We start from the raw sequence: 144,179 nt of genomic DNA, 5'->3' as shown, positions 1-144,179 counted from the left end.
TATCACCCTGGACTCCGCGGCCCGATACACACAGAACCTACTCCCCCCCCCTCCAACGTTTGAAGGCGGATGTGGTGCGTTGGAGGTGCTTGCCGCTCTCGCCGCTCGGCCGGGCGGCGCTGTTTAAGATGATGTCGTTGCCACGGTTTTTATATGCCTTACAAAACACGATGGATGTCGTTCCGGCTAGTTACTTTCGGGAGGTGGAGGGTCTGCAACGCCAACTGTTTTGGGATGGGAGGCCGCAGATCGCCCTCGCGAAGCTGACGCTCCCGTGGTACGATGGGGGGGTCGCCCTCCCCGACATCAAACGTTATTACTGGGCCTCCCAGCTGGCTGCGATAAACCACGGGCTTTATGGGCCCGCCCTTAATCCGGCTTTTGAAATGGACAAATTGTTGTTGCCGGGTGGCGACTACAATCGTGCGCTCTACTCTAGATCGCTCGACGCACGTTTGACGGGTCCGACACGGGTCGCGGTACGGGTGTGGCATGCGGCAAACTCGGCGATGGGGTGGAAGGATCGGTTGACCCGGGCAACGCCATTGTATGCTTCTGAGCGACTGGGTTGTTTGTGGGCGACGAAGGGCTTCGAGAAGTGGGACACGATTGGCATCAGCAGGGTGGGCGATCTTTGGACGAAGGGGGGATTTAAAACATTTGATGTGCTGAAAGCGGAATACCAGTTGCACGACAGGGAGTACTTCCGGTATGTACAGGTTCGCCACGCGTTGTCTTCCGTGTTCCCGGAGGTCGCGTCCATCCCGGAGTGCTCCCCCTTGGAAGATAGAGTGCTTGACGGGCATGTACCGGATGGCACTATCTCATTGATCTATAAAAAGCTCATTAACGATCGCTCGGGACTGCTGGCCGCCCTCCGTGAGGCATGGGTCGCTGATGGATTGGAGCTGGACGACGAGGATTGGGTATCTGCGGTGGCCTCCCCGAAAGAGGTGGCCATACCGGCCCGCCTTTGTTTCGTCCAGCTCAAAATACTCCACAGGGTTTACGTTACGGGACCGGGCCTGATGCGTATGGGTTATGCGGTGGATGGGATGTGTAAGCGTGGGTGTGGCATGTTAGGGACCTTCTTCCACATTTTGTGGGAATGTCCGGAGGTGACTCGATTCTGACGTGGTGTGCATGCGGTGTTGCAAGCGGTCACGCATGTTGCGCTGTTCCCCGAGGCTAGGAGGTGTCTGTTGAATGTGTGGGAGCCGACTGATTACACGGTGACGCAAACGTGGTGGGTGACATTGGGATATATGGTGGCCAAGCGTGACATAGCACAATTGTGGGGCTCCCAGAGGTCACCCACGATTTCGGTATGGAAGGAAAATATGGATTGGTGTATGTTCCGAGAAAAGGTTGTGTATGTGGCGAGAGGTAAGCCTGGGAAATGGGTAAAGGTGTGGGGCCCCTGGAACTCCTATCGCGGCGGGATCTGTACCCCGCCACTGACGCCCGACTTGGCGGCGGCCCTGTCTCCCTAGTCTGCACATTCTCTTGACTCTGTGTTATCATGACCACTTTGTCTCTGCCCCTGCCCTTCCCCCCCTCCTATTCTTGTAGGTTGGTAGAGCCCTCCCGAGGGGAGCACATACTGTTGCCTAGACTTTTGCCGCCTTGTGGGTTTGTTTTTCGTTTCTCATTTAAAATGAAACCGCCATTTGGGATGTTTGGGCAATGTGGCCGCAAATGATATCTTTGATCTGTGGGACTTTTTACTGCTTGCTGCTAGTGTTTATGAAAGTGTTTCATGATCTCACTGTCTACTAGCGGCCGGCCTGAAGGTTGTAGGCCCATACTTGTATATCTCTTGAACTTTGTAATAAAGGTTTCCCCAAAAAAAAAAATAATCCTTCTGAGTCTATTAGAGTATGCAGGGGTGGGGGGGGGGGGGTCCTATCCGATGAGCCCTCTGGATATTCAACTCATCCAAGGATTTTAGCCCAACAATTTTCGGGATATGCAGCTTTAGGAATTTAATCATATCCTGTCCATCTTAGCCTTCCGAAATACCATAAAAGCGCAGGTTGTTGCAAGGGTTGTGATTTCTTATATATTCAGCCAGTTTCTTCAGCTGTGTAACTTCCTTGGTAAGAAATGACACCTTAGCTGCAACATCTTGTGCATCGCTGACCTTCTGCTCTACCTCAGTAAGCCTTGAATCAAGAATGGACCACTGTTCCTCAATCCGCTGCAAAGATGCGTTGTCTCCGAAATAAAGAGTCTCATATTCCTTAACTCCTCCATAATGTCCTGCAATGTCAAAGGGAATTGGGATTTCATAGGAGAGGAAGAATACCAGCTGACGGTGGCAAACTGTCCTGAGAAAGACCCCTGTGTAAGGATCCAAGCAGCCTACTCTGTATTGGGGTCAAAACATAGACGTTGTCACCTTGTAATGCCAGTTTGGCCAACAGTACTTTTTCACTGTGCCAGTGTAAAACAAGTGATGGCTATGTATTTGTCACTATTCAACTGTTAGGCTGAATAAGCCACTTTTACTGTGAATAATGGTTTGATGGATATATTGTCACTAACTTTCCTTTCACTCCTTCAACCCTCACTTGATGCACACAACCTTCTTCCCTTTTTCCCCTTTTTGTGTAGGGCACTTTTACTGTACGGGATTTCCAGATGATTTGCTGGTTTGTGAACATCCGACGATGTTCGATATGATTTCATAATATTGAGCTATAAATTACTGAGTATAAGTAAATCAATGTCTTTTGGTATTTAATTGTGTGTTCTCCAGAGTTGATCTACTGGGACCCCTTTTTCTACTGTACTGTTTATTACCCAGGTCTCAGTGGCTTATTTGGGTCTTACCCCTGTTTGTAAATAAAAAAAATTATGAGCACAGGTAGAACGAAAAAGTTACAAGAAAATAAAGAACAGTCTAAGGACTGCTCAAAATGGCGGATACACCACCTGATGTGACGGGAGCGGCAAGCAAAAGTTGAAAATAAAAATCAGGTAAGAAGACCAAATTCAGGTCTCAAAACGTATCCCGCCGCTCCCCATCACATCTGACATTGAATTCGGCAAACGGCGCATTACTGTAATCCGAAACTTCCTGACCACGAGTAAAACTTTCCTCAGCACCCACAGAGGAAAACTAGCCAGCAGCCATCTTGTCGCGCTTCTGCATATTTTTCTACCCTGATATTTTTGTAGTCGATATTCTGACAAACAGTCCACTCTGTGACCAATACTGTTTAACTCCTCTCAGCACATTCTCACCTCCTGTACTATTAGCAGATTGGATGGCCTAATGGCAACAAAAGAGTCACCTGCAAGAAATCAATATTTGTGTTCAAATCCAAACAAATTCTTGAGGTTACTCATTACATTCCTAAGTGTTATCTCAAATCCGACAGCCAAAGCTATAATGAGATCACCTAAACTGCCCTATGCCACGTCCAGTTTCAGGCATTTGACCTTGAGGGTTTTTTAATCACTGACACTCCTTACTGCCTGACAATCGTGCCTCCTCTTACTAATTGCCGTTCAAAGTTGCTTTAAAAAAGTAATTTCTTTAGTTATGAGTAAATAAATATCCAATCACTTTTATGCAAGTGTGGGAAAGTAGGATCTGCTTCTATGGTTACCCCCACTTTTTGCTTGATGTTATGACCAGTCTGACTGGGATCCTGCTAATCAGGACCCCAGTCTCTCTGCTTTCTCCCATAGATTGTTAAGGTAAATACTTAGGTATATCCCAGATTGGATACTGTGGTTCCCTATCAGTCCCTAGTATATGGCACTAAGTTACCCAGGGCATAGGTACCCCAGAGGTCCCCTATAGGCTGAAGCATGTACTATGCCACCTATGGGAGACCATTCAAACTATCTCTACAAGCCTGCCATTGCAGCCTGTGTAGGCTGGTGCTAGCACCACTTACGAAATATAGTTTTCCCTATATCTAAGGTCACTGCACTTAAAATCTATAAGTTTCCCCTACAGCAGGCCTTTTCAATCCTGAAGGCAGGGTACTTGGTTATAAGTGTGAGGGTGCCCCTGCATGAGCAGGTCACCCCTACAGTCTTCAGAGTCCATTCTCCTGGTTTCTAAGTGAGACAGGCATATAACATATAGTGGGGCACCGCATCACTATGCAATGACCATCTCGAAACTGGCTTTAACGAACCCTGTTGTGTTTGGTATCAAACATGTTGGAGTCATACCCCCACACCACAAACGGTGTAGGAGGTATGATTCCAAGCACTGTAAAGGCCCTTTGTTAGGCCGTCAGTGCTCCCGGTAACAGTCTTCTAGAGCTGGACAGCACAACAAGGCTGCTGCCGACCAGAGACACGATTCTGTCCTCCTGCTGCTGAGCCAAGTTTGAGCAGGGGAAGGCAGAACAATAGGCATCCTGTCACAGAGAGGTTTGACCACCTCCCAGACAGAATTCAATGTATTGGGGCAAGGTGGTAGCACTTGCCAGCACCACATAGTCTGCGTGCAGGGCAAATTTGCTACCCTCCACGCATTGTCCAGCTCAAACCAGTTCAGGGAATAGTTGGCTCCTGCTCTGGCGAGAAACTGGACAAAGGTCAGGGGAGTATCCTCTCCCTTGTCCAGCCCCTCCTTAGGGACGGAGCCCTGTATCATCCCAACCCTTTCCTTAGGGTATTTAAGGGCTTACCTGTGGGTGGGTCCCTAGATTCGTCATGGAACACAATACAATTCCGACACCACTTCAACTTCGACTGCCTGGGCACTGTGGACTTCGCTGGACTTTGCTCTGGGCATCAAGGCTGCAACCGGGAAGACCCCTGCTGCTCCTAATCTCTTCGCCCTGCTCGTCTGCTGCAACATCCGTGCCTGTGCTGCATACAGGAACCTGTCCAGGGCCTGTGGACATCCAAGACACCTGAAGGAATCTCCCTTGAAGTGAAGGAGAACTTCCCTGCATCTGCAGGCACCACAACTAAGTTGACTCGTCTGTTGATCCTGGGCTCCTACAGACTTCGAAAGGCTCAGCAACACAGGTCATGGTTCTACACATCCCGCAAGGCTTGCCCTGTCCTCTCACCAAGTTTGAGGCCAGTATCCCTCGTCGAAGCCGCAGGAACAGAACCCCTGTGCATAGCGTCCACTTGCATTTGCAAAGGCTTGTTGTTTCCTTTCACCAATAACTTTAGGCTCCAAGTGGCCCCAACATCAAGCATCTCCAGTGAACAAGATCTTTACCCTCAATGCATCACTTGCAACGTGGGCCTGCTTCTTTGTTGAGCTGCTCAAGGTCCTCTTGCGACTCCAGTGCCTCTGGCCTGTGGGTCCTATTGAGGGTCACCTTTGAATTCTTTGGGCTCCCCTGATTGCTTGTGGCCTGCCCTGACTCCCCTGCTTGTGGCTAGTCTCCTGGACCTTGCTGGTCCCAACATTGCACCTTTTTCAACGTCCATATTGGCTGCAACTGCCAAGGCTTGTTGGTAATCCCGCCGGACACCCTAACCCTTCATCTCTCGACATCCAATGTGGGACAGCTTGTGTACAGCTCCTGGTCTTCCACAGCATTGCCTGGACCACACAGCTGCAGTTTCAAGGTCAGCATCAGCTCTCCTGCAACACCTGACATCGGTAGGCATTTGTCTTCCGTGCCTCCTGGTCACTCCTGAGTGGCATAGACTCTGTCCCCTCTGCTTGCAGGTTCTTCATATCTTGAATACACCTTTGGGTTCCACTGGGCCCTTTTACCTTCTCCAGCAGCGGCATCTTTCAGAAGTCTCCCACTGAGTTTGACTACGGTTTCCGACGCTACTTCACACATATGCACCCAGCTTTCCTGGTGCAGGTATCCTGGTTCCTAGGGTATCCATGGATGGGGTGGCTCTCCAACGTCTTGTCTTTCACGGGTTTCTTCAGGATCCATTGGGAAGGGTCCTCTTTCTTTAAAATTGCAACCGCAACTTATACGTTGATTTGTACGGAGAACGTGATCGTGTTCCTACACAGCACACGACCTCCATGGGGCTCCTAGATACTCACCTTGAGTGGTTCTTGGGTCCCCAGCACTTCTACGTCCTCTGAGTATTGGCTTGACTCGAGTCGTGGTTCGCATACCACTATTTTAGTATATGGTTTGGTCTTCCCCTGGGGACTACTGTGTTTTCTGTGCTTCTTACCTGTTTCTATTTCAAAGTATTGTGTTTATTGTGTATATCTTCAGCTAGGAGATATTTAAATGTGTTAGTGAGTGTCTTGTAATTAATACATACTTTTATAAATACACTGTGTGATTCTTTTTCACTTAATCTATGCCTATTAGATTATGTTCTGGTAAAACAAGCTGCTTTTCACTCCTTCTGGACTAAGCCTGAAGGCTACTCTCCACAGCTACGACTTGGAGAGCTTTCTAAGGTTGTCTAAGACCACTAAAATCACCATAAGGGTTGTCTGGATCAGTGCAGGGTGTCCAATTACATAAGTGTACATCATATACTGAGCCAGCCTCTCACAGCAAGTATATATGCGATACAGTGCATGCACTGCCCCTTATATGCACCCCTGTCTCTCTATGGATGCAAAACACAGCTGTTGCCTCCCTGGAACTCTCAAGTGTCACTTGCCAATAACATTTTCGATTACCCAGCCCTTACTGCAAGATCCATTTCTTACACGTCTTTGAACCTCTTATTTTACTGTGTAATACAATCATGTTGGCAATGTTTGTATAGAAATAAATAAATTCACTCAACTCATTAATGTTAGATAACAATTATCTTCCACGTCCCTGTGCACCAGAACTCACCATTCTCATGCGACCATTTTCTTCCTCTGTTTTTGAAACTTCGTCTGTTGGAAATCCTGGTATCATGTTGGACCTTCCTTTGTTTTCATAATCAATTTTTTTTATTTCCTGTACCATCAGTTCAAGTATTTTAATAACTGAATGATATACTTTATATTACATTTCCATGTAATTAAGGAGCTGGAATTCTCCTGCCTTGACTATTGCTCAAATCCGTTCCTCTGTTCGGAACCCACATACTTGCTGTAGTTTTAATTCCCCGGCTATTCTCCTTTTCATGCTTCCACTCCCCGCTCCTGTTTGGCCTCCTCTTACTTCTCTTTGTTGACTTTCAGTTCACTTGTCTCTTCAGTTTTGGCTGCTCTGCATTCATTGTCTTGCTTTGATCACCATCTGCTCACCTTCTCACATCTTCGAATTTTGCTATTGAACCTTCGCCATATCTACAATTCTCCATCATCAGGTTCATGGCATTCACTTTTGGGACATTGATCTGACCTGGCCATCCCAATCTTGGATAGGGGTTCTGCTCAAACAAACTCTGTGCACTAAATGTATTGCAATGCTTATGTGTAATCCCAGGTCTATTGTTGTAGCTAATTTGATGTTGCCATCTAACCAGTGCTGGAATAAAGTGGGACACAGCAATGTTCTTGATCCGGCAGCTATTCTTGCACCAGATCAGGAATAGTCCTTGCGTCCTGGAAGAGTGTGCTAACACCTAGGAAAAATCAGCGATGCCAGCACACTTTCACTGTGCATGCCTCCAGAACCAGCAGGAAATGTGAACAAGCATTGGCAAAGCCAATAAATTTCACCTATGTGAGAGCTATTGGGTTTGTCAGCAGCACGGTAGCTGTTCAGCATAGCCAAAAGTAAGTGGTGTGTCACACAGTCGGATGGCATATAGAAAGTGGCGCAGAGGAGAGTACAGTGGCATAGAGTAGAGTAGCATAGAGTAAAGTGGGGTAGAGTAGGGTGGGGTATAGTGGATTGCCATGGAGTAGAGCGGCATGGCATGGAGTGGTGTAGAGAAGAGTAGCGTTGAATCGAGTAGCATATACTAGAGTGGTATAAAGTGGATTGGCATGGAGTAGAGTGGTGTTGATTGGAGTGGTGTGGAGTAAAGTGAGTGACGTTATATGGTGTAGAGTGGTGTAGATAAGAGTAGAATAGAGTGGAGTAGAGGCAAATGGAATGGTGTGGAGTGGTGTACAGCAGAGTGGCATAGAGTGGAGTAGTGTTCGAGAAGTGTATCGTAGAGAAGAGTAGCGTAGCTGGAATGGAGTGTGGTAGAGTGGCCTAGAGTAGAGTGGAGTGTACTAGAGTGGAGTAGAGTGGCATAGAGAGGAGTAAAGTGGATGGTAGAGTGGCAAATAGTGGAATAAAGTGTGGTGTAGTACAGTGACATTGATGGGATGGAATGGAGTGAAGTTGAGAGGAATGGAGTGGCATGAAGTGGAGCAGAGTGGAGTAGAGTGGGATGGAGTGGAGTGGCATGAAGTAGACTGGCATAGTAGACTGACCGAGTGGATTGGCTTAGAGTGGGCTTGTGTGGAGTGGCATAGACTAAAGTGGAGAGGATTGGTGTGGAGCAGAGTAGTACAGATTGGAGTGGCGTAGAGTGGCATGGTACAGGGTTAAGTGACAGAGTGGCATGCAGCATAGTAGAGTGCAGTAGAGTCGTCGCACAGAGTGGAATGGAGAATAGTAGAGTGGCTTAAAGTAGAGTGACATAGAGAAGAGTGATGTAGAGTGGAATTGAGTGGCGTAGAGGGCATGGAGTTGAATGGAATAGAGCAGAGTGGCGTAGAGTGGAGTGGCATGGTGTGGCATAGAGTGGAGATGAGTGGATAGTGTAGGGTGGCATAAAGTACAATGGAATAGGGAGGAGTAGAGTTGCATAGAGTAGGGTGGAGTGGTGTGGCATAATGTAGAGTAGCGTATAGTTTCATAAAGTAAAGTAGTGTAGAGTGCAGTACAGTGGAGGGTAGTAGAGTGGCATGGAATGGAGTCGAGTAGAGTAGAGTGGCAGAGGGCAGAGTGGCATAGAGTGGAATGGCATGGAGTAGCATAAGTTTGAGTGGCTTAGAGAGGCATAAAATTGAATGAAGTAGCGTGGCATAGAGGTGAGTGGCATAAAGTGGAATTGTGTGGAGTGGAGCAGTGGAGTGGAATGACATAGTATGGAGTGGCATAGAGTGGAGTGATGTAGAGTGGCGTGGCATGGGGTAGAGAGGCATAAAATGGCTTAGATAGAGTGGCGTAAAGCATAGTAGAGTGTAGTGTAGTAGAGTGACATGGAGAAGAGTGGAGTAGAATGGAGTAATGTGGTGTAGAGTAGAGTGGCGTAGAGCAGAGTGACAGACTGGCATTATGCAGAGTGATGTAAAGTTGAGTGGCATAGAGTCGAATTGCATAGAGTGGAGTGGCATGGAGTAGTGTAGAATAGAGTGGCGTAAGGTCAAGTGGAGTAGAATGGAGTAAAGTTGCGTAGAGTGGCATAATGTAGATTGGCATGGAGTGTGGTAGAGTGGTGTGCAGTAGCGTAGAGTGGACTGAAGTGGTGTGGAGTGGAATAGAGTGGAAAGGAGTGGAGTAGCATGCAGTAGAGCGGCTTTTAATGAAGTGAGATAGAGTAGCATAGGGTAGAGTATTGTAGTGTAGAGTGACAGAGTGTAGTGGAGTAGAGTGAAATGGAGTGGCAGAGTGGCATGGAGTAGAAAGGAGTAGAATCAAGTAGAGTGGAATAGAGTGGAGTAAACTGGCGTAGTGTAGAGTGGAATGGCATGGAGTGAGGCTGTCTGGAGTAGTGTGGCGTAGAGTACAGTGGTGTAGAGTACAGTGGCATAGAGCATAGTAGAGTGGCCTAGAGTAGAATGGAGTGGCATGTTGTAGAGTTGAGTAGAGTGGCATGATATAGAGTAAAGTAGAGTGGTATAGAGAAGAGTGTTGTAGAGTTGTGTAGTATACAGTAGCATTGTGTGGAGTGGCATAGTGTGGCGTATCATAGATTGGAGTGAGGTAGAATGGAATGGCATAGAGTCGAGTGGCATGTCATAAAGTGAAGTAGAGTGTCATAGAGTAGTGTGGAGGGGCGTAGAGTGGAATAAAGTGGAATGCAGTGGTAAATAGTGGCATAGAATGGAATGGCATAGAGTATAGTGGCATAAAGTAGAATAGAGTAGAGTAGCCTAGAGTAGAGTAGAATAGAATAAAGTGGCATTGAGTAGTACAGTTGTTGGTGGAAGTACTAAAACATCGAGAGAGACACAGGGTACAAACAACATAAGTAAAAATCCGCAAAACATCAGAACATTTTAAATTGCTGGAAAGATGTGCAAATACATGCAGAGTTATGAATTGATTTATAGTAAAGAAATCTTAGAAAAAGTACATGCATTACAAATACAAGCAGAAGAATAAAGCTGAGGAAGAACACATGTGCTTTGTCCATGCTCCAGTGAGTAGCTAACACAAGAAAGGAAGGGAAACCTACTGGAGCTAAGCAATCAAATATTGCAAATGAGAGTGACAATGAGAGCAACCAATGGTATGCTGTGGGCAGGTTGTAAGCCCACTCAATAGTACATAATATGTCTTACAACACATCGCATGAGCGGTGTAGGTGAGACCTAGAAATGCCTCCCTTTATTGGCAATCAATTCCTTTTGCCTCTGCTGACAGAGGTTGGGGTACATTTTCTTAAGCTCAGTATGTGTGCAGGTTTACACAGGCATGTAATCTGAAGCTTTTTGCACTTAATAAGGGGCCGATTCTGATCTTGCTCATAAGGGCTCCGAACGCGATCCGGTCGTAAAAAGTACGAGCCGTACGCATGTTCTCCCCCTGACTTGTGCAGCTGTACGAGCGAGCAAGTAGGATGCGAGAAACGCAAAATCGCCGACCGAATTGTTTCCAGGTCCGAACCGCTCCGTACGCCTCGTCCGTAAGCAAACCGTGCCGTGCAATGGAGGTGAATTCCGACCGAGCCAGTACGATGCATGCGTCAGACAGCCGGATCGAGCCGAAGTTTCCGGCTCGCACAACGACCGGGAAGCTGCCTTTGGGGGTCGGTGTCTGACCACCCCCCCATCACCCGCAGCCTTACGACTCGGACACAGGGGGAGACCAAAGGGGCTCCCCAACACAGGCATGTACGGTGCAGATGGCACCGACGTGTACCCACTTTAGGGGGCGCCCTTGTGCGAGACGTACCCATTCAGTCAATGGGAGCCCATGTACGTGTTGTAAGACCGGCTTCTATTGACTTCTATGGGAGTCCGACCGAACCGAGTCCGGCAGCATGCGGCCGCGTCATACTCGCTCGGTTGGAATGCAGGAGTCCGGCTCGGTCGGAAAGCACTCCGGATCCGGCTCGGTCAGAGAGCTTTCCGACCCAGATATGAATCGGCCCCTAAGTGTTCAGTGTTACCCAATAAACTCACTTTATAAACCTTTTAATAATGAAAGATTGAATTAAAACCTTCTAGGTTTAAAATGTATTTCTTGCATGGAGCTCTTTGAAGCAGCTGCAGTACTCATTCCGTTATTTTCCCACAATTGTACCTTGTTACCTGAAAGTAATGTACTAAGATACCGTACATGTAGGGCTGGACTGAGGAATTCAAACAGCCCTGCCAAGAATGCTCAGACAGACCAGGGGGAGCAAGACCAGCAGAATTAAAGGGGGACAACGGCCAGGAGGGCCAGGAAGATCCAAACCAGGAAGACCAAAAAGACCTGGAAAACAAGGACATCAGCAGAACCAGGAGGCCCAAGAAAAGGAAGACCAAGTGGCCATGGCAAGGTGGAGCCGTGTCTAGAGGAACATGGCCTGGAGGACTACAGCCTGGGGTCCCAGAAGCATTGGGACCAGCACCAACATCATGAGAATTAGGACTAAGAGGACAAGGAGAATGTGAGGCATGCAGGAATAGGATAGACCTAGGAGGGCTGGGTATAGGACCAGGGACAGGATGACTGATAATCTGGCCAGGACTAGGAGGACCAAGACCAGAAAGATCAAACCCCAGAGGACCAGGAGGATCAAAAGGGTCATGACCAGGAGGACTAGGACATTGAGGAAAAAATCCACAAAGACCTATATGATCGGTAGAAAACAGACCACAGCCTTCGGGTCCTGGATCAGGAGACCAAGAGAAACTGGAGGACCAGAGACAGGAGGAACTGGACCTGATGGACCAGATCTGAGAGGAACAGCTCCAGGATGACTGGCATCTGGAGGATTATAAATATATGAATAACTAAGAGGAGTCAGAAGAGGATGAGGCATAAGAAGGCATAGAATACGACACGTCCAGGCAGAATGAGAATAGACCGAGTCCCAGGCAAAACATCACAATTAGGAAAATCAAGAGATGGGAGAGAGGGGACACCAAGGACTAGTAGAACCAGTACATGAAGGACCATGGAGATCAATAGAGGAAAGACCAGAAAAATGAAGGCCAGGAGGGCAAGTTCCATAGGGACCAGGTGCATGAAGACCACAAGGAGGAGCAAGACAGACACAAAAAATTAATAGGACCTGGAAGAGGGCCACAAACGGGCCAGGATCAAGAAGACTTAATGGATCAGGAACAAGAAGACATGAATGATCAGTGATAGGAACAGTAGGAGGAGGGTCAGAGGGAAGAGAAGCACTAGGAGGCTGTTTAGGAGGGTGATGGACCAGATGGAGGAGGAAAAGAAGACCATGGCAAGAAGGACCAAAAACCACTAGAACAAGACCAGGAGGAAGGACATCAGGACATGAAGCAACATGACAAGGGATTAGGGGAGAACCAGGAGTATGAGGATGACCAGGACGACGAGGATAGTACCAGGACCCTGAAGACGACCAGGAGAGGCATCCGGAGGTAATCATAGAGCAGAAGGTCAAGCAGGGGGAAGAAGAAGAGAGGACCAGAAGGAGGAGAAGAACCAGGAGGATTATGATGGTGAAGAAGAGATGGGAGTGGATGGGGAGGAGCAGAAAGAGGAGGAAGAAGAGGACGAACAGTAAGGGGACCAGTAGAAGAGGATGGAGGCAGACAATTCAATTCTAGGCCACATGCATATGGACATGCTCTTGGTTACAGAGGCCACACCTCCTATAAATGATTCATGGTTACGGTTACTCTTCTTAAGCCACAGTCCCTTTTGAACCCCCCCAGGGTGGGATTGAATATTGGCGAATAGAGATGTACTTTAAATCAGCTCCTGTGTGTGGCATAGTTTATATGCATGCTCTAGGGCTGGGAAAGGTGCTACAACTGGCGACGAGGATGGGATACGTGCCTGTGGAAAACAAGACTGCTCCCCTGAGAGTTTGCAATTGTACCGCAAACTGCTTGTACATGCTTCATGTGCCCCAAATTGATGGAAAGCAGCCTGCGATTGCCACACGTGGACTCAAAGCCCTACTCCAGCCCACAGAAGGAATCGAAGGCCCAATGCCAAACGTTGATTATGAAAGGCATATCTACAACAAAGCACGGCAACAGGCCGGTGAAGAAACGGATGAGTTTGTTGAAAGACTTGACGCACTTATCCAACATTTCAAGTTCTGTGACTTTATCGATGAAGAAGCCATGCACCACAGAGTCATTGTTGGCAGCCTTTCAGATTCTTTTAGAAGGCGCATGTTGAGAGAGACACTCAGTCTGTAAGAAATACTAATGGCTGCGAGAGCCGATGAATGAGCAGAACTGCTAGCTGCGGACATGGAAACAAGGGCGGCGCACAATGAATCAGTGCTGACCATGAAAAGCAAATACAAACAGAAAACAGGTGTACGTAAATAGACTTAATCAGAGAAGGCTAAACTATATTTCCGATATGGATTTTAATTTCCTCAGGAAGGCAAATGGCCAGCCTTGTAAAGGCTGTGGGAAAGAGAAAAACTTCATGAAGGTGCGTCGAGCTAAAGAAAAAACAAGTGAGTCCCAACAGAAAGAGAAGATGAACACGAGAATGTACCAGAAGCAATCTTGCCATGCCCACAAAACCAAAGAAGTCAAGACCCGGCAGAATCAATTGTCAGCCAGTTCATTGTACAAAGGTTCTTTAACATTGCTATAGAGCACCAGCGAAGAAGATGGGTGTGTACTGTTAATGTCTACCAAAGAAGAAAACTCACCAACCAAAGAGCCAAACTTCATTCAGACACTGTCCCAAAATTGCAATGGAAGCAAGCTTCATTATAGACATTGGGGCATCAATTTAATATCATGCTGGTGGAAAAGCTTAACAGCCTCTCGTCCGTGCCATGCCTCACTCCTTCCAACATGAAGGTAGACATCTGGACAGTTTCCAAACCGTTACGAAGCCAATGGTCTTTCACAGCGACCATACAACACAATTCGACATCAGTGCAAGCCACCATTCATGTTCTATAGGCAACCTTGTCCAGTGCCTGCCTGTTCAGTTTTGCCACTGCGGCTGATATGGGGTTGATATCCCTCAACTATAACCTCTGTGCTCAGCTTGAGATTATGAGACAATTCCCATTGTTTCCTGGTTTGGGAAAGCTCAATAAAATTAAAGTACAACTGCACATCAAAGACACTCGTTCTGTTGCCCAGCAATACCCTAGAGTCACTTTTCACTTGCAAAAAGCGGTAGAGAAAGAGTTGGCAGCACTTCTGGAACATAACATTATTGAACGGTCCACAGGCCCCACACCCTGGGTTTCACCCATAGTAGTTGTACAAAAAAGGACAGTGGTGGACTGGTGAGCATTTGTGTTGATAGGCACAAGTCAAACCAAGCCATTGAAAGAGAAAGACACCCTGTTCCAAATATAGTGGACAGGATCAAGGCAACTGCTGGGGCTAAAGTCTTCTCCTGTCTTGACCTTAACAAAGGGTACCACCAACTCGAGCTAGAAGAGAACTGCTGATAATACCACTTTTCCACTCATGCTGGGTTGTTCAGATACAAGGGACTGGGTTTTGGAGTATTCTCAGCTGCTGGACTATTTCAGGATGTTATTCGCAGAGTCATCCAACCTGTTACAAATGCTTTCAATTGAAGTGATGCAATACTTGTCTTTGGGAAAACTCAGAGGAGAAAATGACAAAGCCCTTTCTCAAGTCTGCCAGTCACTCCCTGATACAGGTCTCACTTTAAATGCAACAACCAAAAAGTTTGGGGCACATATTTTCTGATGGGGGAATGACAATCGGTCCAGACAAGGAGCAAGCACCGTCATACACTTGCCCCCCATTCCCACCAAATATTTTACCATGCTGTCACCCTTTTTAGCCATGGCAAATTATCATTCACAACACAGTCGCAAGTCAGAGACTTGAAAAAGCCGATTCTTAGTTATTGTCACATGGAGGCGATCAGAGTTTCACAGAAATAAAACATGCAATTGAGAATACGACTAAAATGGCCTATTTTGACCCCAAGTTATACACTGAAGTCATGGTCGATGTGAGCCCGGTGAGGCTGGGGGAAATTCTTGTTCAACACAAAGTACATACAATAGCACAGAGATGCGTTGTGGCCTTTGCCAGTTAAAACCTGCCTGACACAGAAAGGGCCTCCTCTCAGCCATAGAAGGAGAGTCTGGCTGTGGTGTTGGCCAGGGAACATTTTAATGTATTCCCTTATGGAAAGCGATTTACTGTCAGCACAGTACACTACGTTTTGATCACCATTTTAGGAAACTCGAAGACCAAGATGCCCACTTGCATCGAAAGGTGGGGGTTGAGGCTGCAAGAATATGATTATGAGATTGTAGACAAACCTGGGAAGGATCAGAACCTAGGCGACTACTTTTCAAGAGCGCCGATACATCAACCTATTCACTCTGGCCTGCTTGAATATGTATAATTGATTCATGGGTGAAGTTGTGCTTTGTTTTGTTAAATATGTGACCTCAATTCTGGATAAAATGTAGGTCTCCATGTGTTTTTGCCTGTGATATCTACTTAATACTTGGTGATATTCATCCCATAGGGGTGCCCACTTCTTTGAATGTTTTTTTATATTAATGTTATAACAAAATTTAGTTTTAACTGTTGATTAGACAATCTTCTGGGTATTATTTTTTGTTCCCAGAATACTAAATGTTTATTTAATGTTTAGGGACCTCTCTGCCTTAAAACACTTTCGCAACTTGGGGCATCCCAGAGATTCTCAAATTCAACAATGACCCACCTTTCAACAACAGAAAATCCAAAGAGCTTCTTGTACATCTCAAAGTCAAGCACCAAAAGAGTACACCCCTATGGCCTCAGCCCAATAGTGTAGTCAAACGTTTTATGGGCACTCTCAAGTAAATGATTCAAAGAACGTCCATGGAAGGATTCGACTTGAGCCAAGCCATGTGCAGGCCCGATCGATCAACTTCTCTCTTCACAATGGGTGAGAGCACAGCCACATTGTTGTTTGGGAGTCATCAGAACAAAACTACCTCAATGGACATCAGATCGATCAATGAATGCTGACAGACTGCATACCACTGACACCACTCGTAAGAGGAAAATGAAAGTGTATGCTAATAATCGCTCCCTCACCCAGGAGACAGCCTTCATCTAAAGACTGGGTACTGGTAAAACAGAGACAAATGCAAACGACAGACACTCCTTTCACCACTAATCCTTTACAGGTTTGGTGCATGCAAGGGGCACATGGTGACGGCACATTGTCCTGGGAAATCTTTCACTCTGGACACATCACACTTTAAACACCTACCTCAATGTTAAACCTGGCACCTTGGCGTGAGTCTCCCTTCCACTTTTTGTCGCTGTGCCTCATGTGTTTTGCTGGTGTTGGTTGCTCAGAGCACTGTGCCACTGCCAACCAGTGCCACAGTGCAAGTGCTCCCTATTTAAAATGTATATGTTGGTTGGATTCCATGATTGGCTTATTTGGTTTACTGTCAGACCCCAGTAAAGTGCACCAGGAGTGCCCAGGGCTTGTAAATACAAATGCTGCTGGTGGGCTTGCAGCACTGGTTGTGCCACCCACAGAGGCGGCCTGGTAAAATGTGTCTAGGGTCTGCCATTGCAGAACCTGCGTGCAGTCTGGTACTGTCATGCTGACTAGGCAAGTGCACCCACTTCCCAGTCCCTAAACCTTCCCTTAACTTCATATTAGTCACCCCTATGGTAGGCCCAAGGGCAGGGTGCATTGTAAGCAGCAGGTAGGACAAGCCCTGATGTGTGTGGCATGTCCTAATAGTGAATTACAGCCATTTTCGTTTTTCACTATTGTAAGGCTGCCTGTTCTCCATAGGCCAGAATGAGCTGCTAGAATTGTTACATTCTATGATCCTAACAGACCCAGAGAACATGGTAGAAATTCGAGTTTAGTATGCCTGAACTCAGAATAATAAAATACATCTTTTAGTAAAGTTTATTTTAATATTCTGTGTTTGCAAATACCACTTTTAGAAAGTTGATTTTTGCTTGCCTGACCATTTCAGCCCGCCTCTGCTATGATGTGTATCTGCCTGTCTGGTTGTGTGAGTGACAGGGCTGGGGAAACCCAAAGGGGCAGGGCTAGGTAGCCTGGTGGTGAATAGGAAGATTGGCAGTCAGATGGGTGGGAGGAGTACACCTGGGCTCTGAATAGGGTTGTGCTCTGCTACCACAATGCTGGCTCCACCTCCTGCGGAGCGGCTGATGTCTCTGCCCTGCACCCTGAATAGAAAGGCAGAGTCATGTCAACAGAGTGCTCAAGAACTGGTTTGGACTGGGCAAAGGCCCCACTACCCCAGAGGAACAAAGGAATTAGGGGTATAAGTATTGGGACCCTGCTCCCAAGAAATTAGATCTTGCTGAAACAAGAAGAACCTCTGCCTGAGGAGAAGGAACTGGGAAAGCTGTAGGAGGAGTACTGTCCCTGACCTGGGGGATTGGCCTGCAGTGGTTGCCTTGCTGCTGAAGGAGAGGAGAAAAACTACTAAAGACTTTGCTTCAACTTGAGCTTTGAAAAGATCTCCAAGGGCTTGAACTGAGCTTGCCCCCTGAACGAAGTGCCAGGACCAGTGGACTTCATCCCCAGCTCCCCAGAGTCTTTTGGAAGTGCCTGCTGCTGTTGTTGGGCCTTCTGAGGGACTGCGTGTCACAAGGACCTGGGAGCGCGACTCAAGGAAGAGAAGCGTGCCGCCGTCGGAGCTGTTGCCGTCGCATCTCGCAGAGAGTGTCGCCGCTGCAGCATCGCATCGAGCGGAAGCGTCTCGCATCATTCCGGAAGTATCTTGCAACGCCGAAGAAGCGTGTCGCCATCGCAGCCATCGTAGCTGTCGCATTGCACCGCATCGAGAGGAGAGTCTCGCATAAAGGAGGAAGCGTGTCGCCATCGCAGCCATCGTAGTTGTCGCATTGCACAGCATCCAGAAAAGCGCCTCGCATCCACGGAGAAACGTGCCGCCGGAGCCGCTGTGGTCGCATCTAGCAGAAGGGGTGTCGCCGCTGCAGTATCGCACCGAGCAGAAGCATCTCGCAACGTCGGAGGAGAGTGTCGCTGCCAAGGCCGCTGTCATCGCATCTCGCCAAAGGTGACGCCGCTGTAGCTGACGCATCGAGTCGAGCCTTCTCGCAACATCGGAGAAGCGTAACGCATCTGGAAGATCCCGTCTTTATTTCTTTTGCACCAAGAACTTCAACGCATCTGCATCGCTGCAACACTTTTGTTGCCCTGCGTGTCGCATCTAAAGTACATTGACTTAAAGTGTCGCATTTAAGAACTTAAGAGAAACTAAGCAATCTTCTACCAACTAAGCAACCGTATTGTTTATTTTTAATCGTTTAATGGTCTTGTGATAATCCTATATAAAGAATCCTTATTTTTAATATAAATACCTGTGTGGTGTCCATTTGTAGTGTTGTCACTTGGTTACTGTATGTGTTCACAAATGCTTAACCTATAACGCTCTGAGATAAGCCTTGTCTGCTCGCGCCAAGCTACCTAGAGGGTGAGCAGGGGTTATTTTAGGTGTGTAACCCCTTACCCTGACTAGAGGAAAGGTTCCCTGCTTGTCACAAGTACCTACCTGTGCCAACCAGATAACCCGGATTCTAACAGTCAACACTCGTCAGCTCCTGAAACTATGTTTGAGGCAGTCTCATCTGCAGGATAAGCTCATGAGCCTGAGCCTGTGCCTCCATTGCTTATAGGGATGAGCCTCGATCACCTCAGCTCACCTGAGCCGACTGACAAGTGCGAGATCCTCGCAGACTGATTGAGGAGATGTGATGTCAAATGATGCTTACCACCTTCTATTCAACAAAGGGGGAAATGTTGCCTTGTGATGCTATATGCACTAGGACTCTTGTGGTTCTGTGTGAAATTTAAACTGGAACTATGCAGGGAGGTGTTAGGGTGTGGTTCTAGGAAGCATGAAATAATGGGGAGTGCATGAGTGAATGTTGGAGTAAAGACATACTTAAAAGCAGCTCTTGTGTGTGGCATAATCTATCAGCATGCTCCCGGACTGAGGAAGATGCTACGCATCATACAGGTATCCATGGACATCACAGTCAGAATAAATGTCAGCGCCCGTAGGAGGCTGGGCAGCCCCCCCCCTTAAAGCATTACTACAAGGGAGAATCTTCGCTTGGGACCTCTAAAGACTCCTAAAGAAGCTGACTATCTACAATGGGTAAGCGCAAGGTTGCAAGCCAAAAGGCGTGGGGCAAATAGTAAATACTCTCGAATCTTTCTTGTCAAGAGCTGCAAATGTCCTCTCACAAGAAATTGAACTAACATAGTACTGCTTCTCCTTGGAGGAAAGAAGGACAGGCAGCCTCTTGTCAGAACCCACTTCATAGCCACAGCCTGTAGTGGATGGGGTCGAGGAACCAAGTGCTACTTCCAACTACCCCTCAACCACCTTGCTCCATTCTGGGTCCCCCGCATCCTCAGACTCCTTAATTGAGCCAGCAGTGTAGAGAAAAAGACCTGGAGGGTAAACAAAGTTGAAAACTCAGAAGGCATCAAGACGGACTAAAACCACTCCTGACCCAATGCTTATGGCCCCATTGGTCCTGGATAAAGCCTCTTTGACGGGGTTACGTGAGGACTTGTGTGTCAAAAATGCAGATGGTTTCTTAGGTGCTCCAGCCGTTAACCAATAGACTGGCGATGATCAAAGAGAATTTAGATAACCTTATTAACGGGGGGTTTATCCATGGTAACGCCCTGACTACAACTTCTCTCCAAGTTTTAGGGCAAGCTCTAAGGTCCATGGGGAAATCAATAAGGCGGGGACAAGAGACTCGAGCGAACGAGCGTTAAAAACCTACCAAGTTCACAGTTAGCACCTGACTTTCCTCCCCAAATTTCCCCAGCCCCGCCTGCCCTGCCATCTGCAGGTATAAACAAAAATGCCCAAGTGGAAATTATAACAGGCCCACAAAGAGCGCAGGCCGATGTGCATGCAAATAGGAGAAATGGGTAAGGGAGTCAGCACAGGGTGTAGATTTGCCAACCACTGGCCTAATCCAGCCACATATCTTTGACCTTCCCCCAGCAGCCCTACCTTACGTCCTTCTCTTAGTTAATTTTCCACCACTGAGCAAGGACCAATGGGAGCTGACAGAGCAGTTAATGGATAAAGTTTTGCATTGGTCTTTACCCATGTTAGAGGTTATGCACTGTGGGGCGATAGACCGGATATGCACATTATTATGGCAAGGAGGGTAGGATGGGTGGGCCACTCTCCAAAAGAAGTAACAGGAGACTGTCTCATTGTTAATTTTAACAACCAGTATGTGGTAAGAAATTTGTTAAGGGCTTGCTCAAATGTCCCCCTGCCTTGCTCCCCGATTACTGTGTCCCTACTGGCATACTTTTACAGACCCCCTCTGTTACCATACCCTGACTATCTGAGAGTCTTCACTAGGCTATCTCGCCCTACCCTTCTTGTTACCCAAGGTCCAGTTTGTCTACCTAGACCAGAGACAAGGTTCGAGCTAGTGCATCAATGCACCCCCTTGACTGATTTAGAGACCTGTGATTGACTAACCCTGGGAGGTGTAATTGGTAGTTCAGCCACTGCCAAAGAGCTGGCAAATAATATAGGAGTATTGACCCCGGCAGCTTTGATAAGAGAATCAGAAGTGAGGGGTACAAAGAGCTATATGGAATGTTGCGGGCCTTGCCACTAAGCTGAGTGGTTGTCTATCTGGCAGGATCAAGACATAATATGCTTCCAGGAGATATGGGCAATAGCCCGATATTTATAAATGGGTATCGATCATATAAAACTGATGCAATCCCTTCTTTGTCTGGTAGAGCTAAAGGGGGCCTACTAACTTTAATCTCCAATACTCTGACTATTAATATCATAAAGTTTGAACATCCATCGCCCTATTTCGATTTTGAAGGGGGAAGTACTCCGGTTTGGTTATTGATAAATTATTATAATAATAATTTTGGCTGGAACATGTTATCGTGATAGGGTAATTGGAAAATAACTGGATAAAATCACTGGGGCAATGCCAAATAAGGAGATCAACATTCTATGGGTAGTTGATTTTAACACCCAGCCATGTATCAATTCAATGGACACTGTCTGTGGATTGGAAGACACGGAGGGCGATTCATTGTTTCATTTTAAACACCACGAATATGGGAATATCCTAAATAGGATTTGAATCACTAGGAACTTGGAAGTATGTAATAAGGTATTCTTAGAAAAAACATTTTTTCGTGGCGATTACGAATCAACAATTGATCTCATAGTAGCCTCTGTTCCCCGTCGTGGAAATATTTTCCACATTGATACTAAATTCTCCAACCTCAGTGACCATGCAATACTATCCCTTGTGTTGTTTGGGGTCAGTGTTAAGTACTCTCAAACATAAAATGCACCCAAGCCAATCTTAGCAAGACAGAATGGATATCAGCTTAAATGGGATAATACCGACAAGGAGAGTATCGTCCAACAGATCGTATCTAGTAAGTTGGACTCATTCCTTAAATGCCTAGTTCTTGAAGTTTCACCAGACACCCTACTGCCAATGTTTTTAGCCTTACTTGGGCAAATTAAGTCTGTCCTGACCCGGCCGAAAATTACCAAGGATATGTTGGGAACCAAATGGTTTTACAAGGCCTGTGCAAGAGCTGTAAAAGACCTGCGTAGTGCGCTCAAAGCGTTTTCCAGAGATCAGGTCTTGATTAAAGCACTATGCAAGAGACATAAGACAGTCTGGGAAAATAGGGAAATGGAATTGAAAGAATATGTCTGTGAAAATCTGACAAAGGTTGCATCCTATAAGAATAGCAGGGAATTCCGGAAGGTGATAAATGTCCCTTTCTTTAAGAATAATACAGAGATAACGCTGGAAATCACATCGGTGAAGATGCCTGGGCGGCCCATTTTGAGCAGATCTTTGGGTCTGAGATTGAATCTACGTGTGAGCCATGTGGTGCTTCCCAGCCCCGAAGGGAGCATTTGTCATTTAACCTGGATGAAGTAAGAATTCCTCTGGGCAAGTGTAGCCGTGGCAAAGCACCAGCTCGGATGGGGTGCCTATTGATTTTTTCCTAGAACCTCAAGACCTGGGCGCCCCACTGTTAACCATCATATTTAATGTAATATCTAAGTGGGGTCATTTACCATCGTGGAAAACAAGTATTATAGTGCCAATCTATGAAAAGGGAGACAAATTTAAACCTCAGAAGTATCGCCTCATCTCCCTCTCAGATAGTACTGCAAAATAGTTGGGACGTATTTTATTAAACAGGCTAGAAGATTGGGCGAGGGATAAAAAAATCCTGATCCCAGCCCAGTATGGTCTCCAGAAGGGAAGAGGCACGATAGACCAGTGTCTGAATCTGAGCCTAGTTATCACCAAGTATACCGCAGCGAAGGGCGGCCAGACCTACATGGCCTTTATGGACCTAACAGCCACGTTTGACTGCGTAAGCCATGCCAAAGTGTGGGAATTCATGGAAAAGATGGGCATAGATGCACAGTTAATCAACCTCATTCACCAGATGTACTCACAGGCATCAGTGTGTGTGTGATACGGAAGGAATGGGGAATGTACACAAACTTTTACTATTATGAGGGGCATTAGAAAAGGCTGTGTCCATTATTGTAAAACAAATGGGGTCGAAGCGCTGTCACTGGCTCCACACTAGGTGTCCCCTCTTTTCCCCCTTTTACACTCCAGATCCTGGCCTATACGGATGATTCTGTCCAAATAGCTATGACGGACGTAGCATTCCAACTCCTTATAGAGGCCTATGTGAGTTTCATGTCATCTCTTGATCTAAGAGTAAATGAGTCCAAATCTTTTGTTCTAGTGACACGCCTAGCCCCCTCTAAAAGAACTCCATCTTTTCATATTGGAATTGGAAAATTGGAAGTAAGGGAGACTTTTCCCTATTTAGGGATATCATTTGATAAAAAATCAATCTTGGTCACACATGGTGAATAGCAGGGCATTAATAATGGTGCTAACAATGGTTGTGGTCTCTAGCTTTACCCAAAAATTTGAGCTCCAAAAAATATTGCAACCATAAAAAAGATTTATTGTGCCAAAACAATCTCAGCAACAACATATGGGGCAGGGCTGTGGGGAACAGCTTCAATAGACTCCACAAAAGTTAGATGATGTTTTTTTAAAAAAGTTAGTTTCTCTTCCCGGCTCATTTTCTAACTATGTTTGCCATTTAGATCTACGCTTACCCTACATGACTGACATCATAAGACTTGCCCCTATCATGCTATGGCATTCAATATGGAAAAGAGACTCAGTAGACCTAACCCAGACCATACTATAAACCTGTCTGTCACTGGATAATGTACAGAAAATTGTCTGGTTGCAGTATGTTAAGTCTATATTGTCTTCATTAGGTGTACCTGAACTATTCACAAACCCAAGTTCCTGTTCCAAATTTCCCAAAAAATAGATTTAAAGCATTATTTTTTAGGAAGTGCACCTTATGAAAGAAAAGAAAGGTATCATGTGAAACCTGTTGTAATGTTGTATCAACTGACGCCATGGAGGGTGAGTATTCGTACTTAGAAGGAGTCAGAAACCTGCAGCACAGATTCATTCTCCTGAGGTTCTGCACCAACTTAATTCCTTTGATGCTGGGCTTCCCTGCGAAGAAGTATTCCTTTAATGATTTGATACCCTGCCCATGTGATAATCTTTCTGAACAATCTGACCTCCATGTGTTCTTTTTCTGTCACTCTTATAAAGAACAAAGATCCAGATATATTCTACCGCTTTTAAAACAATATAACTTTGCACAATCCCGCACTGCTCAGTATTTCTTGAAAAAGCTCAATGACCCTTTCGTTTGTTTCTCTGTAGCTTCATTTCTTTAGTCGTACAGGCGAAGGAGACAATTTGTATACCTGAGAATCGTAGATTTTTTTTTATTATTCTTATTTATTACTTGACACTATATGGAGCTGATAAAAGAGCATTAAGTAAGGGGTTAATATGTGTTTTTTATGACTACGATAGTCATTTTATCGGTAATTAACTTAGGAACTTGAATTTGCGCATTGTTCACATTACTGATTAGCGGCACATTTTACCTTAATTCTGTTTATTGGCGAATTCTTAAATTTGAAGTACTACTGACTACAGCTCGTAATATATACTTTGTATATTTACTATCCACTAGATTATATTGTTAGAAAAAAATATATATTTATGTACTTTCATGATCCATGCTTTTAACTAGATCAATAAATGTATTTAAATGAACAAATGACTGACTAGGCTCGTAGACCCATAGAGCGTAGCTCTTTAAAAAAAAACTTCCGCTAGTTACTTCCAGGTGGAAATGTAGAATCAGGAATGGTGAAAGGATTTTTAACTTAGGCACAATTACATTTTCCCCCCCGAACACCGACTAAGAAACCCCTTATCGCGGTCAGGTTTAATGAATTTCGCAAAAATATTTCCCGCTGTGTGCCCTAGGGGCTGATTAGGGACCTATTATTACCCTCATGTGGTTCCACCCATAAGTTGTGTGTTTCCGATTCAAAAGAGATATTTTAATTTTTACTTGAAGGGTGGGTTAGATTTTGGTGCTGATTGCGATAAGCAGCAAAGTACTAGACTCTTTTTGAGACCATTTCATAGATTCCTTCTCACAAGGGCAATTTCCTGAGGACATGAAACATCCATTGATCATCCAAGAGACCCAAATCCAGGCCAGATATCTCTGCTAATTTGAGACCTCTCACCATACTCCCTTTTCTAACCAACCTCAATGAGTGAAGGTTGTAAAATTGTTACAAAAAATCCTTAAGGACAAACATGAATATGACCTCACTCAGGTGAACCTCAAAGCTCAGCCTGGCCCTAGATCAGCATTTAGAGACCTCCAGAAACACCCTAATGAGAAGATGGACAAGAGTCAATGGCAGACATCTTCGAGGATTTCTCAGCCCTCTCTGAAACTGTGGACTTCTACCTCACTGAAAGGAGTGTCTGATCAGCCCTGGATTATGTGAGATAATGCTACACGTGGGTTCATTTTTTCCCTTTATTTAAAATGGGACGTGAAGTTCTCATGGGTTCTGCTCCTTTTGTTCTTCTTTTCAGTACATACCTCTAGCCTCTGACAGGCTCCATCTGCTGTTCCCAATGTTTTTCAGTTGTGGCCGGGTACTGGTCTGCAAGATGTCTTCAATGGTGAAGATATGAAGAGGAGTTGCCTTCCTTTCTAGCATCCAGGGTTAGGACAGAATCATTGGTGTTAGATGTCAGCACTGTCAGAGACACCATCAGTGGGGTTCCACCTAGCCATGGACATCTGAAACAGCCAGGTGTGCTTTTAATACCCATTCTAGACCGGCACAGTAAGACAATATGCTGTAACCACAAAAATATTTCTCAGGTGACAGACTCCCTGCTTGAGGAAGTCTACAGTGCTACATTGAGACTGGAGAAAGAGTAGCATCTCTTCTGTCCAACCAATCAATGATTTTCATTTGCGGCTAAGCCCACTACCTATGCCCATCTCTGAGCATTACGTCATTGCCAGGATCACCATAGAACCAAGTGTGCAGATTGATTTCAAACTTTAGGATCGAGAGTCACATTAATTTGGCATCCAAGACACTTCACCAGCTGAAACTTAACTTGGGGGTACAATTCAATCCTCTCTACATCTCTCTTCACATGACCTAACTCCTTCGCTCATCAGAATGTAGCCAGGATGATTTAAGTAACCCAGAACCATGGGAAGAATAAATGCTACCAAATGGCTGCTTCCAGGTTAAGCAGGTGTGGGTCTGATGCACAAAGTCTTACAATCCAGAGCCAGCCTTTGTCATGGACGAGCTGGGAACAAGATCAGAGCACCATCCTTCAGGTGGGTGCATGGAGCTCTCTGAATGAATGAACAAGTAAACTGTTTTTTTTTTTTTAAAGCGCACAGCTACTCAAACAGTGTTCTGGCACTAGGAAACCAGACGTCCTGCTACTAGAGCCTTAGAGTAATGTGAACAGAAAGGTTTTCAGGGCATTCCGGAAAAAGAAGTCATTTTGAATATCCCTGAGCCCTAAAAGAAGATTGTTCCAAACCTGGGAGGCTAAAACTGAGGAAGAGAAGCCCACTTTCTGAGACTGGATAAATCGAGAGGCAACTCTCAGGAGAGCCTCAGAGGAACAGGGTATTCTTCCCGGTTGATAAGGCCTAATTCTATCTGAAAGATTCTGCAGGGCTGACTTGTAAAAAGCGTGATGCACCAACACCAAGGATTTCAACAAAATTCTCTTCCTAATTTGGTGCCAGTGAAGTTCGGTCACATTGGCAGACATGGTGGCACAATAGGGAAGTTTCAATAGAAGATGTGTTGCTGCATTTTGAACCACTTGGAGACGCTGAACGAGAAAATCTGGAAGCCCCAGATAAAGAACATTAGCATAAGCCATCCTTTATTTAATAAAAGCAGGAATCACCATATGTTGGGCATCAAACGGCAACAAATGAAGGAATTTCTTAAGTGATTTAAGGATAGAGAAACATGATACTACCACCACTGAAATTTGAGATTGAAAGGAGAGTCCCTGGTCAAATTTTACTCCCAAATTCCGGGCCACCAGTGCGGGAGGGAAGTGGGTGAAGTGGTGCTGGCCAGCAGCTGTTCCACACCAATCAATAGAATCAAGACCAAACAACAGGATATAGATTTTATTAGAAATGCACCGTACGTTACTGTCCTACATTCAGTTAAAAACTGCTCCCACGCATGCTTTAAAAACTCCTGAGTGGCCACGGAGCCATTCTCAGACATACAGAGAAACTGAGTATCATCAGCCTAAGAAATAATCTTACTGCCATAGGACTCAACTAAGGCAGCTAAGGGGGGAACTATAAATATTAAATAGCTCTGGGCTCAAGGTTGAGTCCAGTGGTCCTCCTTAGCCTAAAGCTCTGGTGTTGGAAGAGTAAGGGACCATCCAGGCGGCTTGCCCTCTATTGAAGAGAAAAGAGAAAATCCGGTCCCATACCAAGCCCCTCAGTCCAGCGACACTGAGACGTTATGGGAGAATGGCATGCGAGACGTATCAAAAGCTGCTGGAAGGTCTAATAAGATAAAGGCGGCAGTATGACCTCAGTCCAACGTCAGTTTGACAAAATCAAAGATTTCCAGAAGTGCTGTTTCTGTACTATCATGAGAAGGGTGAAAGCCTCACTGAGCAGGATGCAGGAGCCCGTATTTAACCACATAGTCAGAGAGTTTGCTGTCAATTTTCTCAACATCTTAGACGCACTTTGCAAAAGAGAGGTAGGTCTCTGTACTGAGGTCAGGGCTGGACTGGCCATAGCGGGCACCGGGCAATCCCCCGGTGGGCCGCGTGGGTGGGGACCGGTTTTGGGCCCTGGGAGCCGTTTTTGTTACAGGGCCGTTTTTGCAGCATAGCTGCAAAATCTGGCTTGTAACAAAATCGTCCGAAAACCGACCCGGCAAAGAGCTCGGCCGCACTCCCGCGGGGGGAGGGGAAGGGCAGGGGAGGGGGCGGCCGAACACTTTTCCCGGGCCGGTTTTGGTTCCCAGTCCGGCCCTGACTGAGGTCATGCAAACAGCAGCGTTCCTCTTACTTGGTTACAGTTATTACATTTCAACTGCACTTAACAGCTTTTTTACATGTCAGCGGCGCGATCACAAGCCATTAACCTCCTCCTTTTCCCTCTGACCCCTGCCACCCCACTCCAGCAGCTCCCTATAAACAACATGGCGCCTGCGTGGCAGGTCTAAGCTGTAGGTGATTCAGGTGAGTTGGGGAAGGAGTGGAGATATCTGTGTTGACTAACCAGTAACTACTCTGATTTAAGCAGCTGAGGACTGACCAGTGAAAACTAAAGGGGCTCCATACTGCCTCCTTTTGTTCACCAACAGCAGCGAGGGCGCCATATTCTTTCCGCCCAGGGGGCTTCGATAGCATAGGCCGTCTCCATTACAACCCATGTTCCCAACACCAGATGCCGCCCCCCTTCCTTCCCTTGTCAACCTGCTTCAAAGTGCCAAGTTTCAATACATCGCACATACCATTTCTGTTTCTTTATGTAGCACTTAACATTGACAACCGTATGGATCACGCCCACCCTCACAGAACCTCAACTCACCTGTAATCCAGGCTGTGTCAGAGACTTCGGGCAGGGTTCTGCTGCAGAACTATGCAAGCGTTTGAGACCCAAGCTTGGAAAGAGGTCTTAGCTTTTCTTCCTTCTCAGGTAATTACAAACAGTGCTATTGATTTGAGTAATAGCAACAGATGTAGCTTACAGCTCTCGACAGCCCTACGTCTGTGGCACCAAGCATACACAGGAATGTTCCTGCCCCGAAATTAAGAAATTGTCCGGTGGTTAGAAGGTTGACTGTCAACGTTTAAAACCTAATTTGCTCCCTTGATCAAATTGTGTTATTTCACATTCCTAACCTTACTGGTGAAATTGATAGAGGGACTGAAGGAAGAATAGAAATAGTTTATCGCCCAGTATTGCTTGTCATTTAAAAATATATCATTGGACTTTGGCGTTATTTAATCACTTCGAATCGTATTGCTGTCTGTGACACGCACAGGGAAGGCAGGGGTTGGGAACATGCTCATATGAGTATTTATACTTTTCTACAAGCGCCAGCGAACACCCATGGGGCCATTGATGTCCCCCAAGGGGGTGGGGAGACTGAAAACCCCTCTGAGCCCTATCTCTTCTGCACACTCATTCCCATTGCCTCTCCCTTTAATCTTTGCTCTTTGTTTCCACTTCTCTTCATTTATTTTTTATAATAAATGATTTTCTATGACCTGCATAAGGACCATAGGGATGTGAGGCCACGCTAAAGATATGTTTGATTTTGTTATTTATTTTTTGACGTGTCAAACTGCAGGTTTCGTGTAATTCAAATATAACATTTAAAACCAACTAAATGTAATAACTTTTCAATGTCAGAGTAGAGGAAAAGATGAGAGAATAGGTAAACAAATGAATACAGAGAAGACAAATACGTGCAACAAAAGAAGAACACACACAATAAGGTCCTAAGCTATAGTATTACATTTTGTGCCTTCCATCAATGTATTAGGGACATGAGTAGCCTGCTCTCGAATATAGTGAGTGGTAGCCATATCTTTAGGTCTGGCGTGATAGCACGGTTCTTATTAACCTTATGTGATCAACAGAAAAAGAGCTTTAAGTAGCATTACTGGAGGCGGGCTTTAGCTCCTTAACCACCTTGATCCTCTTAACTACCCCGTTTGATTGGGCAGAACTTATATGCTTCCACTGAAAAAGGGTTTGTATTACACCCTCTGTCTTTTTGGAAAACTTATGCTGAATACAGTAGCTCTGAAGCTCTTAGAACTCAGGGGTGACATTTGTTAGATGCCGTAGGTCTGTTATTATGAAACATTAGGACAAAAGCAGTAGACCTGACTTAGTTATTTTGTTATATGGAATCTCACAGATTGCTGTGATAGGTAAGGATGTTGGTGCTGGATAACCGCATCAACAAATCTTTGGGATGCAGGATTTACATTTTGATAATCCCCGTTATGAACAACTTAGGAGGGGGTGTATAATGTTTTGTCGGAAAGCTAGCATTCAATACAGCAAGTCTGAGTTGGTTAAGGTGACAAGGCAATGGTAAAGGACATAGGCCTCATTGATTCATTGGGAAACATTAAGTCAGATGCCATATGTCTAATCTGTTTATTATGAAATGTTACAACAAAGGCAATAGGCCTGTCCTATTTATGTAAAAGACAATAGGGCTTTCAGGGTGGATTGGTATTACACTGTGTAAAAACCAGTGAACAGGTATTTGTTACGCAGAATCTCTCAGGGCCAGATGTACGACCCTTTTTTGCAGCCACAAATGGGAGATCCTCCCATTTGCGACCGAAAAAAGGGGTAATGGCATGTGAAAATGCTATTTTGCAAGTCACTGACTCGCAAATTAGCATTTGTAACACCCGCTATTAGGAAGGGGCGTCCCTTCCTAATAGGGAGCACCATGCCATATACAATTGTTTTGCGACTGCATTTGCGGCCGCAAAACACTTGCAGTTTACCATTTACTTCCAGTAGGTGGTAAACCACTCGCAAATGGGAAGGGGTCCCCAGGGGACTCCTTCCCCTTTGTGAGTATGTGAGAAAATATTTTTAAGAGCAGACAGTGGTCCCAGGGACCACTTCCTGCCCTTAAAAAAATGAAACTGAAATGTTTCATGTTCCCGTTTTCCTTTAGGGAAAACGAGCTGCATTTAAAAAAAAGACTGTTTTATTTAAAAGCAGTCCCAGAAATGGTGGTATGCTGACCCCAGCAGGCCACCATCCCTGGGAGTGCTAGCCATTCCTAATGGGGTCGCAAATTGTGACAGCCTCATTAATATTCATGAGGCATGCAATTTCCAACCCCGTTAGGAATCACTAACCGTGTCTGAGACACTGTTATGCATCCCAATTTGCGATTTGCAAATTGGTGAGTCGTACATATGGCCCTTAGATTGCCATGGTTGGAAATGGTTTTGGCCTTGGTTAACCCCCTTTAACAAACCCTGAGGGTTTGGCCCTCACAGAAGAATTTGTATTTGCTTTGATTTATGAAAGGGTACAACAAAGGCAGTAGGCCTGGCTTATTTTTTGTGAGGATCATGTTTTAAAGCCAATATGCCTCTTAGTGGTAAAGACTGCTCACAGACATTTTCCTACATTTTCATTTTAAGTAAGTAATACCTTTGTTTGATTACTTAAAATCACCACAATTGTTCAAAACCAAATAAACATTAGAATCATTAAGAAACAGTAAATATGTAAATTTTACTCATACAAAAGTATACATATCTACAAATTGCAACTATGTAAAAAATTCAACTGTTACTTAAAAATCTTCAAATGTTTGAGCAGTTATAGTTTTGTTTCAACCACTGTCCTCAATTTAAATTTTCTGCACTTCAATTGAAGGTTTTCCCCCTTTATGCATATTATTAAAGCATGGCAACATGTGCGAATATTTATGAATTGGAAAAGAGGCTTTAACAAAAATTTAGTACAGAAATAAGGCCTGGATGGACATACAGTAAATGCAAGAAACTTGCCGAATTTTAATCACACAGTCACCATTTTACATCAGTATGTTTAATCACCCAGTGTGGAGCCGCTTTTTTCCTTGGAAAAATGGCAACTATGTGCTGGATGAATTTTAGTTTGATTTTTGCTAAATAAGTAACCCAAAATAGTGTTAGCTTTTAACTCTAGGGTATTTGTTATAATCTTATGTATTCTTGTAATGGTACATTCCGTCACCCCTTTCCCTTGCCCAGGTTGGTAGTGCCCAGTTATTGTTGTTGAACATTCCACAGCTGATTCCAGCTGACTGGAACCTTTGATGGTGTAAGTTACTAATAAAGAAGACTCCAGAAACTACCTACGTCTCGTCTTCTTTTGCAACATTGGCGACAATTTACTGTGTGGGCAGGGTTCACCATCACCCCCAAAGCTTTCTCCAGTGCCAGCTGTAAAACTTTTGCCATACTACAATGAACCTGTGAGTAACAACCTGACTCTTACCTCAGGTCTTCTGCTACTGTCGTCCTGTTTCTGCTTCCTTACTCTCTGATTGTGGCTGTGTGCTCGAACCTTCATACATGTGTTCTGCTTTTTGTTTTCTCTATCGTTAATGCGTTCCTTCAACCTTGTGAGGGCTCTGTTGTGAGCCCGGTTTCCTCATTTGGACGTGCAGCCGCATTTTTACAGGGTTCTCTGCCTTGCACCTCCAAGCCTGGTCTCCTCACTTGGATGTGTGGTGTGCTGCAGATCGGCGCATATAAATTCTCCCTACTTCCACGGACAGAGTAAACCTACAGTCACACGCGCAAACACTTATCATACGCTAGGGCCCATCACACTGAAATCACACTATTACTCTATCCACACTGAATATAGGAGAGAAAACCTAAACCAATCTGCATCTACAATGAGGTCAATGCGACCTTAATGACATTGTCCTGAGTCATGATTTTAAACATAGGAAATACATTTGAAAACTCAATAAATGACAAGGAATAAACACCCGACACTAGAATTCAAACAAATGCTTGTTTATCTAAATTAATTCAAATGGAAAGTCAATCATTAGCAAAATCGTTATTCTCATAGTTACCTATTCTAGCTTAAAGGGTCAGGACAGGTCTATCGGTAAAGTCTCTCGAGCTGCCGTCCTCAGCATAGGTTCAGGAAGGAGTCCAAAACGCAATGAACCGCAAGGAACACAATGAATGTAATGAGCGCAATGGAACAGCAAGGGACACAGACCCTCTCTAGTATAGCATATTTATAGGGAAAATAACAAATAAAAAGTTACAAACAAATGTTGAATATCCGTTGAGCCGCTGAGCAGAGCGAGCAGGAAAGGATGTCACTCGGTTACATTTAGAAAACCTCCGCTCAGGGAAAAATCACAAAAATAAAAACACGGCAGAAGGAAACTCGAGTTTGCAAATGTAACTTTCGTAAATGCTCTTCCTTGATATCTTAGCAGAGCCACCGCAGACTGGTCATTGTTCATTGTGGCTTTATCCTTCTCCAAGGACAGTTGGAATCGTTCCCAGAGCTGCTGTCCTCACGGAAAACTTTCTACCCAGGCAAAGGCTGTGGTCAGGTGACTATCGACCATGTTCAGCAAGGCCTCTCGTCAAAATTCAATCACTCAAGCGCAGGCTGTAAATGGCAGCCATCTTGTTTTAGGCCAAAACGGACCATCTTAATTAAAAGAAACACAAAACAACGTTACCACATCATAATGATTAAACAGTGTTAATTCCCACTAATACCCTTGTGTATGTAATTATCTAGCCTTCTGCAACGCAATAAAGCATTAGTACATGTTATTTTAAAAGCATAAACACGAAACAAATAGCACTTTTACGGCACTCATTTAATAAAATTGCACATTATTATTAAGCAACATATACGCATCCCACGTGTAGTTGTTTCTTCTCATTAGTAATGTTGGTTAGTCAGAACTTTTGACAAAACTAATAATTAGTAATTAAAAATCAGAAATTTTAATCATAACATATAAATAAAACTGGAGCTCAAAACTCGATAAATTTTCAACAGAAAACTCTGCTCCAGCAATCCCCCCTTTGGTGATATCTTTTCACCGCAAAAACCAACCCAAAAAAAAAACATGTTGTCACAATTTTAGGAGAAATTGGAAATGTCTTTTATGACACAACATCAAACACCAGACTCCCTCACATCATCCCTCTTCGACTCCAAGTACACACTCTCCCCTCAATTCTTCTAATTCTATCTCTTGTGGGTCTCTCCTTGACCTCTTTTGTTTCTTTTCAGCATCTCTTCTAATTATTCTCTTTTTCCCTCCCCTGTTTTTACAACACAAACACCCTAATCTTAGTATCAATAAAGCAACAATTACACATGTCAATGGAAATAATATTTTACCAATAATGGTACTACCTATTTTAGCAATAAAACTCTTAACAGCAACTATCTTATTAGCTATTTTAGTCCAGATACTTTCAGCTTCCAGGGGTACTAATTCTTCATGCAAATCAGTAATATTTTTAATATAAACCTTTAGATCTTTGCTTTCGTCAGGAATGTAAGTGCAACAATGTTGAACTTTCAGCATTCCACAGACTCCACCCTCCTTGGCCAATAGAATATAAAGGGCAAGTCGATTTTGCATAGACATGGCACGTATGGCAATCATCTCCGTATTTACCAAAAGAAACCCTCCAGCGGTACTTGTCGATAAGCGATCCACCACTGTTGACAGTTTCCGAATCCCATATGCATTTAAAAGAAATTTCCACTGCCGGAATTAAAGCACCAAAAATATCACCCACTATCTCTGACCAAGTTTCTCTTGAAACGTGTTAGTAAACTAATGTGTTCTACATATTCCATCTATATGAAAAATCTTTGGAAAGACCAGGCCCACATAACACGTGCCATACCAATGGTCAGGCAACTTGTAATAAGCCTTGTTCCCACAAACATAATACACTCCTGGGAAAACTGGATCTTCTCCACCTTTAAAACCCCATCCGGTTGCAATAAAGTATGTATCATGACACTCACTAGTCCCAACAAAATATGTATCATATTGGGATTTCTTTCTGGTAATGCATAGTTTACCCTTCTTTGGTGCATCTAAAGCCAAAGTTGGACTAGCCCCATTCCTCAATTCCTTTCCCATCTCAATATCCCAAATTGTCTCACTCACTTTATATTTCCCTGCCTTTTCATGCATGCTCACTCTCCTTTCCTCTACCATGTTTAGGAAAGCCTTCTCCTCTTCTTTCAGACTGCAAGTTAAATTGTTTCTAAAAATGTAATCTAATGTTAATTCTTCTTTCTCAATAAAAATCTCACCAAAAATGTTAGCTTCTTTAGCTGGATTCAGCTTTTTGTTCATAGGCAATTGCCCAAAAATGTTATCTTTGTTAGACATCTCATGATCTATTTTCCCTAACAAATAAAAAACACTACTTAACACACTACATGAAATCCCATACATAGCTGGTAAATGATGATAAGTAACACCTTCTGAAACGGATGCAGGTAATTGCATACAAACGTAGCAATCCCTAACTTCCATTGTCTTTACGTATTCGTACAACAACTTTGAAGAAACATTGCTAGAAAAATCATTAATTGACCTATCTTTATGTATGTAAATGTTACTAATTCTAGTTGGAACTACTTCTTGTAAACTCTTCTCTACATTCGTCACATTCTCAGTATGTATTCCAAAATGGTCTATTGTAACTCTAAAAGTAACTAGTAAAGCTAGTACACCCCATAATAGCATTAATAATCCAGTACAGCAGCAGCACATTCTACACCATCTTTTCAAGAAGGCACATCTACTTTGATTATTCTCTGTGTTAGCCATTTTACTACTTTGGCAGTGTCTTTCGACTTAGCCTCTTCTACTCCACTACTGAAACACTAGAACACTAGATTATTTCAAACAGCTAATTCCAGATTTCCTCTTTTCACTTTCTCCAAGTGACTCCTTTAGTTACTCAATTTGGATTTTCATCACTTTTCACTTTTTCTTCAGCAACATCGAATTGTATCAGATCATCAACAACATCCTGAGCATCCGACTCTTCTCCAATGTCAGTCAAGATAACTTTCAGGATTCCAACAGTTTTCTCCTCAACCACTTCACGTATGGTCCCCTCTGGATTTCCTTGACTTTCTGCCTCTTCACCTTCAGACAGTGCCACATACGTCCATTCCGGTGACCTATACTTCTGGTTAGGTTTTCTGATTCTCTTGATCTCCTCTGGTTCTTTTGAGATCTTCTGTTTTTCACCCTTTGTTTGATTCTGACTCGACACCTCGTTCACCTGTTCAGCTTTCGATGAATTTGCTCGTGTCAGTCTGTACCTCAGTCTCTTTATTCTGTTAGGCCAAAGATCTCCTCTTACAACCCTTTTTGGTCTCACTTCTTTATTATTTCTCTCTCCAATCCAAGTTCTCTTTCTCAGAACTCGACCCTCTGATTTCTCATTTTCACTCTCATCTGATTCTGTTTCATTTGCCTCTTGTTCTTCAGCAGTTTTCTTTCGCTCTACAGTCTTTTCCACCACTGATTGAGACTTCCCTATCTCTGTCCCTCCTCGGGTCTCCGACACGCAATCTTCTTGCCGTCTACTTGTCCCTTCACCTAGCTTATCAGGAATGTTCCCTACACCTCCTCGGGGGTCTTCCGCAATCTGTCCCTCTCTATCTTCTACTGACCCTGCTTCTTCAGGTGTAATCTCAAGTGGATTCTCAACCTCTTCATCTGATTCAGGTGTAGTCTCTGTGGAATTGCTCCTATCTCTTCTTTCTTCTCCACTGCTTGTAGGAACTTCAGGCACTCTTACAGAATCCGATCTCTCCTCGGAGACCCTCAATGTTTCTTTTGTAGCCTCTCTTGGAAAGAAAGAAACACCTGACTCTCTTTCTCCTTCACCCCTTTCTGGATTTCTTCCCCTTCTCACTGGTTCAGTTTCTGCATCATCACTGGAATCTGACTCTTCAAAATACTCCTTAGCAGTCCCATCCTTCGGATTTGGAACTCTCAGAGTATGACTCGCATGCACCCAGTTTTTCACACCAGCACACTTTACTGCAGTTGTCGTAGTCAGAATAACTTGTCTTGGCCTTCCCCACCTTGGAACCAAGCAATTTCTTCTTCTGTGCACTTTTATCCTCACCTAGTCCCCTGGACTCAGATCATGGGCTTGCTTCTTCTCAAGTGTGGTAGCGTCTTCTCCAACCTGGTGAAACACAGAATGAACTGCGTCAGCCAGGCCTTTACAGTAATCCAAAATCATGTCATCAGTTATTGTCATCAACTTGTTGACAGGCACGAATGCATGTCTCATCGCACGTCCCATTAAGATTTCGTGCAGACTCAAACCTGTGGTTCTATCTGGAGTCGACCTAATAGTCATCAGCACTAGAGGCAAGACATCAGGCCATTTCATTCCAGTGGCTAAACACATCTTACCAATTCGGTTTTTTATTGTGCCGTTCATCTGTTCAACAACTCCAGAAGCCTCTGGTCTGTATGCACAATGTAGCTTCTGCTGTATGCTCAATGCCTCACAAATTAAACCCATGAGCTCATTGTAGAAGTGTCCACCTCTGTCAGACTCAATTGTCACTGGGAACCCGTACCTAGGAATCAACTCTCTTAACAGTAACTTTGCAACTGTTATTCCATCATTTCTCCTAGTCGGATAGGCCTCCACCCATCTTGAGAAACAGACTACCACTAGAACATACCTCAGTCTGTTCACTTGGGGCATTTCAATGAAATCTATTTGCATTCTGGTAAAAGGACCTCCTTCTCTGCCTATTGTTCCTAGACTCACCACTGTCTTTTTCCCAGTATTGAACTGTTGACAAATCAAACATCTTTGACAGATGCTCTCTGCAATCAACCTGAACTTTGCATTGTACCAGGTCTGTTTAAAAGACCTAATCATCGCATCCCTTCCCAAATGTCCCTGGCCATGATACATTCTTGCCATTGTCGACAGCATGGAGTTTGGCATGACTGGTCTACCATCTCTATAGATCCAAACATGATCTGTCTCTCTTGGGGCACAACCTGCCTTGATCCAATCTCTCATTTCCTCATCTCCTGCCTCATCCTGCAACTGTTTCACTTCATCCCACGTTTCTAGGACATTAGTAAACATCACAGAACAAAAAGACATTTCCCTTTCTCGTGCCCTATTAATCGAATGATTATTTTTCGCACAATACTGTGCTATGTCATTGGCAAAACGATTACCAAGAGTAACAAAATCATCTCCTTGTCCATGAGCAGCACACTTCACAACTGCTAGTTCTCTAGGCAGCTGTATCGCCTCAAGCAATTTTCCAATCACTTCAGCATTCTTTATTGGAGTCCCACTCGACGTCAAGAAACCTCTCTGTAGCCAAAGCTGGCCAAAGTCATGAACAACTCTAAATCCGTACTGACTATCAGTCATCACAGTCACTCTCAGATTCTTCCCAATCTTGCAAGCTTTCGTCAATGCCACCAATTCAGCCACTTGAGCAGATCTCACTCCTTTCAAAGGCGAAGCTTCCATAACTTCTGAAACCTTGCACACTGCATATGCTGCACTTAGCATACCATCATCAGTCCTCAGACATGATCCATCCACAAACAGCACATGATCACTCTCAGGCAACGGCAAATCTCTTATGTCTGGTCTGGGTTTTGTGCAGTAATCAAGCACATCCAAACAATCGCCAGTGGATAAGCAATTTCTCCCTGATTGCAAACCCCTTGGTACGCCTGACAAGAAGTGATGTGAGAGATCCCATTGATTTGAACAAAGAATTGGCAGCATTTAAACGATTGAGAGATGGTTTGAGTGAAGCGCCAGCATTAGGAATGCCTGATTATGAGAAGGAGTTCGAGTTGTATTGCAGTGAGAGGAATGGATGTGCACTTTCTGTATTAATACAGAAGCAAGGAAAATTGAGGAGACCAATTGCATACTTTTCATCAATGCTAGACCCAGTAGCTGTAGCCTTACCTGGGTGCTTGAAAGCAGTGGCTGCTACCTGTCGGAGTTTGAAACAGAGTGAAGGAATTGTGATGGGATATCCTGTGAAAGTGTTTGTACCTCATGATGTGGCAATCCTTTTAACAAGGAGTCGCACTCAGTACATGACACATAGTCGGCTGACTAAGTACGAGAAAGTCATATTAGGTGCAACGAATGTGAGCCTTGAGAGATGTTTGAATGTGAATCCTTAAACGTTGCTGCCTGATGCTGAGAATGTGGAAGTCAGAGATGAAGCAGATCATGACTGTCTGGATGCACTCGACTTTTGTACCAAACCACGTCCTGACATAAAAAATGTACCATTGCCAGAAAGTGATTTTGTGATGTTTGTAGATCTTGCCTCAGAACAGATGATGGAATGTTGAGTGCAGCATATGCAGTATGCACGGTTGCAGCAGTAATAGAAGCATCCTACCTGAAAGGAGTAAAATCAGCCCAAGTAGCTGAACTTGTTGCTTTGACTAGAGCATGCAAGATTGGGAAGAGTGTGAGGGTGACTGTGATAACTGTGGTTTTGGTGTGGTGCATGACTTTGGCCAAATATGGCTACAGAGAGGATTTTTGACATCAAGTGGAACTCCCATTAAGAATGCTGAACTGGTTGGAAAATTGCTTGAGACGATACAACTGCCTAAGCAATTGGCTGTTGTGAAGTGTGCTGCACATAGTCAGTCTGGCGATTACATCGCTATCGGTAACAAGTACGCCAATGATATGGCCCAATACAGTGCACGAAATCAGAATTCCATTAATCGGGCAAAGGAGAAGGAAGTGACTTCTTGCACCTTAATGTTTACTAACATTGTGGGTACCTGGGAGGAAGTGAGACAATTGCAGGAAGAAGTAGGAGATGAGGAAACGAAGCAGTGGGTAAAAGCAGGATGTGCACCAAGGGAGAAGGACCATGTGTGGGTCTATCAGGATGGAAGACCAGTTATACCCGACAGCATGGCTGCCTGCCATGGCACGGATGTATCATGGTCAGGGACACATAGGGAGAGATGCTATGATCAGGTCATTTAAGCAGACCTGGTACAATGCAAATTTAGACTTGTAGCAGAACGTCTTTGTCAGAGATGCCTTATATGTCAGCAATACAACCCTGGAAGAAAGACAGTGGTGAGTCTAGGAACAATAGGCCGAGAAGGAGGGCCTTTTACCAGAATGCAAGCAGATTTCATTGAAATGCCTCCTTGTAACAGGTTGAGGTATGTTCTAGTTATGGTCCGTTTGTTTTCTAGATGGGTAGAAGCATTCCCCATGAGAAGAAATTATGGAATCACAGTGGCAAAATTGCTATTGAGGGAATTTATTCCCAATAACAATTGAATCAGACTGAGGAAGACATTTCCATAATCAGATCATAAAAATGATTTGTGAGGCATTGAATGTACAGCAAAAACTACATTGTGCCTATTGCCCAGAGGCTTCTGGTGTGGTGGAACAAATGACTGGTACTATCAAAAACAGGATAGGGAAAATGTGTTTAGCCACGGGTATGAAATGGCCTGATATCTTGCCTCTAGTACTCGTGACTATTAGATCAATTCCAGACAGAACTACAGGGTTTAGCCCCCATGAAATTATCATGGGTAGAGCAATGCGTCATGTGTTCATACCAGTCAACAAGCTGTTGCCTATAACTGATGACATGGTGTTGGATTACTGTAAAAGCCTGGCTGACACAGTTCATTCTGTGTTTCATCAGGTTGGAGCGGATGCCACCATCCTTGAAAAGAAGAAAGCTCATGATCTGAGCCCAGGGGACTGGGTAAGAATCAAAGTACATAGAAGAAGAAACTGTTTGGTTCCAAGGTGGGGAAAACCACGACAAGTGATTTTGACTACAACGACAGCTGTGAAGTGTGCTGGAATCAAGAACTGGATTCATGCAAGTCACACATTAAGAATTCCAAATCCAGTGGATAGCACAGAAAGAGAATATTTTGATGAAACAGAATCTAGTACGGAATCAGATGAGGAAGAGACAGGACCGAAAGGAAACCCTGAAAGGGGGGAATCAGAGTCAGATTTAACTTTTGTCCCAAGAAGTATTTCCCTGAGGAGACGGTTACAGATTTCTGATACCAGCTCAGACTCGGAGTGTGAACAAGGAACTCTACGTTCGAGAAAAGAAAAAGACAGCGAAAAGACAAAGAAATTGCTGAGAAAGAAGTTCCAGATGAAAAATTGAGAGAAATTCCACCTGAAACAACAAAATTAGATGGCCAGGTGCCAGATACAGAGAGAAATGGAAAGATTCTTGCGGAAGACCCCCGAGGAGGTGTAGGGAACTCCAACATCCAGTTAGAGGAATGGACAAGTAGTCGGCAGGAAGATTGCATGCAGGAGACTCGAGGAGGGACAGAAGTAGGGAAAATGAAAGAAGTGGTGGAAAGAAAAGCTGTTGAAAGTAAAAAGCAAGTTGAAACAGAGTCGGAGGAAAGCAAAGACGAAGTACCAGAAGGTAGAGTCTTAAGAAAGAGAGCTTGGAGAACTGAAAAGACTGATAAAGGAAGTAAACTGAAAAGATCAGCAAAAGATGAAGTTTGGCCAAACAAAATAAAAAGGCTGAGATATCGACTGACACAAGTAAATTTACCAAGAGCTGAACAGGTGAATGAAATAACTAGTCAAGAGAAATCAAAAGACGAAGAAATAATTGTAATAAAGGAAAGCAAAAAAACTAGAAAACATAACCAGAAGTATAAGTCGCCGGAATGGACGTATGTGGCCCTGCCTGAAATAAAAGAAGAGGCGGATAGCCAAGGAAACCCAGAGGTGACTGTACCAGAAGTGGTTGAGGAAGACGAGGAATCGGAAATCCTCAGAGTTATCTTGTCCGATATTGGAGAAGAGACGGATGTTCAGGAAATTCTGTATTCAGATCACGAAGGAAAAGTGAAGGACGCTGAAATGCCAAACTGAATAAAACAAGAATGCTGCTAATGAAAAGACGATAAAATACGGGAAAAGACTAAAACTGGTAGAACCAAGTAGGTGCTTAGAGCCTTGGGTTAGACAAACTAGTTGTGAAGTAGAAGAGGCTAAGTCAAAAGACACTGTTCATTTTTACAAAAGTGGCAAACACAGATAGTAAAAAAGGTAGATGTATGTTTTTGAAGTGATGGTGTAAAATGTGTTGTTGTTGTACAGGATTACTAATGCTTCTGTGGAGTATACTAGCTCTGATGATCTCATTTAAGGTTACCATAGACACAATAGAAGGACATAGTGAAAACAAGACTAATGTAGAGAAGATTCAAAAGGTAGTTCCGACTAAAATAGATAGAAATTATTTGCATAAAGACAGGTCTATATCTGATTTTTCTAACAATGTATTTTCGAAATTACTGTATGAATATGTAAAGACAATGGACGTAAGGGACTGCTACGTCTGTATGCAGTTACCTGCATCTGTTTCGGAGGGAGTGACCTATCACCACCTTCCAGTAACTTATGGAATAACGTGTAGTGTTATAGCTAGTTTATTTTACCCAACAGGGAAGTTATAATATTATTTCTCAGATGTAGATAACATTTTCACAAGTACCATCAATTAACAAGTTAAATAAGGTAAAACCTGCAAAGGTATTAGGTGAATTTTTCTTAGAGACTAAAGAACTAACATTAGAGTATATATTTAGAAATAATTTAACTTGCAGTTTAAAGAAAGAAGAAAAGATGTTTTTAGATATGGTTGAAGAAAGGAGATTGAAAATGCAAAGGAAGGCATCTGAGGGAAATGTGGAAAAGACAGTTTGGGATGAAGAAATGGAAAAACACTTTAAGGGAGAAGCTAGTCCAACTATGGCTTTAGATTGGCCTCAGAAAGGAAAATTGTGTATTAGAAGGAATCAGACTGCACATGATAATTACTTTGTAGGTAACAGTGAGTGCAATGATACATACCGAATCATAGGTGGATGGGGAATTAAAGGAGGAAATGATCCAGTCTTTCCTGGGTTATACTTTATCTGCGGGAGCAAGGCGTATTATCGTTTGCCAGACCATTGGTATGGCACATGTTATGTAGGCCTGGTTTTCCCAAAGATTTTTCATATGGGAAGAGGAGAAGATGGTGTACATAAGTTAGGTAGTTATTTAGCACGTAGAAAGAGAGAATCTTGGTCAGAAATTGTAGGTGACATCTTTGGAGCATTGATACCAGCAGACGGAATATCTCTGAATGCGAACAAAATTAGAAAGCTATCAACAGTAGTGGATCGCTTGTCAACAAGCACCGCTGGAAGATTTTTATTGGTGAATACCGAAATGGTTGCCAAGCGTGCCATGGTAATGCAAAATCGACTTGCCCTGGATAGATTATTGGCAAAATAGGGTGGAGTCTGTGGAATGCTGAAAGTTCAACATTGTTGTACTTGCATTCCAGATGAAAGTAAAGATTTGAAAATTTATATTAAAAATATAACTGAGCTGCATGATGAAATTGCACCACTGGAGGTTGAAAGTATTTGGGAAAAGATTGGAAAGAAAATTTCTTCTATTAAAGATTTTAGTAAACTTAGGTAGTACCTTCTTAGGTAAAATCTTATTTCCATCAACGTGTGTGATTTTCTTAGAATTAATATTAAGATTAGGATGTCTCTGTCATAAAAGGAAGAAAATTCAAAAAAAGTTAAGAGAAAATTTAAGGAGACAGGATAAGAGACAGGAGAGGGAATTTGAAGAAATAGAATTAGAAGAAGTAAAAGAAAATATGAATAAGACAGCCAGAAGAGAAGAAATTGGGGAGACAGATGTAAAAACGAAGCAAGAACTCATTTCAACTCCATGAAAAGTAATGCAACATTTTAATGGTGTGGTGATAAAATCACCAAAGGGGGGATTGATGGAGCGGGTAGTACAAAATGTTGTATACCCCCCCTAATCGGCATGCCTATACTAATTAGAATAATCTATTAATTATAATACTATTAATGTGTTTGCATGAAGTTTAATCAACCTTATTAATATATGAAATATACATGGGATTAGCATTTTGCATGGCTGAATAATAGTTATTATTAACATATGTACGCATGCTAACAGTAGAAAATAGAATATTGCATGGTATATGTTGCTTTTGTGATGTTTTCGTAATGTCGCACCAGATGACATCAATGGGTGAATATGAACGCTTTAAATGTCGCTATACGCTAGATAATTACAAGCACATAGGGGAATTAGTGAGGGTTTAACATGTTATTCATTATTTCTATGTATTAATTACTCTTGTGTTTGTTTCGCTTAAGTTGTCCTTTGGGCCTAAAAGTAAAGATGGCCGCCGACTCTAACTCGACGTGATGGCCACCATTCCACAAGGTTTTGGGCGAAGTGCGCCTGTGCCACGACTTGTTTCTGTGACCTCGACATGACCCTACTCTTGATGTACCCAAGCAAGGTCACGGTGGGAAGCCCGCCAAGTACATTAACAATGGACAGACACAAGGAACCGGAAAGATCATGATGGATGACATAACCTCCTGAACTGTGTGAAACCTCACCGGACGATCCCAATCGACCAATGAGAGAAGTCCAAATCCTGCAAAAGTGTTACATTTTGACGTTACTTTATTATAAAATTACGCTAGAATAGAGAGAAAAAATTCAATTTTGCTATATATCATTTCCTTTTGCTGACGGAGACGACGGTGACGCTACGTGACCGCTGTGTTCCTGAACCTTTGACTGACTGAATGCTGCCCATTTCCTTGATGAACTGCGAACTTTATGAAATTGATGGGCATTGATAGATGCTTGCACGACTAAATTTGATGACTTAGAGGACGACTAATAGCCAGGTTAGGTAAATATGATGTTCTGCAACTTAATAAAATTTAATAGATGGAACTAAAATTCTTGCTATAATCAGATAAACAACTATTAATTAACGAGCAAATGTGTTTTGTCATTTATTAAGGGAGGACAGATTAAATCCGAAAGGTGGGTTTTAGCTGGTCTAAATCACCATACTAATCCAACTAAATGATCCATTGATCACGTGGGAGGAGTATCTTAATGCTTAGGATTGAGATCTGCAGGGGTAAGGATATTAGTGTATAAATGTGTACATACATTTTTCTATAGGTTAAAAGGTATTCCTTTCATGTCAGCATTTGGAACATTTATCTGTCCTGTGAGTACAGGCCAACGAGAAGTGAAGTGTGAATGTTGGTGTTATGGGCCCCACCAATGATTGTAGGAGTGAATGTGTTAATGTGATATCTGATCTGTGACGAAGGGAGGATATTAGTTACAGGTTTTTTTTCTGTTTTCCCGTTACTGAAGTTTCCGAGCTGCAACAGTTTTTCTGAAACATATTTTCATATTGTCGGTCAGAGAGCACTCACTCAATGTCTGACAGAAATATCTCAGCGCTGGAGCCGCATTTATAAGATCATACGTGGGTGGGGCTTTAATTACCAGCATTTTTCCTGGGGGTTTCATGTCTCGAGGTGGCATTCACCTCATAAATAATGATTGGGATGAGGACGGGACATAGAGATAATTCTTCTGATCCTCCAGCTCTCCCTTTAGCGATCTAGTGCTTCTCAGAGCTAGATCTGCCTTCTCTGAATACCACAAATAACTGCGCTCAGTACAAAATAATAAATCCTCTTCATGTAATTATTTTTGCCTGCAATTCATTCTCTTTAGTTGTCATAGCTCTAATTTACCTGTCATATTTACAACCTTGTTTTGGGTGCTCCTACTGAGTCTTTTTTGTATGTGCACCTGCTGCTTATGCTCAATTGCATTGTGATTGTTGTGCATGCAGTAATTGGGCCGCAGGAAAACACTAATTACTTACATACATGTTTTTCAATGTTTATGCGTGTCAAGTTCTGATGAAACGGTCTCTTGAGGAACGACTGGCACAAAATGTACTCAAGGATGGGGCTGCTCACGCACTTCGAACTGATCAACACAGCCTTTGATTAGTCCACATCTGTAAGTTTGCTGCCAAACTCTTTGCCTGCCAATAATTACGGGGGACATGAGACTGCTCTCTGCATTAGCCAGAAATTAAATAGTGTATTATGGTTGTTTTTGTTTCTCGGAATTTTATATAGCGCGACCGGAAGTGATCTTGAGAGCTTTACATGAACCCAGTTGCAAAGGGGAGTGTTTCGCAATGTGCTTTTCTTTCCCTGCCATTGTGCACTCCGAGATCAGGTAACCTCGGGGGATGTGAGACAAGGCCTTGGCACTCACGCGCATGCTGCAGAGAGACCCAACACAGGCATGGCTTCCTTCACACCTGCGATCAGAGACACTACACAGATCTGGCCTCACACCAGAGGCGCAACTAGAGCCAAATTTCGGGGGCGGGGGCTAAGAAAAAATTTCGGAGGGGGGGCTGAAACTTTAAGCAATAGGCAGAGTGGAGCTGCAGGGGCTCTTAGAAGGGGTGAGCAATAGGCAGAGTGGAGCTGCAGGGGCTCTTAGAAGGGGTGAAACAGCAGCAAGGCCTCATTAACATGCAAATGGTAAAAACCTGTGAAGTGCTCGGTGCGGCTGTGTGTGCGCCCGGGAAGCTATCTCATCCCGGGCTGCCACACACGACGAGGAGGGGGGGGGGGATGAAGCCCTTCTAGTCCAATGGGAGTTGCGCGCCTGCCTCACACACACTGCTACCCTTAGACACACAGCACAGACCACACCTCTCACACACCAACTGCCACCCTCAGGCCTACACAGCACAGATCAGGCCTCTCCACACTATTTGCAACGCTAACGCTCACACTCACAGCATATACCCCCAGCCTCTCGCACACCAAACTACTACTGCGCAGATCAGGCCTCGCACACAGTACTGTACCACACTACCTGTGATTGCAACTAGTGTGACGTGGAAGGGCAGGAGATGCAGTACTGCAGGGATAAGGCCAGGCAATGGGGAGTAGTACAGAGTACAGATCTGATCCAAGAATGATCCATGAATTTTAGTAATGATTGATGAGAGATTAGTCTATGAATCAATCTGATGATGACTCGTGTCATGGACCGGACCAGTGTCTCACTACTAGTCTCGACTATTGAGAGGAAGGGTGACCGATTTGCCCAGCAAAGGCAGAATGGCCAATCACTGCATGGCTTAATAATTAGCCATTACACTGATTGGGCACTGGGCAGGCCCTACCACCCCTGAGGTACCAACTCTAACTTCTCCAAGTCATGCCTCCTCGGCTGCAGCAGCCAATCCAGATGCTGATCTCTTAGCAGTGCCAGTATTGGCGTCAGCAGGCAAACTCGCTGCTCATTTTGCTCCTACTGGGGTCTGCGGTTTTGGGAAACTCCCCAGTCACCTTGTGCTTGCTGTAGCAGAGCCACTATGCGCATGCTGGGTTCCTGGCCGTGGAAAGGCAGCCGGACAAACCCAACATGCGCACTGCCAACGTACGACGCACAGTGCGCTCACTCATTATTGAAATCAATGCTTCCTGACACTGAGTCCGAGTCGTCGTCGTCACGTGATTTGACGCCGCGGCCGCGCATGATGCGGGCGCGCCGCTTTAAATTATTAATACAATTTCAACTTTGAAAGTTGAAATTGTATTAATAATTTGAAGCGGCGCTCGGAATGTACACAAATAATTAAGTGGGGCAACGCCACACTGCCCTAACGCAGAAACTGCCACTGAGAGGTAGGTTCCTACATTCCTTGAGGTTGAGCTGCCCTCTCACCAAGTTTGAGGCCAGTATCCCTTGTGGGGACCGCAGAACCTGAACCCCTGTGCACTGTGTTCATTTGCAAGTGCATATGCTTGTAGGCGTTCCCCAACTAAGTGTATTGGGCTTTCAATATCCCCAACCTCTGTGCACATTTCATACAAAGGACTTTGGCCTCCTCAAACTCTGTGCCCTGCAAGCTTTAACTGTGAAACCGCTAGAGGTCCCCTTGTGACTCATGTGCCTTCGGCCTGTGGGTCCACTTAAGGGACAACACGGACTTTCTTGGGCTCCCCTGGTGGCTTCAGGTCTGCCCTGACTCCCCTTGCTGTGGTGAGTTTCCTTGTCCTTGCTGTGCCAGACCGTAACCTTCCTTGACCTTCATGGGTTGCCGCTGCCAAGGCTTGTTGGTGCTCCTGCCACACACCCACCCCTCAGCACTCGACATCCTTTGTGGGACAGCTCGTAACTGGCTCCTGGTCATCATCGACGTCTCCCGGCCCCTGCAGATGTAGTGTCAAGGTCTCCATCTTCACACCTGAAGCACCCGACATCGGTGGGCATTCATCTACCAAGCCCCAGGTCACTCCTGAGTAACCCAGACACTGTCCCCGCTGCTTTCAGGTTCCTTCCATCAAGAATCCACCTGTGGGTTCCACCTGACACTTTTCTTCTTTCCAGCATAGGCATTTCTTTGAAGACTATGCAAAAACAACAATTGATGGACAGCATGCAGAACAAGGTCATACTTTCACCCTAGTGTAGAGATCTGGGCCTAAATCCATCGTTTTATTGCTCACCATGCCATTCCAGTTTGGACCCAGCCATATGCAAATCAGTCTTGACCCTGCGCCCAATGGGAACAGCCAAGCCAGGCCAGGTCCTCGCTGGACTGGAAACAAGCATCCTAGGACCGGATTCGGGCATACAGCCCTCATCAACTAGGATAGCTTGACTCCAGTGGCATGGAGAGCACGGGACCCGCGCCTGGGCATTCCCGTCCCAATCGGGGTGACAAATGCAAAAACAACAATTGATGGACAGAAAGGCGAACAATGTCATACGTTCATCCCAGTACAGAGATCTGGGCCTAAATCCATTGTTTGTCTGAACTGGGGTGGCAAAGTGAGCTAAAGAATGATGATGGATTCAACCCAGATCTGTGACTGGGGGTGAGTGTTTGAAAAGTTTCTACACTCCGTCCATCATCTCCATGTGTTTGATTTCTTTGAAGACTTCCATTAAGAACGGCAGCGGTTTCCGACACCACTTTGACCCTATGCACCCGGCTTCCCTGGGATAGGTAACTCTGGTACTTCGGTATCCACGGGTAGGGTGGCTCTCCAACCTTCTATTTCCCAAAGGGTTTCTTCGTAATCCACTGGGAAGGGTCCTTAAACTGTAAAACTGCAACCGCTACTCTCCCACTGAATTGCACGTAACACGCAGTCGTGTTCTCACACTGCACCCATTTTCTGTGGGGTCCCTATTTACTCACCTTGGGTGGTTCCTTGGGGTCCCAACAGTTCTACCTCCCCTAGACAGTGTCTTAACTCGAGTCGTGGTTCTTATACCACTATTTTAGTATATGATTTGGTCTGTGCTACAGTATTGTGTGCTTTGTGTTTATCAGCATGTAGCAGATACTGTGAGCTATTTAAGGTGTGTTATAATAATAAATGCATATCAATACTATTAGGTTGCACTCTGGTAAAACAAGCTGCTTAACAATCCTTCAAGACTAAGCCTGAAGGCTGCTCTCCACAGCTACCACTTGGATAGCTTTCTAAGGTTATATTTGACCTCTTACATCACCATAAGGGTTGTTTGTACAGGTGCAAGGTGCCCATGTTAATCAGTGGACAGCATATACCAGGCCAACTTCTCACATTGGTGTGCAGCGGTTGGGATTCAAGTCTGCATTATTTTACCAGATACATCTTTGTATTGATTAACTGAAAAGCACTAGTACTAGGTACATATAATACTAGTTTAGAATAAGTAAGTTCTACTGAACATAGGTTCGGGTAAGTCAAGGATTTAGCAAACCCTTTCTACAACCTCAGAGAGTTTAGTTCCCACTAGGTTAGGTAGGTGCAACACCTCATCACACTTTGTCTACTAAAGGAGATGCCAGTGGCTCTCTGCATCCTAGATACAGTGAGCTTTCATTCCAAGAATTGAAAGCCTGTGTGCCTCTAGAAAATTGAAGACCGGGACAAGTGCCAAAACTCAACGTCTCATTGAGATGTTACTGTTAGATGACCTTAGGAAGACCCCTGGGTCAGATGAACAGGACAGAGTGGGAGGGGCAGGGAATGAGGACAGGTAAGGAGTTGACACCTTTTATGACCTAGACTCAAACCTTGTCCAGGAGGAACAAGATGGTTCCTACCTGGACAACTCAGATCTTCAGGGAGATGATTGAGAAGGCCAAGAAGGACCCCTCTTCACCCCTCCTGGAAGAGTACAGAGTTTACCAAGGAGATCTAGATCCCCCGCTGCAGAGTATAATCACTCAGGACAGTCTGTAGGGACCTCTGTATCTAGCAAGAGGGACCACTCTTATGACAGGGAGTACCAATTTCTGGAACTTGAGAAAGCCAAGCTTAGGATCAGGCAACAGCAATTGGCCTTCATAAAGCGTCCCTAGAAGTCCAGAGAGTTAGAAAAAAGTTTGGACTAGTGTTCCATGGTGGCAGCAACAGTGTCCCTAGAATTAGTGAACATTCCTTTGATAACAGGATCCTGAGCAAGATAGTCCCTTCCCACATGTTGGGGATGACATCCGTAAATGGATAACTGCTTTGGAGAAGGCCTGTAAAGTTCAGAGGGTCCCTTAAGAGCAGTGGGCAGCTATATTGTAGCTCTCCTTTGCTGATAAGCTCCTCACTGTTGGAAAGTTAATGATTTCAAGAGATTGTACAATTTGATTAAGAGGGAGCAGATACTTAATAATTGCCAAAATCAGTTGTTGCATAAATACCTGTTTGACTCTGATCTGACTTCTGCCCACGAATTGGGAAAGAAGGCAGATAGGTGGGTCAGAACCAGGGTGAAGCAGAGAAACCAGAATCATGGTGGGGACCAGGAGAACAAAGATACTAAAACTTCAGATAAGGGTGGGGACAAGGGTAATGATGACAAGTCTTCATCAGGGCCTCAAACACCTGCATCTGAAGAGGGGTCACAATCCAACAAAGGTAAAGGCAAGAAGAAACCTTGGTGTTACTTATGAAAAGACTCATTGGACAAAGGATGCCAACTGTCCAAAGGTCAAGGATTTAACTCTAACCAGCCCTGCCCCCAAGGCAACTGCTCCCCCTAGTACAGTTTCAAGTGGTGGTATAGGGAACAAGGGATTAGTAGGGTTAACCTTGTGCTCTGAGATAGGTACAGCCTGAGCTGAAGTTCTGACTAGGCCAGAGCCTGTCTGTGATGGTGGCATGGATATTGGCACCTTCTTTGTCAGTCCCAGTAACCCGGGCAAATACAGGCAGCGGCCTTTGATTAATGGTAAGGAGGCCATGGCATACAGGGACACAGGTACAAGTTTCACAATGGTGACAAAAGGTTTGTGGACCCTGACCAAATCATACTTGGTGAGATGTACCAAGTGACCAATGCTAACAATGTCAGTAAAGGTCATTCCTTGGCAGTTAATTTCAGCTGGGGAGGGGTAACTGGCCCTAATAAGGTGTGGTTAGCTCAGACCTTCCATTATCCTTTACTAAGAGGATAGAGACCACAAGCCTGGTGCCACCAGGAGGTTGGTCATACCTCTGAAGCTAAGGGGCTTCCTATTCACCTTGGCACATGACATTCCCTTGGCAGGACACCTAGGCCAAAGTAAAACTTGGGACAGGCTTGTCCCTCACTTTCACTGGCCTCACATGTCAAGAGGACACAAAGGAGTTTTGTCGCTCCTGAACCACCTGTCGAGCCAGTCAGGTGGTACCACAAAGGCCCCCCTTATACCGCTACCTGTGGTGGGGGTTCCCTTTGAGAGGGTTGGGATAGATGTCATTGGTCCCATGAACCCTACTACTGCATCTGGACAGTTAAATACTAGTGGGGGTGGACCATGCCACTAGGTATCCAAAAGCAATACCCCTTAGAATCACCATAGCTCCTGTGTTGGCCAGTCCCTCCTGGGAATTTTTTCCAGAGTGAGTTTTCCTAAGGAGGTCTTAATTGACAGAGGTACAAACTTCATGTCCAGTTATATCACTGCAATGTGGAAGGAGTGTGGAGTGAACTACAAGTTCACCACACCCTATCACCCACAATGCAATGGGTTGCTTGAAAGGTTCAACAAAACCCTAAAGGGCATGATCATGGGCCTCCCAGAAAATCTTAGGCGAAAAAGTGATGTCCTGTTGCCCTGCCTTCTTTTTGCCTACAGAGTTCCCACAAAAGGGGGTTTGCTACAGCCCTTTTGAATGTTTGTTTGGGCATCCAGTTAGGGGTCCCTTGTGTCTGGTTATGGAAGGATGAGAGTTACCTCTCAAACCTCCCAAATAAGACATAGTGGACTATGTACTTGGTCTCTGCTCCAAGATGGCTGGGTACATGAAGAAGGCAAGCAAAAACCTTGAGGAAAGTCAAGAATTGCTAAAGGCTTGGCATGACCAAAATGTTGTACTGACTGTTTATCAGCCAGGACAGAAAGTATGGGTGTTGGAGCCTGTGGCCCCAATTGCCCTCAATGACAAGTGTAGTGGTCCCCATACTATTCTTGAGCAGAAGGGAGAAGTCACCTAATCGGTGGACATTGGAACTCCCAGGAGACCCCATAGGGTGTTCCATGTAAAAAGGCTCAAACCCTATGTTGACAGGGGCTAGCTCTTGGCTACCGATGAGGGACAGGAGGAAGGGAGTGACCCACTCCCTGACCTCCTCTCACAGAACCCAGATGTTGGCTCAGTTGATGGTGTAGCCTTGGCAGGCAGCCTCACTGAGCAACAGCAGATTGATTGCAGGAAGGTCCTCAATCAATACAGACCTATTTTTTCTTTGACTTCTAGTCAGACCACCTGGTGTACCCATGAAGTGGACACAGGTGAGAGTCTACCTGTTAAAAATAAGATTTACAGGCAACCGACCATGTGAGTGATTGCAACAGGACTGGCGGTCCAAAAGATGCTAGAATTGGGAGTGATTGAACCCTCAGATAGCCTTTGGGCTAGGTGAGTGGTCCTGGTACCCAAACCTCATACCCAGGGTGGTAAAAGACAAATGAGGTTTTGTGTGGACTACAGGGGGCGTATTGCAGTCACCAGGACTGATGCTAACCATTTTCAACCCCTAGTGAGCATTATCAATGTATTGTCATGTCCTTTGGTTTGAAAAATGCACCTGCCACATTCCAAAGGCTGGTGAATAAAGTCCTTACAGATCTGGAAGCCTATAGTGCAGCGCATCTTAATGATATAGTTGTCTTTAGCTCATACTGGGAGGTACACCTGGTCCACCTTAAGAATGTTTTGGAGGCTCAGCCGAAAGCAGGTCCCACTATCAAGGCCACCAAGTGCCAGATAGGGCAGATTAAGGTTGTGTACCTGGGCCACCTTGTGGGTAGAGGACAGGTTCAACAATTGCAGAGCAAAAATCCAGACCATCATGGACTGGGTTGCTCCCACTACACAGATTCAGGTCAGAGCTTTCTTGGGCTTGACTGGGTACTACTGACTGGGTACTACAGGGTCTATAGTGACTCCCTTGAATGATCTTACTTCAAAAAAAATGCCCAAGAAAGTTCAGTGGACAGTTAGCTGTCAGAAGGCATTCGATTATCTTAAGCAGGTCATGTGCACTGCTCCCATTCAGCAAAGTCCTGACTATTACAAACAATTCATTGTCCAAACAGATGCATCCGAGTTGGGGGTAGGGGCTGTGTTATCACAACTTAATGCAGAGGGTTAGGATCAACCACTAGTTTTTATTAGCAGAAGGTTGACCCCCAGAGAGAAACATTGGTATGCCATTGAGAGGGAAGTCTTTGATGTGGTTTGGGCTCTGAGGACGCTGAGGCCATACTTGTTTGGCACTCACTTCATTCGTCAAACCGACCATAAGCCACTCATATGTTTAAAACAGATGAAGGTTGGAAACTCCAAACTTTTGAGGTGGTCCATTTCCCTACAGGGGATGGACTATACAGTGGAACATATACCTGGGAGTAACCATGCAAATGTAGATGGACTCTCCAGATATTTCCACTTAAAAATGAAGACTCAACTGGGCAAGGTTAGTCATCGTCTTACGTTTGGGGGGGGTTATGTAGGTAAAAAGGATATGCTGCTCATGCTTACCCCCACTTTTTGCTTGATGTTACACTGTTTTTGACTAATCTGACTGCGATCCTGCTTTTCAGGAACCCAGTCCATCTACTTTCTCCCTAAAATGTTATGCCATGTACTTAGGTACACTCCAGATTGGATACTGGGGTACCCTTTTCAGTCCCTAATATATGGTACACATGTACCCAGGGCATAGGTACCTCAGAGGCCTCCCATGGGCTGAAGCATGTGTTATGCCACCCAAGGGAGACCATGCAAAACAGAACTACAAGCCTGCCATTGCAGCCTATGTAAGATGGTGCATGCACCACTTACTTTAGATATAGGTTTACTATATCTATAGCTCACTACACTTAAAACCTAGCAGCCAAATAGGTAGAGGTGCATTATATGCTCGTGTAAAATGCTATCTCGAAAACGGCTGCAACAAAACATGTTGTGTTTGGTATCAAACACCTTGGAATCATACCTCCCACACCTGTAACTGGCGTGGGAGGTATGATTCCACCCTTGTGAAGTGAGCTTCATGGGGTCCCTGGTCTTCCCTGTACCAGCCTTCTCAACCCCGGACAAAATAGTTGCTGCCGATCAGAGACACATTTCTGCCCTCCTACTGCTGAGCCAAGCTTGAGCAGGGGAAGGCAGCACAATAGGCATCCTGTCACAGGGATGTGTGACCACCGCCCAGACAGGATTTAGTGTATTTGGGCTGGGTGGGTGCACTTCTAAAGTGCCTGTAAGTCTGCAAGAGGGGCACATTTTTTGTCCCCGTGCATAGTTCAGTTCAAACCAGTCTTTGGACCCGTTGGCTCCTGTTCAGGCCCAAAACTGGACAAAGGACAGGGGTGTATCCTACCCACTATCCTGACCCTCCCCTGGGAGGGACCCTTGAATCTGTCCAACCCTCTCCTGTGGGTACAAAAGGGCTAACCTAGCTGTAGGACCCTAGATTCAATGTGGACAAGATTCTGAACAAGAAACCACTGATCTTCAACACTCTGGACACTCTGGACTTTGCTGGATTTCGACTGGGCCCCACTTTGTCTCCCTCTCTGTCCAAAGCATCCTCTGTGCCCGTGCACCATACAGGCTCTGTGCAGGATCTGTGGAGTATCAAGGACAACTGAGGTATCTCGCTTGGGGTGGAAGAGTCACTCCACTGCATTCGCAGGCACCATAACGCAACTGACCGGTCTGCTGATCCTGAGCTCCTGCGGACTCCGAAGGCTCCAGCAACACAGGAGGTGGATTCCTATGTTCCTTGAGGTTGAGCTGCCCTCTCACCAGGTTTGAGGCCAGTATCCCTCCTGGGGACCGCATAACTCGAACTCTTGTGCACTGCCTACTTTTGCAAGTGCATATGCTTGTCGGCGTTCCCAAACTAAGTGCTTTGGGCTATCAACAGCCTCAACCTCTGCGCACATTTCATACAAAGGACTTTGGCCTCCTCAAACTCTGTGCCCTGCAAGCTGGTACTTTGTGAAACTGCTAGAGGTCCCCTCGCGACTCCTGTTCCTTCGGCCTGTGGGTCCAATTGAGGGACAACACTGCTTTTCTTGGGCTCCCCTGGTTGCTCTAGGCCTTTTGTGACTCCCCTTGCTGTGGTGAGTCTCCTGGTCCTTGCTGGGCCAGACCGTAACCTTCCTTGACCTAGGCTTGTTGGTGCTCCAGCTGGACACCAACCCCTCAGTACTCAACATACTTCAGTGAACAGCTCATATCCGGCTCCTGGCCATCCTCTACATCTCCTGGTTCCAGCAGCTGTAGAGTCAAGTTCTCCATCATCACACCAGAAGCACCCGACATCGGTGGGAATTCGTCTACCGAGCTCCTGGTCACTCCTGAGTGACCCAGACTCTGTCCCCTCTGCTTTCAGGACACTTTTCTTATTTCCACCAGTGGCATTTCTTGAAGATTCCCATTGAAAATGAGGACGGTTTCCGATGCCACTTAAGCCATATGCACCCGGCTTCCCTGGGATAGGTAAGTCTGGTACTTCGGTATCTACGGTGGGGTGACTCTCCAATCTTCTATGTTCCAAAGGGTTTCTTCGTAATCCACTGGGAAGGGTCATTAAACTTTAAAACTGCAACCGCGACTATCCTATTGAATTGTATGTAGCAAGTGGTCGTGTTCTCACACTGCACCCGTCCTCCGTGGGGTCCCTACTTACTCACCTTGGGTGGTTCCTAGAGGTCCCAGTGATTCTATATCCTCTAGACACTGTCTTGACTAGAGTTGTGTTTCTTATACCACTATTTTAGAATAGGACTTGGTTTTCCCCGGGAGCCCACTCTGTATTAGTTCTATTTACGATTGTTTCTGTGCTACAGTAATGTGTGCTTTGTGTTTACCTGCGTGTAGCAGATACTGTGAGTTATTTAAGGTGTGGAGTGAGGGTTTAATCATATGTTCCTCTCTTCCAGAGCGGTCTGTTTTACTCAATAGGATAATCCCTTTTTTATGACACAGCACAGTAATCCAAATTGATTTGAGTGAAAGTAGTTCTTTTTTTATATTTTCATTCACCGCTTTATAAATCAATTTCACTTTTTGGTTTATTTTACAAACAGTTTTCAAGAAAGAGAACAGCCGACACTTGTTTCACCCTATGTGGCAAATTGAGCCAGGGCTTTCTCAAGGCTGTAAAGGAAGAAAGTGAAATAAATGCTAAATTTGACAAGGCAAAGAACCCTCCGAGAAAAAGACACCAGCTAGTGTTCAAGTGTAAAAAATAAGGAATAAAAGTCATTTATATGTTTTATTGGCATCTAGAATAAAAAGCTTAAAATTAGTCTAAAAGGAAGTATATGGAAAGAATGTGAAGAAGAAGACGGCCCAAAGCTGTTTTTACATCTATAAACTGTGAGAAAGAAAGAAGAGAAGAAGTAGAAGAAGAGAAAGACTAGATATAGTGCTGGCCTGGGTGTATTTATTCTAGGTGCCGATGAAACAATAAGGTGAGATAAATTTTAAAAAGAGAGGATAAATGCCTTATTCAGTTGTTCTCAAATGTGGCATTATGCATGAACGCTTCACATGCAGTCTTAAGGGAGTTCATGCAGGATCAAGGCATGCCATGTGAGCGAGTTACTTGAGAAAGAAAATGAGCTGCCATACTAGGCATTTTGTACAATAGTCATAAAGGTCCAACAAGATTTGTGTACATTTTGAATTGCTTCAAGGTAACATGTAGATGGTATCTAAAGTCTAAAAGAGACCAACATTTTTTGGAGCAAATTACAACAATGAACAAGTGGGTACCTCACATGTATACGAGATGTGAAATCAATAAGCGGTAATACATACAGAATAGAATCCATATATGAGTTTCATGCAGCGCGGAATACAAAATCCCACCCAGCTGCCACGGACTAAATGATCTCACACACACGCTCACTATCCATACATTCGCTGGTGGGGCCCATAACACCAACACACACTTACCATTAATCCGTGCAAGAGGCGATTATCCTTCCAAGCGCTGAATAATGAGGGAGGAAGATACTACTTTACCCTAATGAGCAACAAACCTACAAACCCTTCTCATACTCATTAGGCCCTAGATTCCACATTTGGTATTATCCTCCCTTACCGGGACGGATCTGTTAGTTATAGTTTAGTGAAATCCTAATTTTCTAATTAACCTTTACATTAACACATTTCAATGAATAAACAACCAGACTCATTTCTGTAGATGTTCAAATCCAAATTTATATTAATATTGCAGATTAAATCATTTATTTGATCAAGTAGCCTTTCATATTTACCTATTCTGGCTAAAGTCGTCCTCTATGTCAAATCTGGCAGTCTCGCAAATCTATGCCCATTAATTTTAGCAGGTTAAGTTCATCAGGAATTTGGGCATTAATTCAGTCCGTCATAGATTCAGGCTAACAGCGGTCCTGCAGTGTCACCGTCCTCTCCGTCAGCATATCATCAGGAAATCGAAAAGCGCGCGCTAAACACCTCTCTATTCTATCATAATTTATAGTAAAATCAATATCAGAATGTATCAAAGTTTGGGCATCCGAGTTCGCTGATTGGACAATCAGGGATCATCCTTTTGGTTTCTCACGAAAGTGTCTTTTGGGTTATGACCCTTGTCAGTTCCGGTTCACACAACCGTCTTTGTTTGGAATATTTGGACGGCGTCCCAGACTGTCCTTGGAAGGTACATGTTCATCTGGGGTCAGGTTCAGGCCACAGTTGCTAGCGGTGACGTATGCGCACTTCACCCCGAACCTTGAGCAATGGAGCCGGTTTCATCGGATACAGGAGTCAGCCATTTTGTGGCCACTCGAAATGGTCAACTTAAGCAAAGAAACACAAAAATGTAATTAATACATAGAAAGGACTAATTAAATGTTATTCCCTCGCTAATACCCATATGTGTGTGTATTCATCTAGCAAAAGCAACACTCATTGCGGGTTATACTTACAAAATAAAGCATGAATCACAATTACATCACTAAAGCAACATATATCATGCAACATTCTATTTATCTATCATTAGTATGCGTACGGAATTTAATTCACGTAATTAATTAGGCCATGCAGATGCAAATCCCACGTGTATTTCGGTCATTAATGAAGTTGGTTAATTATTCTCACATCACTCCAAACCATTAGTACGATTAGAATTAATTAATCTAATTAATAAAACGACATGCAAAACGGGGTGGGTATACAAAATTTTGCATAACCCGCTCCAGCAAGTGCATCAATGATTGCACAACATAATCTTTACACCTTTGGTATACAGATTATTTCATGGATTTTTATGTACTTTTTACTGTAACAGAAGTACCACGTACGAAAAGGTGGCATAGAGGAAAGCAAAAACAGAAGGTTAGTAGCATCGGGGTGTATATATCGCTGAACGCAGAGCAGAAGGTATTTGTGAACTACAAAAACTGCGGTTTCCTGGCTACTGAGACAGCATTTTCTAATGAAGCATATGTCCGCGTTTGTGCGAGATCACCATTATGAAATTGAAAGGAAGAGGGACAAGGGCATATTTCTAAACAATGAAACGAGTGTGACTATGTAAATACTTAAAGTACAGGTATTTAAGGTGTTTTATGATAATAAATACATATTTTTATAACTACTGTGTGGTTCTCCTTTCATTTAACCAATACAATAAGGTTGCATTCTGGTAAAGCAAGCTGCTTAACATTCCTTCAAGACTAAGCCTGAAGGCTGCTCTCCACAGCTACCACTTGGATAGCTGTCTAAGGTTATCTTTGACCTCTTAAATCATCATAAGGGTTGTTTGGACTGGTGCAAGGTGCCCACTTTAATTAGTGGACATCATATACCAGGCCAACTTCTCACAATAGGTTATTGGCTTCCAACACCCATTATTTATTCAACAATAATAAAACCAAAAGAAGTAATAATAATGCTGAAAAAGCGTTTGCAGAGTGAAATGCAACGTTATAGTTGCAACCCTAAATACATTTGCAATCCCTGCTGAATTCTGCCAGGTGGTTAAAAACGTATACCACAATGCTAAAGCTTCTATGATTATCAATGGGGACATGGCTGGCCTAATTTCTATGAGACGGGGGATGCGTCAAGGCTGTCTCCATCTCTTGTGCTATTTTCTCTTTTCATTAAACTTCTAGCATGTGCTATTAGGCAGGATCACGCAATTGCCGCTCTTAGTCCTGTATCTGCCAAACTCAAACTATATGCTGACGATATGGCTCTCTACCTAGAAGCAGATAGAGATAATTTAGCGAGAGCTCTTGACAAAATAAAGGATTTTACCGATATCGGGGATAGAAAATAAATCACTCTAAATCCGAGGTGCTACTTTTTTATTGTTCTATAGATATTCTATCCTCGCAATGCAGGATCACTACTCAACAATTAAGTCAATAAAGTACCTGGTGATTTTCGTGACCGCTCGACTAGAGGACTTATATCTGCTAAATTTCATTCCCACATTAGATACGAGTAATTTGTTGAAACAGTGGGAAAATCTCCGTATATCAATTATGGGACAAGTCGCTCTCATGAAGATGAATATTCTCCTGGTATTTTTATTTATATTTTCTAATATAATGATTAAGGTTCCCAAATCCTTCTTCGACTCAGTTTCTCAGAATTTAGACATTCTATTTGGCATGCAAAAAAAATGAGAATAAGATTACAAGTGCCACAATGAATCAGAAAATGAATTTTTTGGACTGTACAAAAAATTATTCAAAATGTAAATTCTATCGAGCCTCATGTTGAATAATTATATTTTTAGGCCTCCCAGTGACCAAAATTGCAATTTTTTTACAATTTGCCTCCTTCTCAGAAGCTTGTATTTTGCCCACTTTTGAGCATGAAAATTACTCTAAACACACTTATTTTAGTTCCAAAAGTGATGATTCACATCCGACAATCATTTACAGTGAAAAAGATTAAACATTAAAAAACAAAAATCACCATTACTGACCATTTGGAGAAGGTTCGTCAGTCCGGGTTCATCGCTTTTGATCAGAAAAACTGATATTTTGGACTGTACAAAAAATAATTCAAAATTTCAATTGTATCGAGCCTTATGTTAAATAACCACTTTAAGGCCTCCCATTGCCTTTTTTTATAAACTTTTCCTCCTATTAGGAAGCTTGAATTTAGCCCAATTTCTAGCATGAAAAGGACTCTAAACACACCTAATTTAGTTCCAAACATGATGATTCTCATCTCATTTATTACAGACAAAAGATAAAACATTAAAAAAAGAACCATTACTGACCATTTGTAGAAAGGTCGTCAGGCATCATTTTTGATTAGAAAATAATTTTTGGGACTGTACAAAAATGATTCAAAATTTCGATTGTATCAAGCCTCATGTTGAGTAACCACTTTTTAAGGCCTTTCAGTGAACAAAATTGACATTTTTATAAAATGTTCCCCCTTCTCAGAAGCTTGTATTTTGCCTGATTTCGAGCATGAAAATGACTCTAAACACACTTATTTTAGTTCCAAAAGTGATGATTCACATCTCACACACATTTACAGTCAAACATTTAAATATTAAAAAAAGAACCATTACTGAATATTTGGAGAAGTTTCGTCCGGTCCAAGGTCATCGTTTTTTTTAATCGGAAAATAGATTTTTTTCCGATTGTATAAAAAACCATTCAAAATGTCAATTGTATCGTGCCTCATGTTCAAAAATCACTTTAACCCCTTCAGTGCCCATGACGAGCTGGACTCGTCATGGGCTGCGGTGGCGCTGTGCCCATGACGAGTCCAGCTCGTTATGAACTCCGCCCGCTAATGGAAGGCGCGGCACTGGGCGGGGAAAGGGGCGGGCATGCAAGGGGTTAAGACCTACCAGTGACAAAATTTACAATTTTCCTCCTTCTCAGACGATTGTATTTTGTCTAGTTTCGTGAATGATAATGACGCTAAACACAAGTATTTTAGTTCCAAAAGTGATGATTCAAATCCAACAGTCATTTACAGTCAAAAGATTGAACATTAAAAAAATCACCATTACTGTCTATTTGGAGCAGGTTCGTCTGGTCAGGGGGTCATCATTTTTGATCAGAAAATTGATTTTTTTGGACTGTACAAAAAATCATTCAAAATGTCAATTGTATCAAGCCTCATGTTGAATAACCAATTTTTAAGGCCACCTAGAGAACAAAATTGCCATTTTTATACAATTTTCCTCCTTCTTAGAAACTTGTATTTTGACTGATTTTCAGCATGAAGATGTCTCCAAGCACACTTACTTTAGTTCCAAAATTGATCATTTACATCCAACAGTCATTTACAGTCAAAAGATTAAACCTTAAAAAAAAAAATCACCATCCGTGTGTCTCCCCAGTCGATTGCGATTCTGCTCTTTGCGAGGTGAGCATTAACGCAATAAGTCTGCGGGAGCTGCGGGGCACATCTTTCCGAAAGGCCAGCAGCCCTAGCAGTGGAGACAAGGATACAAATACATTTACAACTCTCCCTATTATGCAGAATATCTCTACCCAGTAGGCAGCAATCATGGGGCATTGCCAGGCAAGGTGAATGAAGTCCGTCAGGGGTGAGTGGCAGCGTGGACAGTGGGAATCCGGGGACAGCCATATTCATTGTTTTTGCACATGAGGACGGTGTACGGGATGCAAAAATTTGAAATCAATGGGTTGTAATCTGTAGTTGGGGGACAGTGGCTCAAGTTGACCACAGCAAAAAGCCCACTGAGCATTGGTCAGGTGGAGGGCAAGGTCTCTTCCCAAGCCTTACGGGCGGCGTGGCCACCTCAGGTACGGTGCACTGCATGTGATTGTATAGGGATGTTATCAGCTTGCGGGATGAGGAGGTCGTGTAGATGTGGTCCAAAGCTGTAAGTTACTTCGGAGGAGCTGGAAAGATGTCATATAGCGCAGGGCATGTCGCTTGCAGTTGATAGTACAAAAAGGTCTCTAGGTGTGTGCATGTAGTGGTGGCCGGAGCTGGAGGGGTGAGGAATTGGCGGTCCGGGTAAAGGTCTGCAAAGTTGTGACTGTTGAGCTTGCTGGCATGGATGCGGTCACCCACATTGTGCAGGGGGGGCAGCAAGGGATGTTTCACTACCGGAACCAATAGGGCATAAAGTTGTGTGATTCCTGCTAGTCGTGCCATCCCAATCCACGCCCACTGCATACATTGCGGAGTGTCAATCTCTGAGGTAGGCTGTTTGTATGGGAGGAACAGTGCTGTAAATAATGGGAACCATTGTCCGTCTCTACAGCTACGTGTGGTTGGAAAAGCGTGGGGTGGGTTCAGTAGTGCAGAAGTATGCCTGGGCACACAGTGCATATAGCTGTAGGTCTGGTGCACCCATCCCTCACTGCGATTGTGGCAGCGTTAATAATTCATACATTATGCAGGGTTGTTGCCCTGCCCAGACTAGCATGATGAGGTTAGAGTGGAGACGCTTAAAAAATACCTGTGTGATTGGAATAGGGATGTTCACGAATAGATAGAGAAATTTAAGTAATACAACCATTTTTGCAATGGCGATCCGTCCCGCCATGGACAGCGTGAGCTTTGACCACAGTGGAACTTGGTCTTCAAAACAGGTCATGGATGGCTCTAACAAAGTTGGCTTGCCAAAGCTCTTCAACATTTCTGCTGACTAATACCTAAATATTTAACAGGGCAGGTGGCCCACTGGAGCGGGAGCGGGTAGTCCATAGGGAATGGAGCCGCGACGTCTGTTAAAGGGAATAGCACAGATTTAGCCCAGTTAATTTGAACTCCAGATAGGCCCTTAAATTGTATGATTTCTCAAATTAGTAAGGTTGTGCGCAGGATGGCTCACATACAGAGTAATGCCGTCCGCATATAAAGATATAACAAGGCCACGGGTTGTGATTTCTAGCCCTTGATTCATGCGTTGACAGATATGGGCTGCCAAGGGGTTCCATCGCAGAGTCAAAAAGTAGAGAGGAAAGTGGGCATCCTTGACGCGTGCCCCTACTGACCGGGAAGGGGTCTGATATTTGCCCGTTGAGGCGCACTCGGGCGGTGGGCAAGTTTATAGAGAAGACAAATCTATGCAATGAAGTTGGAACCAAGGCCCAATCTGCGCAGCAATGGAAACAGATATTCCCACTCCAAAGTGGCAAAGGCTTTTGTAGCATTGAGTAGGGGGGGCACTGCAGGGGTATGGGGATGCAGAGTGCATGACTGCGAACATGGTCCTTAGGTGATGAGCTGTAGATCGGCCCGGTATAAAACCAGATTGAGCAGGTCTGATCATTACTGGGAGCAGGAGTTGCAACCTGTTTGCCAGTACCTTAGCAAAGCATTTGTTGTCTATATTGATAAGCAAAAGGGGGCGGTAGGGCTAGCTGGCTTGTCAGGTTTGAGAAGCCTCCCGCATTGATGGGGAAGCAAGCCCACCTCTAGGGGGTCGTGGTAGACACCCAGGAGTAGACATCCAGAAGCTTAGGAATTAAAATGTCAGAGTATTCTTTATAAAAGGCTGACGTGAGCCCATCCAGACTGGGAGATCTATCTAGGGGAAGACCAGCAATAGCCTGTTGCACCTCCTCTGCAGTGACAGGGGAGTTCAGGAACTGCCGTTGTACATCTGATAGCCATTCCAGCTGGATGGCCTCAAAATAGGCCTGAAGATTTGGGGGTGCTGTTACTTGGGAAGTGGAGTAGAGATGTGCAAAGAAATCAACCATAATTTGAAGTAGTTCTCGGGTGGAGGAGCAGTGTCGCCCGTCGGAGTTAAAGAGGTTAGAGATATAGGATGCGGCGTGGGGCTTCCGGAGCGGCCTGGCTAGTGTTTTGTCAGGGTGGTCTCCCTTGTCATATCTGCGAGCTTGCATCTCTTTTCCCAGGAAGAGGGATTCTCTCAGTGCGTCCTCCTGATATGCTGACATCTTTTTGTCTATACTGGACAGAGTGCCGGGGTCAATAGAGCAGTAAAAATGGATTTCAATTGCGGGAATGTCGGTTCTCGAGTTTTGAGATTGTCCTGCGAATAGATTTAAGAATACCGTGCTGTTTGGCTAAACATGTGCCACGAATGACGTCTTTGACAGCATCCCACAGCACGGCAGGGGAGCCAAGCGACACGGTGCTATGTTTAAAATAGTCATGGTTAGCTGTGCATACCTCCTCCCTGAAGACAGAGTCACTAAGAGCACCCTGGGGTAATCGCCATGAAAACACGCTCGGAGCACGTTGGGAGGCTGGAGGACCAATGGCACCAGGGCGTGGTCCGAGAGAGTATGTGGCAAGTGGGTGACTGTTGGCTGCCAGTGTAACATGTCCCTGGTCGCCAACCAGTAGTATATTCTAAACCACGCTCTGTGTTGCAGTGAAAAGCATGTGCCCTCGCACGCGTTGTAGTGTGTGTCTCACCAAATGTCCATGAGGTGGTTGTCTGTGATGATCGTGGCAGGGGGTCGAGGCAGCTTGGGGGTGGGGGTCGTCTGGAGCTGCCAGCTTGCCCAGCGCATCCACCAGATGGACATTAAAGTTGCCGCACCAGAGTACAGTCCGCGAGTCAGAACCGGCGATTAGGTGCCAGAGCCTAGTAAAAAAGTCCAGATCATCTACATTGAACCGTAGACAGTGGTCAGGGTTAATGGGTGGTTGTAAAGTGAGCCCGTCAAAATAATGCATCGCCCTTCATTGTCGCAAATGTAGTGAGTGTTGGTCCAAGCCAGGCCCCTCCGAATACGGACACAGATCCCTCTCGCATAGTTGGGAGTATGTGGATGAATAGGATAGTACACAGCCCCTAGTGAGTGGGGAAGGGAGAGTGTTGCTGACGAGATGAGTCTCTTGGAGTAGGCAGATATCAACGTTGTGTCTATTCAGGTAAGCATGCACTAGGCAGATTTTCCTGCTGTCATTTAGCCCCCTTAAGTTCCATGTGAGGAGTTTAACTGAAGCTGCTTTACCCAATTCTACACTGGGGGGCAGCAGCGGCTCTCCGGGAAGGGATGCAGTGTTGTGTATGTGGTGGTGTTTACTGTATCCCCGCTTGTGCGCCCAGTGATGGAAGAGGTGTATGTGTGCCATTGAGCCAACAACTTTGTTATGCATTAAACAAAACTCATTGAACTTGTTCTCAAAAATGCCAACCCCCACCCACTCCAACCCCCCAATGAAGTTGATATAACCATACCAGTTACCTCTGGGAATTATCCCTAGGGGCAGAGGGAGGACCAGGTACAACTTTCCCCCAGGCGAGCGCCAGACAAGACGCAAATTCTACCAATGGGGGTACCAGTAATAGACATGGTACCTTTCTCCACAACACAGGAAGCAGACCTCATGCCTATTTTCAATCTGTCAAAACACCAACTGGCTTCCACAGATATCGCCCTACTGAGCAGAGGTCTTTCATATGTAATAACGGAAAAACAAACAAAGATACTCCTCCCAAAACTGATGCACCAGGACTACGTCCCAAATCTAATTTCAATCCCCCCCAGTGGGTCCATGCCTCCTGAAGTCATTACTTTTGAACACCTTGTACTAAAAGACCTACATAAAATTCAACAAGAATACAGGTTTACCGCTTTCAATGTAACCCTAGATGAAAAAAACAGTCTCAAGAGACTCAAAGAAATGGATGATATTGTTATAAAACCATGTGACAAAGGAGGAGGTATAGTCTTACACGACAAAACCTTATACGACAACGAGATCCATAGACAGCTTAGCAACACCTCACACTACAAACCCCAGGAACGCAACCCTTTGAGAGAAATCAGCGACCTGATTCTTAATGTGACCAAAAAGGGTTTAGATGAAGGCTACGTTAGCAAGAATGAATTCTTGCTCCTCAATAATAAAACCCCACGGACACCAGTACTGTACACCCTACCCAAACACAAAAATCTAGAGGTACCACCAGGTAGGCCTATTCTATCTGGCTGCGGCTCAATTCTAGAGCCCCTTGGTAGATACATTGACTACTTCATAAATGGTATGGTACAAGACACCACCACATATGTTAAGGATACCACTCAGTTCATCAATTTGATAGAATCACAACCCTTTAATCCTCAATCAGAACTCTTGTTTACTCTTGACATTGAATCGTTCTACACGAACATCCCTCAAGATAGAGGCATAGAAGTCATCAAAAGGCATCTCAACCTCCATCCCTCCCCACACCAGGTACCTACAGACTTCATCACATCACTCCTGGAAATAGCATTGACTAAAAACTATTTCCTTTTCGAAGAGAAATACTACAGACAATGCAAAGGTACATCTATGGGGCAGTTTTCGCCCCCAATTTTGCCATTCTGTTTGTAGGCGACATTGAGACTAATATCATCCTCAATATGATGAACCCATTCCTTCAAAACATTTGTGTATGGCGCAGATAAATAGACTATGTGTTCATGATCTGGGGTGGCACTAACTCTGAACTTAAAGCCTTCTGCTCCTGGCTCAACAATGCACAACCTGACCTTAAATTCACCTACAGCTATGACAATATCAAGATTGCCTACTTGGATGTCACAATCAAAAATCACAATGGTGAACTTTATACCACCTTGACCAGAAAGCCTACTGAAAGGAATACTCTCCTCCAATACAGCAGTGCTCATCCCAGGGCACCGAGAGATGGACTACCGTATGGCCAGTTCCTCAGAATCAGGAGAAACTGTAAATTCAAAGAAAATTTCTTCCTAGAAGCCAACACACTATGCAAGAAGCTCACTGACAGAGGCTATCCCAAACACCTAGTAAAACGTTCCATGAAACGGGCCTGGTACTCACACCGTGAACATCTGCTTCAGCCCAAAGTCAAAACACCCTTATCCAGAATTACAGTGTGACCACATTTTGTCCTGTGAGTAACAAACTGACGAAAATGATCAAAAAACATTGAACAGTCCTAGCGCCACTAAATCTCGCAACAGGCACCCCACTTTTTTCATTTAAAAGAGGTCGCAACATAAAGGACCATTTGGTTAGGGCCTACAAAAAGAGATCAGACCATACAACCCAACCTCAATCTTCCTCCACTGCAAGGACACTACAAATGTAACAACTGCATGGCACGCGAGTCCACTACAAACACCAAAGTATTTGAATTTGAGAGCTCCGAGTATACTTTACAGTCTTTTTCAAATTGCAATTCACAAAATGTAATCTACTGTATTGAGTGTCCTTGCAAACTGAGGTGCATTGGCCAAACCACACAGAAGATCAAGGCAAGAATCGACCAACACAGGAACAGAATCAGATGTAAGATCACAACGGCGCCCCTCGTGGAACACTTTATATCAAAAGGACACTCTGAAACAGACTACTTGGCAGGTCATTGAAACCCTTCACTCCAACGTTAGGGGAGGAAACCAACAACAGATCCGCAACCGATTGGAATGCAAATGGATTTTTAATTGCCGCACTATTGAACATGGTCTCAACTTGATGGATGAATGGAATGCCATACTATAAATATTTGACTATTCATATCTGCACATTTTGACCTCAGCCACCCGAAACCACTATGTATTTCTTGCTTAGTGTTTTCCTAACAGATGTATACACACTTTATGTTTGAACCTCTTGCTACCCATTGGTTCATGTGCTACCCATTGGTTCATGTCTAGTTTATATGTTGCCACAGTAATTGAATATCAGTGAGTACATTGCTAGACTATATGCCTTAACTGATTTTGTGTTTGGTTTTTAATTCATATAGCAACTACCTCAGTAGGTACAACACATTAGGTTGCTTCAGAATTAATTCTGCTATCATGTGCCTGAAACAGTTGTTGCACACACATTGATCTATTTTTTCTTATGACTCTTTCTTCTCTTTTCTTACTCTGCTGAGTTAGTACTTTTCCCTCGTTCCCTTACTTGATTCCTACTGACAGCCATTTCCCTTCAGCATGCTCCCTTGCACACAACCGCTCGCAGGTGCGTGCTAATTAGCTCCGCCCTGCTGCTGGTTTCACAGCTGACACATCCCTTAATTACTTCCTGGCTCACTCGGTCTCCCTCTCGCACTAAACGTGAACAGCCCAAGCAGCATGATGTGCTGAGCTCCTCTCCCAAGACTTTCCAAATATGAACTGGGAGTGACTTTAACTGTAAGTACTATGACTGCGCATATATTTTTACCATCATTTAATCTTTACCTTGGAGTTCCTGACCCCCCACCCTCCTTTTGCCCTTAACAGAAACTTATTGGCAGCAAATCGTTAAGCTCAACTTATACAGCTGACCCTGCCTTTCAAGTGTACACAGTAAGTGTTTTCTTTCACCAACTTACTTGCAAGCGCCTTCATGGACGCACACCAGTTTCTAATTACTGCTCTAACTCCTTTACAGCACGTGATATTCTCACGCTCGTACCTTCAGCGAATTAATCTGGGTGAACTCGTCTACCCTCAGCTGTTTTCTGAAGCCCTCAATTGCTCTTACTTGCGCTAAGAATAATTGCATCAGTAGGTCTACTCTGAGTGTTCTACCTCTCCCCCATCCTCTCATTTAGCGGATTGCTACCCTGCTTCATCTGCGCTCTCAACTCTACCTTTCTACTAGCGCGAATTATTCCTTGTACTCCCACCTATGCTTGCATATGCACGTGCAGCATTTTCACCATTACTGGTCTTTTGCTTCTGAATCGCAACTATTTAACTTCTCTTTCCAACCGTTTAAATACTTCCACCACTTGTAATTTACATCGTTGACTTTCGCTTCCGAATTGCCTTTAAATCATGTCTTTCGCTTCTGTATTTGCCTTAATTCATGTATTTCCACACCTACCTTGACCCCTAGGCATGGCTAGCTACATGATATACAGAATAATTCAGGATTAATATATATTTATATATGTCATGTTTTTTATAAAAAGGAGCCTCTGATTGTATTAACTATACTACATGTAGGGATCAAACTATAGCTTATTTATTTGCCCGTTTTTCCTCATTTTAGATTCAGCTTGCTCACCCATTATATGACCTGATGATGATCTCGAACAGTTGAGATTGAAACGCCGTTGACCCTTCACAACAAAACTCTTCCTATTCTATAAATTTGCTTGAGGAGTTTTACACTATTGTTGTCAATGCGATGCCGTTATTTTAAACTTCACCATCACTCTGCACGTCACACCTGTTTCACTTATTGTGTGAGCACCTGAATTCTATTGTTGTGGAAATAAATGTTTCACATTAACTGACTTATGTCCCTATGTACATTATTAATTTTTTTGCTCCTATAAAAAAATTAATCTGCAAGTCTCTAACCATAAGTGCTCTCCTTAGGATCACTTTATTATTGGACCTTTTGGCCACATCCGAACCATTTTTTCCCCCGCATATTTCACCCCAGGGTCACGTATTGGGGTACCCTTGTTTTTCTTAAAACTATTCCCAGTAGCCAACGCTCAATATCGGAGTATTCTGTTACCACAACTCACTGAAGAAAAGAAGTACTCCCAGTGACTACTTCTCAATGTAGCACAGTGGTCAATTCGCTGTTACCAATCATCAATGAAGAACCGCAGTGTACTCCCAGTTACAAACCCTCAATATAGCACAGTAGCAAATTTGCAGTTGGAAATTGTCAATAAAGCACATCAGCGTATTCCCAGGAATAAAAGCACAATACAGCACAGCAGCATAATGTGTTACTGTTCGTGTTCATATGAACAATATCCTCAGAGCTGGTTCGATGCTTATTTGGTCCACCTCTCGACCGCCTCAATTCCGATATGCTATAAAAGCACGGAAGATTAAGGTGATAAAGCGAGGGAAGGATAGGGAAGGTACAGCAGGGAGGGAGACCTGTAAAAAAATAAAAAATATGGTTATCACTCATGGCAACAACACCTTTTGACATATCAACATATAGCACTATATTATCATTACCTGTAAAGAAAAATACCACGACCTAGAACACATCATGTTAGTTATAGGCATATCCTTTAAACAGGTCTTTGCGATATCTCATTGGTAAAGGAGAGAGGGGAGGGAAGGAAATATCTGAAATGAGGTAAGGAGATACATTTTTAGGTACAGTACTTTCCTGTATGCTATCCTTTTAAGTATGAACCTTCTTGTTTGTATACTCACCTAAAAGTATCATGTGTCCCACCTCACAGAGTATGAACCTTAATCTCAAGATCCCCGTTAGAAGAACAGTAGTACACATGATGAGTAGGCGCCTTCAATAGAATCTGGAAGCACATATAAAGCAAAGATCCTTTTTCCCCAATTTGCGCAATAATGTCATAGAAGGCTATTTGCGTCACAGACCTCTTCATTGCCAGGAATTATATCCAAACACGTTACTAGTTCATGACCCAATTGTAAACGAATAATAATGTGATCAACAGTATTGTTGAATACTCCACAAATGTCTTGTAATCAATTGTTATAACTGAAAGATCTGCAGTGCTTAATAGTAACACAGACCAACATACAAAATGCCTGATTTGTGGAGCTACTGCAATCTCTACAGTATCCCATTGTTAACCCTGGTTAAAGACACCAGGCAGCAACTCCAGCTAACTGGGCGGCTTCGTCGGGGATTGTTCTCAGAAGGTCACATAGACAACAGATGTCCGCATTAAAGCATACTGCGAAAACTGAGCAAAGCGTACCCTTACCCAATACCAAACTCGGGAATCTTTTTCTGGTGACAGCCAAATGAACCAGAACACACGGCTCGAATAATCTGGCCGTGTTCACCGCTACTGCAGGATTAATACCATTTCTACCTCTTTCCTGCACGTAACTGCGACGCACTCAAGGCTCATGGGATTAGTAGATCCCCTGTCTCCCACCTTGTCCACCAGCTGAACAAGGCTTTGAACAGCGCCACTGCCTCATTCATATTCACCGCCGGGACTGCTAAGATTACCCTTGGAGTCCTCTGATCTGCAGCCGAAAGTATGTGTGTAACAGTTACCACACCTCAGTGCAACACAGCAGAGTACACCCAGTTAACACACCTTAATGTAGAACAGTAGTGAATTTGCAGTTACCAATCATCAATAAAGCACAGCAGCATATTCCCAGTAACAACTGCTCATTACAGCACAGCAGCGTATTCTGTTACAACAACTCATGGAAGCAAAGCAGTGTACTCCCAATTACTACTCCACAATCTAGCACAGTGGCCAATTTGCAGTTACCAATCATCAATGAAGCACAGCAGCGTATTTCCTGTTACCAATGCTCATTAAAGCACAGCAGTGTATTCTGATACCACACCTCAATGAAGCACAACAGAATACTTAAAAGTTACCACCCCTCAATATAGCACAGTTGCAAATTGTCAATGAAGCATAGCAGCGTATTCCCTGCTACTAACACTCAATGAAGCATAGCAGAGTATTCTGTTAACACACCCCAGTGAAGGACAGAAGAGTACTCCCAGTTACCCCCGCTCATAGTCTATACCACTCTTCAATGAAGCACAGCAGTGTAGCCCCAGTTACCCCCTCTCAATGTAGCATAGTGACTAACTTGCAGTCACCAATCATCAATGGAGCCTGGATGAGTATTCCCAGTAATAAACACTGAATACAGCAGAGCAGTGTATTCTGTCACCACACCTCACTGGAGCAAAGTAGTGTACTCCCAGTTACTACTCCTCAAAGTAGGACAGTGGCAAATTTGCAGTGATTTAATATCAAAGCACAGCAGCTTATTCCCAGTAACAAACGCTAAATTCAGCAAAGCAGCGTATTCAATTACCACACCTCAGTGAACCACACCAGCGTACTTCCCTTTACCACCCCTCAATGTAGCACAGTACTGAATTTGTGGTTACAAATCAATGGAGCCCTCATTCTATTCCCGGTTATCAACGCTAAATAAAGCACAGCAGCGTATTGTGTTACCACAACTCAGTGAAGCAAATCAGCTTATACCACTTACTAAGCCTCGTTGAAGCACAGTGGTGAATTTGCAGTTACCTATCAATGTAGCACAGAGGCATATTCTCAGTTACCATCCATCTAAGCAGAGCCGAGTAATCCCAGTTACCACACCTAAATCATACAAAAACTTACTGTTACCACCAACCAATGAAGCACAGCGGAGTACACCAGTTATCAACCCTTGAAGACGCACAGCAGCATACTCCAGCTTCCACCCATCATTGTAAGAATGTGGCAAATTTGCATTTGCCAATAAACCACAGCAGCGTATTTCCAGTAACGAACGCTCAGTACAACACAGCCGCATATCCTGTGAACACGCCTCAGTGAAGCAAAGCAGTGTATTCCCAGTTACTTCTCCTCAATGAAGTACAGTTGCAAATTTGCAGTTACCAATTGTCAATAAAGCACAGCAGCATATTCCAGTAACGAACACTCAATTCAGCACAGCAGCTTACTCCGTTGCCACACCTCAGTAAACAACAACAGCCCACTTCCATTTACCACCCCTCAATGTAGCACAGTGGTGAATTTGCAGTAACAAATAGTCAATGGAGCACAACAGAGTATTGCCAGTTATCCAAGCTCAAACCAAAGCAGCGTATTCTGCTACCACACCTCAGTGAAGGACAGCAGCCTACTCCCAGTTACCCCCTCATAGTCCATCCCACTCTTCAATGAAGCACAGCAGCGTAGCCCCAGTTACCACCCCCTCAAAATAGCACAGTAGAGAATTCGCAGTTGCAAATTGTCAATGACGCACAGCAGCTTATTCGCTGTTGTCAACGCTCATTAAAGAAAAGCAGCGTATTCTGTTACCACACCTCAATGAAGCAGAGCAGCATACTCCCAGTGACTACCCCTCAAAATAGCACACTAGCACATTCGCAGTTGCAAACTGTCAATGAATCACAGCAGCGTATTCCCAGTAATGAAAGCTCAATACAGCACAGCAGCGTATTCTGTCACCACACTTCAGTGAAGCACAACAGCGTAATTCCATTTACCACATCTCAATATAGCACAGTAGAGAATTAGTAGTTGCAAATTGGCAATGAAGCGTGACAGCATATTCCCTGTTACCAACACCTCAATAAAGCACAGCAGTGTATTCTCTTACCACACCTCAAAAAAGACAGCAGCGTGCTCAGTTACACCCTCCCATAGTCCATACTGCTCTTCAATGAAGTACAGCTGCATAGTCCCAGTTACAACCCCTCAATATAGCACAGTAGAGAATTCGCAGTTGCAAATTGTCAATGACGCACAGCAGCTTATTCGCTGTTGTCAACGCTCATTAAAGAAAAGCAGCGTATTCTGTTACCATACCTCAATGAAGCAGAGCAGCATACTCCCAGTTACCACCCCTCAATATAGCACATTAGCGAATTTGACGTTGTAAATTGGCAATGAAGCATAGTAGCTTATTCCCGGTTACCAACGCTCAATAAAGCACAGCAGCATATCCTGTTCCCGCACCTCAAATAAGGACAGCAGCGTACTCCCAGTTATGACCCCCCTGTAGTCCGTACTGCACTTCAATAAAGCACAGCAGCATAGTCGCAGTTACCAGCGCTCAATAAAGCACAGCAGCCCATTCGGTTACCAAACCCAGTGAAATACAGCAGAGTTCTCCCTGTTACCACCCCACAATGTAGCAGAGCAGCTTATTGTTACCACACCTCAAAAAAAGACAGTAGTGTACTCAAAGTTACACCCTCCCGTAGTCCATACTGCTCTTCAATGAAGTACAGATACACAGTCCCAGTTACCACCCCTCAATATACCACAGTAGCGAAGTTGCAGCTACAAACGGTCAATGAAGCACAGCAGCGTATTCCCAGTTACCGACGCTCAATAAAGCAATTCGCTGTTACCAATCAATGAAGAACCACAGTGTACTCCCAGTAACAAACCCTCAAAATGGCACAGTAGCAAATTCGCAGTTGCAAACTGTCAATGAAGCGCAGCAGCGTATTCCCAGTAATAAAAGCTCAATACAGCACAGCAGCGTATTCTGTCACCACACGTCAGTGAAGAAAAACAGTATACTCCCAATTACTGCTCATTAATGTAGCACAGTGACGAATTTACAGTTACCAATCATCTTGTAAGCACAGCAGCGTATTCCCAGTAATGAACGCTCAATACAGCAGCGTATTCTGTTAACACACCTCAGTGAAGCACAACAGCATGATTCCATTTACCACCCCTCAATATAGCACAGTAGAGAATTTGCAGGTAAAAATCATTAATAAAGCACAGCAGTGTATTCTGTTACCACACCTCAGTGAAGGACAGCAGCATACTCCCATTTACCCCCTCATAGTCCATACCACTCTTCAATTAAGCACAGCAGCGTAGTCTCAGTTACCACCCTTCAATATAGCACAGCAGCAAATTCGCAGCTACAAACGGTCAATGAAGCACAGCAGCGTATTCCCTGTTACGAATGCTTAAGACAGCAGAGCAGCGTATTCTGTTACCACACCTCAGATAGGCAAAGCATTGCACTCCCAGTTACTACTCCTCAATGTAGCACAGTGGAGAATTTGCAGTTACCACTCATCAAAGAAACACAGCAGCCTACTCCCTGTTCCCCCCATGGTCCGTCCCACTCTTCAATAAAGCACAGCAGCGTAGCCCCAGTTACTACCCCTCAGTAGAGAATCCGCAGTTGCAACAGCTTATTCCCTGTTATCAACACTCAATAAAGAACAGCAGCATATTCTGTTAACACACCTCAGTGAAGCACAACAGCGTAATTCCATTTACCACCCCTCAATATAGCAGAGTAGTGAATTTGCAGTTACAAATCAATGGAGCACAGCAGCGTATTACCGATTATCAACGCTCAATAAAGCACATCAGCATATTCTGCTACCACACCTCAGTGAAGGACAGCAGCCTACTCCCTGTTATACCTACCCTAATGGTCCGTCCCACTCTTCAAATAAGCACAGCAGCGTAGCCCCAGTTACTACCCCTCAATATAGCACAGTAGAAATTCACAGTTTCAAATTATCAATGAAGCACAGCAGCGTATTCCCGGTTATCAACGCTCAATAAAGCAAAGTAGCGTATTCTGTTACCACACCTCAATTAAGTATAGCAGCGTACTCCCAGTGACTACCCCTCAATATACAACAGTAGCAAATTCACAGTTGCAAATTGTCAATAAAGCACAGCAGTGTATTCCCAGTAATGAAAGCTCAATACAGCACAGCAGCGTATTCTGTCACCACACGTCAGTTAAGGAAAACAGCATACTACCAGTTACTGCTCATCAATGTAGCACAGGGACGAATTTGCAGTTACCAATCATCTTGGAAGCACAGCAGCGTATTCTGTTACCACACCTCAGTGAAGGACAGCAGCGTACTCCCCGTTACCCCACTCATGGTTTGTACCACTCATCAATGATGTACAGCAGCGTAGTCCCTGTTACCACCCCTCAATATAGCACAGTAGCTTATTCGCAGCTACAAACGGTCAATGAAGCACAGCAGCGTATTCCCCATTACCAACGCTCAATACAGAAGAGCAGCCTAATCTTTTACCACACCTCAGTAAAGCACAACAGTGTACTCCCAGTTACTACTCCTCAATGTAGCACAGTGGCGAATTTGCAGTTACCACTCAAAGAAACACAGACGAGTATTCCCTGTTACCAATGCTCAATAAAGCACAGCAGCATATTCTGTTACCACACCTCAAAGAAGGACAGCAGCGTACTCCCAGTTACACCCCCCATAGTCCGTACTGCTCTTCAATAAAGCACAGCAGCGTATTCCCAGTTACCAGCGCTCAATACAGCGCATCAGAGTATTCTGTTACCACAACTCACTGAAGAAAAGTACTCCCAGTTACTACTTCTCAATGTAGCACAGTGGCCAATTCACTGTTCCCAATCATCAATGAAGCACAGCAGCGTATTCTCGGTTACCAATGCTCAATAAAGCACAGCAGCGTATTCTGTTAGCACATCTCAATGAAGCATAGCAGCTTACTCCCAGTTACAACCCCTCAATATAGCCCAGTAGCACATTCGCAATTGGAAATTGTCGATTAAGCACAGCAGCGGAATCCATGTTACCAACACTCAATACAGCACAGCAGCGCATTCTATGACCACACCTCAGTAAAGCAAAGCAGTGTACTCACAGCTACCACCTCTCAGTATAGCACACTAGCACATTCGCAATTGCAAATTGTCAATGAAGCACAGCAGCGTATTCCCAGTAATAAAAGCTAAATACAGCACACAGCAGCGTATTCCCTGTTACCAACACTCAACACAGCACAGCAGCATATTCTGTTACCACAACTCAGTAAAGCAAAGTAGTGTACTCCCAGTTACAACCCCTCAATATAGCACAGTAGCGCATTTGCAAATTGTCAATGAAGCACAGCAGCATATTACCGGTTACCAACGCTCAATACAGCACAGCAGCGTATTGTTACCACACCTCAGTAAAGCAAAGTAGTGTACTCCCAGTTACAACCCCTCAATATAGCACAGTAGCACATTTGCAAATTGTCAATGAAGCACAGCAGCGTATTCCCTGTTACCATCGCTCAATACAGCACAGCAGCATATTCTGTTACCACACCTCAGTAAAGCAGAGAAGTGTACTCCCAGTTACCACCCCTCAATATAGCACACTAGCACATTTGCAGTTGCAAATTGTCAATGAAGCACAGCAGCGTATTCCAGGTAATGAAAGCTCAATACAGCACAGCAGGGTATTCTGTCAGCACATGTAAGTTAAGAATAGTATACTCCCAGTTATTGCTCCTTGTGTAGCACAGTGATGAATTTGCAGTTACCAATTATCTTGGAAGCACAGCAGCGTATTCCCAGTAACAAATGCTCAATACACCACAGCAGCGTATTTTGTTAACACACCTCAGTGAAACGTAATTCCATTTACCATAACTTAATATACCACAGTAGAGAATTTGCAGTTATTAATCATTAATAATGCACAGCAGCGTAACCTGTTACCACACCTCAGTGAAGGACAGCAGCGTACTCCTTTACCCCCACTACTAGTTTGTACCACTCTTCAATGAAGCACAGCAGCTTAGCCCGTTACTACCCCTCAATTTAACACAGTAGAGAATTTGCAGTTGCAAATGGTCAATGAAGCACAGCAGCTTATTCCCGGTTACCAACGCCTAATAAAGCACAGCAGTGTATTCTGTTACCACACCTCAGTAAAGCAAAGCAGTGTACTCCCAGTTACCACCCCTCAATAAAGCACACTAGCACATTCGCAGTTGCAAATTGTCAATGAAGCACGGCAGCGTATTCCCAGTAATAAAACCTATATACAGCACAGCAGCGTATTCTGTAACCACACATCAGTTTAGAAAAACAGTATACTCCCAGTAACAAACGCTCAATACAGCAGCGTATTCTGTTAACACACCTCAGTGAAGCACAACAGCGTGATTCCATTTACCACCCCTCAATATAGCACAGTAGAGAATTCGCAGCTACAAACGGTCAATGAAGCACAGCAGCGTATTCCCAGTTACCGACGCTCAATAAAGCAGAGCAGCATATTCTTTGACCACACCTCAGTAAAGCAAAACAGTGTACTCCCAGTTACTACTCCTCAATGAAGCACAGTGGCGAATTTGCAGTTTCGACTTAAAGAAACACAGCAGAGTATTCCCTGTTACCAACGCTCAATAAAGCACAGCAGCATATTCTGTTACCACACCTCAATGATGCAGAGCAGAGTACTCCCAGTGACCACCCCTCAATATATGACAGTAGCGAATTCGCAGTTGCAAATTGTCAATCAAGCATAGCAGCGTATTCCCTGTTATCAACGCTCAAAGCACAGCAGCGTATTTTGTTTCCATACCTCAATGAAGGACAGCAGCGTACTCCCAGTTACCCCCTCATAGTCTGTACTGTCCTTCAATAAAGCACAAGGAACTCATTTATAAGCAATGATCTATCGTTTGCGACTTCAGTCGTCGCTCTGAATTAATCACAATCCTATATTTCAAATAGGACCTTGTAAGAAATGCAATATCAATCAAATAATAGCATTCATAATAAGCCCACACAGAACCTTTTTCCTTCCGGAATATACCTAACCTCAGCTGAGGTAGGTGTTATTTAATCTACAATGTCTATATCACAGACTTCTTATCCAAAATACATGTACAAAAGGAATCATTTATTCTTGACATTTATAGTGATTTGTGACCCCAAGTGAAAAAACCATAACCTCTTATTATGTGACAAAGTGAAAAAGACTTAAAAGGTTATTGGAAAATTATATAAGGACAGACTTAATACAATTTACAATGATTTAGTCAAAGCGGTCTCTTTTATATGTTGTCGACGGCGTTTCGACCCGCTCTAGATACGGGGTCTCTTCAGGACTGTATTTCTGGGGACTAAACAGAATAAGGAAGTATAACTATACAATAATGAACCTTAATAATGTGGTATTAATGAAGGAATCGGGCTTAAGGGGCAAGGATCGTGGCTTACCAGTATAACGCATACATATGTCCATGTAGGATCCAGTATGTGGTTGGTATGCTGGATGTAGTAATCTATCCAGACCTGAAATCAGGGAGTACAGTATTTCAGTTTTTAAACTAAACTCAATTATTAAAGGTGATCACCCAGGTGAATTAAAGGGTCACACTTACTATAATTTTCTGTATCAGAGTCTATCTGATTGATATATGTATCTTCCCATTATGAAAGGAATCTTTCACAATATAGATTCCCTGAGAAATAAATCACTCAAGCGCTGGAACTCTGTAATAAATTAATGGCGATTAGCCCATGTCCTCTGTACTTCATTATTGTTAGAAGCATCATTATAGAATATTCCATAAGAGCCAGACTTACTTAATCTCACTCGCCTGTCCTCTTGTTAAGGGGAAGAGGATCTTCTTACATTAAGTGTCCTTCGGTGATTAATCACTCTAAGGCGCTGACCCACTGAAATTAATTAAAAGTGAGGTTAGCGCGAGATCTACAACATCTAATATTGTAAATTACAAAATCTCCATAAGCATATTGGGCGCCAAACTTACTTGATTGCAGTCGCCCGTTTCACAGTCGAAATGCTTCTGTGATGAATCCGGCTGACAAAATCCCGCTATGTTTCCCGGAAGTAGAAAATCACTATATATACGAGACCATGTATTTCTCGCGAACTAAAAGACGGCAGGATTGGCGGCCATCTTATAGTGGTAATATGGATCGTCTAAGTTACTGATGCATTTTTTATGTATGCAAGGTACCAAGTAGTGTGTTGCACGCTGGGTCTTATTGGTTAACGGTTACCTGTTTCACACTAGCGCTGATCTACTTTTGAATATCAGTATATTATCGGACCCTGTTTAGTACATACGATAACGGCGGCCATCTTAAAATGATTGAGGGATTCCTCTCTATCATGGAGTGCAAGATGCACAATTGCTGGCAAGGAAGGGGTTATTTCAGTTATGTAATTTCTTCCTTTTCAATATGTAGTGTATTCATTCATTAAAAAAGCACCAATTTATACATCTTCTTCAACTTAGGATAATATATACTTCATAACACACCAATAATAACCATATATACAGTGACATATTCAATTACACCATAAAACAAAAGTGCCATATTTAAGCAAGTATTAAGGACAAAATGTCTCAGAGGACCAGTATGCTATATTAGCTAATCAATCTGGGTTAATTTTCTATATTTAGTCTGCTGTAAATAATGCAGCGTGCCAAAGTATATACAGTGAAATTTAAAATGATTTTTTTACCCACTATTCTTACATCGTTATCTTCCAATCCACAATCATTTAGGAAAGTGTCTACAACCGATTGTTGTTATGCACATTCCTTAGGATTACAGAGCACTCGAGAGGCGACACTGTATACAATATTTCTCATAACGTTACCATTGTGTATCCAGTTCTTCCTAAACTATGACAGAGCCCTGTCTATTCATGTGGTAAGTGAGATATGGCCCAGAGGGGAAATATCAGTGTAGGCTTATAAATCTCCGCCACTCTTTAAGACTGTTCAATCCATCACTAATGGATCCACACTTGTCGATACATTTACATTCCAATGCTTGTAAAATGAGCGAGATGTCACCACCTCTAGGTGGCATTTTAGCTTTCTCTACCACCTGCCATCGCACATCATTAGGAGATTGGCCTTTCTCCATATAATGGTCCACCAGAGGTGCATTTGTCACTTGACAGCGAATACGGCTCCTGTGTTGGCCGATCCGAGCTCTCACCGGTTGAGTAGTCTGCCCAATGTAAATCAATTCACACGGGCACCAGATACAGTAGATAACGTTCGTTGTGGCACAATTAGTCAGATCATACAGTTTCACATTAACATTTCCATGTGTCAAAAATTTGGTTTCCATAGTAAAACTACAGGCTACACAATTTCCACATTTATAATGACCTGTGGGAGCTGGTAATGACCATAAATCTTGTATGGTCCTTTTATTCTGGTATATACTGGTATCCGAATGGACCAGATGATCTCTAATGTTTTTACCTTTTTTAAAATAAAACATGGGCATTTCCCGACAGGAATCAAGAGTATTTAATGTGGACCAATGTCTTTTAATGGTCTTCTGTATTTGTGTGCTCAACGGACAAAAAGTGGTAAAACACACAGTTTTTTTCATACTTTCTCTACTCGTTTGATCTAGCAGCACCTCCCGGGGGCTAAACCAGGCTCTTTTCATCGAGGTTTTCACTAATCTTTTCGGATAACCTCTCTCATGTAATCTGGAGCTCAATATGTTGGCTTCCATGAAAAAAATCTTCCTTTTCTGTACAATTTCGCCTTAGCCTCAAAAATTGGCCATATGGTAGGCCATCTTTGAGGGACCTTGGATGAAAGCCTGTAGTTTTACTATGGAAACCAAATGTTTCACACATGGAAATGTTAATGTGAAACTGTATGATCTGACTAATTGTGCTACAACGAACGTTATCTACTGTATCTGGTGCCCATGTGAATTGATTTACATTGGGCAGACTACTCAACCGGTGAGAGCACGGATCGGCCAACACAGGAGCCGTATTCACGGTCAAGTGACAAATGCACCTCTGCTGGATCATTATATGGAGAAAGGCCATTCTGCTAATGATGTGCGATGGCAGGTGGTAGAGAAAGCTAAAATGCCACCTAGAGGTGGTGACATCTCGCTCATTTTACAAGCATTGGAATGTAAATGGATCGACAAGTGTGGATCCATTCGTGATGGATTGAACAGTCTTGAAGAGTGGCGGAGATTTATGAGCCTACACTGATAATTCCCCTCTGGGCCATATCTCACTTACCACATACATGGACAGGGCTCTGTCATAGTTTAGGAAGAACTGTATACACAATAGTAACGTTATGAGAAATATTGTATACAGTGTCGCCTCTCAAGAGTGCTCTGTAATCCTAAGGTATGTGCATAACAACAATCGGTTGTAGACACATTCCTAAATGATTGTGGATTGGAAGAGAACGATGTAAGAATAGTGGATAAAAAATCATTTTAAATGTCACTGTATATACTTTGGCACGCAGCATTATTTACAGCAGACTAAATATAGAAAATGAACCCAGATCTATTAGCTAATATAGCATACTGGTCCTCTGATTGAGAAATGTTGTCCTTAATACTTGCTTATATATGAGACTATTGTTTTATGGTGTAATTGAATATGTCACTGTATATATGATTATTATTGGTGTGTTATGAAGTATATATTATCCTAAGTTGAAGAAGATGTATAAATTGGTGCTTTTTTAATGAATGAATACACTACATATTAAAAAGGAAGAAATTACATAACTGAAAAATAACCCCTTCCTTGCCAGCAATTGTGCATCTTGCACTCCATGATAGATAGGAATCCCTCAATCATTTTAAGATGGCCGCCGTTATCGTTATACACTCTGCTAATTAGTCTCAATATGTACTAAACAGGGTCCGATAATATACTGATATTCAGAAGTAGATCAGCGCTAGTGTGAAACAGGTAACCTTTAACCAATAAGACCCAGCGTGTAACACACTACTTGGTACCTTGCATACATAAAAAATGCATCAGTCACTTAAACGATCCATATTACCACTATAAAATGGCCGCCAATCCCGCAGTCTTTTAGTTCGCAAGAAATACATGGTCTCGTATATATAGTGATTTTCTACTTCTGGGTAACATAGCGGGATTTTGTCAGCCGGATTCATCACAGAGGTACAAAAGGGGGTGGTGATGGACGGAACATCAGAACCAATCAAATACTCACACCCAGTCAAAAGATCTGGGTTTGATCCATCACCGTTCTTTAGCCCACTCTGCCACCCCAGTTCAGACATGGCCATATGCAAATCAGTCTGACCCTGTGCCTCATGGGAACAGTCCAGCCCGAACTGCCAAGCCATGCCTTCCCTGGACCGGAAACAAGCTTCCTAGGACCGGTTTCTGGCATTTCAGCCGTCTTCAGCCAGGCTTGTTTGAATCCAGTGGCAAAGTGAGCAAGGGACTCACGTCTGAGCATACCCTGCCAACTTATGGCGAACAAAGCGGTACAAAAGGGGGTGGTGATGGACGGAGCATCAGAACCAATCAAATACTCACACCCAGTCAAAAGATCTGGGTTTGATCCATCACCGTTCTTTAGCCCACTCTGCCACCCCAGTTCAGACATGGCCATATGCAAATCAGTCTGACCCTGTGCCTCATGGGAACAGTCCAGCCCGAACTGCCAAGCCATGCCTTCCCTGGACCGGAAACAAGCTTCCTAGGACCGGTTTCTGGCATTTCAGCCGTCTTCAGCCAGGCTTGTTTGAATCCAGTGGCAAAGTGAGCAAGGGACTCACGTCTGAGCATACCCTGCCAACTTATGGCGAACAAAGCGGTACAAAAGGGGGTGGTGATGGACGGAGCATCAGAACCAATCAAATACTCACACCCAGTCAAAAGATCTGGGTTTGATCCATCACCGTTCTTTAGCCCACTCTGCCACCCCAGTTCAGACATGGCCATATGCAAATCAGTCTGACCCTGTGCCTCATGGGAACAGTCCAGCCCGAACTGCCAAGCCATGCCTTCCCTGGACCGGAAACAAGCTTCCTAGGACCGGTTTCTGGCATTTCAGCCGTCTTCAGCCAGGCTTGTTTGAATCCAGTGGCAAAGTGAGCAAGGGACTCACGTCTGAGCATACCCTGCCAACTTATGGCGAACAAAGCGGTACAAAAGGGGGTGGTGATGGACGGAGCATCAGAACCAATCAAACACTCACACCCAGTCAAAAGATCTGGGTTTGATCCATCACCGTTCTTTAGCCCACTCTGCCACCCCAGTTCAGACATGGCCATATGCAAATCAGTCTGACCCTGTGCCTCATGGGAACAGTCCAGCCCGAACTGCCAAGCCATGCCTTCCCTGGACCGGAAACAAGCTTCCTAGGACCGGTTTCTGGCATTTCAGCCGTCTTCAGCCAGGCTTGTTTGAATCCAGTGGCAAAGTGAGCAAGGGACTCACGTCTGAGCATACCCTGCCAACTTATGGCGAACAAAGCGGTACAAAAGGGGGTGGTGATGGACGGAGCATCAGAACCAATCAAATACTCACACCCAGTCAAAAGATCTGGGTTTGATCCATCACCGTTCTTTAGCCCACTCTGCCACCCCAGTTCAGACATGGCCATATGCAAATCAGTCTGACCCTGTGCCTCATGGGAACAGTCCAGCCCGAACTGCCAAGCCATGCCTTCCCTGGACCGGAAACAAGCTTCCTAGGACCGGTTTCTGGCATTTCAGCCGTCTTCAGCCAGGCTTGTTTGAATCCAGTGGCAAAGTGAGCAAGGGACTCACGTCTGAGCATACCCTGCCAACTTATGGCGAACAAAGCGGTACAAAAGGGGGTGGTGATGGACGGAGCATCAGAACCAATCAAATACTCACACCCAGTCAAAAGATCTGGGTTTGATCCATCACCGTTCTTTAGCCCACTCTGCCACCCCAGTTCAGACATGGCCATATGCAAATCAGTCTGACCCTGTGCCTCATGGGAACAGTCCAGCCCGAACTGCCAAGCCATGCCTTCCCTGGACCGGAAACAAGCTTCCTAGGACCGGTTTCTGGCATTTCAGCCGTCTTCAGCTAGGCTTGTTTGAATCCAGTGGCAAAGTGAGCAAGGGACTCACGTCTGAGCATACCCTGCCAACTTATGGCGAACAAAGCGGTACAAAAGGGGGTGGTGATGGACGGAGCATCAGAACCAATCAAATACTCACACCCAGTCAAAAGATCTGGGTTTGATCCATCACCGTTCTTTAGCCCACTCTGCCACCCCAGTTCAGACATGGCCATATGCAAATCAGTCTGACCCTGTGCCTCATGGGAACAGTCCAGCCCGAACTGCCAAGCCATGCCTTCCCTGGACCGGAAACAAGCTTCCTAGGACCGGTTTCTGGCATTTCAGCCGTCTTCAGCCAGGCTTGTTTGAATCCAGTGGCAAAGTGAGCAAGGGACTCACGTCTGAGCATACCCTGCCAACTTATGGCGAACAAAGCGGTACAAAAGGGGGTGGTGATGGACGGAGCATCAGAACCAATCAAATACTCACACCCAGTCAAAAGATCTGGGTTTGATCCATCACCGTTCTTTAGCCCACTCTGCCACCCCAGTTCAGACATGGCCATATGCAAATCAGTCTGACCCTGTGCCTCATGGGAACAGTCCAGCCCGAACTGCCAAGCCCTGCCTTCCCTGGACGGGAAACAAGCTTCCTAGGACCGGTTTCTGGCATTTCAGCCATCTTCAGCCAGGCTTGCTTGAATCCAGTGGCAAAGTGAGCAAGGGACTCACGTCTGAGCATACCCTGCCAACTTATGGCGAACAAAGCAGTACAAAAGGGGGTGGTGATGGACGGAGCATCAGAACTAATCAAACACTCACACCCAGTCAACAGATCTGGGTTTGATCCATCACCATTCTTTAGCCCACTCTGCCACCCCAGTTCAGACATGGCCATATGCAAATCAGTCTGACCCTGTGCCTCATGGGAACAGTCCAGCCCGAACTGCCAAGCCCTGCCTTCCCTGGACGGGAAACAAGCTTCCTAGGACCGGTTTCTGGCATTTCAGCCGTCTGAAGATGAGGCACAGGGTCAGACTGATTTGCATATGGCCATGTCTGAACTGGGGTGGCAGAGTGGGCTAAAGAATGGTGATGGATCAAACCCAGATCTGTTGACTGGGTGTGAGTGTTTGATTAGTTCTGATGCTCCGTCCATCACCACCCCCTTTTGTACTGCTTTGTTCGCCATAAGTTGGCAGGGTATGCTCAGACGTGAGTCCCTTGCTCACTTTGCCACTGGATTCAAGCAAGCCTGGCTGAAGATGGCTGAAATGCCAGAAACCGGTCCTAGGAAGCTTGTTTCCCGTCCAGGGAAGGCAGGGCTTGGCAGTTCGGGCTGGACTGTTCCCATGAGGCACAGGGTCAGACTGATTTGCATATGGCCATGTCTGAACTGGGGTGGCAGAGTGGGCTAAAGAATGGTGATGGATCAAACCCAGATCTGTTGACTGGGTGGGAGTGTTTGATTAGTTCTGATGCTCCGTCCATCACCACCCCCTTTTGTACTGCTTTGTTCGCCATAAGTTGGCAGGGTATGCTCAGACGTGAGTCCCTTGCTCACTTTGCCACTGGATTCAAGCAAGCCTGGCTGAAGATGGCTGAAATGCCAGAAACCGGTCCTAGGAAGCTTGTTTCCCGTCCAGGGAAGGCAGGGCTTGGCAGTTCGGGCTGGACTGTTCCCATGAGGCACAGGGTCAGACTGATTTGCATATGGCCATGTCTGAACTGGGGTGGCAGAGTGGGCTAAAGAATGGTGATGGATCAAACCCAGATCTGTTGACTGGGTGTGAGTGTTTGATTAGTTCTGATGCTCCGTCCATCACCACCCCCTTTTGTACTGCTTTGTTCGCCATAAGTTGGCAGGGTATGCTCAGACGTGAGTCCCTTGCTCACTTTGCCACTGGATTCAAGCAAGCCTGGCTGAAGATGGCTGAAATGCCAGAAACCGGTCCTAGGAAGCTTGTTTCCCGTCCAGGGAAGGCAGGGCTTGGCAGTTCGGGCTGGACTGTTCCCATGAGGCACAGGGTCAGACTGATTTGCATATGGCCATGTCTGAACTGGGGTGGCAGAGTGGGCTAAAGAATGGTGATGGATCAAACCCAGATCTGTTGACTGGGTGTGAGTGTTTGATTAGTTCTGATGCTCCGTCCATCACCACCCCCTTTTGTACTGCTTTGTTCGCCATAAGTTGGCAGGGTATGCTCAGACGTGAGTCCCTTGCTCACTTTGCCACTGGATTCAAGCAAGCCTGGCTGAAGATGGCTGAAATGCCAGAAACCGGTCCTAGGAAGCTTGTTTCCCGTCCAGGGAAGGCAGGGCTTGGCAGTTCGGGCTGGACTGTTCCCATGAGGCACAGGGTCAGACTGATTTGCATATGGCCATGTCTGAACTGGGGTGGCAGAGTGGGCTAAAGAATGGTGATGGATCAAACCCAGATCTGTTGACTGGGTGTGAGTGTTTGATTAGTTCTGATGCTCCGTCCATCACCACCCCCTTTTGTACTGCTGGATTCATCACAGAAGCATTTCGACTGTGAAACAGGCGACTGCAATCAAGTAAGTTTGGCGCCCAATATGCTTATGGAGATTTTGTAATTTACAATATTAAATGTTGTAGATCTCGCGCTAACCTCACTTTTAATTAATTTCAGTGGGTCAGCGCCTTAGAGTGATTAATCACCGAAGGACACTTAATGTAAGAAGATCCTCTTCCCCTTAACAAGAGGACAGGCGAGTGAGATTAAGTAAGTCTGGCTCTTATGGAATATTCTATAATGATGCTTCTAACAACAATGAAATACAGAGGACATGGGCTAATCGCCATTAATTTATTACAGAGTTCCAGCGCTTGAGTGATTTATTTCTCAGGGAATCTATATTGTGGAAGATTCCTTTCATAATAAGAAGATACATATATCAATCAGATAGACTCTGATAAAGAAAATTATAATAAGTGTGACCCTTTAATTCACCTGGGTGATCACCTTTTATAATTGAATTTAGTTTAAGAACTGAAATACTGTACTCCCCGATTTCAGGTCTGGATAGATTCCTTCATGCAGCATACCAACCACATACTGGATCCTACATGGACATATGTATGCGGTATACTGGTAAGCCACGATCCTTGCCCCTTAAGCCCGATTCCTTCATTAATACCGCATTATTAAGGTTAATTATTGTATAGTTATACTTCCTTATTCTGTTTAGTCCCCAGAAATACAGTCCTGAAGAGATCCCGTATCTAGAGCGGGTCGAAACGCCATCGACAACATATAAAAGAGACAGCTTTGACTAAATCATTGTATATTGTATTAAGTCTGTCCTTATATGATTTTCCATTAACCTTTTAAGTCTTTTTCACTTTGTCACATAATAAGAGGTTATGGTTTTTTCACTTGGGGTCACAAATCACTATAAATGTCAAGAATAAATGAATCCTTTTGTACATGTATTTTGGATAAGAAGTCTGTGATATAGACATTGTAGATTAAATAACACCTACCTCGGCTGAGGTTAGGTATATTCCGGAAGAAAAAAGGTTCTGTGTGGGCTTATTATGAATGCTATTATTTGACTGATATTGCATTTCTTACAAGGTCATATTTGAAATATACGATTGTGATTAATTCAGAGCGACGACTGAAGTCGCAACCGATAGATCATTGCTTATAAATGAGTTCCTTGTGAATATGGTTTTGTACTTTGTACTTTCCCGGTTCACAGGGACATAAGGGTTGCTCTTGTTACTTAGCATATAATACTTCAATAAAGGACAGCAGCATAGTCCCTGTTACCACCCCTCAGTATAGCGCAGTAGCGAATTTGAAGTAGCAAACTGTAAATGAAGCCCAGCAGCTTATTCCCCGTTACCATTGCTTAATAAAGCACAGCAGCTTCTTCTGTTAACACACCTCCGTGAAACACAGCAGTGTACTCCCAGTTACCACCTCTCAGTGTAGCACAGTAGCGAATTTACAGTTACCAATCATCAATGAAGCACAGCAGCGTATTCCCAGTACAAACGCTCAATACAGCAGCGTATTCTGTTAACACACCTCAGTGAAGCACAACAGCGTGATTCCATTTACCACCCCTCAATATAGCACAGTAGAGATTTTGCAGGTAAAAATCATTATTAAAGCACAGCAGCGTATTCGGTTACCACACCACAGTGAAGGACAGCAGTGTACTCCCAGTTACCCCACTCATTGTTCGTTCCACTCTTGAATGATGTACAGCAGCATAGTCCCAGTTACCACACCTCAAAATAGCACAGTAGCGAGTTCTCAGTAAAAAATTGTCAATGAAGCACAGCAGCGTATTCTCTTATCAACACTCAAAAAAGCACAGCAGCAAATTTGGTTACCACACCTCAGTGAAGGACAGCAGCATACTCCCATTTACCCCCCTCATAATCCTTACCACTTCAATGAAGCACAGCAGCGTAGTCCCAGTTACCACCCTTCAATATTGCACAGTAGCGAATTTGCAGCTACTAACGGTCAATGAAGCACAGCAGCGTATTCCCTGTTACGAATGCTTAATACAGCAGAGCAGCGTATTCTGTTACCACACCTCAGAAAGGCAAAGCAGTGCACTCCCAGTTACTAGTCCTCAAAGCAGCACAGTGCCAAATACGCAGTTACCAATCATCAATAAAGAACAGCAGAGTATTCCCTGTTACAAAGGCTTAATAAAGCACAGCAGCCTCTGCTGTTAGCACACCTCAGTGAAGCAAAGCAGTGTACTCCCAGTTACTACTCCTCAATGTAGCACAGTGGCGAATTTGCAGTTACCACTCAAAGAAACACAGCAGCCTACTCCCTGTTCCCCCCCACCCCATGGTCCGTCCTAGTCTTCAATAAAGTACAGCAGCGTGGCCCCAGTTACTACCCCTCAGTAGAGAATCCGTAGTTGCAAATTGTCAATAAAGAACAGCAGTGTATTCTGTTAACACACCTCAGTGAAGCACAACAGCGTAATTCCATTTACCACCCCTCGATATAGCAGAGTAGTGAATTTGCAGTTACAAATCATCAGTGGCGCACAGCAGCGTATTCCCGGTTATCAATGCTCAATAAAGCACAGCAGCGTATTCTGCTACCACACCTCAGTGAAGGAAGAAGCCTACTCCGTTACACCCCGCTCATGGTCCGCCCCACTCTTCAATGAAGCACAGCAGCGTAGCCCGAAGTTACTGCCCCTTAATATAGCACAGTAGAAATTCGCAGTTGCAAATTATCAATGAAGCACAGCAGCGTATTCCCGGTTATCAACGCTCAATAAAGCACAGCAGCGTATTCTGTTACCACACCTCAATGAAGCACAACAGCCGCGTACTCATTTACAAACCCTCAATATAGCACAGTAGCACATTCACAGTTGAAATTGTCAATGAAGCACAGCAGTGTATTCCCTGTTACCAACGTTCAATACAGCACAGAAGCGTATTCTGTGACCACACCTCAGTGAAGCAAAGCAGTGTACTCCCAGTTACTACTCCTCAATGTAGCACAGTGGTGAATTTGCAGTTACCACTCAAAGAAACACAGCAGCCTACTCCCTGTTCCCACCTTCATGGTCCGTCCCACTCTTCAATGAAGCACAGCAGCGTAGCCCCGGTGACTACCCCTCAATAAAGCACAATATCGAATTTGCAGTTGCAAACTGGCAATAAAGCATAGCAGCGTATTCTCTGTTACTAACGCTCCATAAGGCACAGCAGCGTATTCTGTTACGACACCTCAAAGGACAGCAGTGTAGTACCAGTAACAACCCCCCCACTGCGTACTGCTCTTCAATAATGCACAGCAGTGTAGTCCCTGTTACCAACACTCAAAGCACAGCAGCATATTCAGTGAATTACAGCAGAGTACCCCAGTTACCATCCCACAATGTAGCACAGCAGCACATTTTCAGTTACTAATAGTCAATAAAAAACATCAGCACATCCTAGTAACAAACGCTCAAAACAGCACAGCAGCGTATTCTTCTACACCTCTGTGAAGCAACAAATCTTACTTCCATTTACCGCCCCTCAATATAGTACAGTAGTGAATTAGCAGCTACAAATCGTCGATTAAGTACAGCAGCGTATTCCCGGTTATCAATCTTCAATACAGCACTGCAGCGTATTCTGTTACCACACCTCAATAAAGCAAAGCAGTGTACTCCCAGTTAATACTCCTCAATGTAGCACAGTGGCGAATTTGCAGTCAGCGCTCAAAGAAACACAGCAGAGTATTCCTTGTTACCAACGCTCAATAAAGCATAGCAGCGTATTCTGTTACCACACCTCAATGATGCAGAGCAGAGTACTCCCAGTGACTACCCCTCAATGTACGACAGTAGCAAATTCGCAGTTGCAAATTGTCAATCAAGCAAAGCAGCATATTCCCAGTTATCAAAGCTCAATAAAGCACAGCAGCATATTCTGTTACCACACCTCAATGGAGAGCAGCAGCGTACTCGCAGTAAACCCCTCATAGTCCGTACAACTCTTCAATAAACCACAGCAGCATAGTCCCAGTTACCACCCCTCAGTATAGCCCAGTGGCGTATTTGCCGTTGCAAATTGTCAATGAAGCACAGCAGCATATTCCCAGTAACAACCGCTCATTACAGCACAGCAGCGTATTCTGTTAACACACCTCAGTGAAGCACAACAGCGTAATTCCATTTACCACCCCTCGATATAGCAGAGTAGTGAATTTGCAGTTACAAATCATCAGTGGCGCACAGCAGTGTATTCCCGGTTATCAATGCTCAATAAAGCACAGCAGCGTATTCTGCTACCACACCTCAGTGAAGGAAGAAGCCTACTCCGTTACACCCCGCTCATGGTCCGCCCCACTCTTCAATGAAGCACAGCAGCGTAGCCCGAAGTTACTGCCCCTCAATATAGCACAGTAGAAATTCGCAGTTGCAAATTATCAATGAAGCACAGCAGCGTATTCCCTGTTATCAACGCTCAATAAAGCACAGCAGCGTATTCTGTTAACACACCTCAGGGAAGCACACCATTGTAATTCCACTCACCACCGCTCAATATAGCACAGTAGAGAATTTGCAGTTAAAAAATCATTAATAAAGCACAGCAGCGTATTCCCTGTTGTCAATGCTCAATAAAGCACAGCAGCGTATTCTGTTACCACACCTCAAGTATAGCAGCGTACTCCCAGTGACTACCCCTCAATATACAACAGTTGCGAATTTGAAGTTGCAAATCGTCAATAAAGCACAGCAGCGTATTCCCAGTAATTAAAGCTCAATACAGCACAGCAGCATATTCTGTCACCACACTTCAGTTAAGGAAATCAGCATACTCCCAGTTACTGCTCATCAATGTAGCACAGGGACAAATTTGCTGTTACAAATCATCTTGGAAGCAGAGCAGCATATTCCCAGTAACAAACGCTCAATACACCTCAACAGCGTATTCTGTTAACACACCTCAGTGAAGCACACCATTGTAACTCCATTTACCACCGCTCAATATAGCACAGTAGAGAATTTGCAGTTAAAAATCATTAATAAAGCATAGCAGCGTATTCTGTTACCACACCTCATTGAAGGAGGACAGCAGCGTACTCCCAGTTACCCGCCTCATAGTCCATACCACTATTGAATGAAGTACAGCAGCGTAGTCCCTGTTAACAACCCTCAATATAGCACAGTAGCGTATTCGCAGCTACAAACGGTCAATGAAGCACAGCAGCGTATTCCCTGGTATCAACGCTCAAAGCACAGCAGCGTATTCGCAGCTACAAACGGTCAATGAAGCACAGCAGCATATTCCCCATTACCAACGCTCAAAACAGAAGAGCAGCCTAATCTCTTACCACACCTCAGTAAAACACAACAGTGTACTCCCAGTTACTACTCCTCAATGTAGCACAGTGGCGAATTTGCAGTTACCACTCAAAGAAACACAGCAGAGTATTCCATGTTACCAACGCCCAATAAAGCACAGCAGCATATTCTGTTACCACACCTCAAAGAAGGACAGCAGCGTACTCCCAGTTTCACCCCCCCGTAGTACATACTGCTCTTCAATAAAGCACAGCAGCGTATTCCCAGTTACCAGCCCACAGTGTAGCACGGTAGCGAATTTTCAGTTACTAAGTCAATAAAAACAGCAGCTTATTCCCAGTAACAAAGGCTCAAAACAGCACAGCAGCAAATTCTGCTACCACACCTCTGTGAAGCACATCGTACTTCCATTTACCACCCCTCAATATAGTACAGTAGTGAATTAGCAGCTACAAATCGTCAATGAAGTACAGCAGCGTATTCCCTGTTATCAACGCTGAATACAGCAGTGAATTCTGTTACCACACCTCAGTGAAAGGCAGCGGCAGTCAGTTACCCCCCTCATAGTCCATCCCACTCTTCAATGAAGCACAGCAGCATACTCCCAGTGACTACCCCTCAATAAACGACAATAGCGAATTCACAGTTGCAAATTGTCAATCAAGCGTAGCAGCGTTTTCCCGGTTATCAACGCTCAATAAAGCACAGCACTGTATTCTGTTTCCATACCTCAATCAAGAACAGCAGCGTACTTCCAGTTACCCCTTCATAGTCCGTACCACTCTTCAATAAAGCACAGCAGCATAGTCCCAGTGACTATCCCTCAATATACGACAGTAGAGAATTTGCAGTTGCAAACTGTCAATGAAGCACAGCAGCTTATTTCCTGTTACCAACGTGCAATAAAGCACAGCAGCTTATTCTGTTAACACACCCCAGTGAAACACAGCAGTGTACTCCCAGTTACCACCTCTCAATGTAGCACAGTAGCAAATTTACAGTTACCAATCATAAATAAAGCATAGCAGCGTATTCCCAGTAGCCAACGCACAATACAGCACAGAGTATTCTGTTACCACAACTCACTGAAGAAAATAAGTACTCCCAGTTACTACTTCTCAATGTAGCAGTGGCCAATTCACTGTTACCAATCATCAATGAAGCACAGCAGCATATTCTTTGTTACCAATGCTTAATAAAGCACAGCAGTGTATTCTGTTACCACACCTCAATGAAGCACAGCAGCTTACTCCCAGTTACAACCCCTCAAAATAGTACAGTAGCACATTCGCAGTTGGAAATTGTCAATAAAACAGCAGCGTATTCCATGTTACCAACGCTCAATACAGCACAGCAGTGCATTCTGTGACCACCCTCAGTAAAGTAAAGCAGTGTACTCCCAGTTACCACCCCTCAATATAGCACACTAGCACATTCGCAGTTACAAATTGTCAATGAAGCACAGCAGCGTATTACCAGTAATAAAAGCTCAATACAGCACAGCAGTGTAATGTGTTACTGTTCCTGTTCATATGAACTATTTATCCTCAGAGCTGGTTCGATGCTTATTTGGTTCACCTCTCGACCGCCTCAATTTCGATGGGCTATAAAAGCACGGAAGATTAAGGTGATCAAGCAAGGGAAGGATAGGGAACGTACAGCAGGGATGGAGACCTGTAATAAATAAACAATATGGTTATCACTCATGGCAACAACACCTTTTGGCATATCAACAGATAGCACTATATTATCATTACCTGTAAAGAGAAATACCACCACCTAGAACACATCATGTTAGTTATAGGCATATCCTTTAAACAGGTCTTTGCGATATCTCATTGGTGAAGGAGAGAGGGGAGGGAAGGAAATATCTGAAATGAGGTAAGGAGATACATTTTTAGGTACAGTACTTTCCTGTATGCTATCCTTTTAAGTATGAACCTTCTTGTTTGTATACTCACCTAAAAGTATCATGTGTCCACCTCACAGAGTATGAACCTTAATCTCAAGATCCCCCTTAGAAGAACAGTAGTACACATGATGAGTAGGCGCCTTCAATAGAATCTGGAAGCACATATAAAGCAAAAATCCTTTTCCCCCAATTTGCGCAATAATGTCATAGAAGGCTATTTGCGTCACAGACCTCTTAATTCTTCATTGCCAGGAATTATATCCAAACACGTTACTAGTTCATGAACCATTTGTAAACAAATAATAATGTGATCAACAGTATTGTTGAATACTCCACAAATGTCTTGTAATCAATTGTTATAACTGAAAGATATGCAGTGCTTAATAGGTCACACAGACCAGCGTAGAAAAGGCCTGATTAGTGGAGCTACTGCAACCTCTACAGTATCCCATTGTTAGCCCTGGTTAAAAACACCAGGCAGCAACTCCAGCTAACTGGGCGGCTTCGTCGGGGATTGTTCTCAGAAGGTCACATGAACAACAGATGTCCGAATTAAAGCATACTGCGAAAAGGGTGCAAAGCGCACCCTTGCCCAATAACAAACTCTGGAAACTCCTTCTGGTGACAGCCAAATGAACCAGAACACACGGCTCGAATAATCTGGCCGTGTTCACCGCTACTGCAGGATTAATACCATTTCTACCTCCTTCCTGCATGTAACTGACGAACTCAAGGCTCATGGAATGTGTAGCTCCCCGTCTCCCACCTTGTCCACCAGCTGAACAAGGCTTTGAACAGCGCCACTGCCTCGTTCATATTCACTGCCGGGACTGTTAAGCTTACCCTTGGTGTCCTCTGACCTGCAGCCGACAGTATGTGTGTAACAGTCACCACACCTCAGTGAAACACAGCAGAGTACACCCAGTTAACACCCCTTAATGTAGAACAGTAGTGAATTTGCAGTTACCAATCATCAATAAAGCACAGCAGCATATTCCCAGTAACAACCGCTCATTACAACACAGCAGCGTATTCGGTTTCAACAACTAACGGAAGCAAAGCAGTGTACTCCCAGTTATTACTCCTCAATGTAGCACAGTGGCCAATTTGCAGCTACCAATCATCAATGAAGCACAGCAGCGTATTCTGTTACCACACCTCAATGAAGCACAACAGCCGCGTACTCATTTACAAACCCTCAATATAGCACAGTAGCACATTCACAGTTGAAATTGTCAATGAAGCACAGCAGCGTATTCCCTGTTACCAACGTTCAATACAGCACAGAAGCGTATTCTGTGACCACACCTCAGTGAAGCAAAGCAGTGTACTCCCAGTTACTACTCCTCAATGTAGCACAGTGGTGAATTTGCAGTTACCACTCAAAGAAACACAGCAGCCTACTCCCTGTTCCCACCTTCATGGTCCGTCCCACTCTTCAATGAAGCACAGCAGCGTAGCCCCAGTTACTACCCCTCAATATAGCACAGTAGCGAATTTGCAGTTGCAAACTGGCAATAAAGCATAGCAGCGTATTCTCGGTTACTAACGCTCCATAAGGCACAGCAGCGTATTCTGTTACGACACCTCAAAGGACAGCAGTGTAGTACCAGTAACAACCCCCCCACTGCGTACTGCTCTTCAATGATGCACAACAGTGTAGTCCCTGTTACCAACACTCAAAGCACAGCAGCATATTCAGTGAATTACAGCAGAGTACCCCAGTTACCATCCCACAATGTAGCACAGCAGCACATTTTCAGTTACTAATAGTCAATAAAAAACATCAGCACATCCTAGTAACAAACGCTCAAAACAGCACAGCAGCGTATTCTTCTACACCTCTGTGAAGCAACAAATCTTACTTCCATTTACCGCCCCTCAATATAGTACAGTAGTGAATTAGCAGCTACAAATCGTCAATTAAGTACAGCAGCGTATTCCCGGTTATCAATCTTCAATACAGTACTGCAGCGTATTCTGTTACCACACCTCAATAAAGCAAAGCAGTGTACTCCCAGTTAATACTCCTAAATGTAGCACAGTGGCGAATTTGCAGTTAGCGCTCAAAGAAACACAGCAGAGTATTCCTTGTTACCAACTCTCAATCAAGCATAGCAGCGTATTCTGTTACCACACCTCAATGATGCAGAGCAGAGTACTCCCAGTGACTACCCCTCAATGTACGACAGTAGCGAATTCGCAGTTGCAAATTGTCAATCAAGCAAAGCAGCGTATTCCCTGTTATCAAAGCTCAATAAAGCACAGCAGCATATTCTGTTACCACACCTCAATGGAGAGCAGCAGCGTACTCGCAGTAAACCCCTCCTAGTCCGTACAACTCTTCAATAAACCACAGCAGCATAGTCCCAGTTACCACCCCTCAGTATAGCCCAGTGGCGTATTTGCAGTTGCAAATTGTCAATGAAGCACAGCAGCATATTCCCAGTAACAACCGCTCATTACAGCACAGCAGCGTATTCTGTTACAACAACTCACGGAAGCAAAGCAGTGTACTCCCAGTTACTACTCCTCAATGTAGCACAGTGGCCAATTTGCAGTTACCAATCATCAATGAAGCACAGCAGCGTATTTCCTGTTACCAATGCTCATTAAAGCACAGCAGCATACTCTGTTAACACACCTCAGTGAAACACAGAAGTGTACTCCCAGTTACTACTCCTCAATGTAGCAAAGTGGCGAATTTGCAGTTATCAGTGAAAGAAACACAGCAGAGTATTCCCGGCTATCAACGCTCAATAAAGCACTACAGCATATTCTTTTACCACACCTCAATGAAGCAGAGCAGCGTACTCCCATTTACTACCCCTCAATATAGCACAGTAGCGAATTTGAAGTTGTAAATTGGCAATGAAGCATAGCAGCTTATTCCCTGCTACCAATGCTCAATAAAGCACAGCAGCGTATCCTGTTCCCGCACCTCAAATAAGGACAGCAGCATACTCCCAGTTACGACCCCCCCGTAGTCTGTACTGCACTTCAATAAAGCACAGCAGCTTTGTCCCAGTTACCAACGCTCAATAAAGCACAGCAGCTCGTTCTGTTAGCAAACCCAGTGAAATACAAAAGAGTACTCCTCGTTACCACCCTACAATGTATCACAGCAAACAATTTTAAGTTACTAATAGTCAATAAAAAACAGCAGCTTACTCCCAGTAATAAAGGCTCAAAACAGCACAGGAGCGTATTCTAAACCACACCTCTGTGGAGCAGAACATCGTACTTCCATTTACCACCCCTCAATATAGTACAGTAGTAAAATAGCAGCTACAAATCATCAATGAAGTACAGCAGCATATTCCCTGGAACAAACACAATACAGCACAGCACAGCACAGTATTCTGCTACCACACCTCAGTGAAAAACAGCAGTCTTCCATTTACCACCCATCACTATAGCACAGTAGTGAATTTGCAGTTACAAATCGTCAATAAAGAACAGCAGCGTATTCTGCTACCACACCTCGGTGAAGGACAGCAGTCTACTCCCTGTTATCCCCTTAATGGTCCGTCCCACTCTTTAATGAACCACAGCAGCGTAGCTCCAGTTACTAACCCTCAATATTGACACAGTAGAGAATTTGCAGTTGTAAATTGTCAATGAAGCACAGCAGCTTATTCCCGGTTACCAACGCTTAATAAAGCACAGCAGCGTATTCTGTTACCACACCTCAATGGGGGCATAACCGTACTCGCAGTAAACCCCTCATAGTCCGTACCACTCTTCAATAAAGCACATCAGCATAGTCCTAGTTACCATCCCTCAGTATAGCCAAGTAGAGATTTTGCAGTTGCATATTGTCAATGAAGCACAGCAGCTTATTCCGTTACCAATGCTCAATAAAGCACAGCAGCTTATTCTGTTAACACACCTCTGTGAAACACAGCAGTGTACTCCCAGTTACCACCTCTCAATGTAGCACAGTAGCGAATTTGCAGTTACAAATCATCAATGAAGCATAGCAGCGTATTCCCGGTTACCAACGCTCAATACAGCACAGCAGAGTATTCTGTTACCACAACTCACTGAAGAAAAGAAGTACTCCCAGTTACTATTTCTCAATGTATCACAGTGGCCAATTTGCAGTTACCACACCTCAATGAAGTACAGCAACGTACTCCCAGTTACCACCCCTCAATATAGCTCAGTAGCACATTCGCAGTTGTAAATTATCAATGAAGCACAGCAGCGAATTCCCTGTTACCAACACTCAACACAGCACAGCAGTATATTCTGTTACCACACCTCAGTAAAGCAAAGCAGTGTACTCCCAGTTACCACCCCTCAATATAGCACACAAGCACATTCAGAGTTGCAAATTGTCAATGAAGCACAGCAGCGTATTCCCAGTAATCACACCTCAGTTAAGCTCAACAGCGTAATTCCATTTACCACCGCTCAATATAGCACAGTAGAGATTTGCAGTTGCAAATTGGCAATGAAGCATGGCAGCATATTCCCTGTTACCAACGCTCAATAAAGCACAGCAGCGTATTCTGTTACCACACCTCAAAAAAGGACAGCAGCGTACTCAGTTACACACTCCCATAGTCCATACTGCTCTTCAATAAAGCACAGCAGTGTAGTCCCAGTTACCAATGCTCAATAAAGCACAGCAGCTTGTTCTGTTACCAACCCCCAGTGAAATACAGCAGAGTATTTCCAGTTACCACCCCACAATGTAGCACAGCAGCAAATTTATAGTTACTTAAGTCAATAAAAACAGCAGCTTATTCCCAGTAATAAAGGCTCAAAACAGCACAACAGCGTATTCTGCTGCCACACCTCTGTAAAGCACAACATAGTACTTCCATTTACCACCCCTCAATATAGTACAGTAGTGAATTAGCTGCTACAAATAGTCAATGAAGTACAGCAGCGTATTGCCTGTTAACGCTGAATACAGCACAGCAGTGTATTCTGTTACCACACCTCAGTGAAGGACAGCATCATAGTTAGTTACCCCCTCATAGTCCCTCCCACTCTTCAATGAAGCACAGCAGCGTAGCCCCAGTTACTACCTCTTAATATAGCACAGAAGAGAATTTGCAGTTGCAAATTGTCAATGAAGCACAGCAGCTTATTCCCCATTACCAACGCTCAATAAAGCACAGCAGCATATTCTGTTACTACAACTCGATGATGCAGAACAGCGTACTCACAGTGACTACCCCTCAATATACAAGAGTAGCAAATATGCAGTTGCAAATTGTCAATCAAGCATAGCAGCGTATTCCCGGTTATCAACGCTCAATAAAGCACAGCTGCGTATTCTGTTAACACACCTCAGTGAAGCACAACAGCGTACTACCATTTACCACCCCTCAATATAGCACAGAAGATGATTTGCAGTTACAAATCAAGAATAAAGCACAGCAGCGTATTCTGTTACCACACCTTAGTGAAGGACAGCAGCGTACTCCCTGTTACCCCCCCTTCATAGTCTGTCCCACTCTTCAATGATGTACAGCAGCATAGTCCCAGTTACCACAACTCAAAATAGAGCAGTAGGGAATTTGCAGTTAAAAACTGTCAATGAAGCACAGCAGCGTATTCCCGGTTATCAACGCTCAATAAAGCACAGCAGCGTATTCTATTACCACACCTCAGTGAAGCACAGCAGCGTACTACCAGTTACCCCCTCATAGTCCATACCACTCTTCAATGAAGTACAGCAGCGTAGTCCGAGGTACCACCCCTCAATGCACAGTAGCGAATACGCAGTTAAAAACTGTCAATGAAGCACAGCAGCGTATTCCCTGTTACCAATGCCCAATACACCACAGCAGCGTATTCTTTCACCACACCTCAGTGAAGCAAAGCATTGTACTCCCAGTTACTACTCCTCAATGTAGCAGTGGCGAATCTGCAGTTACCACTCAAACAAACAGCAGAGTATTCCCTGTTACCAATGCTCAAAACACAGCAGCGTTTTGTTACCGCACGTCAAAAGAAGGATAGCAGCGTACTCCCAGTTACCCCCCCATATTCTGTACTGCTCTTCAATAAAGCAGAGCAGTGTAGTCCCAGTTACCATCGCTCAATAAAGCACAGCAGCTTATTCTGTTACCAAACCCCAATGAAATACAGCGGAGTACACAGTTACCACCCCACAATGTAGCACAGTAGCAAATTTGCAGTTACTAATAGTCAATAAAGCACAGCAGCTTATTCCCAGTAACAAATGCTCAAATCAGCACAGCAGCATATTCTGCTACCACACCTCAGTGAAGCACAACAGCGTGCTTTCATTTACCACCCCTCAATATAGTACAGTAGAGAATTAGCAGTTACAAATCGTCAATGAAGTACAGCAGCGTATTTTGTTACCTTACCTCAGTGAAGGACGGCAGCATACTCCCAGTTACCCCCCTCATAGTCCGTACCACTCTTCAATGAAGCACAGCAGCATTGTTACAGTTACCACCCCTCAATATAGCACAGTAGCGAATTCGCAGTTGCAAATTGTCAATGAAGCACAGCAGCGTATTCCCTGTTACCAACGCTCAATAACGCCCAGCAGCTTATTCTGTTAGCACACCTCAGTGAAACACAGCAGTGTACTCCCAATTACCACCCCTCAATGTAGCACAATGTAGCAAATTGTCAATGAAGTACAGCAGCGTATTCTCAGTAATGAAAGCTCAATACAGCACAGCAGCATATTTTCTTACCACACCTCAGTGAAGCAAAGCAGTATACTGCCAGTTACTACTCCTCAACGTAGCACAGTGACAAATTTGCAGTTACCAATCATCTTGGAAGCACAGCAGCGTATTCCTAGTAACAAACGCTCAATACAGCACAGCAGCATATTCTGTTAACAAACCTCACTGGAGCACAGCAGTGTACTCCCAGTTACTACTCCTCAATGTAGCACAGTGGCAAATTTACAGTTACTGATAGTCAAAGCACAGCAGCTTATTCCCAGTAATGAACGCTCAATACAGCACAGCAGCGTATTCTGCTACCACACCTCAGTGAAGCACAACAGCGTACTTCCATTTACCACCCCTGAATATAGCACAGTAGCGAATTTCAAGTTAAAAACTGTCAATGATACATAGCAGCGCATTCCCTGTTATCAACAGTCAATAAAGCACAGTAGTGTATTCTGTTACCACACCTCAGTGAAGGACAGCAGCGTACTACCAGTTACCCCCTCATAGTCTGTACCACTATTCAATGAACTACAGCAGCGTAGTCCCAGTTACCACCCCTCAATATAGCACAGTAGCGTATTCACAGTTACCAATGCAAAGTACAGCACAGCAGCATGTTCTGTTACCAAACCCCAGTGAAGCAAAGCAGTGTACTCCCACTTACTACTCCTAAATGTAGCAGTGACAAATTTGCAGTTACTACTCAATGAAACACAGCAGCGTATTCTGTTACTAAAGGACAGCAGCGTACTCCCCCCCCCCTCATAGTCCGTACAGCTCTTCAATGAAGCACAGCAGCATACTCCCAGTTACCACCCCTCAATGTAGCACAGCAGCGAATTTGCAGTTAGTAATAGTCAATAAAGCAAAGCAGCCTATTCCGAGTAACAAACGCTTAATACAGCACAATACGTCAATCACTGAGAGGAGGGCCCGTGAGTCAAATCACTGAGATGTGAACCACGCAGAGCAAAGCAAAGGTATGCAAGGTCGCCTCATGAAGAGGAAAGTGCGTCTAAGCACTGAGAAGTCAATAAAAGACAGCAAGTCAGAGGTACGTAAGATCACCTCATGAAGAGGCCAGTGTATTAAACCACTGAGAAGTCAATTACACAAGATAAATTAGAGGTATGCAAGATCGCCCTGTTAAGAGGAGCGTGCGTCAAAGCACTGAATAGTCAATCAAGCAGAAAAGCAAATCTCTTGAAGAAGCCTGTGCATCAATCCACCGAAAATTCAATGATGCAGAGTAACTCCGAGGTATGCAAGGTCACCCCATGAAGAGGCCCGTGTGTTAAAGCACCAAGACATCAAACACACAGAGCAGATCAGAGATACACTATCTCACCCCATGAAGAGACCCGTGAATCAAACCGCGAACACTTCAATCACGCAGAGCAACTACGAGGTATGCAAGGTCGCCCCATGAACAGGCCTGTGAATCAAAGGACTGAGAAAACCAGGCACAGCAGGTCAGTGGTAGGCATGCTCGACCCATGAAGAGGCCCGTGCGTCAAAGCACCAAGATGTGAATCACACAGAGCAAGTCTGAGGTATGCTAGGTCGCCACATGAAAAGGAAAAGGTGTTGAAGTGCTGAGAAGTCAATTACAGATAGTACATCAGAGGTAAACAAGATTGCATCAAAGCACTGACCAGTCCAATACAAGAGCAACTTAAAAGCATGCAAGAAAAGGCCCGTGCATCACAGCACTGATGAGTCAATCACTAACAGCAGGTCAGAGGTATGCTAGCCCACCCCATGAAGAGGCCTGTACATCAAAGCACCAAGACGTCAATTAAGCACAGCAAGTCAGAGGTATGCAAGATCAATTCATGATGAGACGTCAATGACAGAAGGGAGTGCAAGGGTAATTTGACTCTCACCCCAACAAATACACAACACAAATGAAGAAAGAAGTTACGAATGGCCTATTAGAGAGAGCAATCTGGGGCATAGTAGATCCTCCTCTTGGCTAGGTGCATTTAGGACCCCCAGAACACCTCTGCTGTAAGGAATGCACAAAACAAGTCATGCTGAGCACCAACAGATAGACATAATCTGCACATACTCACTCGCCAAAGGTTCCACAGTCTTTGGCCTACTTCTTCATCCACTTCCAGAGAGGATGGGCTCCATCGCCTTTGACATACAGTTTGCTAAATATGTGATGGACTGCACCCGGCAAAGGCTTGAATCTGCACCCGATCCTCAGGTTCCTGAGGGAGAAAAGCATCAGTCAATGTGCATAGAAGCTGCTATGTGGTAGGTGCAGCACTACCTGCCTCTGGTACCTTCATCGCTGTGTAATGCCCTACTTAAGTTAATTAAAGCCTCAAGTATGAGCTGAACTCCCATACGCTCCTCAAAGACCACCCTTCAGCCCTGCCCATTACAGGCCTGTTTAACAAACTGGTTGGAATGGTAACCTGGGATCCATAAAACTTTCTCAGCATAAGTAGCATAAAGATAAATAAGCAGAGTGCAGTTTACAGGATCTTTACTCATTTGGAGGGTAAGTTGACAATGATGCAAACAAGCCCACTAGAATGAAGAGGAAAAGAAAATGGTCAGAGAAAACATTTTTTTACCCATTTATTCAGTGCATTCTAAGCACTCTAAGAATCATATGGTGGCTGCTGAGACAAGCGAGCCTGGAACCATCAGCATTAGTATAGCAACTTCAGGTAGACGCAAGATGCAATTCCCAAGAGTGGAAGTGGTACAAGTCCAACTCACCTGTCTTTTTCCAGAGACACCTTATTTTTATCAATGTGTTTGGATGAGAACTCGTAAATGGACTTGGCTGCCCTCAGGTCATCCACTTGGGCATACTGTAGATGAGAGGAAAGTGAGTAATGAATTACACAGAAAAAGTAAGATGTATGCAAGGTCATCTCATGAAGAGACCAGTGTATAAAAAGCACTGAGAAGTCAGTTACATAGAGCAAGTCAGAGGCATGCACGATCACCTCATGAGGAGACCAGTGTACCAAAACACTGAGAGCAAGTATGTGGTATGCAAGATCGCCTTATGAAGAGACCAGTGTATCAATGTACTGAAGTCATTTAAGCAGAGAAAGTCACGGGTATGCAAGATCGCCTCATGAAGAGACCAGTGTACCATACACAGAGTTACCACCCCTCAATGAAGCACCGCAGTGAACTCCCAGTTACCACTCCTCAATAAAGCACAACAGTGTAATATTTTATTACCCCTCATGCTTCCAATCACCAACCTTCAGTGAAGCATAGCAGCATACTCCTGATTACCAACCTGTGACGCAAAGCAGCGTAAAATAGCATACTTCATTGCCACCCGCAATGAAGAACAGCAGTGGATTGAAGCTTGGAGGGTAAATTGGCAATGATGAAAGCCTTTACCCATTTCATCAGTGCATTCTAAGCACTCTATGAAACATATGGTGGCTGCTGAGACAAGCAAGCCTGGAACCATCAGCATTAGTATGGCAACTTCAGGTAGACGCAAGATGCAAATCCCAAGACTGGAAGAGGTACAAATCTAACTCACCTGTATTTTTCTGGGGACACCTTGTTTTTATCAATGTGTATGGATGAGAACCCGCAAATGGACTTGGCTGCCATCCAGTCATCCACTTGGGCACACTGTAGAAGAGAGGAAAGTGAGAAGCAAGTCAGATGTATGGAAGGTCGCTTCATGAAGAGACCAAAGTATCAAAAGCACTGAAGTCATTTAAGCAGAGCAAGTCACGGGTATGCAAAATCACCTCACGAAGAGACCAGTATACCATACACACATTTACCACCACTCAATTAAGCACAGCGAGGTACTCCAGTTACCAACCCTCAGTTCAACACAGCAGTGTATTCCAGTTACCACTCCTGAATGAAACACAGCAGCGTACTCTGTTACCACCCCTCATACTCTGTTACAATCCGCCAATAAAGCACAGCAGTGTATTTCCATTTACCATCCTCTCAATGAAGGAAAGAATCATTCTCCCAGCTACCACCCCTCGATGATGACGATTCTCTGGGCAGATGTAGATACAGATCAATGAACACGGCTCATACCTCAAAGTGCAAAGGGTATTTACAATAAACCAAGCACAGTTATGTTAATTCGGATCTTTTATAGCGCACGGCTACTCCGAAGAGTGAAAACCCGAGAGGTGAGACCAGGGCAGATGAGAGCAAACAGAAGGATTACTGAGAAAAAAGCCATGTCTTCAGCTCCTTCCTGAAAGTCAGTAAGTTATTGACTTTCCTCAAAGAGACGGGCAGAGAATTCCAACATTGAGGTGCCAGATGATGGAAGGAGCGACCTCCAATTCTAGCCCGTCTAATGGAAGGGACAGAGGCCATGGACATAGATGTGGATCTCAAAGTTCTGCTAGGAACATAGAAGGCCAAGCGCTTCCTGATGTATTTGGGCCCTACCAGATGAAGTGCCTTAAAAGCAAGGGTTAATGCCTTAAAGGTGATCCTTTTAGACATCGGGAGCCAATGCAGCCTTTTTAGTAGCTCAGATGCCCTCGTTCTACGCTGAAGACCATAAATGGCTCTTGCGGCGGAATTCTGCACAATCTGCAGACGCGAAAGAAGAAATTTAGGCAGCCCCAGATAGAGCACATTCGCATAGCCAAGGCGAGAGCCTATCAGGGCCTGCACAGCGAGGTACTCCAGTTACCAACCCTCAGTTCAACACAGCAGTGTATTCCAGTTACCACTCCTGAATGAAACACAGCAGCGTACTCCGTTACCACCCCTCATACTCTGTTACAATCCCCCAATAAAGCACAGCAGTGTATTTCCATTTACCATCCTTTCAATGAAGGAAAGAACCATTCTCCCAGCTACCACCCCTCGATGATGATGATTCTCTGGGCAGATGTAGATACAGATCAATGAACACGGCTCATACCTCAAAGTGCAAAGGGTATTTACAATAAGCCAAGCACAGTCCCATACTTGCTTTTATATAAAAAAAAGAAGTATTTTATTTCTAACTCCTCACATCCAAAGGTATATGACATTCAGAAGCAATAACACAATCGACCTTGAGGTCGAGTTTCTAGTAGTTTTAAGGCAAATCCCTGTCTCACCCTTCTTCGTGATCTTAGTGTACCCTCAGCCAGCAGGGAGACTAGCAGGACTTTGCCCCAAGTCCTGGTCACAGGCAGAAGTCTTGTAAAGCTTCACCTCCTCATACAGCCCATCTGGCTGCTTAGCTGATGACAACGTTTCTGGTTTAAGTCACCCCTTTTTGTGGTCCTTTTCCAGACAGCAAATGTGATTTTGGGTCGGAGCCTTTGAAGTTTTATTTTGGGGTTGCTTATTTCAAAGTGGACATCTTTCCTATTCTCCTTTCCTCTGAGGGGATGGTTGTCACAGCAGACACGATTGAGGATTATTGACCCACAACAAAATTAATGGGAATGATCAGAGTTCACGTCCGGATGTCAGCCACAGAGCTATGGGGCACATGCATCAATGTAGGCTTTTGCGATTCCTTAATTGCGAATATTAAGGAATCACAATTAAGAAATTGCAAATGCCTGTGCATGTAGGAATCGCTATGAAATTAGCGATTCCCAAACATTCCTTGCGACTCGCAAATTGCGAGTCGCAATTAAGGAATGCCTTCCCATTCATTCCTGTGGGCCTACAGGCCCATAGGAATGAATGGGAAATTGCATGCGCAATTTGCGAGTACCCAATAAGTACTTGCAAATTGAGCATGCAATTTCAAGGGTGTCAAAAGGACACCCTGTTGCACCCCTGAAATTGATCTGTGCAAACATGTTGCGCACACACATGCCCAAAGGGCATGTGTGTGTGTGTAACCTACAACTTTTTGCAAAGTCCATATTGATGGTGATTTGCGACCCCTATTATCGAAATCGCTATTTGCGATTCCATCATGCATTGCATTTAAGGAATCGCAATTTGCGATTCCTTAAATGCAATCGCAATTTAAGAAATCGCAATAAATTGCGATTTCTTAAATTGCAAGAGCCTTACAGTTTGATGCATCACAGAAGCCCTTTTTGCTGGCGCAAACAGCCGATTTTTGCGAATCGCACCGTTTGCGCTCGCAAAAAAGTTTGATGCATGTGCCTGTTTGTGAATAAAAAGTTTAATCCCGAGCTCCCAGACAGCGTTGTTATCATTCCTTTTCTCGCCCAATTCCCTTCCTGGGATGTAGCCTGGCCACTTCCTTGTGATCTATCACTGAATCAAAGAGCACTCTTTGAAGTGCACAGGGGAGCCTTGTTTTCCCTGCGGCGGTGTGTCGCACCCAGCTCACAGAAATGCATCAATACACAAACCTGTCCAGGGGGATTTATCTGCTCCTCATGGAATGGGCGAAACCTTCGGAGTTTCACTCTGCAGAATTCTGCGGAGTTACATAAAAACTGTGCTAAATTCTGCAGAGTTCCACATCCAACAGAAAACAATAAATTTTGCGCTGCTTGCACTGCACTTTAGAGCCAGTAGCTCGAGGAGGACTGCGGTGTGAACAAACGAGTAGCCATTCAAGTTGATTTTGCTGCCGCTCGAGTAGAAAATACACTCAAGCAGCAGCAAATCCGCTTGAGCAGCAGAAAATCTACTCAAGAAGCAACACTCTGGCTGCATCTGCCATCATTTGGAAATTGCCCCTTAGGGAGGCCAAATCTTGTTTGCATTTCTGGAACCTCACAGGAAAAAACTGCCAAGCGGCCATTGGTGGGATATGCCTGGAACTCAGCGTTACAAGACTAATATAGAATTACCAAATTCTGCCCATTCCGTGGCCAGAATGCAACATCCCCACCCACCCCTAGTGTTCACCAGGCAAACCAGGACCTCTCAAAAAGGAACCCGGAGTCCTCCATGTAATGTACCATATCAGGCACATTGGCACTCAGTATGCTTCCACAGCACACTTACTGTACAGCTCTTCTACTCACTCAATCTCTGTGCACTGTTCAGCACTGAAGCCTTTATGCATTATACCAGGGTGTACTTTTGTTTTTTATAACACACACTCCCCTTGTGTGCTGCACAACACTTCACCCTTCATGTTTTGTACTTAATGCAAGCACACAGACTCAGCACGTGCCTTTCTTGTGCATGCACTGCCCAGCATTACATCTCTTGTACTGCACCCCAACGGGCATACATACATTCAGTGCGTGCACAAACCATGCATATACTGTGTAGAACTTCTCTATCCCTTCACAGGCATACATACAGAGGCACTACTCTTAGCTGCGCTGCAATTTCCACATCTAACTGATGTGGGCCAAGGGTGAGTTAAGCACACAGCAGCGGAACTTTTAAATTGGTGAGTAGCCGCAGGCCTCACTCTAGTGGCACAGGGTAAAAGGGAGCTGTTCACTACTAATGATCACTACACGTTATGCTGCCACCACCGCGCTTGAGCTGCTCAACTCCTAGTGAAGGCAGTAGCCTTCCACCACTATGAGGGTAGTGCTTTGGGGGGCCCTCCTGTTCCAACAAGGCCGCAATCCATGAGAGAGGCCTATGTCATGGCACACATGCATGATTTGTGTTTGTCTAAGACAAAGAAATCAGCATTATGGATTTAGACAACAGTACTGTGGGGCACTCAGGGCAGAGGTACACATCACATGCAGAGTACTTTACAGTCCCAACAACTTATAAAATGTAATAAGCTAACCCGGCCCTGCAAAGGGTTATTTAGCGAAGTCAAATTGGCAGTTTGAAACTGCACCGAGGCTGCAATGGCAGGCCTGAGACATGTTTGAAAGGGCTCCTTAAGTGGGTGGCACAATAGGTGCTGCAGGCCCACTAGCTGCATTTAATTTACAGGCCTGGATACATGTTATGCCACTTTACTAAGGACTTAAAGTAAATTAAATGTGCCAGTGCTTGTAGTCCAATGGCACTATGTTTTGAGGAGTGAGCACAAGTACTTTGGCACTGGCTATCAGTGGTAAAGTGTACAGAGTGTAAAAGCCAACAAAAGAGAATTGGAGCAAAACAGGAGGAGGGGGAAGACAAAGTTTTAGTGACGACCACCCTAAGGCTGTCCAATCCAACATTCAGAAATTGGCAAATTTAATATTTTCACTCTATCTTATGCTGCAACACATGGTTGTTGGTAATTAAAGGTCATCCATGGGTGCGTTAGTGGTAGGAAGCAGTTTCCATCCTGCCACCTGTTCTGAATATAGTGATGGTCCCTCCTTATAAGAGTACAAGTTTCTAATGTGTTGACATCTTCAAAAGCGAAGGCCATGAATACAAAGAGTATCTTATATCTCAATCATTTTCTGTTTTTAGAACTAGATGAATATTTGGCCAAGATCACTTCTTCAGGGCCATAAGTCCATTGTGTCCTGCTCTGACTATAATGCCCTCCTGTTGGGAATTTGGTGAAGCAGGCCCAGATCAGCAGTCTCTACTGGGAGGACTGTATGTTTGGGGACACTATGAGTAAAATGATTTGCCACTAGTTTGCAGAGAACATCTTGACATCCTCCAATGGATTCACAGAATGGTAGGCTTTCAAATTGGCCATCAGGGGAACATCATATGGACAACAGAGAGACAGGAAAGAATACAGAGGCAAATGACTGTGCTAGATCAACCACTGCCCCAGGGAACGAGTACAGGCTCCCTGATGAGACTCAGACGTACAAAAAGAGCTACTTCTATACAGGGAAAAATATTCCGAAGCCACCATAATGGAAGGATTACAGAGGCAAAGAATACACGCCAAAACAGCATAGTAAGGGGGATAAATCCCAGAGGCTACTGGCCTGAATGACCAAACCGAAACGCAGAGGGAGACAAAGCAAAAGAATACAGAGGACCAGAGGATACAAGCCCAAAAGGGTACTAATCAAGTTTTTTTTCGGGTTATTTCTCAACTTGGTGTGAGGAAAGCACTGAGGTGTCTGGCTTGGCTCTAGAAAACCTTGTAGCTCATTTGGAAGGGGGGGCTTAACTCCCACCTTAAAAGGAGCTCTGGTGGCTGTATTAAATGTCCAAGGGGTAAGAAACTGATAATTGAGTTGGCCAGGGGCAAAACCCCTGTAGCTGATAGACTATCAGCAGATATTTAAATGACCTAAGTGGAGGAGCTAGCCCTGAGCCTAGTGGAGGTATACACTGCAGCTACCGGACTCACAAAAAAAGGGATGATTCTGTTGTTGCCAAAACCTAGACAAGACTTCTTACACCATATTAAAGCCGGTAGTGGTCATAACTGATCTGGAATAAGATTTTGGCACAAAAGGATTCCGATCTATCTTCGCAGTCAGGAGAATACCAGACCACAAGCCTAATACCATGCATTGGGTCGCTCTAATATTTGCTCCACCACTTCCATGCTTTAAGACAGGGTGAACGGTGTGAGAGTCATACCAAATAAAGAGGAAAACTCACCATGTATGCTTTCTCAGCCTTTATTTTTGCTATGGTGATGGTGGGCATGGCTAATGGAAGAAGATGTGATAAAGATAGAGGAATCCACATATTGCATACAGGACACCATACATATATCACTATGCTCAGACTTTGGGGAACGGGGGTGGGTGGAATTTTGTGGATCCACGCAGATTCCAGAACTTTTCACCACAGAAATGTGCGGAAAAGGTGTTTTTTTGGGACAAATTTTAGGTTTGCAAGGGATTCTGGGTAACAGAACCTGCTGAGAGCCAGACAAGTCACCCCATCCTGGATTCCCCTGGGTGTCTAGTTTTAAAAAAAAGTATAGGTTTGCTAGGTTTCCCTAGGTGCCGGCAGAGCTAGGGTTCAAAATCTACAGCTAGGCACTTTGCAAAAAAAGGGTCAGTTTTCACTGTGAAAGTGAGGTGTGTACCGGTTACGTTTTGGGCCGTTTCTGTCGCAGGCACTAGGCTACCCACACAAGTGACGTACCATTTTTCTCTGAAGATTTTAGGGAATGCGTGGTGGGTGGAATTTTGTGGATACGTGCAGATTCCAGAAACCACAGAAATGTGAGGAAAATTATTATTTTTTCTTACAAATTGTGAGGTTTGCTAGGTTTCCCTAAGTGCAGGCAGAGCTAGGGTTCAAAATATACAGCTAGGCAATTTGCAAAAAAATGGGTCAGTTTTCACTGTAAAAATAAAGTATGTCCATGTTGCATTTTGAGCCGTTTCCTGCCGCGGACACTAGGCCTACCCACACAAGTGAGGTACCATTTTTATCGGGAGACTTAGGGAAACACAGAATTGTAGATCAACTGTTTTTAACCTATTGATTTTCGATGCATTTCTGCCTTCTCAAATGAAAGACAAGGTGTAAAAAAGAAGTCACTTTCAAAATGTCCAATAATTCTCATGCTAGTATGGGTACTCACAATTTCGGAAAAGTGCAAATATCTACTGTTTCTAAACTCTATATTTTGTTCCAATTTCAGAAATACATAGGTGTCTTTCATACCGATTTTTCCACGTATATATTTTCCCAAATGAATTGCTATATACCAGGTACATGATAAAAAACCATTGCAAGACGCTGCTCAGTTATTGGCTCTAGGTTCGTCAGGTTCTTGGTGAACCTACAAGTCCTATATATCCCCACAACCAGAAAGGTCCAGCGGATGTAACGGTATATTGCTTTAAAACAGCTGTCATAATTAGAAGTTACAGGTGAAAACGTTGGGACAAATGGCTGTTTTCAACTCATTTTCAATTTTTCTTATATTCAACTGGTAGTTTCTATAAAGAAACCTTGAAGGATCTACACAAATGACCCTTTACTGAATTCAGAATTTTGTCTACTTTTCTAAAATGTATAGATTTCTAGGATCCATTATTGCTTTCTTGCCATTGACTGGAAGAAGGTTGAAAGCACACAAAATAGCAAAAATAGGCTATGTTCCAGTAAAATGCCAAAACTGTGTAAAAAATGTTGGTTTTCTGACTTAAGTCTGTAATTCCCTAAAAGCTGGGAAAATGGCAATTCCAGCCCCACAAACCCTTTGCTGATACCATTTGCAGGGGAAAAAACAGGCACTTTTATTTGCAGCATTTTTTTCCCATTTTTCAAAAAATAAAAAGATTTAGCTGTATTTTGGCTAATTTCTGGGTCCCCTCCAGGGAAATCCACAAACCGTGGTTACCTTTAGAATCCCCATGATGTTGGAAGAAAAGGACGCAAATTTGGTGTGGTTGCATTATGTGGTCAAAAGGTTACAGGGACCTAAGCGCAAACTCCCCCAAATAGCCAAAAAGGGCTTAGCACGGGGTGGGGGAGGAGGCCTAGCAGTGAAGGGGTTAATCATCCATTTCCTGCCTATGTTCCCTTTCTTATATTCTAATTTCTTCCCTACTTTGACCCCCCTTACATACATTCTAGCTACAAAAGTAACACTAGCCCTTGCACTAAATGTAATTAAATACATAACCCAAAACAATGCCTAGTAGTAACCCCTACCATGATTTAAACATATTGAAAGTTAATTCCCTTCAGTAAATGTTAACTTGATAGCTAATACTACATTAATTACAAATACATGAAATCTGATTATATACATTTTAATATATGAAATAAAATTAGCTACCTCTACCCAACTCTGAAAATAAACGCATCCAAACTTAACAAAATACAATTAATTGGATGTTGAATGTTATTAAATTAAAAACAGATCTAAAGGTAAATCTTATCCTAATGCTAAAAAAAGTTATAACAAGATGTTGTATATTACCTTCAATTACTTAATACACTTAACTTTGATTAATTACAATTACGTTAAATATATTGGTGTTGAATAAAATATACTAAATTAGTTTAATCTTTACCCAACATTAAAATTTGCTTTCTCTACTCTGAATTGAGTGGAGTTAAATACAATTTAGTTACATAAGTATTCGTGTAGTGTTCCTAATGGTTTCTCTTAGTAATTTTAAATGTAATTGACTAAATTACCGTAAGCTAACTCTAATGGTAAACCTAAAATTATTTACATTTAATTTGATTTATAAAAAGTAAGCAAGCTCACCCTAATACTAATTCTATCCCAATCAACTGTGTGCTCATGACCCTCATTCATCCATCTTGTGAGTCATTTTACTTTCATCTATTGTGTGGCTTAGCTGCTGCTCATATCAGGGTTTGTTCCCGTCTCTCTCTGTCTCACTGGTTTGGACCACATTTTCTTCTCTCATCCAACTTATGTCTTGCTCTCCTACATCATCTGTGTTGTTCTTCTGTCCCTTTTCTCATCCATTGTGTAACATGTTCCCCCTTCATCTGTCTTGGACATAGTTTCCCACTCTCATTTATCTTCTTCCCTGCACCCTGCTCACCTGATAAGAATCTTTCTCATCGCCACCATCCATTTTATGGCTTAGCCTCCTGTGTTTTCAACTTCATTTCTTGCTCCAATCTAATCTGCATTATGCTCAGTTACCTTCGCTTGCTCCCCTCTCTCATCAGCGTAGTACCTGGCTTGACTCTCAGCCACATCAAGTCTCAATCTCTTCTCTGACCCTGCTTCTCTTCCTTATCTGGGATGTGGCATGTTCAGACCTATTGTCCATATTCAACACAGAACCTTCTTAGCATCACTTTTATCTTCCCCTTATCTACTTTGTGTCTTGCTCTTTTCCATCATATGAATTGTGCCTCACTTGCTTTTCTCATGTGTCTTGATCCACTCATTTTTGTGGCACGTGGGCCATTCATGTTTTTCTTTTAATTATATTTCACTGAACAAGGTAATTCCATAATTGCACATTAACCTACACTACTAATTCATCATTGAAGGAGACGTAAAAGCTTATGTCATAGAAAACTAGGTGCTTATTTACAAGCCCCTTGCGCCACTGGTGCATTACTTTTAACTTGGGAAAAAGTGACGCACCGGCCAGCGCAAGAGGCTTGTAAATGAGCCCCTAGTCTCCAAGGTACTGCAAAAGATTACATTATTACAAACAGCCTAGTTCCAGCACCGGTCAGTTTAGTTACATTAATATGCCTTGTAATCGTACTATACTGCTAGGAGATATATTTTAAAAGGGAGCAGAAGTTAAAGTTTTCTTTTTTAATCTTGCTACCCTACTTTATCCTGATTGTGCTAGTCTTCTGCTTTTCCCTCCTTCACATGTCTTGGCCAGCCCTCATCTGACCTGTGGCTTGTTCCATTCTTCTCCATCTCATGCCTCACATATGTCTTTCATTTGGCTTTTTCCTCACTCAACTCTCATTTGTATAGTGTCTAGTTCCCCTTTCTCATCTGTGTTGTCCCTCTGGTTACTTCTCTCATCAGTCTTCTTCCTGTGCCACCCACATCCATTTACGTCTCATAGAATCCTTAGTAAAGAGTAGGAGTACAGGAAAAGTGGGCACTAGGAATGTATATCTTAAGCTATCAAATTAGGTTAACATATTCACTCCAGAATTCAATAGAATTTTAGGAGTCAATCGAGAAGCGCCATCCAGGCACAGGATTGGCCACTATAAGTTGGCTTGTCAAAGTGGCGTGTGCAATCTCTAGGTGTTGGGAAATTGCTTAGTAAAGGCGTTCTTGTGTGCACTGTGTACAGTGTGCCCCCATTCTGGAAATGAGGCATGTGCAGAAGTAGCTGGGGAATCTTGGAGAGCAGGTCTATATATGGATTGCCCGGCATCGCCAAGAGGTGTCAGTTTGCAACCAAGAAGGGGGCCATGGCACAGTGGTATGAGATTTCAGGGTGGTAGTGTGTGGGTGTGCATGTGAGTGTCTTACATTCTCCCTTTCTGAATCATTGTGCTTAATGACAGAGGAAATGTTACCTAGTGGTTTCTCAGAGAATAAGAATATTACAAAGGAGGAGGACAGCAGCTTCTCATTCCAGGTGGTGCTCACAAAATACCTCCACACATCAAATGAATCTTAGTCTTCCAAAACAGTACCCAACAGTGCCTAAGATATTTATATCATGCCACCTGTGTGCAGCAGTATCAATGCAATACAGCACCCAGCTTTCCTTTGCAACAGAAGTATAATGGAAAGAAGATGAAGCAATAGAATGGGAGAAGAGCTGGCACCAAAGATTTGGAATAGTTTCTTCACTCTACTAGGTATGACATCCCATCCACAAGCAATACAGACGTAATCTTCCATCTACTAGGTATGACAAATCCCATCCACAAGCAATACAGACGTAATCTTCCATACAGTAGGTGCCTAATAAGGCCACATTGTAAATACCAAGGTGGCTATGCTGCCAATAATATTAGAATATAAATACTATACAAAGTGGCTGACTGACAACGTGCATTTGGATGTTCCTTTCTGCTAATCCTGCATTTTTTGCAAACTTGAAGGGTTTCTGAGATCCAAGCACTTCTTGAAATTCTGTCTCTACTTTTGGAGGCATTCTATTTGGGCTAAATGGAGACAAATAGAGAATGTGCACCTCCAAAGCCATTCCTCATGTACTGCAGCCCTCCTCAAATTCTCCATGGAGGGTGGGGAGCCAGGCTAATCAGTGCCCCTAACCTCTGCATACTTATTCATACTTCTGACTTCTTCGGTCCAGCAGTGTACACAGGAACCAGCACAAGAGCTGTACGGAACTGGAAGTAGCATACAGACAAAAAGGAGATCCTGACCTCCATTAGTGGTAGGTATGCGGCCCACAGATTCACACCCTGAGGTAAAACATGTTTTGCCCTAATCTTGTTGCCATTTAAATTAATCTGAAGCACTGATTTATTTCAACAGGTGTATTTACTTTCAACAGAGCATCTTCTCAAGCTGTGTTACTCAATACTACTCCAACGACATGCAAATCCCAACCTTTCCAACCAAAGAATCTTCCTCAGTCAATAAGAAAATATGATAACCTTTCTGGATCATGTGCGATGTTCCAATCTTAACACAATGCAATGTGGCCACTTTAAGGGAAATGACTGTTTATGAACCTTGTGGTCTACTTCAGAACAGAAAGTAGCATCCAGGAGAGCATGGACAAAATACCCTGACTCAAGTGGAGCAGAGTACAGACCCATTAATCCAGTTTGAAGAGCTTCAGGTGCCCCTAGGATTAGCGGTAACATGCTCTTGTCTACAGGGGTTAATTGTGCTGCGGTTTCCTTTCCTATGTATACAGCCTGTAGCTGCGTCACCAGAAGAGCAGAGGGACCATGTTGAGCTCTTTACAAAAAGGTCAGGTAGGAGCAGCTGGTCCTAAAGTATCAGCAATAGGATCAGAGACAACACCCCGCTACATGGAAGAGGAATGTGTTGGGGTGATCTGTTCTGTGTGATATTCAAATGGAAGCCGGAGGAACTCCACCCACTCTGTAAAAGAGACAGCATATGGTCTTCTAGTTCTATATGTCTTCTGCTAGTGCCTGGAAAAGGCAGATAAGACCAGGGAAAAGAAGACTGCGGAGGATGTAGTGTCACCGGCAGAGTCCTGCAGGAGCTGGTTGACTCCGGCAGATGAAAGATGATGAAGGGTCTAATGGAATCAAAAATGCCAAAAAGTGATTGGGGGGAGAAAGAAGATGGACATGGAGGGGTTTGTGTAACCACTAGAGACAAGTAATGATTACCGACTTCATGGACAAAGAGGCAGGGTCAATTGAGACGGGCTGATTGAAAATAATGAAGCCCTGGTGGGGGGCTTAAACACTCTTCTAAGCGCTCTGTGAAATGTAAGGTGGCTGACGAGAATACCAAGCTCAGAACCACCAGCCCGAGTCTGTCCACTTCAGGCAGATGTAGGACGCAAGTCCTAAGAGCAGAAGGAGTACAGTTCCCACTAAATTATATTTATCCAGGGGCATCTCATTTCCATAAATATCTCTGGCTGAAAACTTGAAAATGGACAAGGCTGCCTTCCAGTCATCCACTTAGGACCACTGGAATAGAAAGCAATGTGTTCACTCCTTTCCTAGAGGACACACAACCAAAACCACATGCAACAAGCTCCAAACACAGAGAGAGAGACTCAAATCTCAGCAGATCCTCTCTTTCCTTCAAGGTGACTGCCCTGGAACATGCATTACTAAAATAGTCACCAACACGTCAGGCCTCGTAAAGGGTACATGGTGGAATGGCAATGACAACTATTTCTACCCCGTTTCTCCTTCTTCCCCAATAACTCAAAGACATCCATCCACAGTACAGTGGGTTTACATGCTTCCAGGCCACATTAATCTTTTACCGCAGCCTCTAGAGACTAGGATATTTTTCAGCACAGCCAGACCTCCCCATAGACTGTTGTAAAATGTATTGTATGATTAGTTAAAATCTTACAACGAAAACAATTTTTAATAAACACCCTTTAAAACATGATAAATCAGTTTAAAATTCTTAATAGCCTTATTCGAACAGTTTTCTCAAATAATCTCAAAAGGTAAGTTATAAACATTAATTCACAACATCATTTACAAAAGAAAACTTAATATGGATAGTAACAGTCATAATTTCATTACTTATGTGCAAATTCATTTATAAAGTGCAAAATGTATCCTTATCTATTTAAAAACCTCTACATTTACTGGGCTCGACTCACTGGCACCCAGTTTCTTTTTTATGAGTATCAAAAATTTAGTAAAATTAGCAGTCATTATAATGTCCATTGGTCTAATACAAACGAACATAGCGTGTCTACATGTGCAAACACCTCTGTCAATGAAGCGTTTTTTTCAAATATTGCTTTCTTTCAGCCATCATTACTATGCATATGCAAACCAAATGAATAATATTTTCGTCCCATAATTTGCATAATCTGCAGGGAGTCTGTATAGATAGTCTCAGCCGCGGCATCGCATGTTTTGAGCCTGGTAAGTTACCAAATCTTGCTTTCATACATTTATTTAGACTGTTCTTATTCCACTGGTAAGCGACCAATAATATCCCACTTTCCATTTCTCTTCTCAGTCCCAGGCCTAGATTCTTGAGCTCACTGTACCCGATTTAAGCATTTTAATCTGACACCTCCAGTCAACCTTTGAAAGAAAGAACTCAGTCCTTCATAACTGGGCCCAACACTGGCAATAGCACCCATTCCCCCTTTCACAGCCCCAAGCCTGGGTCCAACACTACAGATATACCACATCAGTACATATGGGCCCGAATCCCACTAGCTGACAAGTGCCCCACCAGCCCTCCTACCCTTCCCAGAGGGACAGGTGATTTGGCAACCTAGAACACAACAATCCAGTTCCAATGGGAACAGTGGAAATAGATCATCCCCTTCTGGTTCCTACTCATGCATGTCCATAATAAGCTAAAGAAAGACACAATTTCAGTCTACAATATTTATTGCAACTATAGTGCTCTATTATGAAGCAAATGTGCTGCGATTAGAAAACATATACAACTGAGCAAAGTAATTGTAGGACGCTGGCTTTTTATATGCTCTACCAAAAAGAGGTATTTTGTACAGAGAGTCCAGGTATTCTTGTATGAGTCGACACTGGCTTGCTCTACCAATTCCAAGGTGCTCTTATAGGGGGTAGTGGGGTTGGGCAGCCATAAGCTTATCAGGTGTGTTAGCCAGCTGCAAAATACACACACATCCAATAAATGATGCACACAAATTAAGGAGATCCTCACCAATTTATACAAATAATGTTTAGGCACCAGAATCAATACGATCAGGTAAGTCAGACCTGCAAGAGAAATACTTCTACATGTAAAAATTCAACAGTGGATTTTTCAGAACCTGCAATGCTAGCCCAAGGGAGGAAAAACAAGTATGGCAATCAGGTACAGTACCGCGACTCACGGGTCCAATCTCCTAGACTTAAGGTGAGTATGGGGCAAGGTCCAAGGAAGGATCAGCAGGTCACCTCCAGAGTCACTAGGACGGCCAGGTGTAGTGGTTCAACACAGAATGGGTGTTGAAGGTTAATCAATGGGGTTCGGTCTTCGAGAAAAGAGGCTGCAGATTTGGACTGGGAGGGCAGTCAGGATGAACCAACCAGGGGGCTCACTAACAGTGAGAACAGTCCTAAGATCGGCCAAGAGATCCAGGTGTGAGCGGAGTCCTTAACAGATCCCTGTCTCTGGTTGACAGGAACTTTCAGTCACCATCTCTAACCAGGGCGACACCCTCTTACCAGCAGTACCAGCGCCCTACAGTGTGATATCATTCACAGTTGGCATCAGATCCCAACAGCAGTTGCCAATGAGGCACAGGGTCAGACTGATTTGCATATGGCCATGTCTGAACTGGGGTGGCAGAGTGGGCTAAAGAACGGTGATGGATCAAACCCAGATCTGTTGACTGGGTGTGAGTGTTTGATTGGTTCTGATGCTCCGTCCATCACCACCCCCTTTTGTACTGCAATGAAGCAGAGTCCAGCAGCCCTATGCAGGGGCTCCTTGCTACCATGACCCTCACAAGGCTCGTCACGCAGTGCCTGGAAGACCTGGCACTGCAGACAGGCTATGCTGCATGGGGTGGTCTCAACTTGGCAGCAAGCAGCACCTGCGTTAGGGCCCACTGCACTGCCAAGACATGCCACTGATCCACCAACAGTGCTGCAGGTGGATGGTGGCTTCTGACCGATAGACTGCCATGTCCTTTGAAGTGTCGTTCATCACACTCCCCTACACTTGGGCCATTACTAACTACCCCCTCCATCTAAAGCTCAGACAACCTAGGACTTGACGCTATACGAAACACCCAGAGGCAGCCAATCATGCGATCATGCCATGCCCTCCACACCCAGGGTCGAATTGGGATAATAATTCGGCCCAGGTACGCCCAAAAAAGTGGCCCACATTCCCGGACCACACCCTTTCATGAAACAGCATTTGGCTAGTGTCATTGGGCTCATTTTTAGAGAAATGTCTGATAAATTATAAATTGAAAAACTCATACCACCAAAAACATTGGTGAAACCTAGAAGCACTACATTTTGGTCGGGCGAGCCAAGTGCAATAAAGTGGCACAAAAGACCACAACTCCTGTTCTGGCTATATGCCACCTGGCCGTTTTTTTAAATGCATTACTGGTATTTTAATGTCCAGGTCGGTACAAAAATGGAGAGAATCACCCACAGCTGGTATTTTCTACTCTGATCAAAATGTACTTTTAATAATGAATGCAAGGTGAGAGCAGTATAAAATGTGGTGTAAAGCTGCTTTAATGATCGGTGACTGACAGTTAAAACTAAACAAAGGCAGAAAAGCATGTGAAGAAGGAATACAAACGTTTTTATTATTGTATGAAGAATCCTCTCATTATGTTCCTGCCTTCGCAGAAGCTTAAAACGAGCAAACAGATGGTTATTTTTTTATGTTTTATATGGTTTGATTTCGGTCCAAGGGCAGCCATTATATGAGCACCAGTCACATATAACCCCCCCCCCCACCAAACCAAGACCTGAAAAATACTTCAGTGGAGGTACCGACAAAAGGCCCACAAGTGAAGCCCCTTCCCTTACTTCCCCCCAGTCAACTATAGCCTCCACCAGCGCTCAAGATCAACCCGGCTCTTCGGAGAAACAGCTCACAAATACCGCTAGGGGTGACAGTGTTGTGTTTTTTAAATGTTAGTTTGTGTTTGATTACGGAAGATCAAATTCATTTTTATTTTAGTCCTTGGGCAATTAAGTAATTTGCCCAGAATTACAGGATGTTGAGCTGAGGTAAGTCCCAAACCCATTTGCATAGTTCCCAATTCGGCAGTTCTGACCCTAAAATTACAGCCTCTCAATTTTCCTTGCTTAGAAAGGTGCTTCACAGCGTGGCCTATGCAAACATATCCCCAACACACTCAAACCCATCAAGGCCTGAAAGATACTGCAGTGGAGAGGTGCCAACAAAAGGCCCTTAGCAAGGCCCCTACTCTTACTCACACTCTCCCCAGCCAACGATAGCCTCAGGGCCACGGCTTGGTAAGGGTTGGGGAAAAAGCACATAGCTGCTGCTGCTCTATGGGAACTGAGGTGATGATGAGCCAACGGCCACATCACCTGCCCCAAGCCAGGGTGCCAGTCTCATGGGTGGGGATGGGGGGTTGTCTGCAGTTGCCAACACATTCAGCATGAGTGGAAGCAATCTGTTACAAAGGTGGCCGTGCATTCTCCCAGGCTGGCATTGAGCCTCGGCTTCGCTGTGGCTGGTGAGCTGTGATGGCCTTCTGGGAAGTCGGGCGGACGGCGAGGGACCCCCACTAGAGGCCGGTGAGAAGCTTGGAGGAGGCTTTCATTTTATCAGCCACGATTCTGCAGGGCCGCCTGATGTGCAGCAGACTTAAGACTCCCTGGGGAAGGCTCATTTATGTGGAGGGTTTTCAACTCCACAAAATCACCCTAGCTCACATCTTCCATCGCCCCATGATCCGTCAGGAGACTTTGTTCTCCATTCATTTCCGACTACGGTGCTTCCTCAAAGGGAGTATTTGAAGCGCCTGTGATACGCAGACCATCTGAGCAGTGTGGGCCTTGTTGCTGGCTCAGCGCCAGGAATTTTTATTTGGGTGGGCCAAGGGTGCATTTGGGTGGGCCACTGCAGGCCCGATTTGTTGCTTCTTGTGGTAGCCTACATGCCCTAGATTACATGATATCTACTTGCAAACAGTCATAATGATACAATGGATCGATTCTGTGTGTATGCAGAGCATGTGGAGAGTTATTTGAAAGTAAAATCAATGTCTGCACCCAAGTGCACACCCTCAAATTACAACAGGCCAGGCCCGATTCACTTTTCTACCATCCCTTTCTTGCGCACCTTATCTCACAACTTGGGCCCCAGTCCCCTATCAGCCACCATCCAACTCCACTTTCATTATTCCTGTAAAAAACATTAGTAAAATCATCTTCAAATTTAAAACTTTGAATTTAAGAGTAAATATAATTTGCACGCACTTTAAAATATGTTCCACATTTGCCCTAATGACCTGACTGCTAACTAAATAAAACCAAAAGGCCAATACAGGGCCGGCTTTAGCGATAGTGCGACTGCCTTTTTTGGCACCCCACCAATGACTTCTTTCTCCACAATACCATTACTATCACCCTCCAACCCTACCCTTCATCTCTCCGTAGCCACTCTTGCATATGCAGTTCATTTTTTGTACAGCGCTACTCATATCAGTGTAGGGTTGTCACAGTACTTTACCTCACGCACATATTATACAGAGACAATGAATCATACAAGTATGTAAATCAGTCTATAGGGAATGTCACATAAATCAATGAGGATTACAAGGTGTAGGAATCAAATGTCATACATACTGGTGGGCAGTATATTTTAAGAGGGTTTGGGCTGGGGAAGCACAAACTCAGGATTTAAAGCATATCCCAGTGGTTGGAGGTTGGCTTTATCAATAAAAATGTATATCAGCCCAAACTCTTTTTAGCAACATTAAAATAATGTAAGACTGGGTAAGTTCTAACTATATAGTAACACAAAAAAAAGTGAAGTTACTACCATACCATTCATGCTTGTATGCAGCTCTTTGATGACAGTTCATAGGTCACTGTTGTTAGGATTGTAGCCTCTGAACTGCAAGTAACACGAGAATCTCTGTGACAAAGGCAGTAACCCACTGAGCTATGTACATAAAATACAGGGTATCTGCATTTCAAAACTACCAAGAGGCAAAGGTTTGCTCTCCAGCAGGATCATTAATCACCAGTTATCTTAATATTTTTTTTTTTTTTTTGCATCCATGGCCATGTTAACGATAAAAATAAACTTAATGAAGCATACACCAATTAGGTGCCTTGCTGGGCCTGTGTAAATTTGAAAAATAAAAACAAATAGTAAGACATTCTCTTACCTACTCCTTTAGCCAAACTTTATGTCACAGCCTGATGTGATAAGCAGTTGCGGGGGCCAGGAAAGGTGAATCAGAATAAACAAACTTCTTTTCTACAGCGCTGAACAGAAAGGGAAATATCCACGCAGCAGGGCGGTAGGCAAACGTCTCCTTCGCCATAGCCCTATTGCACCTGCACGACAACCCACCTTTCTAAAAGGAATTGGGCGATTAGGGATGGCTGTGACAAAGAGCCAAGGCCCAACCTTGCACTCCCAGAATAGGACGAAAAACAAAGTTCGGGAATAAGTTTTAAACAATTGAAGCCCATTTTCTATTGGCCTTCGTGTCCTCGCTGCGAGAGCCAAGGCTCATGTTTAGGTTGGAAGGGTCATGTTTGGGTGGGCCTGGCTGACTACCCCCCTCCCCGAACCGGGTCTGCCTTGTTGCATGCACTCTATCGCCCGTCCCTCGGACTTGCCTCTTGTCTGTTCCCAGGTGGCTCTATAAGACCCGCGCAGGCCTTGAGCCCCTCGCCGTGTTCGGTGCTCCGCGGTTTGAAGCGGCGCACGCGCTGTGTAGCACCAAACCATTCCTCATTGAGCGAGCCTCAGAAGAATACACGCTGTCCGCAGAGCCCCGCCCCCATCTGCAGGTAGGGACCGGTCACAGCCGGGACTGACAGACCGTTTTTCCAACGCTTCTAATAAATAAATAAAAAAATTCAATGCAACAGGTCTCGCATTTCTGCGAGTTTGAGCTATTGGCATTGTGTAAATGACAATGCCTTTCATTTATGTTTTGGTTTTTGAAACATAAATAAAACGCATTGTCATTTACAATGCCAATAGCTTAAACTCGCGTAAATGCGAGACCTATTGCATTGCAAATGCTTGTTTATATAAGGTATAGCATAAAAGGAAGGAGAGGTATATTCATAGCGTCTCACCAGCTATTTATTATACTGGCGACAAACATGTTGTTAGCAGGCCATGAACAGTAGTACAGTATGTTAGGCCCTCATAGCAGAGACTGTTTCTGCTTGTTGCATCCACTGAGTTGCTAGGAGTAATCGCTATAATATAAGGCCCCCCAGCAAGGTGAAATCCAAATACATGTTATGGTCCCCATTAGTTGCACGAGCCAAAGCACCTGTTTTGTTCACACGGGAGAAAATAGTAGCAATCAGTGTCAACTTGGAATGGTTTTCTTACTCTGGCAATTGCGACATGTTCACATTTTTTTCCACACCGATACTTCACAACTTGACTAAACGTAACTGCACTCTTTAATGAATTTTGCCATTTGTCAATGCACACAAGTGGCACGACCCAGCACTTTTCCATTGACCGGCACGGAAAGAAACTCAGAAACATCCCACACTGAAAATTTCTAGTGGCAGCTTCCGAAAACATATTTTTGGCAAAAGGAAATACCAGATAGCCTGTAGCTATTTAAATCAAAACCAGCGTTTTGGTCTAGAAGTGCACTCGCGCGATTAAAAGCCAACTAAACATCTCCCTGATCAACTAAAAATGGGATATTTTTGCAAAAATGTCAATTATATTACATAAGTGTAGTGACCAGATTAAAAACATGTATCGGGTTGAATAACTGATTTACTTGACTAATGTTTTAACGTACGTTTCTGTTTGAGGTTACCACCCAAATTGCACGCATTAAAAAAACGAATTAAGATTTACATTTAGTTTCCATTGGAAAAAAAGTACTTACGGTACTTAAGGTTGGAACCGTTTGACCAGATCCCTCCCGGTCAGCGGTGTTTGGAGGAAGTCCTCGGATGTAAAGGTTTGTTTTGCTTAACTGGTCCCACCCTGAGCTGCTGTTGTTGTTACTTCCGGTGTTACTGGGGCTGGGTGGCGTCATCAGGTGGGCTGGGATAATTAATGCACTGCTGCTCTTTCTGTAATGTAATTATTTGTGTGGCCGTGTTTATACGGTTTATTAACATAATGAAGTGGAAAGTGAAATGCATGTGTGTTTGTTGTTGAAAACCCTCGATCAAGAGGTTTTGAACACTTTGGGGCATATTATCAAGCCAGGCGATAAAATTATCGCCGCTTTAGCGGCAGAAAACTACCGCTAAAACGGCGATATGGGCTTGATAATATGCTCTAAGGAATTCCAATTGAAGCCCATGTTAGATGTCCTTCACATCTAACATGGGCTTCAATTGGAATTCCATAGAGCATATTATCAAGCCCATTATCGCCGTTTTAGCGGCAGTTTTCTGCCGCTAAAGCGGCGATAATTTTGTCGACTGCATGATAATATGCCCCCATGTTTTCTGTTCCACGGAGATATATTTGTTCTTAAAACATTTAAATACTTTGGGCCTGAAAGTAGGAGAGTGTATATTAAAGAGTATACTGAAACGTTTAATCTAAAATATTTAATGATAACAAATAAAATATTAAAAGATCAGCGGGGAATAATGTGGTTGAACGACAGAGCAGCAGCAGTGTAATGAACAAGCACTGATCGTATGCGGCTTCCAGAAACGGAATATTTATAGATCTGTGCAGAAACCAGAACACGCGTTATCTACCCCAGATCGCGTATAAATACACCATAAATGCGTACTTTAAAATCTTTCACCTGTAGTTTTTGGATAACGAAAGGGAAATGCTAAACATATCAGAATACACGACAAAACAGTACTGGAACTAATCCCACCGAGCACAGACCAATGTAAAAGATATATAGGCAGTTAATTTATTTAAAATTGCATTCTGGTACTTGTAGTTCTGATATTTTCATTATGTTCACTGTAACCACAAAACTATATCCCTTCAAGGCAAATACAAAGCGGGCCAGGAGATGTCAGCATGGCCCTCCATTTATGATCGGCATTAAGTGTGACGCAAAAGGTCAAATATGGCAGGAAAACGTCACACTGCAAATACAAGTCTGAAGTACAGAAAACGGGGAGCTCTCAGGGGTGTTAGTAGTATGAGTGAGGATGTCTAGTGATCCATGTGACATGGGTGTCTGTCATGTGTTGGTTTTTGGACACCTGTCTGCCTGCATGTGCGCATGCGTCACACAAAGGCCACACCTAGGCAATGCTCTTGACCCATAAACTAGTTTCAAATGATGTGATCGTGGGCAAATAATTAAATTCATTGAGCCGCCATTTTCTTCATTATCATATACGAGAGTACCTTCAAATGTGCGAGTTCAGCATGTCTGCTGTACAAAAAACTCTTTAGTTTGAATTAATAGAGTAAACTTTCCATATTGCTAGCATAGCTTGTTAAAATACATTTTTTGAGAAGCAGAGCAAAAGAGGTGCTTAAGAGGCAGTGTTTATTGTTAGGAGTTTAAACAATATTTTTCACACTAACCCACATTTCTTTAAGACCTTTGAAACAGAGATGAGAGTGTGTGTGTTTATATCTGTCTGTACGTATAAATTACAGGTGAAATACGCCAGACATCTCACCATACCCGACTGAAATCACTTTTACCCAACTATTTACTACAGAATACATTTTTAGGGGGGTGTAACACCCCTCACAACCTCCTGAAGCTATGCCCCTGAAGCTGCACCAGCACCTCTATGTTGATATCGTTCCGCAACAGTTGTGGCTTGCGCGGGGCTATATAGGCACCATCCATGCGCACTGACATCAATTCCATTGTTTTCACACCAACAGATGTGGGTCTGGAGCGAAAACCGGTCTCTTTGAGACTCTTTCCGTTAACAATTTCTTCTGAAAATTCGCAGTATGCAAGGTAACTATGTCACCTGCCAAATCTACAGGGTTTTAATCCTGTGGGAAATGTTTCAAATAAATGTCTGTCACTGACCCACATGTGGTTTCCATGTTCCTGGGATCGGAACACGTCCCCATGGCCACTCAAAACCGGGAAGCAAAGTTATTTTTTGTGAGGCACCGCAAGACCCTGTGCGGTATCGATTGAGTTCTAAAGGTAGGTCCCGGTCCTGCTCCTGAGGTTGCTCCTGCAACAGGTTGTTTGCACCATGTAAGTCCACGGGCAAATCTAAGAAAAAACGCAAGTCCAAGTGAGACGTGGCCTCGTTCCATCACTCTTGGTCTCCTGTGAAGGTGCAAGGGTGTCATCGTGATTTCAGGTCGCACTCCCAAAGCTGTTCTACTTTGGAGGTGATTACAGCCCTTGTTTCACAACAAACAGAATTTCCTGGTGTAGGGAAGTGACTCTTTTTGACATGGTTACCCCCACTTTTGTCTGGTAAATGATGTGATTTTGACTGAAAGTGTACTGGTTTCCTGCTATCCAGGTCCCCAGGATCAGAGCTCTTTCCCAAAACTTTACAGTTCTTCCCCCAATTGGCAAAACCTTTAGCACCCTCTGTAAGTTCATAGTAAATGGGACCCTGGTACGTAGGGCCTGAGGTACTCAAGAAGGTCCCTACGGGCTGCAGCATGAATTGTGTCACCCTAAGGGATCCCTCACCAAGCACAGGCACGAGTGCCGTTACAGGCTGCATGTCTTGGTGCAGACAAAAGTGAAACCACGAGATGTCACACATCCCCGCGTGCCATGTCTCCTATCCCTTCATGTGATACTTGTATTTCACCCATATAGTAGGCCTGACAGCTCTAAGGCAGGGTAGTTAGTATTACATGTGAGGACATACCTGCTTGAGCAGATATGCCCCAGTGCTGGTCAGTTCCATTACTACTACTATGAATCTGGGGGTAAGATTCCACAGCCTTACCAAGAGGACAACTGAAAGATGCCAGTGGTCTGGATACCTCCCCAAACACTGCAATATCCCGTACCCCCGGGCCTGCCACAGAAGATAGAGCCTATTTTACTATCATTATGCAAAGGGTGTTAGACGTTCTTGATCTTCAACTTCCTACTTAGAAAGTTAAAACAAATGTTCTGATGCCCCTGCTTCAGCAGACCCAGCTTTCTCACTCAGCATCCCACCCCACCCTTTTGAGCCTAGTGGTGCAGGCATAGGTCAGCACAGTAAACCCAAACTCATTTCCTGCTACTCCTCCCAACAGGGAATCGAAGAGGATATAGACATTTGGTAAGCGCACTTTCTTCTCTACTTATTTCTACATTTGCTAAGTGAATGCCAGCTGCTACTTGGGCAGTGAAGAGAAATTGGTGTACTGGCCTGAGCTGCCTGCTTCGGAGCCGGTGAGAACTAGGTTTGAGTCTCTGCATTAGTGTCAACATACTGTGATTCTGGGCAAATCACTTTATCTGCAGTGCCCTGAGACCCTCACAGCTGATTTGTCATGCTTTACAGATCCTGGAGTTATTTATTTATTTTCTTTGTATGCCACTCTCACGCCTTGTGGGACTCCATGTCCCAAGTGTTGCCCATAGTCCCGCAAGAAGCCCGGGCCATACTTTCCCAGGTTATGCAAAATGTTTGTGATGCAGCCAAGTTTACCATCCGCTGCAGACTGGATACCTGAGGGCTATTGGCATTCGTGTGGCCATTCGTAGGCATGCAGGGATGTGGTCCACTGGCTTATTGGGTAACGTTCAGACCAGCGCTATGGATATACAATTTGATGGTTTTTGGGGACAAAGCAAACTTGGCCCTGGAGTGCAACAAAGATAGCAGGGAAACAGTATGCTCCTTAGGACTTTCTGCTCCTCTATGCCAGCCAAACCAGCAGTTTCTCATGCTTCGTGACTATGGTAGGGGCTTCTAATACCACTAACATCCTCAGCAGGTGCAACAATCACCCCAGCCTTTTGCCTGCCACGTTATCCAGAGGAGACAGCAACAGGGAAAGCAAGTTCCCACAAACCTGCCCCCAATACACTAAACCCTTCTGGGAGGTGGTCGCACCTCCCTGTGACAGGATATATTTTGTTCTATCTTCCCATTCTTGAGCTTGGCTCAGCAGCAGGAGGGCAGAAACATGTCTCTGGTCAGTAGCAGCCCTAGTCTGTCTGGTTCTGGAAGACTGGTACCAGGAACACAGAGGGCCTCCCAGATGAGCTTTACAGTGTGTGGAATCATACCTCCCACACATTTTATGGTGTGGGAGGTATGATTATAACATGCTTGATACCAAACATGACAGGGTTCGTTCCAGCCAGTTTAGAGATGGTCATCGCATAATGACACATGGCCACTCTATATATCATAATGGCTGATGCACTTACAACCCGGGAGAATGGACTCTGAAGGTTGTAGGTGTGTCCCGCTCATGCAGAGGCACCCTTACACTTAGAACAGAGCACCCTACCTTCAGGACTGAAAGGCCAGCCTTAGGGGTGACTTATAGGTTTTAAGTACAGTGACCTCAGATGTAGAGAAACTGGGGGTAATCATACATAAAAGCAGATCCTACTTTCCTACTCATGTTAGTTTGGTGCCTTTTGTGTTTCAACCTGACAAAGATTGTGGTTGTTGCTTGAGAAGGGTTTTCACTCCCCTCAATCAGAAGTCCAATTTCTAACACCTACTTTAGAACATTCCCAAATAACGATCCCCAGGTTGGTTACAGAATGGTCCAAACCAACAACAAATAACAGATTTCAAAATGATCTCTCAGTCTCCATTCAATGTTCTGAGAGCCCAATATAGTTAGGGATGTTGGCGTAGTACGAATGGGGAAGATCCCCTAGTCGACTGCTCTGTGAGTCATTTCAAGTATACATTACATCCACTGTACGCTGGTAGGCTGGTCTCATCACTTCAGAGCACAGGACTTTAGTTATCGCTATTCAGAGTGGCATACTAAGATTTTAAAAGTAAATCATCAGCATTTCTGGGTGTTACATATGGCATGTCTGTATCTTTTACTGTTGATTACACTGAGATCAAGTGTCCATCAGTGTTGTCAGATTTTGTGCCAGTGGGAACCTTCAGCTGCCAGTGACAGCAGGTATTGCAGCGCGCTTTTCTTTATGTACTTTTGCTTGCAATGGTTGTCTAGCTGATTGAGTCTTTGTTTCCTGTGTCATCCGCTCTTAGGCTGTTGAGGCCCCATAATGAGAGGAGGCCTATGGTCACCATTTTGCATTTCTTCCCAGGCTTCTATTGGATCTATGAAGAAAGCTTAATTAGCACATACCTCTCACCCATGTTGTCCAGTCTGTATTTGACCGCCAGGAAAGAGGCTGTCTGTTGTTGCTCTGCTGCAGTATAATCTGGGAAAATTATAAGCTATTCCACTGTGTAGTGTATTGCTTTCTTGACCCTTCTTGGGATCATGTCCGCGTCTCTAAAGTTCAATATTTGGGTAACCTTTGGCCCCAGTAGGCTCCCTGGTAGAAGCAATTCAACAGGGACCCTATGGGGTCTCTTGACTTTCTAGAAACTTAATTGGCCTTGGAGTGCAATGCTTGATAGAGCCAGTTCTCCAGTCACATTGCTGATGCTTTCAGGTAGGCCCACTACAACTATGTTGCTTCACCTGTCCCATCCTTCTGAATCTTCTGCCCTATATTCTAAAAATCTCATAAGTTCGGTTAGATCCGATATTTTTGTTTGTAGCATTTCATTGATAGGCAGAAGTCCACTCTGCACATTTTCATTGTCCTTCATGCACTCTGGAAGTTTTCTCTTGTCATCCCTTAAAAAACCAACATCCACCATTATAGAGTCAATTTCTGCTTGTGGACCAACCTGGAGGTTGCTTTGGCCTCAAGTATTTTATTGAGCTTTCACTTGCACAGCCCTCAAGTGCTACATCATCACCCGGTAGCCCTACTATGGACTCCACAATCTGCATATATGTGGACCCAGGATGTGCAGCCCAGTTCCGGAGTCTGGCCTTTGTTTGATTTAGGTCTGCCAGTCATACAAAACGTTAACATTGGCTCTTGGACGTGGGCTTATCTGTGATGGGTCCCTGGAAGCAGAGGCTGATTATTGCGCCAGCCGTCTCATCAGCACTTTAGCGCTGGACCATCCAAGAAGCTCTTATGCAGAGGAGGCCTCATTCGGGTTCATGTTCCAGTGTGCTACCACTCAGTGTGCTTGCGCTGTGCTGGCTTACCCAATCTAGTATTTTATTTTGACTCTATGGTACTCCAGGGCTTCGCCACATAGCAGTCTTTGGTAATGGTAGTCAATGATAGTGAAACATTTGTCAGGGGTTGCTTTTGTTCCTTTCAGGTTGGCTTGGATGGTATTTTACCAATCCAAAGCTGTAATACTGTGCCTGGAGTAATAAACAGCTTTTGTCATTCTACAGCTCTGTGTGGATGGTACTGTGCTAATCATCTGCTTAATTACTTTGCTGTAGAAATGGTAAAAGACTCTGTCCCATTCTAGCTCGGCATGGATGCCACTGTGGAAAGGTTTATGAGGACCTTGAATAAAACCCTCCCGCATTGCAGTAGACCAAAACATGGACCTGGAATAGAGTTTGCACCAATTTCTAAGTGTATAACTTCAACACCCCTCACTGCAGACCCAATGCATCTCAATACTCCTGATGTTCCAAAGGCATGTAAAAGACAGCATCTCGGCCGGCCCAGGCTAGAGTCTGGCCACGCTGGAAGCATGGGGCATGCAAGTAAGGCACCAGAAAACCACGAAAGACCCAGTAGGGCAAGGAAGGCTGTGGAAAGACATGTAGAGGTGGGGAACCAAGTCCTGGTTAGGGACTGCCACCCGGGATGGAAGTACTGCACCGTGCTCTAGAGGAGCATGGACAGTGACAAAAGTAAATGGTACTAAAATAACTACCAAGCAAGGACATGATGCCACCACATGAAACATGTCATGATATGGACCAACTGTTACACGTGAGAGAGAGGAAGAAGAGGACAAGGACATACCAGGGACTGGCAACCATGCAGGTGCAGCCGCAACAAGGGGCTCAGAGAGGCAATGTGACCCACACAATATCAAGAGTGCCAATGGGTTCACTGGATGGAAGAAGCTACTTATAAGGACTGAGACTCAATCTGACCTCCAGTGAGAGACTCTGTGATTGTGGTTCCTGACATCTGACGTTGGATGGGATGTACAGAGCTGCCTAGGCAATACAATATGCCTTGATGTCAGCACATACCACTTTGGCTGGTCGTGTCATGCCACTGAGACTGCTTGAAAGGACACACTTGGTGCCCTCCTTGCATACCCAAGTTCAGTCCAGTTCAGGGAGCTGTTGGCTCCCGCTATGACGTGAAACTGGACAAAGGACTTGGGAGGATCCTCCACACTGTCCAGCCCCTCCTCTAGGAGGGACCCCTGAATCGCCCCAACCCTTTCCCTAGGGTACTTAAGGGTTTACCTGGGGGTAGGTCCCTAGATCCGTCACGGGACAAGATTCAGCTCTGACACCACTTCATCTTCGACCGTCTTGGCACCCTGGACTTCGCTGGACTTTGCTCTGGGCACCTGGACTGCAACGGGGAAGACACCTGCTGCTCCTGGTCTTGTTGTCCTGCTAGTCTGTTGCAACATCTGTGCCTGTACTCTATACAGGATCCTCACAAGGCCAGTGGACATCCAAGACACCTGAAGGAATCTCCCTTGAAGTGAAGGAGTCACTTCCCTGAATCTTCAAGCACCACAACACAGCTGACCCGTCTGCTGATCCTGGGCTCCCAGGGACTCTGAAAGGCTCAGCAACACAGGTGGTGGTTCTGCAACTCCCTTCAGGCCTGCAATGTCTTCTCATCGAGTTTGAGGCCAGTCTACTGAAACCAAGATCGTCATCCTCAACGCATCCTTTGCACCGTGGGCCTGCATCTTTGCTGAGCTGCTCAAGGTCCTCCGGCTTGTGGGTCCTCTCGAGGGTCTTTTTTCACTCCAGTGGGCTCCCCTGATTGATTGACCCTACTCTGACTCCCCTGCTCATGGTGAGTCACTTAGACCTTGCTGGTACTAACACTGCACCTTTTTTGCTTGTTACTTTGTTTGCAGTTGCCAAGGCTTGTTGTTGCTCCCGACAAACACCGACCCATCAGCTCTCGACATCCGACATGGGACAGCTCGTGAATAGCTCCTGGTCTTCGACAGTGTCGCCTGGTCCACACGGCTGCAGCTCCTTGGTCATCGTCGACTCTTCTGCATCACCCAACATCAGTGGGTATTCGTCCTCCGTGCATCCTGGTCACTCCTGAGTGGCAGAGACTCTGTCCCCTCTGCTTGCAGGTACTTCTCACCTTTGGGTTCCACCGAACACTTTGACCTTCTTCGCCAGCAGCATCTTCCTGAAGTCCTCCATTTAATTTGACAGCGGTTTCCGATGCCACTTTGCACCCATGCACCCGGCTTCCCTGGTTTTAGGTATCCTGGTTCCTAGGGTATCCACGGGTGGGGTGCTCTCCAACCTTCTGTCTTCCACAGGATTTCTTTAGGGTCCACTGGGAAGGGTCCTTCTTATTTAAACTTGCAAACGCGACTTACTCATTGACTTGAATTGAGCATGCTGTCGTGTTTCCACTCTGCACACGGCCTCCGTGGGGTTCCTGGGTACTTACCTCGGGTGGTTCCTTGGGTTTCCTGCACTTGCACATCTTCTGGGTACAGTCTTGACTTGATTCGTGGTTCGCATCTCACTATTTTAGTATATGGTTTGGTCTCCCCTTGGCGACCACTGTGTATTTGGGCGAATTACCTGTTCTATTTGCAAAGTATTGTCAGGAGATATGTTATGTGTTAGTGAGTGTCTTATAATAAATACTGTTAGAAATGGGATTTCTGGTTGGCTAAGGCTTGCGCCAAAGCCAGGCAGAAACCACCACTCTAGTCAGGGCTGGGGAGTTGCACGCCAAAGATAACCCCTGCTCACCCCCTTGGTAGCTTGGCACGAGCAGTCAGGCTTATCCCGGAGGCAATGTGTAAAGCGTTTGCGCGCGCACCCAGCAACAACACCCAAGGCCCACCACAAAAGAAACTCCACACAAGGTTATATATAAAAATAGCCTTTGTATTATACCAAACACATTAGATAATAAATACACACTTTACCAGGTGCCACTGGCACGGGCAGAATTTACAGGGGAATTATCTACATGGGACAGGGCCTCATGGACCACTGTAAGGAATAAGCGCTTTTAAGACTAGCACGTTGTAGAATTAGCACTTTGTAAGAATAACACTTTAGAACATCGCACATATAATCACTGTAGCACCAATTAGAAAATGTAGCGCACAACCAGTAACCACTGGTAACAGGTAAGTACCACCTACACAACCCTAACCACCTTAGGAAAATATTACGCAGGGAACCATGAACTTACTAGTATAACCTATACTAGGAAAAACCCTCTCCTACGCATAGGCACAGTTAGAAATAAAAATAGCATCAAGGCAATGCACATTAGAGGTAGCACCAATCTGAAATGTAGCGCACAACCAGTAACTACTGGTCAAAGTTAGGAATAGAACATAAGCATACAGGCAATGCACAGGCACAAAAGTACATATGTAAAGATCCTCATGTACCCTAGGAGAGGGCACAACACAAGAAAACTGTCCCCAGGCCAACTTGGCCTTTCAGGGGCTCAAACGCCCTTTGTCCGCAGAGTCAGGGCTGGTCTGTGCACGTCAGAAACAACAGGGCACAACCTAAACATTGCAGCTGCCCACTAAGTGCTGGGCAGCTGGTAAAAGGAGCCTGGGCACCACTGTGCCTTTAAATATGCAGTGCGTAGGGGGGCCACCTAGGCTCTGGGAATTTGTATGCCACACGTTGGAGCCTCTCTGGGCTCTTAAAGAATAATGCCCCCTTCGTTGGAGTCCCGCTCGGAGGACTCGCGAGCCCTCAAAGACAATCGGCCCGACGTTGGAGCCTGTAAGCTCTAAACGACACCTCTCCCCTCAAGCGCTGCTGCTGCCCACTGTCAGGCGGGGCAGCGGGAAGGAGGAACGAGCACTGCGCCTCCAGTGCTCTGACTTTGCTAGGGGGGGCGGGCACCGAGAAACGTGCCTCGACACACCCCCAACCACCCAGCGGCTGAGCCCCACTCACCGGGGTTAAGGCGCAGGTCCCAGGCACCGGCAGCGCTACGTTGGAGTCCCGCTCTGGGACTCAGGAATACCCCTGAACGCCGGTACCACTCACCGGATTCCGCTGGCTTCCTCCGGGCGGTTCTCACGATGCGGGGCTCTCCCCACTCAGGGGAGCTCCGCTTCCCGGCCCGATGGCCGGAACTTCCTTCGCACTGGGCCAAGCCCCGCCCACGTCTTGGCGTGGGCTGCCTGGCTTCCGGTTCTCCCCGGCCGCGGCGGGGAGTTTCTTTCCTTTCCTCACACCGAAGCGCGGGGTGGGCTCTCGCCTTCGGTTCCAAACCAATTATACGGGAATAAGCGGGGTGGGCACCCGCCAACGAGCACCACAATGCGGGGTGGGCACCCGCTACAAATCGAGGCAAACAGCGGGGGAATCCTCACGCCGGGGATTCCCGGACACAGAGGATTGCAGCTTCGCGCTGCTGTCGGAAATCGCCGGGCTGCTTCTTATCGTCGTAAATAACCAGCGCGCTCACCAGGAAATAAAAGTATGTCGCTCCCCAGGCTCTAACCACAAAGTCCAGGGGAAGTCTTTAGGAAGGCAGGGGGGCAAGGGCTGGGCCCAGGGGCCAGCTCACAGGGCCCTCCAGGCAGGGAGGCAGTCCCCAGTGGCGGTCCTCCTGGCGCCCAGCAGCAGGCCCCCCCTTTCAGTTCGGATCAGCAGAGAACATTTTGTAAGGGGTCACAGCCCCTTTTTATACACATGTTACCATTGTCCCAAGGTGCAGGGAAGGGGCGAACCAGATGCAACTGGTTCTTGAGCACTTTGTTTTGCTCAGCCCCTCTCCCTATTCACAGAACAGGCCAGGGTCATCAGTCGCACCACAGGGGGCGGAGCCAGCATTGTGTGGGGAAAGCCCAGCCCTATTCAGATCCCAGGTGTACTCCTCCCACCCATCTGGATGTAGATCTCTCCACCCACCACTGGGGCAGACCCATCCTGACTCTGGGGATTCCCTAGCCCATCACATGACCTCGGCCAGCCAATCGCCAGACAAGGCACTCATCTCACACTGCACACAGAAATGCCAACTTCTAGAAGTGGCACTTCCACACTAGGTACCTTGACGCCGCACACATCATCGCGCAGCATTTCATCACACGAGTCCGCACATACCAAACTGGCACCTGCACTCCCCACGCATCAGGAACTACCAGCGAAACATACATTCCCCCATGCATTCCTATGGGAGGGCAGGCCAACCTCACTACACGCACGCACTTTACCCTGGGACACAGTGGTAAAGTGCGCAGAAGTAAAAAATTACTAACACCAGGTCACAATAAAAAGCAAAAAGTTTTAGGGGTGAACCTGCCAGAAGGGCCAAGTCCAACACAACCCCCTTCCAGCCAAAACGCAGGGCAGACCAATCACCACCGTGATGGTCTTCCCTGCTTGGGGCGATAAAACACAGACGCAGGCCTGCAACGGCAGGGACACTCTCCGGTTTTACGCCACTCTGAACCCACGTGGTTCCCTCTGTAAAAGCTCTGCGGACCAACTGGGCTAACCCAGTGGTACTCCTCAGCTGTCCGCGGCCAGGACCAGGCCCTATGCCATCCAGGTGCCACTGGTCCTTGCCTAACCACAGAGTGGGGGGTAGTAACCCCTGGCACATAGTAACCATTCTCCACTCTACCCCTCATCAGGGCAGTTCTAAACTGCCACTGATCCTCCAGCCTAAGGTCTGTACCCTCAAGCTGACCAACAGTCACGGGTGAGGCTCTCCTCCCCCTATCTCTTCTTCTAGGGTTCCACCCTCTCTTCCTCTGAGAGGCAACATCGTAACACAATTCACCCACCAGCTCAGGACCCCTCCCTGAGAACTGGTCTCCCAACCTAGGGTTTAACCCCTTAGGTTGCACCGGGGTCAGAGGCGAGGACTCCCTCCCTCTGCACCCCCTTCCAGAGTCCGGCACCCTCCCAACTGGAGTGGTGCCCCTAGCAGCTACATCGGTCAGGACACTGCTTACAGTCGTCCTTCCCTCCAGGTCAGGCTGATCCTGAACCTGGCCTTCCAACCAGGGGTCTAAACCCTTTGGCTGAGTACTTGCCTGGCACTCCAGGACTTCTGGGGACTTACACACCATCCCCCAAGTGTAACATATGCTTCATATGTTGCGTGACAGTCTGCCTGGCGCCGATCTCCCGTCCCCTGTCCACCTGACAGTGCACGAAGATCCCCCAGGACAGACGTGTGGTCACCATGGTCACCTCTAGGAGACTCAGCCCTCCCGGCTGGTCCCTGACCCACTGGCTCCTCCACTGGGGAACACAGCCCCATGCCACCCCTCTCGCTGGACCTCTGTACCCTCCCTGCTGGAGCGGTACTGCCAGACACCAGAACTACTGAAGCTCTACTTACAGATGCTCCAGGTTCTCCATACACTAGGTGATCCTCCTCAAATGGACTAACAGGACAGCCTAGGCCCCCAACCTGGTGTTCCCTGAAGAAACCATCCAGGCTCTGAGACTGGGTTTCGGGCCTCTGGGGACTCGAAGTCACCCACTCACTCCTACTCCACTGAGATAGGTCGTGAACCCCTACACCCCCCTCACTACTCTGGGACCTAGCTGGGCTACTCTGAACCTCTTCCCCAATACAGGACGGGAAGATACCTGAGCCACTACTGTTGGAAGTACTCTCCCATGCCTCATCAGAACCTTGGGCACTTTCCCATCGGTCTGCTTCCTCTGCCAGGATCCAAGGACAAAAGGAGTTATACCTCAACAGGTGTTGGCGCAACCCGGGATCACAACTACTGAGCATCTGCTCTTTAGTAATCATATTGAGCGCTCCATCCAAATCCTGTTCCGGGTTAAACGCCAGCCACTCCACCAGTGCATCATGACAATCATCCACAAAAAACCCCCACGACTGGTGAGACAGCTGCTTCTTACTGTCCCTGAACTTCAACCTGTACTCCTCCTCTCGGGAACAAGGTACCATACTCGGGGAACTGGGAATGGGACATCCTACACTGAACTCCATATCGCTGCCACCACTGGACTCTACCCTCCCTGGGGAATCCAGACAACTACCACTGCGCTCAGGGGATAATCTACCCTCCAGAGCTAATTTCTCCCTGGTGAAAGCCCTCTCAGCCTCCGCCATCCTCTCCTGCGCTAGGACCCTTTCGGTCTCTAGCTTTTGCTCTTCAAGGCCCAACGCCTTGAGACTCAACTCTTGAGCTAATAACGCCTTTTTCTCCTCTAAGGCTAACTTCCTATGCTCCAACTCCAATTTCTGAGCTTCCATATGCTCATAGCTCTTCTTCTGGAGTTTCTCTAAAGCCAGCTGATGCTCCCTTTCTACCCTCCTATCTACCCACTCCTCTGGGGACAGGGAAGGGGATGGGGCGCGGCACCCAACACTGGACCCAGCAAGGGACTCCCTATCCATGGGGTCTTCACTATCTACTGGCGTCCCTGTCAGGTCACTTTCTTCCTCCTCTTCAGACTCCTCAGGGCTCCCCTCAGACCCACCACCCTCTTGGCGTGTGGCCCGGGCCCTCTCCTCCTCACTGCGCTCACGTTCCCATTCATCCTTTTGCCATAGGATCAGGTTGTCCCTCAGTTTGGACTGGGTGTCTGACTCACCCACCTCTGTCTCTCTCTTCACAGAATCTGACCAACTCTAACATACTGTATCTAAACAGACCACAGAAATTAAAAGCAGGCTCCATTTTGGCGGACGTTCTTGAGGAAAGTTCAACACAAGGAACCTAGGTGTCTGAGCTAAAACAGGAGTACACAATTCACAAAGGACACCTTTAGGAGAAGAAATAATGGAACTCAAAACAATAATCCCCAAATACATGATTATCTAAAATGCAGAGTTTTGTAGTGCAGCCAGTTGCTGCTGCGGTACAGCGCAAACGCAAGTCCTATCCCACCGCTGATCACCAATGTTAGAAATGGGATTTCTGGTTGGCTAGGGCTTGCGCCAAAGCCAGGCAGAAACCACCACTCTAGTCAGGGCTGGGGAGTTACACGCCAAAGATAACCCCTGCTCACCCCCTTGGTAGCTTGGCACGAGCAGTCAGGCTTATCCCGGAGGCAATGTGTAAAGCGTTTGCGCGCGCACCCAGCAACAACACCCAAGGCCCACCACAAAAGAAACTCCACACAAGGTTATATGTAAAAATAGCCTTTGTATTATACCAAACACATTAGATAATAAATACACACTTTACAAGGTGCCACTGGCAGAATTTACAGGGGAATTATCTACATGGGACAGGGCCTCATGGACCACTGTCAGGAATAAGCACTTTTAGGACTAGCACGTTGTAGAATTAGCACTTTGTAGGAATAACACTTTAGAATATCGCACATATAATCACTGTAGCACCAATTAGAAAATGTAGCGCACAACCAGTAACCACTGGTAACAGGTAAGTACCACCTACGCAACCCTAACCACCGTAGGAAAATATTACGCAGGGAACCATGAACTTACTAGTATAACCTATACTAGGAAAAACCCTCTCCTACGCATAGGCACAGTTAGAAATAAAAATAGCATCAAGGCAATGCACATTAGAGGTAGCACCAATCTGAAATGTAGCGCACAACCAGTAACTACTGGTCAAAGTTAGGAATAGAACATAAGCATACAGGCAATGCACAGGCACAAAAGTACATATGTAAAGATCCTCATGTACCCTAGGAGAGGGCACAACACAAGAAAACTGTCCCCAGGCCAACTTGGCCTTTCAGGGGCTCAAACGCCCTTTGTCTGCAGAGTCAGGGCTGGTCTGTGCACGCCAGAAACAACAGGGCACAACCTACACGTTGCAGCTGCCCACTAAGTGCTGGGCAGCTGGGAAAAGGAGCCTGGGCATCACTGTGCCTTTAAATATGCAGCGCGTAGGGGGGCCACCTAGGCTCTGGGAATTTGTATGCCACACGTTGGAGCCTCTCTGGGCTCTTAAAGAATAATGCCCCCTTCGTTGGAGTCTCGCTCGGGGGACTCGCGAGCCCTCCAAGACAATGGGCCCGACGTTGGAGCCTGTAAGCTCTAAACGACACCTCTCCCCTCAAGCGCTGCTGCTGCCCACTGTCAGGCGGGGCAGCGGGAAGGAGGAACGAGCACGGCGCCTGCAGTGCCCTGACTTTGCTAGGGGGGGCGGGCACCGAGAAACGTGCCCCGACACACCCCCAACCACCCAGCGGCTGAGCCCCACTCACCGGGGTTAAGGCGCAGGTCCCAGGCACCGGCAGCGCTACGTTGGATTCCCGCTCTGGGACTCAGGAATACCCCTGAACGCCGGCACCACTCACCGGATTCCGCTGGCTTCCTCCGGGCGGTTCTCACGACGCGGGGCTCTCCTCACTCAGGGGAGCTCCGCTTCCCGGCCCGATGGCCGGAACTTCCTTCGCACTGGGCCAAGCCCCACCCACGTCTTGGCGTGGGCTGCCTGGCTTCCGGTTCTCACCGGTTGCGGCGGTGAGTTTCTTTCCTTTCCTCACACCGAAGCGCGGGGTGGGCTCCCGCCTTCGGTTCCAAACCAATTATATGGGAATAAGCGGGGTGGGCACCAGCCAACGAGCACCACAATGCGGGCTGGGCACCCGCTTCAAATCGAGGCAAACAGTGGGGGAATCCTCACGCCGGGGATTCCCGGACACAGAGGATTGCAGCTTCGCACTGCTGTCGGAAATCACCGGGCTGCTTCTTATCGTCGTAAATAACCAGCGCGCTCACCAGGAAATAAAAGTATGTCGCTCCCCAGGCTCTAAGCACAAAGTCCAGGGGAAGTCTTTAGGAAGGCAGGGGGGCAAGGGCTGGGCCCAGGGGCCAGCTCACAGGGCCTTCCAGGCAGGGAGGCAGTCCCCAGTGGCGGTCCTCCTGGCGCCCAGCAGCAGGCCCCCCCTTTCAGTTCGGATCAGCAGAGAACATTTTGTAAGGGGTCACAGCCCCTTTTTATACACATGTTACCATTGTCCCAAGGTGCAGGGAAGGGGCGAACCAGATGCAACTGGTTCTTGAGCACTTTGTTTTGCTCAGCCCCTCTCCCTATTCACAGAACAGGCCAGGGTCATCAGTCGCACCACAGGGGGCGGAGCCAGCATTGTGTGGGGAAAGCCCAGCCCTATTCAGGTCCCAGGTGTACTCCTCCCACCCATCTGGATGTAGATCTCTCCACCCACCACTGGGGCAGACCCATCCTGACTCTGGGGATTCCCTAGCCCATCACATGACCTCGGCCAGCCAATCGCCAGACAAGGCACTCATCTCACACTGCACACAGAAATGCCAACTTCTAGAAGTGGCACTTCCACACTAGGTACCTTGATGCCGCACACATCATCGCGCAGCATTTCATCACACGAGTCCGCACATACCAAACTCGCACCTGCACTCCCCACGCATCAGGAACTACCAGGGACACATACATTCCCCCATGCATTCCTATGGGAGGGCAGTCCAACCTCACTACAAGCACGCACTTTACCCTGGGACACAGTTGTAAAGTGCGCAGAAGCCAAATATCACTAACACCAGGTCACAATAAAAAGGAAAAAGTTTTAGGGGTGAACCTGCCAGAAGGGCCAAGTGCAACAAATACATATTTTTATAAATACACTATGTGGTTCTTTTTCACTTAACCTATACCAATATGATTAATTTTTGGTAAAACAAGCTGCTTAACACTCCTTTTGGGCTAAGCCTGAAGACTGCTCTCCACAGCTACCACTTAGAGAGCCTTCTAACGTTGTCTAGACCACTAAAATCACCATAAGAGTTGTCTGGATTAGTGCAGGGTGCTACACTTACATAAGTGAGCACCATATACTAAACCAGCCTACTACAATGTGCTTAACTCTCTAGTAGCGAGGCACACAAGCATCCAGGCTTAACTTAGGGGCGATGTGTACAGTATATATACAGCACATAAACAGTTATAAAGTTAAAACACAACACAAGATAAATACCACACCAATTTAGAAAATATTACATTTAATAAAAGATTTGAGGCCAAAACAACACAAATCAGTAGAACTAGAGTTAAGAAAAAGTTTTTAGTTAAAAATAGCACTTAAAAGATCAAAGTGGTAATCAATGGCATTTAGTCCTGCGAGACCGTGGCAAATTTAAACTTCAAGTGCGTTACGGGTGCAATAAGTACATTTGGCCTAGTTTTGGATTACCTTTAAACTTAAAAAATGTTTTGAAGAAAAATGTCTGAGAAAGCAAAGTTCAGCGGGGGAAGGTAGGCGAGGGTGTCCTAGGTCCTGATCTCCTCCCTGTTCTCAAGGCACTTTATGACTAAAATCTTTCAAGTCCCATGTTTTCTATTTTGGCTGAATGCGTGAATTGTTTTGGCATGGTTTTTGTAAAACCTAATTTGTGTGGGAGCTGCTGGGCCCTCACCCTTATGACAAACATTGGTAAAAGCAAAATCTGGTTTTGGTCTCAAAAAGCAACCATTGCCACAGCAGTTCCTGGCACTGAACAAAACGACTGTTTCGGTATGCTCCTTGTGTCCGAACAGAATGCTGTCACTCACAGTAAAGCTAGCTGATAGACAGAGAGAGAGACAGAATTTAATAAACACAAAAGGTTATGGTTAACACCAGACCTAATTAGAGGACCAATTATTTTAAAAGTCTCAAAAGTGCCTCCATTTCCTTGCATTAAGTGCAGATATAGAGCTTTCATGAATTCACAAGACTTGTTGGACAGGCCACACGAAGGGCTTGCTCCCTCCCCGCACGACAGGGCCCGAGCTCCGGCCCGCCAGGCATAACCCCCGAAAAGCACCTGTACCCCGTCTCCCGACGGATCTTCTGCCCTCGGACCTCTACTCATCACGGGGCCCAGCCCCACCGGCTCCCCCGGCCGGTTCAAGCCGCCATCTTGGGCCCTGCATCACGAGGCCGCGTGGCCTCGGCCCGACCCTAACCCCGGGCCTGGCCGGCCCCGACATCCCGTCACCACCTTCCACCCAGGAGGTGAACGGACCACTTGGCAGGTCAATGGGAGAACGAAGTGTCAAGAGCTCTTCCCCCGCCAGGTGCCGATCGCCTCCAGCTCCCCCAGGAGCTGGCTCCAACCCCTGCTGGGTGTCTGGACACCTTCATCCCGGGCCCTCCGACCTCCGAGTGCGAGGGTCCGGACATCAAAGGGCGCCTGCCCTATAACTGGGGCAGCTCCGGAGCAGGAAGGCAGTTGTATCCTGGAGTCGAGAGACACCGAGAGAACTCTGCCTTGACGGACTACTGGCGCTGCCGTAGCCCGCTCTTGTGAACCATCGTCCTGCCTGCTGGCGCTGCCGCGGCCTTCTACAACATCCATCCTCGTCGGGACCTGCTGGCGCTGCCGCGGCCCGTTGTAACGACCATCCTCACCGGGACCTGCTGGCGCTGCAGCGGACCACACATCGACCATCTTTCCGGGACCTGCTGGTGCTACCGCGGACCGTGTACCGACCATCTCAACCGGGACCTGCTGGCGCTGCCGCGGCCCGTACCAACTAAGCTCGAGGATTGTGAGCTAGTCATCATCTCATCCGAACTACCTGACTGGTAGACAGACTGTCCCGCTACCCCTTACCCTGCTTTGAGAGACTTGAATCGAGGGGACCCCTGAGTCCAGACCTCCTTGTACCATCCAACCGTACCCTAAGAAGTGCTTATAAAGAACCCTGAACCTTATCCGTGTGTGGTATCCGTCTGTGGTGGGGGGGAAGTTACTTGTCTGTACGATCGCTGGAGACGGCTCTCCCCGGAGACCTCTCCTCCTGACCCCGGCCGGCCCTCCCGGTCCGTCTACCCTTTCTAACAAGACTTTACAGAAGTAGCCAAAGAAATAGTACTCCTAGAAAATATTTGTGAACTGCATTTTAGCATGAGCAAATATGCAGGTGTAGATTTGCTCATGCGAAAATCTGAGTGTTTTTAAATTCACTTTCACTCCAAGCACTTTTTTACCCAACCCCGGAAGAAGTTTCATGTCTGCCATTGCCAGGAGTAAATTTCCAACCTTTCTCAGTATGGGAAAAGATTAGAGAAGAGTTGGTGAAAACCCTTAAAACATGCAAGCTAGTAGGTTTGCACAGACTCAAAAGGGCATTGCAACCCTGAAACTATTGCTTACCATTACCTTCAGCCCCAGTATGTAGATCTGCGGAAACATGGCAACATAAGGGAATTGCTGGTATTCAAACCCTACTATGAAAGGAGCCCTGGCATAATCAGAGAGGCTATTTCAAAGCTCTTATATAATGAGATTGCTGCCATAATTTGTCGACGCATTACATGGCACAAAAGGGACAAGTGGATTTTGTTGCAGGACAAGTATGATTTATGAAGCAACCTGCCCCATGGGCAAGTCGATATTTTATTAAATTCCACACCCCTGACATGTAAAGCGGAAACAAATAACTTAAAATGCCCAGCGTGCTACCCTTCTTGGTCCTTCGTGAACTGGTCCCGTCTCCTCACTCTATGCGTCTGCGATGACATTCGTCTTCCTTCTGTCTGCCTCCTTTACGCCCTCTTCCAGATCTTTGACTTCCTTCTTCCTCAACCCAGTGTCTTCTAAATAGGTCGTTCTCTTCCTCAGACCCGCCTTTTTAAAGAGACAGGCTGGTTTTAGTACGGCGTCCACGCTATGACAGGTATATCCTTTTCTTGTCCAGTATTGTCGAGAATTCCCTGCAAAACAGATGCATTGCATTGTGCTGCTTTCAATTCATAAAATGCCATTTGACACTTTTAAGTCCAGATCGCCTTCCTGGGCTGCCTCTTAAAGGTCAGGGCTGTTAATGGATCAACTCTGATCCCATAGTTTGCAACAAAGTTCCAGTAATAATCAGTAAGGCCCAAAAAGGCCCTTACCTGGGTCTGGGTAGTGAGAATCTCACAGTCCAACACTGCCTGCACTTTAGCTGCTGGGGAGCGTACCTTCCCATTTCCCATCTGATGCCCAAGATAACCAACAGAGGGCTGCCCAACGTGACACTTGGTTGCCTTGATAATCAGTTTGCACCCCTGTTCCAGCTGTTCCATGTTGTCCTTCAAGGAGGTACTGAGCACAGCAATGTTATCCAGATATGCCACATAGAACTCTTCCAGGCCTGACAATACATGGTTGACTAGGTGCTGGAAAGTGGCAAAAGCATTCTTCAATCCAAAAAGCAAAAATTCAAATTGGTAGAAGACCTCTTGGGGACGTAAATGCTATTTTCTCCTTGGCACCAGGGGTAAGGCAATTTGACAGTAACCGCTGGTTAG

The sequence above is a fragment of the Triturus cristatus genome, chromosome 4_1 (assembly GCF_964204655.1).
Source record: "Triturus cristatus chromosome 4_1, aTriCri1.1, whole genome shotgun sequence".
NCBI classification, from domain to species: domain Eukaryota; kingdom Metazoa; phylum Chordata; class Amphibia; order Caudata; family Salamandridae; genus Triturus; species Triturus cristatus.
Note: the sequence above shows the minus strand (reverse complement) of the source record.